The sequence below is a fragment of the Lotus japonicus genome, chromosome 5, assembly GCF_012489685.1.
Source record: "Lotus japonicus ecotype B-129 chromosome 5, LjGifu_v1.2".
Lineage (NCBI taxonomy): Eukaryota > Viridiplantae > Streptophyta > Magnoliopsida > Fabales > Fabaceae > Lotus > Lotus japonicus.
In genome coordinates, this window is record NC_080045.1 from 56,173,403 (window position 1) to 56,303,345 (window position 129,943).

General features: G+C 35.4%; 15 protein-coding genes across 16 annotated transcripts; 8 read left to right on the forward strand and 7 right to left on the reverse strand.

Annotated features, from left to right (window-relative positions):
* Positions 1-7,044: 7,044 nt before the first annotated feature.
* LOC130719827 (uncharacterized) lies at positions 7,045-8,232 on the reverse strand. The gene has a single exon (XM_057570432.1). It carries the CDS (start codon positions 8,230-8,232, stop codon positions 7,045-7,047), a length of 1,188 nt encoding a protein of 395 aa, XP_057426415.1.
* A 12,799-nt stretch (positions 8,233-21,031) lies between these two features.
* LOC130720741 (cyclin-dependent protein kinase inhibitor SMR3-like) lies at positions 21,032-21,945 on the forward strand. The gene has a single exon (XM_057571434.1). It carries the CDS (start codon positions 21,226-21,228, stop codon positions 21,616-21,618), a length of 393 nt encoding a protein of 130 aa, XP_057427417.1. The 5' UTR covers positions 21,032-21,225; the 3' UTR covers positions 21,619-21,945.
* Positions 21,946-38,218: 16,273 nt separating this feature from the next.
* On the forward strand, positions 38,219-43,123 carry LOC130717661 (coatomer subunit alpha-1-like). Its single transcript, XM_057567988.1, has 3 exons — positions 38,219-38,675; positions 38,769-39,263; positions 39,753-43,123. Exons 1-3 carry the CDS (start codon positions 38,468-38,470, stop codon positions 42,695-42,697), a joined length of 3,648 nt encoding a protein of 1,215 aa, XP_057423971.1. The 5' UTR covers positions 38,219-38,467; the 3' UTR covers positions 42,698-43,123.
* A 768-nt stretch (positions 43,124-43,891) lies between these two features.
* LOC130717663 (uncharacterized) lies at positions 43,892-46,108 on the reverse strand. The gene is made up of 2 exons (XM_057567989.1): positions 45,998-46,108; positions 43,892-45,825 (listed from the first exon to the last, which is right to left on the reverse strand). Exon 2 carries the CDS (start codon positions 45,632-45,634, stop codon positions 44,213-44,215), a length of 1,422 nt encoding a protein of 473 aa, XP_057423972.1. The 5' UTR covers positions 45,635-45,825; positions 45,998-46,108; the 3' UTR covers positions 43,892-44,212.
* A 2,675-nt stretch (positions 46,109-48,783) lies between these two features.
* On the forward strand, positions 48,784-49,698 carry LOC130718658 (leghemoglobin 2-like). Its single transcript, XM_057569281.1, has 4 exons — positions 48,784-48,988; positions 49,130-49,244; positions 49,340-49,456; positions 49,564-49,698. The coding sequence occupies exons 1-4, from the start codon at positions 48,864-48,866 to the stop codon at positions 49,696-49,698; spliced, it is 492 nt and encodes a 163-aa protein (XP_057425264.1). The 5' UTR covers positions 48,784-48,863.
* Positions 49,699-53,611: 3,913 nt separating this feature from the next.
* LOC130721506 (leghemoglobin 2-like) lies at positions 53,612-55,899 on the forward strand. The gene is made up of 4 exons (XM_057572306.1): positions 53,612-53,758; positions 53,857-53,971; positions 55,326-55,442; positions 55,582-55,899. The coding sequence occupies exons 1-4, from the start codon at positions 53,661-53,663 to the stop codon at positions 55,708-55,710; spliced, it is 459 nt and encodes a 152-aa protein (XP_057428289.1). The 5' UTR covers positions 53,612-53,660; the 3' UTR covers positions 55,711-55,899.
* A 1,086-nt stretch (positions 55,900-56,985) lies between these two features.
* On the forward strand, positions 56,986-63,450 carry LOC130719828 (uncharacterized). The gene is made up of 8 exons (XM_057570433.1): positions 56,986-56,999; positions 57,414-57,552; positions 58,935-59,129; positions 59,239-59,358; positions 59,811-59,848; positions 59,942-60,101; positions 60,273-63,077; positions 63,163-63,450. Exons 1-8 carry the CDS (start codon positions 56,986-56,988, stop codon positions 63,196-63,198), a joined length of 3,507 nt encoding a protein of 1,168 aa, XP_057426416.1. The 3' UTR covers positions 63,199-63,450.
* A 710-nt stretch (positions 63,451-64,160) lies between these two features.
* Positions 64,161-70,992, reverse strand: LOC130717499 (uncharacterized). The gene is made up of 8 exons (XM_057567742.1): positions 70,821-70,992; positions 69,276-70,715; positions 68,559-68,677; positions 66,168-66,761; positions 65,580-65,892; positions 64,814-64,979; positions 64,603-64,705; positions 64,161-64,498 (listed from the first exon to the last, which is right to left on the reverse strand). Exons 2-8 carry the CDS (start codon positions 70,422-70,424, stop codon positions 64,381-64,383), a joined length of 2,562 nt encoding a protein of 853 aa, XP_057423725.1. The 5' UTR covers positions 70,425-70,715; positions 70,821-70,992; the 3' UTR covers positions 64,161-64,380.
* Positions 70,993-78,594: 7,602 nt separating this feature from the next.
* Positions 78,595-79,153, reverse strand: LOC130717995 (histone H2B.3-like). The gene has a single exon (XM_057568425.1). The coding sequence runs from the start codon at positions 79,097-79,099 to the stop codon at positions 78,689-78,691; it is 411 nt and encodes a 136-aa protein (XP_057424408.1). The 5' UTR covers positions 79,100-79,153; the 3' UTR covers positions 78,595-78,688.
* A 4,946-nt stretch (positions 79,154-84,099) lies between these two features.
* On the forward strand, positions 84,100-90,962 carry LOC130716858 (protein BTR1). Of its 2 annotated transcripts, none has more exons than XM_057566877.1 (8): positions 84,100-84,577; positions 86,123-86,361; positions 86,441-86,547; positions 86,879-87,072; positions 87,717-87,844; positions 90,213-90,308; positions 90,392-90,453; positions 90,542-90,962. In XM_057566877.1, exons 1-8 carry the CDS (start codon positions 84,490-84,492, stop codon positions 90,636-90,638), a joined length of 1,011 nt encoding a protein of 336 aa, XP_057422860.1. In that variant the 5' UTR covers positions 84,100-84,489; the 3' UTR covers positions 90,639-90,962. The 2 variants fall into 2 exon arrangements, with proteins under 2 accessions (XP_057422860.1, XP_057422862.1); XM_057566879.1 differs by having other exon boundaries at positions 87,735-87,844.
* A 666-nt stretch (positions 90,963-91,628) lies between these two features.
* Positions 91,629-92,700, reverse strand: LOC130716859 (putative glycine-rich cell wall structural protein 1). The gene has a single exon (XM_057566880.1). It carries the CDS (start codon positions 92,521-92,523, stop codon positions 91,927-91,929), a length of 597 nt encoding a protein of 198 aa, XP_057422863.1. The 5' UTR covers positions 92,524-92,700; the 3' UTR covers positions 91,629-91,926.
* A 4,576-nt stretch (positions 92,701-97,276) lies between these two features.
* On the reverse strand, positions 97,277-99,327 carry LOC130721465 (peroxidase 6-like). The gene is made up of 2 exons (XM_057572262.1): positions 98,496-99,327; positions 97,277-97,835 (listed from the first exon to the last, which is right to left on the reverse strand). Exons 1-2 carry the CDS (start codon positions 99,183-99,185, stop codon positions 97,527-97,529), a joined length of 999 nt encoding a protein of 332 aa, XP_057428245.1. The 5' UTR covers positions 99,186-99,327; the 3' UTR covers positions 97,277-97,526.
* A 3,365-nt stretch (positions 99,328-102,692) lies between these two features.
* Positions 102,693-108,894, forward strand: LOC130717700 (acyl-CoA-binding domain-containing protein 6). Its single transcript, XM_057568038.1, has 14 exons — positions 102,693-102,878; positions 103,364-103,483; positions 103,712-103,789; positions 103,876-103,986; positions 104,138-104,204; positions 104,343-104,404; positions 104,752-104,891; positions 104,984-105,110; positions 105,952-106,066; positions 106,549-106,637; positions 107,161-107,244; positions 107,804-108,124; positions 108,206-108,265; positions 108,359-108,894. The coding sequence occupies exons 2-14, from the start codon at positions 103,394-103,396 to the stop codon at positions 108,524-108,526; spliced, it is 1,512 nt and encodes a 503-aa protein (XP_057424021.1). The 5' UTR covers positions 102,693-102,878; positions 103,364-103,393; the 3' UTR covers positions 108,527-108,894.
* A 319-nt stretch (positions 108,895-109,213) lies between these two features.
* LOC130717699 (probable CoA ligase CCL5) lies at positions 109,214-111,847 on the reverse strand. Its single transcript, XM_057568037.1, has 4 exons — positions 110,321-111,847; positions 110,117-110,184; positions 109,932-110,034; positions 109,214-109,575 (listed from the first exon to the last, which is right to left on the reverse strand). The coding sequence occupies exons 1-4, from the start codon at positions 111,743-111,745 to the stop codon at positions 109,450-109,452; spliced, it is 1,722 nt and encodes a 573-aa protein (XP_057424020.1). The 5' UTR covers positions 111,746-111,847; the 3' UTR covers positions 109,214-109,449.
* An 11,255-nt stretch (positions 111,848-123,102) lies between these two features.
* Positions 123,103-128,447, forward strand: LOC130718596 (malate dehydrogenase [NADP], chloroplastic). The gene is made up of 14 exons (XM_057569208.1): positions 123,103-123,489; positions 123,565-123,655; positions 124,961-125,047; positions 125,673-125,757; positions 126,231-126,412; positions 126,515-126,585; positions 126,667-126,757; positions 126,854-126,928; positions 127,015-127,116; positions 127,214-127,336; positions 127,489-127,557; positions 127,648-127,716; positions 127,935-127,988; positions 128,071-128,447. The coding sequence occupies exons 1-14, from the start codon at positions 123,332-123,334 to the stop codon at positions 128,125-128,127; spliced, it is 1,314 nt and encodes a 437-aa protein (XP_057425191.1). The 5' UTR covers positions 123,103-123,331; the 3' UTR covers positions 128,128-128,447.
* The last annotated feature ends 1,496 nt before the right edge of the window (positions 128,448-129,943 follow it).

Sequence of the window (129,943 nt, forward strand, 5' to 3'; positions counted from 1 at the left end):
ATTACATTTCAAAAGAAATTGTACTTAATTTGGGGAAATAAGAAAAGGTCGAAATTCTAACTTTGCCCATATATCTTAAATTGGTAGTTAAGCAGGCCTAGACTTATGTAAGCTGTAGTTTTGTTTGTTTCCACTAAAATTCATTCAAGTGTGTCTATAGTCAAATATACAGTTATCCTAGGCTTCTGTGAAAACCAACCATGCGTGGACGCAATCTTAGTAAACTGTTGCACGTGTGACCTCGATTCATTCATAAAGTTTAGACTGAAATGAAGGATTACATAAATTAGGTTGAAATTTCTTGATTGTAGTTGGAATTAGATGAAAATTCAGGTGGAAGCAAAGCTAATTAGGAGGATGTTGATTGACTTATGATTAAAATCTAATTTTAATATTAATTGTTTAAAGATGATTATTGGAGTTAATTTCTTGCACTCCACGGCACACGAACCTCTTTACAAATATATATGTGCCACATTGGAGACTTCCTCATGTCCCCACTCACACACTTTTGAAAAAAAAACTCATCAGGAAGACACTTGTTGTAAATTTATTTAAGGCAAATGCACTTAATTTTAGAGTTTTTATAAATTGGGTTTCCAACAAAAATATTGACATTGATTGTTATGATGAATAGTACCAATCAAATTTCATAAGTCTTTCTCAATTTTATAATCTCATACATCTCGGAATACATCTCAATTTGGTGCGAGATTGGTTTAATCATGTGTTCCTATTCCTAGCTAGAAGCCTTGTCAGGTGTCGCTCCTTGTATGTGTGTTCTCATTGCAGCGACGATGACTCCCCACCCTCGTTGGCGCAGGTGTAACAACCACTTCTTCCATTCCCTTCCTTTCCTTTCCTGCCAACCCAACCAACCACCATCCTTAATCCTCTTCCAACCACGTTCTCCCCAACGATCTTCACCCTTGTCGCAACCTTCCCAATTTTAACTACAACCCCCTTGGAACCTTAGTCTCAAAGATTGCGATTTCCCATTTCAGTTCCAAAAGAACACAAAAGTACCAATCCCCCAATTAAAATCCATTGCGGCTCTAGGGTCTCCAATCCTAGACGTCTAACATGATTTGTGTGGACTACTCTTAGAAGACCCGCTATGGACCTTCATCTCCTACAACATCTCCATGTGTCTCAATTGCTCTGACAAGCACAACGGCATCAACGTCCACATCACCTTCGTTTGATCTATCACCAATTCACCATAGACAGTTGGTCCAAACTTCGGGTCAAGAAAATGGAGGCCGGAGGCAACAACAAACTCAACACATATCTCTCCCAATACGACATGCATCCTAGAGGAAATCGACAACATCGCCAATTACAACTCCAATTTAATTTGTAGCCGTCTACGGTGAGTCGGTGACTGCATCCATGCCATCGCCGAGGATCTTTTATCCATCCATTGTCAAGGAGAAGGGAGGGTTGTCGCTGGAGATGTTATAGGGGGTTTCGCAGAGGTGGCATAGTGGTTCCGTCAAGGTCGGGGGATGGTGAAGAATGAGCCGCAACCCTGCCCGCAAAGGGGATAAAGGTAGGAAGGGATAAAGATGAGATATTACACATGTACCCTTTTAACATTAATGCGTCCCTAACCATTAATTTAAAAAATAATCTTAAATTTCTACATCCAGCAGTTCTAGGTAAGTCTTTGATCCATGGTGGAGCCAAATCCGCCACAACCAGCCAATTTGCTTTGCTACCCATGGGGATAATTTTCTTTGCAAGTTATCATCTCAATGTATCTTTCATTGATTTAATGCACTTTTTAAGATTTTTTTTTTTATTGCAGCTGGTTCATAGGATTCCTTTTAAGTGATTTGTCAAAATGTATACTTTAATTTGAATTATGTTGAAAACGATATGGAATGAATGTGATGTGCTATATATATACGTGGCTTACATAAATACACAGCTAGAGCATATACAACTTGAATAATTATAAATGAAAACTGACATACAAGTTGGAGCAGCGACCTTACCTATATACCTCTAGAATTAACGCAGTTCAATGTTGATGAATATGCGTATTTGTCTAAGCTAATTCTAAACTTGACTCTCTTGAGTTTGATAAACTATGTGTATGTGTTAAACAAAGATCTTAAGCAAAATAATAAACAAACATTAGATAAAATTGTATAATATGTATATAAGGATTTCAATTTTTTTAAAACAAAAAGGCAATTTTATTGATAAAGAATCCTTGTAAACAAACCACATGAAGATAGAAAAGATCCCATTCAATTTAATTTGTGTTGTGTCCATTTTCACCAACATAAAATTTAATTTGACCCCTTTGTTATTGTCTTCTTCACTCCATCACCAACACTACTGTAACTTAACACTACTGTAACTTAAATATTATAAATGCAGTTTAATATTTACCAGCAAGAAAATTTTATAAATACATATCTACTGCGCAGAGTGGCAGTAGTACTGTATATGGTTTGCATAAATTTTCTTTAATTTCAACTTAATGTGTTGTTTTTTTAATAATTAACACCAAATTCATTTACTGCCTGCTCAGTGGCAATATGTTTATGCAACTTTAAAAATAAATAAGATTTTTGTGAAGGGATTTTTTAATCTTTTAATGGGCGTAAACTTATTTAGAAAACCATGAGAGTCTCCCCCAACAAATAAACTTGTATTATTACCTTTCCACGGATCTAGTCTTTGTCAAAATCCTGTTAACTTTTAATTGTATACGAGAGAATATATAGGTGATTCCTCAAGACTCATTTAAAAATAGAGGAGTTTTGTACTTTTTCCTTGATGGGTTACCATTTTATCTTTTGAAACAATTATTTTTTTTTAATTTACAAAGTTATAAAGATTTTAAACTATAGATTGAAAAAATACAAAACTCTCTCATTTTAAAAAGGCACCGGAGCAACGTCCGTAATTGTAAGAAAGAAAAAATTAAAAAGATTAAACACAATTAATATGTTTATCATTAATTAAATAACAAATAAGATCCTCTCTCTCTAAAAACTCTCTCCCTCAAAAGCATTTCCTTCTTTCCTTTTCGTCATTTCACGGATCTGGTCCTTTATGGTCGTCGTGCCGCCCTCGAAGTGGCGGCTCCCCTCCCCTTGCTTTCCCTTACTTTCCCTCTCTCTTCCTCTTTACCTTCTTCTCTCTCCTTTTTTGAGATCTCAATTGTCCTCTTCCTTCCCTCAACCAGATTTGAGTTCAACGGTGGTTCTGAAGGATGAAGGAGTTGTGTGGGTTGCGGCATGGAGGTCTCCAGACGTTGAGTTGCGTTTTGGGACCTTTGTTAAGCCAGATTTGTTCACATTGTTGTCTTTTGCTTCTGATGGTGGTGACCATTCTCCTCTCCGAGCTTTCGACTACGTCGCCAACCTCTGGTCTATGGTTTGGTTCTTTGTGTTTCAAACCGTAGAGGGAGTTCTTGCTGTGTTTGGGGTTTTTTTAGGTTTCCTTGAGATCGTGTTGCGTATGTGATTTTAGGCTTTGTGGCCACTGTCGTTTGTTATTTGATGGCCTCTCTTGTTTTTGTTCTTGCTCCTTTTTAGGTTATGGGTTTATGCTCTATAGCGCTCTACTTTGTTGGGGTTTAGATTGGTTGGGCTTTTGGTCTTCTGGTTGGGTTGGTCTCTATTTGTGGGTGTCGAGCGGTTTGATAAGTTCCTGTGTTGGTTGAACTTGTCACCTATTTCTCGATTTCAATGGGGAACTTTTCAGTGGGGCAGACGCCAGTGGTTTTGTATGAACTTTTTTAGCACATTTGTGTGCTTCTTGGGTTTTTTCGAGGATCAGGCTATAGTGGTAGGATTTTATCAACTTTATGTTGTCATTCCACTGTACTTAACTACCTATGTTGAGAGGAGTTATTTCTCAACACTCTATATATATTATATATCCTTTTACTTAAAAAAAAATATGCTTATTATGTTTTGTTAATAAAATTCCTTTAATTATTTAAAAATCAATATATTTTTTAATAAAATAAATTAAACACTACTGACTTAGATATTATTATCTATATACTAGTTAAGAATGTAGTAATCTTTCAAAATAAAGAATGTAGTAATCTGTAACCTCTGTCACAAAAAATCATCAAGATATTACTCTCTTCAATCCCAAAAGATATGTTTCAGTAATTTTCCCAACATCTTCCTCTGGGATTTAGCTAGGTTCTCGGAATGGAAGCAGAAAGAAACTGTGTTCTCATTTATTGTCAAATAGTAAAATACTGTATATCGATCTTGTCCTCTGGACAACCACATCATGATACGTTTGTTCATATTTGGCTGCATTCAGTTTTATGCAGTACTGACATGCACATGCATGCAAGAACATGAATTTTTTTTAATCAACACTCAAGAGTCAATTTTGTTATAAAACTATATAGTTTTTTTTTTAATCAACATCTCAAAAGTCACTTTTGTCCTCCCGAACATAATCAAAAAAAAGAGACACTTTTATTATACAGTTTTTTTTTTTGAAAAGCCAAAAATATATTAACAAGCACAAGATGTGCAAACAAACAGAATACAATGATCAAGGTGCCTAGGGTCAGATAACCGACTCATAAGTAACACGATAACTGAGCTATATAACAAGTTACAAGAAAAAAATATCAACCCCAACAGAGCCAATAGAACCAAAACGGAAGAATCCTTTAATTCCCCATCATACAAATTTGAGGTTCTGTAATCCACTCATAAAATGAGGATTTGAAGCTTTGCAACAGAGATTTGAGCCACAACCAGGATCTCAATTTCACCAGTTCTACTAATTCTTCCAGATTCAATTGTTCCCTTTTGAAGACCACTGCATTCCTATGAATCCAAATGCTCCAAATAACGGCGAGCCAAATTGTCCTCCAGCACAACCTTTGCTTTCTATTTTTCCCCCAGTTTTCATTTTGCATAAAGTGAGTATTATAATCTACTGGCAGCACTGTTTTTATCCCTAACCATGCATAGCAGCTCATCCAAATCTTATATGAGAACTTGCAGCCAAAGAATAAATGACTTACATTTTCCAATTGTTGGGAGCAAAGAAAGCAATTGCCACTTCTACTGTTATCCATATCTACTCCCCTCTGAATCAGATTGTCCAACGTTGGTAACCTTCCATGTGCAACCCTCCACGCATGACAAGCGACCTTAGAAGGAACCAGACCTCGCCACACTTCTTTGAAAAAATAGTTGTTGTCCTCATGAGTAAACTGATCCAAGTATGCTGATTTCACTGAATATCGTCGCTCCGGATCACTGTTCCATTGCCAAGAATCCTTCACATTTCTCTGGAGCTGAACTGAAGATAAAACCTGCATTAAATTATCTAAAATCTGATGTTCATGCGCAAACAGATTTCTTCTCCACCTTAGCTTCCATACCCAACCCTCCACCCCCCATTCCCCCAACTCCGCCACTAAACAATTCTTTTGAACAGACATGTCATACAACCTTTTGAATTTCTGTTTAAGACATTCCCCTCTTACCCAGCGCTCCTCCCAAAACCTTACTGACCCGCCATCCCCCACTACCCTCTTCAAATTTTCTTGAAACCACCCCCCCTTCTCACTGCACTCCCCGATCATCCCTAGATCCTTCCACCAATTTGACCCCTTCCCAAAGCATAACTCTTCACCAACCCATACTCCAGCCCCATACTTTGACCCAAGAACCCTTCCCCACAAGTTATCTCTCTCATTCAACACCCTCCACCTCCACTTACCCAATAATGCTCTATTGAATGCTATAATGTCTTTTACTCCCAACCCACCCTGCTCCTTTGGCCTACACACTGTGTCCCAGCTGACCCATGCTATTTTCCTCTCATTCTCACTCCCTCCCCACAAAAAAGCCCGCTGCAACTTTTTAATATAGTTAGCTACAGATAACGGTATTTTGTAGAAAGATAAATAAAAGAGAGGGATGGAACTAAGTACCGAATTCAAGAGGCAAAGACGACCGCCAAAAGAAAGGTGCTTCATCTTCCAAGGGGTCAATCTCTTCTTAATCTTCTGGATCACAGGTTCCCATGTAGCTACCTTCCTCGGGTTTGCACCCACCTCAATCCCCAAATACACAAAAGGTATTTGCATAACCTTACAATTAAGAATATTTGCAAATTCTCCCACCACCCTTTCTTCCGCTGCTATTCCCGCCAACTTACTTTTGAAAAATTTTACCTTTAGACCTGAGATAAGTTCAAACCATCTCAAAACACCTTTGATGGTGTAAATATTCTCCAAGGACATGTCCCCAATGATTAAAGTATCATCTGCATACTGAATGTGAGAGACTTCAACCTTACTAATTCCCACCTTATAACCTGAAAACAGCTTCTGTTTCACTGCTTCCCTCATCAACCCTCCTAACCCCTCAGCCACAATCAGGAAAAGAAAAGGAGCAATCGGGTCGCCCTGTCTCAAACCTTTTTTCATTTTAAACTCGCTAGATGGACTTCCATTTACTAAAACCGACACCGACCCAGATTCTACACAACACTTGACCCAACTAATCCACTTATTCCCAAACCCCAATCTACCCAACATATAGTACAAAAAATCCCAAGAGACTGAGTCATACGCTTTCTCAAAATCTAATTTAAACAAACAACACGGCTTTTTCCTATTCTTCGCCTCATCCACGATCTCATTTGCTACTACTACCCCATCCAGCAAGTTTTTACCACCTACAAAAGCAGATTGATTATCCTCTATAACCCTACTGACTACCTTTCTAAACCTCCCTGCTAGAACTTTTGCTATTATCTTATATAAACACCCCACTAAAGAGATAGGCTTGTATTCATTTATCCCTACCGGGTTCTCAACCTTTGGTATCAGCGCTATAAAAGAGGAGTTACAACCGTTCGGAAGAGCTCCATTGGCATGGAATTCCTTCAACATTCTGCCAACATCCTCTTTCAATACATCCCAAAACCTCTTTATAAATTTAAAATTGAACCCGTCCGGACCAGGACTCTTACTCCCCTCACATTCCCAAACCGCTAATTTTATTTCCTCAAGATCAAAAGGCCCCTCTAGAAACCTACGATCCACTCCCCCAATGACTTGAAGTCAACCCCATCTAGCCTAGGCCTATTCCAACTAGAATCCTGAAACCTATCTGAGAAAAACTCTCTCACCCCGTCCTTAACCCTGCTAGGTTCCTCCACCCATTTGTCACCAATCCTAATGCCTGATATAAAATTAGAGCACCTTCTTTTGTTGATGACTGCATGAAAATATTTAGAATTCCTATCCCCATCCTTAACCCATCTACATCTTGATTTTTGCCATAAAACAGATTCATTTAACTTTGATAACCTCCAAAATTCTGCAGTTAGTTCTTTTCTCCTAATCAAATCCTTATCACTCACCCCACCATTCTCATCTTCCATATCTATCATGTTTATCTCATCCACCGTTCTTTTGATCTCCTCCCTAATATCCTTAAAGTTTTTTTTGACCCAAAGCTTTATTTCATCTTTTAATTTTTTAAGTTTTTCTTTAAGCACATATGCTCCCCACCCCTGAACTTCAAATTCATTCCAATTTTCACCCACCATCTTTACAAATAGAGGGTTATCCATCCAGACATTCAGGATCCTAAAAGGTTTTGGACCCCAATTTGCCTCAACCTGTTTTAGAACAAGAGGACAGTGATCCGACACCGACCTCTTTAGAACATATTGAGCGCAATTGGGCCATTTCATCTGCCAATCTAATGAAACCAAACACCTATCTATTCTACTTTTAGCATGGCCTCCACTCCTATACCAAGTAAATTTCCTATTAACTAATGGGATGTCTAACAGCTCCATGGACTCAATGAACTCATTAAATTCTCTAATTTCAGTCCCTCCTAGTGAGCGAACATTTTCCCGACCTCTTCTCTCATCCCTGTCCCGAACTGCGTTAAAGTCCCCCAACACACACCAAATCCCTTCCCCCTCTGACCTCTTCAACCCTACCAGCTCCTTCCAAAATTCCCTCTTACCAGAAAGAGCACATGGAGAGTAAACATTAATAATATAACAGGGGTCCCTATCATCTCCCCAAAACCCCTTTACTCCCAGAAAGCCCACCCCCTGAAACGAATTAGTCATCCTAAAAAACCCTTTTTCCCACATAATTAGCAACCCTCCCGCAGTATTAACAGCTGAGCTTACAACAAATTCCACATTTTCTGAACCCCATAAAGACTTACAAAACCTATGATCTACCATATCCCTTTTAGTCTCTTGAATGCAAGCTAAACCCAATTTTTCTTGTCCCACTAAGTTCCTAATTTCCCTCTTCTTAACCTCCCCCCCCAAACCTCTAATGTTATAAGATAACAACTTCATAGCTCACCAACAACACCCCTAGAACCCCCTCCAACCTTTACCTTCGCCAACTCTAGATTATCTCTTTCCTCCATTTGCACGAACCTGTTTATAATTTCACTCTTGTCTCCTACATAAGACACACCTAATTTCTCACCCATATCCCACAATTTCTTAGCCTCTAGTTCTGCATTATGCTGCCAAAATCTTTTATTTCCAACTTGGATATTGGAATCCTGAATAGAATTACTAAAGCTAGGTAAATTAATACAAACCTCCTGACATGTTGCTTTCCCTTTCTTCTTGCTATTTGTCCTTCTCTTTTTGGCTTTTTCTTTTTTCCTTGATAGCTTACCCGATTGCCCCTTTTCAGATCTGGTTTGGTATCCTTCTCCCTCTCCTACTTTTGATTGGTGATCCTGCTGCTCTACGATATCATCAACAACTGCTTGGACACCCGCCACATGAGGACCGATTTCACCTTCGTTGGCTTCCTCAGGAAAATCGCCCCGAGCGATATCCTTCTTGACAGCACAAGCCTCCACTTGATTTATTTGTATAAGGTTAACAGACAAGTTATTTTCAGTACTTTTGTTGATCTGAGATATGGGATTGGACCCCAACATCACACACCCCATATTCTTAGACACACCATACGTTATTCCATTTCCAGGCCCATACCCTTTATCACATGGCCCACAAGCCATATGACCTTCCACACTATTTTCTTGAGTTTCTGCCACCTTTTCACCAATACTGTCTATTATCTTGGTACATAACCCTTTCTCTTACTGGCCCACTTTTACTGAATTAAATCCCACCACCTCTATCTCACGTGCCTCAATATTTAATTCCCCACCAACTATCTTTTCGCCTTCTTCATACACTTCTGTTGAATTTTCCATTGCCACGGTACCATCCTCAAGATGAACCACTTCCTTGAGCCCTACACCCTCATCATGTAAAGTAACACCCTCATTAATGTCACGATTTTCCATGTGGTCTTGGGAGCCACAACGGTTCCCATCCTCTTCCTCCTCCGCTAACTCCAGGCGGCCGCCGAGAAACGAATCATCATCAGATCCGCCGCCATGTACAGTCTCCTCAATCACCGATTCCAACGCGGCTGAATTTTGATCCCATTCCTGATCCCCCTTCAATGATCCATAGCTGCTCAACGATTCTGAAGACGACTCCCAGTCACTTATCACCTTGTGACAAGAACACTGATTGATTCCTTCACCACCAAGTTCTTCAATCAGTCTTACCGTCAACCCAAGATCATTAATCTTCACTCGCTTTATCAAAGCTATTGGTTCCTGCATCGTTGTTCTTACCAGGACGCGTGCATAGTCAATTCTAGCATAGCTCCTTGTATTAACATCCATGCACAGATAGGTACCAACACCTCCGACCATCTGCTGGAAGCACTCATCATGCCAAACATCAAGGGGAATTCCATTACACCTCAACCACGCCAATCTGCTACCCGGCGTTGTGGCTGGTGACCATAGGCTCACATCTTCAAATATAGTCTCCAACCAGTCCTCTGCCCCCTCCAATAGTTCCTTAACGTTACCTCCATCTATATATATATCTGTTAATAAAACCTTGTTATCCCCCATGTGTCTAATTCTGATTGAATAATATCCCTCCAGTCTGAACGTTTCATGAATTGTTTCCAGTTTCAAAGGATCATGAAGACTACCCACACAGCTATTATATAGCCAACTCAGGTTATTTTTCTGAAAATGTAGAACCTGCCCTTTCCACTCATCTTCATCCCACCGTTCCAATCCTTTCTTTGGAACCCACCTGCTTCTCATCACCCTTTTACGGCCATCATCTAGTTTCTTTCCCTCCTTATACCCCTTAGTTTCACCGGGTTCCTGCTTGTATTTCCCTTGCTTTAACACTTCTGCATAAGTCACGCGGTCATTACGTATCATCCCCTTTGAGACTAACTCTTCCTTCCTTCTACCTGGTCGCTCCTTTTCGCTCTCCTCCATGTCCCCTCTTGAGAACTTAGGTAAGTTGATCCGCATATTCAAGCTCCTGCTAATGATATTATTTAGTTGCTGTTCCAACCTCCTTGGCTCCGTAACATCAAGATACCTGACAAAACCGAACCGCTGCCCTTGCTTGTTCACCTTCCTCGGAATAAACACCTCCCAGACCCGTCCCCATCTCTGAAACATCTTCCACAGATTTCCTTCAACCCAAACCTCCGAAACATTTGAGAAATAGAACGTTGTTAGACCTCTGCTCCTCTCCCATCCGCTGCCTGTGCCCTCGAAAGACCCCTTGGAGAAGAATCCTCTTCCCGCCGTCGTCTTCCTCCGACCCTGTACCTGTATCCAATCGCTCTCTCTCTCTCTCATGCTCTCGCTCAACTTCAATGGTCGGTAGTTACTGTTGGAACCATTATAAAACTAATCTCATAAGACTCAAAGATCATATTAATGGGTACGTAAGTTTCCCACAACATATCGTTTTCTATATGCATTACATAAAATCTGGACTTGGATACTTAAGAGTATAGGGGGATGCACCGTCTGGCCACCCTAGGCATGTGCCCGGGCTCTGACATATATATTTTTTTCCTTTAGAATAGACCATATTTTCGGCCCAAAAAAAAAGAAAAAGAGCAAAATTTAAAAGTGAGGGCAAAAATTGAGGGACTATTTCATAAAAATAAAATTTCTTACTCAAATTTGCCCGGACTTTACAAAATTTCTGGGTCTGCCTCTCTTTAAGAGGCTCAACTATTTATAAGATCTAGTGAGAGAAGTTGTGTAATAAGCATTTGTCATTTTCTGTGTGGTTATTTCCGAGAAAAGCATTTTTAAATGGAGTAGTTTCATTGGATTCCTTTAAGAACAAATGGGGACGATGATTATATGTACTATATGATTAACTAGGGTATATCATCATGGATCAATTCATGATGGGCATGCTTAATCTTATCCCAACATATATTCTGCCAAAACATGAAGCTCATGCAAGCGCAAATAATACCAATGATGTACAGCTGGAGAACAGCATGCATGTTGAGTGAACAAGGAAGCAAACAACAAGGATACAAGATTCACTACACAATGTGAATATTGTCTTCTAGCTAGCTAATTCCTTTTTTTTATAGTCTTTCGGTGCTTGGTGGGTAGTATAACAAATTAACTACAGTATGGAATCTTCATGCAACAAAATACTTAATGTTAAAACCTTTTTGAATATGTGTTAGAGAATATGAAAATGGAAAAATATGACATAATCAAACCTGAGATTAATTAGAAATGTCTTGTGATGTGTTCTTTTTCTTTCTCATTTTGTATTTTCAAATGGGTATCCAAAGGGCTCTTCTTAGATCATTAAATTCAACATTTCTGAAAAAAAAATTATGAGGGTTGAAAAGTCTCACTAGAGTTGTGGCCAAGTAAGGCTTTGTAAAGGATAGTTGAACAATCTTACATTTTTTATAGGTAAATGATAGTTTTTAGTAATGTTAGTAAATTAGTTCATTCTCACTATTTGAACCCTCGTCATTCATCTCACTCAATCATTATCTCCCTAATTCTAACCACTTGAACAATCCTTACATCTGAAATAGTTTTTGGAATAAAGTTAGCTAGCTAGGCGCAACAAATTCTGATATGGTATTAGAGTTTCTCCTTAATTTATTTATTGGACAACTAATCACAAATGAGTGAATTGTATGTCTAATTTCACAAACTTTACGAGGTGTGAGGGGTGTATCTTGAGAAGTATCTCCCAAATTTATAAGGGATCGATCGGATATGATCAAGTTAGTCTTGAAAATGACATCACATTTACAAATATTACAAATTCTTCATGAAGGAAAGTAAATTCTTCACCTCCGCCATAAAATGGTGCATGCTCGTCACTGATGTCTATCATTCTGATTAATGATCGGTGCTCTGTACTTATATGCACCGCCTCAATATGCATATTATTAGATTCCTTATTATATATACAACAATAAATTAGATAAAAGAAAAACAAAAAAAAAAATGGTAGTACATGTTCAGTCTGATCATGACTGAGCAAACTTGATTAGCAAGCATGAGATAAAGACAGATTGGAAAAATGGAGAAAGAGAACCTTAACACACACAAGGCTTCCAATGAACTCTTCTTCTAATTATGCTTTTTCTTTGGATCTGGCGTAACTAGTTGATCTGTCTTAGAAAGAGAATAAAGCTACTACCACATTATTGAACATTAAAATAATGAAAAAGAGTGAAATAATAAAGAAGCAACAAATTTATAAGAGGGGTAGCTCAGTTGACAACGCAGACTGAGTGTGTGAGAAGAGCTTTCAGATTCAATCCTCGTACAATACACTTTAAGAGAGAGATGAAGAGACTTAACTGTAATTTAATCCCAAATTTAGACCGGTACTAGATGTTTATATCAAAAGGTTTACAACTAACTAGTGTTGATTTCTATTTAGTATTAACTTTGACAATGGAAGAGTAAAGTGGTAGATTAAGCAGGTAAAGAAAGACTAGGAATATAAATGTTGAAGCCTTGTCTGTTCTGTTGTGTTCCTCTTAAAATTAACTACCTACACCACAGTTAATGAAACAGTTACATGGGGTTCTGTGTTGTGGAGTAGTACTGCAGTCACAATCATTGTAAAACAGCTCTGCACGTGCACCATGCAACCTTCAATGAAAGTCAAAAACCAAGTACCACCAACAAACTCGAGCAATATGATCTTTTATCATTTAGTTGAGAGTTTGATTTTTGAAAGTTATATAATGATTTGTTGGAAAAAACAAACACTCTTAATATAATTTTTATGAGTTGAAAAAATTACTCTCATTCTTTTTCTAAAACAAATGAATTAACTAGTAAATGGCGGATGTGAGAATATCTTGAAAAAATGAATATATGTACCGTGTACTTGATGTTAACAAAAATAATACAAAGAGTAAAGAGTTAGAGATAAAAAGAAAATAGAAAAAGGAAAAATTATATTGTGACCAACTTGTGTTTTAGTAAAAAATAAAAATAAAAGTATAGTAAATAGACAATTAGTAAAAGACTATATTATCCATAAGAACTAAATAATCAAATAAGACTACATTATCAAAATAATATGCAATTAATGTAAATACATTGAATTTCATCTGCATATACCAAATGGGACACGTCGTTGAATCATGGATATAATCCAAATATATATGCAATTGAACTTTTTTATTTCTACAAGAGTGGCATGTTACCATAACATGGAAAACCGAGATTAACGATTAAAATATTAGCAGGAGCATTATTCTTCAGAATAAAATCACTCCATGATATCCAATAAATTCATATATTAATTAAGGTCAATAATACAATGCACTTTATAAATCAAATATTTTTTTATTGTTTAACTTTTCAGAGATTACGCGCATGTTGGCTAAGTTGGTAAAAACATGTTAATCTTTTTATAAGATTACGTGTTCGATTTTCATTGCTGATTTAAGTGATTTACGGACCAATATATCCCAAAAATATGACTTAACCTGTGATAGCGATCCTAAAGTTGGACCCACCTAAATGTTGAGTTTGATTATAGTGTAAGTCTCACATTATTAATGAAGGACGAATGAGATCAAGAAAAACACTTGGATCGAGAAGTGCTATAGTATTGCTTAACATGGTGAATGGTGAAGAATTCAAGATTATACGAGATGATTAAAAGTGAAGTTTATGTGCTGCAATAATTTTTCCAATGTTTTTTCCATCTTCATAGTTTTTTTAAAGTATTCTTGTGGTCACACCATCATGTTTATTTCTTCAGCGGTATTATTTTCAAACACTAAACTTTAATTCATAAAAAGTTAAAATTAATTGAAGAGACAAATTATAAAATTTGCAATGTACCTAGACAAATATACCAAAGCAGTATAAATTGGTTTTGTAAAGAAAAACAAAACTGCTGTGGTTATGATTAGCGGTGAAAACCAAGCATATAAATAAGTAGTAAGTAGACAGAGCACGTGGAAAGATTCATTTGATGATGGGTTGGTATTTGGTAAACCCAATCCACACACACTAACAAACACATGCAATTTTTATTTATTTATATAGAATATAGACAGAGTAGATGAGCGTATTGAAGGCTCTAAGAAGGTATCCTATGCTAATACTATAATTGTTAGCTGAGAAGAAAGATCACGAAGCAAAATGATTTTGATATATCTGGCTAAGAGAGAGAAAACAGAAAGATATATAAGGTTAAATTGGTCTTTTAAAGTGATGGTAGTGACAAGTTCGTCTCTGAATTTATGAAATATCAATTTATAATTGTGTTAAATGTTGAACAAATCAGCTAAAATATCAATCAAATATGCTATTAAGAGAATTAGCATGACCGACATTTTATACTATGAAAAACACATGAGATATTTCTCTTTTCTATAGACGAAACTTGTCGAGTTAAACATTTTCAGAAACTAATTTAATCATTTACTAAAATATTTCTTAATTTGCATGAATATTGCCCCATGTGCACGCGCATCTGGTATGGAGTGGATGAAAGCGAGAAGAAGAGTGATGGGATCATATATCCATCTTTTGCGTAACAAAGAGACAAAGGGATTACAGACACATGTTAGTGTCATATTACAGGGGACAATAAATGATCAATATCTTCATATATTCTGTGGTTGTGAAGATTATTGCACCACCTCAACCGTATATTTCTGATCATTCATGTACTTCAATATTGTTTGTTGGCAAAAATACAGATCCATTATTCAATCTTTATGCTGTGATTGCATACATTGTAACCTGATTATACGTACATATTCATTGGACAAACAACTTAATTACTAGTAAGTAAGTGGTTTTCAAAATATTTAACTAATTTATTTATCAAACAAATGGATTCTAATGTTTATAACTAACGATGTATTCTAGTAATTAAGTTGTTTTCATTTCTTATTCTAGTATATATGCCAAATTGCAATAAAGTGTACGTTCTGGTTAAGAAATGAAGAAATTAAAGTGAAGCAAGAATCCTTCAAAACTTGGAGAGTTGGAGTTCAATAGATTTATTTTCTTATAGACACTACAATATATTTTATTTTTTTGGAATAGTTGAAAAGTGTAGTCATAAACACAAAAGGTAACAATTTTACTTTTTACAATAGTTTTCAATTGTCTCATATTCTGATGTTAACTATTCTCTTTGATAATAGTTTTTCATACTCTATTGTAATATTGTGTGAAAATATAGGGGTTGTTCTTATTTTACCTGAGGGTTTTGAATTGGCCTCCCGCCGATCGTATTTCGCCCGAGATTAAAGAAAAGATGGCCAATCTATCTTTTTAAAGCTACTATTGCCTGTTTTTGCTCAAAGATGTAAATATTGTAGACTAGGGACCCAAACCGTTTAGAAGCAAGATTGTTTGTTGTTAGAGCTTGGCTTCTCTAATTTTGTGCAAAATAACAGGTATTGTAATGAAGTTCAAGGGTGGGGAGCTAGACAAGTCAAGGGTGATTCGGCTTAAGGGTCACCTAAGTAACTTTCATATGGACGTGATCAATTCTCTTGGATGTTTCAATTGGACCTTGACAAACAATCACATTGATCTAGGCTTAAGGGCGACTCTGCGAAGGGTGAAAGGCCAGAAGACTTGTGACCCCTCATTCTCCTGTGGTTTTTCTTGTACATGGGCTGGTCTCGACATTCAGGCCCAAGCCTGAAATATGTAGACTTAGGCCCATCACACTCCTTCTACAAAACACAAATTCTATTAGCCACATATGTGTCGAGAGATGATGGATTAGGGTTATGGTTAGGTTAAGGAGCTCCTATAAAAGAGAAATATTTTCTTGTAAAAGACATGTTCATTGGAATACATAAAAAGGCGCCTAGGTTTTAGAACCCTAATTCCAAATGTGTTATGACTTAGCCCCTACCACTGTTTCATGCACTAATGTCAACAAGAACCTATGTGTTAAAGGAGAAGATGAAGATTTTGAAAGGCAATTTGAAAATCTAGGATAAAGAAATGTAGGAGGCCTACAAAAAATATATAATGAGTTAGCGAGGAAAATAAATGATTCAGATCTTAAAGAGAAAGTGAGTCATCTAAGTATAAAAGATGGTCAGTTGAGAAGATATATGCTTGTTGATTTCCAGAAATTAGCAATAATAAATGAATCTCTACTACACAAAAAATATAAAAACAAGTGGATTATGGAAGGTGATGCAAACGCAAAAAAAAACATGGAGTTGTCAACTAGAGGAGAAGGGTGAATGCAATAAGTGTCCTTTGTATTGAAGGAGAGTGGGTTGAGGATCGAAGATATGTAAAGAGAAATGTGAAGAATTTTTTTGTAGAGAGGTTCAAAGAAGGTCGTGGAAAGGAATGAGCCTTGATGGGATCCCGTTCGGAACAATTTCGCATGAGGAAACATGATACTTAAATCAAAGTTTGATATAGAGGAAATAAGGGTAAAGCGGGTCAAGTTCGATGGGAGAAACAAAAGATCGGGATTGTTCTCCCTAATTTTTCCGGAAGAAAGGAATTTCTAATTTGTCCTTATTTAGTTCTTTTTTAGGTCCTAGTTCTTTATGTGCATCCCATGCAAAAAGTTTATTTGATGATAAGTTGTGCAAATGGGCAGGTTTCAAAATAGTGCTAAATAGTCTCCTAAGGTTAGCTCAAGTGGTAAGAGTTAGATGAAGTAAAGGTTGGAGAAGGAATGAAGGGTGAAGGGGGCAGGGTTCAAACCCTGATAAAAAAAAACTAATTTACTAACATTATTAATAACCAACATTTACTATAAAAAAAACAATAGTGCAAAATAAAATTATAAAAAAAAGCAGTGATGATGAGTGAGCTTCATTAACAAAACTTAACATCAAAAATTAAAAAAATATATAAAAATGTACATTTTCACATATTAAACTAAATTTGCTATATTTCCATCGATAAAAATATAATGCCTATTTTGTTTTGTGTACACACATATACCTAACCTTAGATTCGTCAATTGAGAATTACACAAAACTAGTAAAATAAAAAATAATCGAACCAAATTTGATTTCTACTATCCAAGAATGGTAATGAACAGCGAAAGCAATGAGTTTCTATTTTAATCAATAAGTAAGAACACGATCAATCATGTTCATATGCATATATAGCAGCCATTTGTCGACTATATAGCACTAAAGGACAAAAAAGGTTAAAGATGACATTTCAACTAATAAATTTCCGATACATCAATTCATAGGACACACACAAGGAAAAACAAGAGCATGTGAGAGAGAATTAGAGATTGTAAATTCTACCACATTTGGTTTAGGAGAAAAAATTGAGAAAGAGAAAATAAGAAGAGAAAAAAGGTAAAGGAATTGAAAGGTAAATTATTTAAGTTGTTTATTTTAATGAAAATATGATATAAAGAGGAAAAAAATGAAATATGTACTTTATTTTTATATATTGCTGACTAAAAGATGAAAAAATATTAACATTTTCAAAATGTGTTTTTTTTTGTCCTAAAAAGACAATACGAGGACCCACACACATTAATAGGACACATGGGTATAAAGTGGAATTAACAAAATCGAAATTACTCAACTAGCCCGCATATATGAACCAATATGTTCATAGTGTCTTAAAACTAAAAGAGTAACAATATTCTAGCTACTACAATTACTATACTATGCGAAAACACACACTAATTTTTTTTATAGTTAAATGTTAATTGTTAATAATGTTAGTAAATTAGTTTTCCTCAGGATTTGAACGCCGGATCCTTCACCCTTCATCTCACTTAACCCTTATGTCGCTAACTCTTACCAGTTGAGCTAACATTCGGCGACAAGACACGCACTAATTGATCACACACTCTTTTATGGCGCGTGGGAACGTGTCTAAATGGCAATGACTATACTTTTTGCTTATAAATAACGTAAGATGAATGTTATGTTCCACTGATGATTGTCTGTAAAAGCAAGGGCCGTGATCCCCGTTCATAAAGCCGGTTTTATCTGCTGTGGGCGAGTCTATCGAATTTCCGGCACATAACGCGCACAAGGGCATTTAGGTAAAAATACAAGTCAATTACTTTTTACACGTGGAACAGTTCCATTTGTCGTTCATGGAATCATCAACTGTGATCAAAATGCCCCTACCTGTTGAAACTTTTCAGGGCCAGAATAAGAAGAAAAGTGTCAAGATTAAACAAGGTTAATTATTCTTATAACAACTTTCCATTACTGCTGCTATTGTTAATTAACCTCCATTAAGACAGTATCAAGAGAAAAAATAGTAAAATTTAGGAATTCATAAGTAAAGAAATCTAAATAATTAACCCCAATATATTTTTGATTTGATAATTTATATAAGTAATTAGATCCTGTTAAGACTTTTTAATGTAATTGATGAAGAGTTTAATTGAAGTTTCCTATGGGGCTAACATTATTAAAAAGAAATATTCTGCCGTTTTTCCTATCTCCAACTTCTCATGTCTCTCTAACTCTTAGCCTTACACATGTCTGAAATTTATTTCCCTAATATAAACAATTAAATATGAGTTAGCTAAACAGTCCAAATAACAGCCAGTTAACAAAACAATTATAATCACTAATCACCAATTGAAGTCATCATGATTAAATTGTAACTGTTCAGGAGACATAGGACTAAATAATAGTTTCAAATTTTATAATTTAAACTGGCTTGATCTAAAATGGGGCCAATATTGTTTCTTCCATTTACAAGTACAAAGTTTATATATTTTATAAAGTACATCATAGGCAAATTTTGTAATTACTAAAAAAATTACTCATTTGATATATATATATATATATATATATAATGTAAAAAAATTAAAAATTATTTTCAATTATTCTTCCAAAATTACGTCTAATTCAAGTGTGGTGAATGCAAACTGAGTGCACGATGGCATAAGAAATGCCTACAGTAATACATTGCGAAGAATGTACTATAGCAAAGCACACTTTAACGTTTGAGTTAACTTCTAAATCAGAGACGATTAAAAATCTTAGAAAGATATTTAATGATCAAAATTAGCTAGTAATGTTTACATTATTATATAATCAAACCAATAATTAATTATGGAGTGCGGCACAATGACGTGTGTTTGAGGAGCTTAGCATGTCATTCACGAATGATGACATCCGAGTTGATAGTCACGTTCAAACATCTTTGGTGTTACTGTTTTTGCCGACTCCATTTAATTTACCTGGCTGACTATTAGACGAGACAATTAAACTTTTAATCGTCCTAATCAACCAATAAGGTGTTCACTTGGTCATGGGTACTTTCCAAACCCAAAAAAAATACTCTTCAAGTAAAATGACAAATAATTCTTAGATGTAATGAAGTGAATTGTATGAAAAGTGAAACTAAACTTAGTTTTATTAGAGCAACTCCAACGGGAGTTGCTTAACCCGGTTGCTTAAATTAAGGAACGTTCCTTATTTTTCTGGTCCATTGGAGCTTGCTGAGGTGGCGTTGCTTATAGCTCAAAGCTAAGCAACGTTGCTTATTTAAGCAACGTTCCTTAGCTTGCTGCAGGTATTAAAAAATTGTTTTTTCTCTTTCCATTCAGCAACATAAAATCGTTAAAAGGGGAGGGAAGAACCGATCAATGGATAAGCAGAAGCAACAAACAGAGATAAAATACACAGACCAATGAACAAGCAGAGATCCAACAATACAAAGCAACCCAGAAAAGAGATTTAAATTTCAGAAATTTCAACAACAATCCAAAATTTCGAGAGAGTGGGTGGAGACAGCGGTTGTGAGGCTTGAGAGGGTTTCAGAGAGGCGGAGGCTTCGAGAGAGTGGGTGGAGACGGCGGTTGTGGTCTGAGACGGCGGTTTGAGAGGGTTGAGAGGTCTGAGACGGCGGTTTGAGAGGCTTCGAGAGAGTGAGAGAGAGAAAGAGGGTTTCAGAGAAAGAGGGTTTGAGAGGGTGGAGTGGAGGATTCGAGAGAGTTTGAGACGGTTGAGTGTGTGATGAAGCTTCGAGAATGAGTGTGTGAATGAGCATTTGACACGGTTTAAAACTCTGTCATTTTGGGTGAGTGTGTGAATGAACTTTTTTAGTGAATGTGTTAATGGACTTTGGCCCAAATTAAGAAAAAGAGAATCAGATAAATTGAATATTGTACCCAAAAAAAAGATAAGTTGAAATATATAGTTTTTTTTTTAAAATCAAATTGAAATATATAGTTAGTTTGTTATTTTGTTTTTAAAACCGTTGTTATATTTGAAAAAAGAAATTGAATTTGTTATGCTGTAAAATTTGAGCATAGTTTAGAAATATGTTAATTCAAAAATTAGATAATATAATTTAAATACAATATTGTTATAAATGTTTAAATTTAAATCATGCTTGGTGGAACTAAAAAATATAAATATATGAGGTATAGTAGGACCCAACTAAAAGTAAAATAAGTAACCTTGCATTGGAGCAAAATTTACATGGATTACTTATGAGTTACTTAAATCTTATGTGGCAGTTGAACCCCACCAGAATGGAGTTTAAGCAACCCAAGTAGCAACCTTGCATTGGAGATGCTCTTAGTGATAGTGATACCCCCAATTACCCCACCTTCAACTAAAACAGACCTCCATCACACTCTCTCTCTCTCATCCTCCTACCATTCTTTCTATCTTTCTCACTCTAATCCTACCATTCTCTCTCTCTCACTCATCTCTTACCTTCTAAAGCACGCTTTCAAAGCATTCCGTAAAGTTTTTTCCACACCTCAACCATCTATATATATACCCAACTAAACGCAGTTTCTCACACCTCACGTTGTGTAATTTTATTTTCTCTCTCAAACTTTCTCACCTTCTAAACACTACCCTCCATTTTACCACCGCCACCGCCAACCATGGCCACCGACCTCCACCTCCAACACGAGCTCCCCAAGCTCCGAATCTCAGCCACCGTCGACGACAACGACACCATCTCCTCCTCCGATTCCTCATCGCCATCCACCCCTATCGCCGCCACAGCAAGCGTCCCGGACAGCGAAATTGACGACGATGCCGCCGTCGGTGGCACCATCCAAGGCGCAGAACAGAGCTACCGGACGCCGACGTCGAAGGAGAGCAAGATTCCGGCGATCCTGAATTGCCCGCCGGCGCCGAAGAAGCCGAAGACGTTTGTCTCCTGTAAGAGGAAGCTCAATGATGCTTTCCAATTCTTCGAGGTGAAGAATAAAGAAGACATGGATGCGTTCTTCAGATCCACTTTTCCAAAGAGAACCTGCCCCTGTACATGAAAACAAGAAAATTTTCTTCATCATCAATCTATCAATCATCATCATCATCCTTAATTTCCACGAACACCACCGTACTTTCTCGGGCCCTGTGAAACCAAACAACAACGTAAATTACACAATTTTTGTTTTTTGTTTTTTGTTTTTTTGTTTTTTTTAATTTCAATTTCACTTGCTTGATCATCAATTCCTTTCTTCTTTTCTTTTTTGGTTTATGTTATATGTGATTATTATATATATATATATATTTCACTTTGTATAAGATGTGAAATATTGGATCCGAATCTCAATTATATTAATCGAATCAACATACCGTTGAATTGAGCTGAATTAATTGTCTCCAATTCCTGCATTTTCATTCCTTCTCAATTATGTAAGATGCGATGAATTTCCAGAATTTTTATGTTTCTTGTTTTGTCTGTTGGTTTATTAACATGATTGATGATCAGATATTATATGGGTATGATTGAATTGTTGAATTAATGGAAAATGATGATGAGGATGTTCTGGAAATTGGAAGACGATAAAGGGTAGCTAGATAAGGTTGGTGGGTTGAGTTGAGTTACGTAATGAAATTAAACACTGTTATTATTTTAGTAAAGAATATTAATATTAACGCATGGAGTTATGTGAAATTTGGTTAATTTAATTTACTTGAGTGAATTGTTGAATATTGTATTGTTATGGTAATGCTAGCTTGACGTCATTGGAATTGAGAGAGAGAGAGATGGTTGATGTGTCATTGTGGTTTGACAAATATTCATGGATCGGGTTGTGTGAGGTTGAGTATTTTCACACGGCTTTGGGATTGATGAAAGGATCAATTCTGTATCGTTATCGATTCATGTACCATCAAAATAAAAATAGTAACATTATATTCACACATTTTTACTTTTATTACATTTATTTTTTTTCTATTTTTTTATATTTATACGAATTTTTATTGTGGAATTGATGGAATAAATTATACGATGGGGATGGATGAGATAAAGTGGTGAGACATGAATGAATGTACCCGGTGATTTTAAAGCACTAGCTAAGTTTTTGTCTTTTTATGAGAAATGTGAGAAATCAGAACATGGATGAGAATTACATTTATTAGACGCCATAATTGAATATTTGAATTTTTTTGTTAAATAGGAAAATTGAATAATGGAATATGATTATTCATTATTCCATGGAATTCTATAAAAAAAAAATTCTTTGAAAATTGGCAGCTAAGCAGCTGAGAGAGATTTGTTCAGTCTTTATATTTCTGGCAACAAGTGGTTTGTGCTATCTAATCTACACGACTACACCCATCACCTAATAAATGAGAAATTGACGGTTTACTTGATTTTCTTTTATAGTGTTTCCTTTAAGATTATCATGAATCTGTGTAAAAGTCACGCTTTAACTTTTTAAGGTAATAAGAGTAGTTAATCCTCTCGTCATGGACAGACTATTTGGTTTAATTTTATGTAATAAAGTATGGTTACGTTCCAATTTTAAACAAGGCAAAAATGAAATCTTGTTTAATTTGTAAAATATGCACACAAAAAAGTAGGCAATTTCGAGTATGTTCTCAAGACTTGATTTGGTTCTTTCAAAAAAAAAAGATTTGGTTAATAATAAATCAATGATTTTTGTTGTTTGAAACAAATTAGTATCCAATTTTATAAGTTTCATATCCTTGTCATTAAAAAAATTAAAAGATCATTTAAATAAACCACAAAGTCCAACCACATGATGTTCTCATGATGTTTTAGTTTCATTTTTAAAACCTAATTTACATATTAAAAATTCAAAGTGAAGTTATCTCATGATTTATATTCAAAATTAAAAAAAAAAACTTACACTCATTTTCTGTTTTAGAAAATTCATCTTTTTTGTTTAGTCCATTGGAAATATAAATTGTATCATCCCGTGATTGGTTCATGGACCTTTCCCTCCCCCACACATATGTCCCCCAGCTCTTACCACTTGAGCTATTATTTGGGGATAAAAAGTTTATCTTTTAAAACAGAATAAGATTTTTATTCATGATATTAAAAACTATGAGAAACACCCCTTTTAATTAAATGAGAAGGGCCTAGAGGTCATAGATAAGTACCAAATATGGAGTTCATCGATCTGAGTCGTCCAACGAGGTATGAGAGAAGACATCTTACATCCTATGTGAGTCTGCCTAGGAATGTTACTGTTACCCTTATACAACAATGACACTACGACACATAGTCAATATTACTCTATATCTATAAACATGATTTGGGCATCATAATGCCTTGCATATATACCCCCACACGACCCTAGCTTGACGATAGAAGAACCCTAACATGATGACGGAGGAACCTCAACGTGATAACAGATGGATCACTAAATCTTCAACGAAGCTCAGTGAAGCTGAGCTAAGACAACACCAACATTGCTCTTTCATTGTCTAGGCCTATTTCACTTATAATTCTAAAAAAAAGAATAGAGTGAAATTTTATGATGATGATATGGAAGGTATATATCAGATATTCTCTTTATATCTTGTTCTAGTTATTTAGGAAAGAAATTCCTCGGAACAGCAGAAACGTGGTAAAGAAGGACTTTAGAGAAAAATTAAATTTCCCTAACTTTATATATTTATTTAAAATCAGAGCGGTTTGATAAAAATAAAAAAATAGCTGAGTTTATTTTCCATTTAAAATTAGTAATAATTCATACTGAATTTTATATTTAAAGAGTGTGTTACAACCTATTGCTTACTAAACTGTTTCAATGTGAAAGAGACATATAAGCAACAATCTGCAAAAGAGAAAGCCACAGCCCAACTATTCTAGAAGAAATTAATGTACCTTATATATACCATGAACATTGTGTGGGTTCTTCTAATTTAAATTAAGGTAGGTGTGTGTACATAGGCGAAATGAAACTAATTAACCATGCCAATTACCTATTATAATTTGTGTGTTACAGTGTCAGGACCAAACGCTTGTTAAATTATTAACTCCTGTGTAAGCATATAATTAATCCCTTGACTTCATTTTTACGTTTCTTTGTCTTTACGCTTTAAGATGTCCTAAAAGGTGGGCGTGAGGAAAAAGTTTAGTCATCATCGTGGATGAACATGATGGACAGATGGAGTATAAATCACCAAACCAAGTTAAGAATGAACCAGTTGTATAAAGAAAAGGCAACTTGATCTATAAGCCAGTCTTTTGTAGAGACACTTTTCAATAACTTGGATAAGGAATAAAGAGATGGTACACAACCACATCAAATTCAGGAATGCACAATGATTATTTTTTAGGTAATACAAATATACTCTACTATAGACAATCACATTTGATTCGAAAATTTACATAACTATTTAGATATATAAGATTAACTCTTATAATATGTCTTTTCTGGATCTACTTTTAAAATTTGAACATGAAATTTTGCCGAAAAAGTTTCTAAAATGTATATCATCTAATTAACAAAAAAAACTTCAGGTATATAGAGATAGTAAATTTGTTGTTATAAATGGAAAAGGCAAGGTGCTAAGCACAAGTTTCAAGGAGGATTATTACCTTTTGTTTGAGAAGGGAAAAGAATATAGATGATTGGGGTTAGAAGCATTGGATGCGTCATTGTCAAGAAAATGATTCCAGAATTGCAGATCCACTGCAAGGGCCAGGTGGGTGGGGACTATGGCCAAGAGTATGTTCCTCGTGGAAAATACTTGATGAGTGCACAGTACTACCATATGTTATGTTTGCCCACCCAATAATGCAAATACTATATATATGGTTACTTGCATCTTTAATTATAATTAAGGAGTTTCATATCCATATAGATATGCATTTATAAAATGTGTGCTCATTAAAGTGTATATACGGCTTAAAATGTTTTGTTGTTTCGGCTCGAATGGTCACAAGGTTTAATAGCATCTCAGTCAGATTAAAGACCTTGTAATCAAGCAAATCTCACAATGACAACTGAGACATAAACATATGATCATATCCTTGCAACGTAGGCCGAGTGAATTATCTCAACTCATTAAATAAAACATTGTAGGGTTACTCAAAGGTAACCATCTTTCGATAAGACATTTTTCAAAGCTTTCTAAAAACTTTAAGCCACGAATATGATAGTCACAAGCGTATAAATATTGTTTTGGTCATTAAATTACTTAAGCACTACTCGTTATGCAAACTTTGAGTTCTTTTGAAACTCCTCTCTTTACTCTCTCACCGGCATGAGCGTCATAGTGTCTTTCACAAATACACTTTATTCATCTTAATAAACTACAATATTCTTTGCTTTTTGCAACATTTCAAATGTGTAGCTATAGACACAAAAATGTTTTATAAACTTGGCGCAACAGATTCTGACGATCCCATGTTCTAACGTTATCTATTCCTTATATGGCAACTAGTTTTGTATTTTATGACAACATTGTGAGAAAATGTAATATATTATATGAAAATGCAACAATTCTGACGGGTCTTCTGGTTTGCACTACTTGAGTGGCTCTCTGTTGCAGGTGTCGTGCGACTGATAGAAAAACTGTTTTGTCGTTGTTTTCGACTTTATTAGGGACCTCTCATTGGGATGCAATCGTTAAAGTTATTTGATTGTGGTTTGTTGAGGTGTTCGGGAAGGTGTTTGTTGTAGTAGTTGGGTTGTTGCTAGTTTTTGTGGGCTAGGTCACTGTACCCATGTTGTAAGAGCATCTTCAATGCTAGTTCTTATTTCTTAGTTCTTAGTATTATTCATGTGGGCCCGTATTGCCACATGTGTTTAAGCAACTCTCAAGCAATTTTGCTCCAACCATGAGTTCTTAGTTCTTAGTTCTTACCACTAATCATTTGGTCTCACCAACCACATTATTTATACTTTTTTATTTTCATAAAGTAATAAAACAAAATTTAAAAAGTAATAAAGTAATTTGGATGAGAGAGAAATAATTAATATTTTAAGCTAGGAACTCAAAAAGCAAAACTCCTTATATAAGAACTGAGTTCTTATTCTTAAGAACTAAGGAGTCCATGTCAGCACCTCAAATGGTAAAGTTTTTAGTTATTAGTTCTTAACTCCAAAATAAGAACTAAAAATCTTGCATTGGAGCTAGTTCTTATTTCTTACTCCCTCCGTTCCTAAATATAAGACCTATTCCAAAAAATTGCGCTTATTAAGAAAACACTTAATGTGACTAATTAGTGTATTGGTTTTTTAAAAATGCATACATTATTCCCTATTTACCCTTTGTCATTTTCTCTCACTAATAATCATTGCATTCATAGTTAGGTGGAATAGTAGTAATTAATGATAGGTGGTAACTTTGGAATTGAAAACATACAATTAATGTGAGGGGTCATGAATATGGAAGAGTACAAAACCTTTTGCTAGATTTTTGTAAGAGGTCTTATATTTAGGAACATGAAAATTTTGAAATTAGGTCTTATAATTAGGAACGGAGGGAGTAGTTCTTAACACTATTCATGTGAGCCCGTATTGCCACATGTGCTAAAGCAACTCTGTGCAGATCGATTTTGCTCCAACCATGAGTTCTTAGTTCTTAGTTCTTAGTTCTTAGCACTATTCATTTGGTACCACAATATCATTATAGTAGTAATATTTTTTACTTTCATATAATTTTGATTTAAATTTAAATGCTAATTCAATATTTAAATTAAATGAATTGATGAATGAGAGAGAGAAAAAATTAACTTTTTTATGCTAAGAACTCAAAAAGTAAAACATCTTATATAAGAACATAGTTCTTATTTTTAAGAACTAAGAACTCCACATCATCTCTTTCAATGGTTAAGAACTCAGTTCTTAGTTCTTAACTAAAAAATAAGAACTAAGAAACCTTATATTGGAGATGCTCTAAAGAGGGTTTGTATTTCAACATTATCTATATTTATATATAAATCTTTCAACTTTCAAAAAAAAAAGTCCATATTATAAAACAAGAAACACTTATTTAGTGTTATAAAAAATTGTGTTGCCTAAACCGGATATTTTTATGACAACAAACACAAACTAATTCCAAATTCATTTTTAGACAACACTTTTTACCATTACATAAATAAGTATTGTTAAAAGCAAAAAATGTCTGTAATACAGCTCCACCGTGCTAGAGCAGCATTCAAATGCTGAAAGGAAACAAAGGCTGAACTCTCGTCGTACATGTTATGATTGAACATTTTCCAAAAGATTTTCATCATTAATTTAACATGATAATCCGAAAGTCTTAGATTAAATTATAGGTTAGCCTGACCAGGCTGCTCGATTCAGCCCACTAACCCCAAATGGCAAACACAATTATATTATTCTAAACCTGTAAAAAATGGATTTACATGATCTTTATGTAGATTTGCCCACTAACATATTGGAGTTTCTGCACAGTTGTTTTTATACTTTCAGTGCCTATATATATTCTCTCGATTCTATCAAAGAGGCATGATCGTCCTACTCCTAGGCCATGATCAGAAGTGACATTAATTATCCAACTTGGATATATAGTACCATCAATGATTATTTCGTGGCTGAATTTATTGACGTTCGAACTCCTTATGATTTGATAATGGCATTACAAGGAAGAATACAGGATGCGTATGGATAAACCATACTCCCTCCGGTCCTATTTATAAACATGAAAGAGAAGAAAAATCTTGGTCCTTTTTATAAGAACCAAATGAAAGTTTGAGCTATATTAATTATTTTTTTCCAATGATGCCCTTATTAATTCTAACTTGTAAAATGTGTCTCATTAATTATTCTTTCTCTTTCTCACTTTCCAACACTAATAATAAAGGGTAATTTTGGAAGTTTATTTTGATTTAAGACATATTTAATGCATTTTATCTAGTTTAACTACATTTCTTAAACTATGTGATTTTTTTTTGTTGCTTATAAATAGGACCGGAGGGAGTACTTAATTAACTAAGTGTTAATTATAATCAATGTTCTGAAAACCGGACCGGTCATCGAACCGGTCAAGGCACTGGTTTAAGGTTTAAAGGTCGAACCGGGGTTGAATCGTATCAATATAAATAATATAATTTTATATTATATACATATAAAAATATATATACATAATTTTTTTAGGTCAGCAACATTAGCACCGTTTTCCTCTGCTTCTTGTGTCCCAACAACATTAGGAGAAGCATCAAACGGAGCAGTATTTCTTCCATCATTCTACAATTAAACGGTCATCATATTCATATTCATAAACAGTAAGAGAATTGAGAAATCAAACCCTATGGAAATCAAATAAAGAAAAAGGTTGAAAAGAGAAAAGAAAAATCAGTTTGGTCGTTTGGAACAAGAAGAAGAACCTTGTAACACCCCGATTTCAGTGGCGTCACTTTAGTAACCAAAAATAAACTTAATGCGGAAAAACGTGAATATTTTTTTTTCGTCGATACTATAAACAAGACTGAAATAAATAAAACGCAAATGCGAAAGACAACAGAACTAATATACAATATAGATTACAGCCCCCGCTGTAAGTAGCAACCTCGTCACGAGTAACCTCCAGTGACGGAAAGGAGAAAAGTGTAACGCCCGTAGGCAATATGTACAGACCAAAGTAAAGGTAAAGTGTCCGCAACACAAACCTCAAAAACGAGAATAAGTTAGCCCAATCGGCCTGAAACAAGACCTCCTAAGTCTCCAGTGACGGAAAGGAGAAAAGTGTAACGCCCGTAGGCAATATGTACAGACCAAAGTAAAGGTGAAGTGTCCGCAACACAAACCTCAAAAACGAGAATAAGTTAGCCCAATCGGCCTGAAACAAGACCTCCTAAGTCCAACCAACTCTCTGTGATTCCCGTAAAGAAACCACACAAAAAGCTATAGGTGGGAAACTACTATGTCCCCAAAGAAACAAATGATGGTCAGAGCTAAGACTCTACTCCTACACTAATCCTATCTCGAGGAGCTCACACCAGCACTACAACCTACATGCTAGCATGATCGTCGTCTGAATCTGAATCCAGAACGACCAAGTCTATGTACACTACCCGTCCTCCTCTCGCAACCGCGATGCGCTCCGGTGTTGGCCTCTCGGGCTTAGGGCCCGAACCATGATCATCAATGATAGCAACGGTGGGTGCACTGGACTCTGAAGAATGCACTCCCACAGGCTCTTCCTCTGAAGGGTCCTCATCATCAGAAGATGACGGTGGTGGCGGTGCTCCTAATCCTGGTCCGCGGTGTACTCCAGGCGGCAAGTTGAAACTGACAGTGCACCTCCTCAGCACTCTTTCCATCAAGTGTCTTACTCTGTCTACCCGATCCTCCATGATCCTCCCCGAGTACGTCGCACGATGGTTAGCGGGGTCTACCACCCACGAACCGGGGTCATCCTGGTCTATCATCTCGTATCTAGTCCCCCCCGAAGGGTGGACCATCGTGAACCAGTCCGCTAAAGACATCTGACAATGGGCGTAGTCCGCCAAAACACACACAGAAGACGCGAGGGTCAACTCCAAAGAATTATGTAAATAATATCACCAATAGATACAGATAAGAGATTAGCCACTTAGGCTTATAGCTAGAGATAGCATCCTAGGGTTGCATATTCCACAATGAATTTAAACGACAGTAATAACAAATAGCATGCTCCAAGTAGGATTAACAAGTAACAATCACACTCAGTAACTAAGTTAGTATGCATGTTGCATGATATGCAATGCAGGTTAACCCAGTTAACCAAATGCATTCCGGAACGGATGGACATCAACGGATCAGCCCTAACACCAGCCACGGTGGGACCATTTCGGCCCGCGTGCCTCTTACTCCAACAACAACGGTAGTCAGATCAGCATAAAACCCGAAGGCCTGCCATTTCGGTCTGCTACTAAGAGTCGCCTAGCAGCGCTCTTACGCGGAAATCCGGGTCTTATAACCATTTTGGAATCCGCCGTGGTCCGGCATCTCACCGTGTTTAAACCACTTAATGAGTGCATGCAATGCAGTGATTAGCCAAACAACGTCTCCGACCTCACTCGACACGTCGCCACATGTTCTAGCTAAATTAATGTCTCTAAAAGCTTACCCTAAGGTAAAGTCGATTCTGCGACAAAAGACACTTCTTTACAACAATATAGTAACTCATGATGATCTCCCAATCATCCGACTCATCTCAATCCGATGGTCAAAACTGCTCAACGAGCACAGAGTATCAACATACTCGGAAACTACCTGTTTCCCGGCTTATCTCTTGGATAGCCCAACAACACAATTGCTCCCAGAGCAAGGAGCATCAACATACTCAGAACTTATACTTTTCTCAACACTTGGATCCGACGACACTTCTCGTTTTCCAAAACTAAGATTTGCATCCTAAGCTTCCTTTCGAGTTTATTATCATTATTTGAAGATTTAGAGGTTGTTTAATGTCTTATGAGTTTTCTTTACAAAATAATATCCTTTTAGTCTTATCGCAAATCTTATGAGTTTTCAACATCCCATAATCCCAATTAACTCCCCGAGAATGTCTCGATCCATTATAACCATAACAAGGCCCGAATCTCATTCGTCCTATCAAACTTTCCCCAAAATCTCAAAATAAAATCGGCATGACCTGCCCGCTATTCTCACTACTCAGAATCACAGATATCAGTGAAAAGACATAATTAAATCAGCACAGTCAACAAACATGTCATATATCAACACATCCTAGAATAATCACGTATCACTTAGCATATAAAGCATGCATCACACATCCTAGATTACCCACTTAGCACGTACCATGTAATTCAATCTCAAAAACAGTCAGTAGATGAATCATCTACATTGTCAGCCGAAGCCTCAGAAAACATTTTTCCAGTCAAACACAAACAAGTGCATAAACAATAAATCAAGTCGAAAGCATCGACACCTAAGCATTAACTAAGGATTCAGTGAGTAGCCCTCACCTGTAGATTCTCCAGGGTTGTCCTCGAATGTTCCTTCACAAATAGCTCCTTGTTCTTCAGAGAATTCCTCAAAAGAACCTTTAGAGTAAAACCACAGAATTCCATCAAAAGCTATCAGAAACTCAGTAATCAATACCCACTAAGGTTACACGAAATAGTATATACTCCGAGGTACGATAATCTAGCGCGAAAGGACAAGTTTTTGAAACAAGAATTTTTCTTCCTCCCCCCTAGGGTGCTCGGCCACTATTGGTAATTAGGTGGGTCGATTTTTCTTCGATCAAACTTGGTTCCTAGGTTATTATTAGCCGTAACTAAGGGTATTCTAAACTCGGAAAAATTATCGGATCGAAAACTGTCGCAGGGATATTTTGGTCAATATTTTAGCTCAGAATTTCAAAACTGAAATATCGAAAAACAAATTGGATGTGGACGTCACCAACGACGTTTATGACAACTAATCCTACTAGCACTAAGCTAAGGCGATAGTTTTCAGCCCAAAGGACGAAACTTTGCCCCAAAATGGGTATTTTAAGCATAATTGAAACTCGACGGTAGTTTTCGAGAATCGGCGCAGTATTATTAGCTAAACGTACTAAGGAGAACGTAGGAAAGATGTTTAGATAGAAAAATGAAGTTATCAGGATAGTTTTGCAAAAACCTCAAAACTATGAGCACAGAAAGACATAGAGAAAAGCTATGGAAAAGACGATCAGAGGTAAGGATTAGCGACTATACCTCGATACCTTGAAGCAGCAACTGTCGAATCAACGATCAAGCAAGAAATGAAGAAAATCTCTTCTCCTCCTCCCCTTGTGAAGCTCGCGGCCTTCTTGGGTGAAAATGGGTAAGTTTTGTGATTTTTTTTCTCATTTCTTGGCTATATATAGAGGTTGGAAAAACGCGGGAAAATGAAAGTTTCGCGATTCCGATTTTTCCGGCTTCATTCTCCATGAATTCTAAGATAGGTTTTGGAGACATAAATCCAAAACTCAAAAGAGGTTTCCTTGTATTTTAGGTGACTAATGCAAAGTCGGTGTAAAACTATTTTACCCGATAAGTTACTTTTTGCATCGAATGTCGGAAGAGAAAACTTCCTTCTGAAGAAAGATTGAAATCATCAAGATAATTGGGTGTACGCGTGTAGAATCTTCATTTGAAGCTCAAAATAGAAAAAGTCTTCATTGTCGGTTGATTCTAGGGTTTTGAACTATCAGGGTTTTAGTTTCGGCAAACTTCCGAGGATTGGAATCAGACGTTCGTAGATTCTAGAGTTTCGTCTCAAAACGATTGTCGTATAAGGAATAAGAGAAGTTCTAACATTTCTCTGAAGATTTTTGGAATTAATTTCCATCGTGACTTTAAGTGAAAACTAGCTATTTACTAGGGTTTCTACCCTAGGTTTAAGCGTATATCGATCGTGCTATACCTTTTATCGATTTTGATACAATCCTTAGACTTTTCCTGAACTTTCTCCTTCATAAATTTATTTCATTTGGTAAACTCTTGTTCAGGTTTCCTTTCACAATACATCAACCCTAATCGTGAATAAGATTTTATTCACTTAGCATAACTTAAAAACTTGGGTCTTACAAACCTGTTGAGTGGTAGCCATGTTTGAACTTTGAACCGAGTTTGCTCTGTTCCTCACTTACTATGTTTGAACTCTGAAACACCCTGCTGTTGATTGAGGGCCGCCGCCGCCGCAGGGACCACCGCCGTCGTCGGATTCCGCCGCCGCAGGGAGGGTCAAGGTCGGCGCTCAAGAGGAGAAGGGTTCCAGACTTTCAGTCACGTTCACGTTGCTCTGTTTCACGGTTTCATTCTTCTCAACTTCTCACGTTTTCTTCGTTCTCTTCCTTTCTATTTTCCTTTTTTTTTCAAAAATAATTCAAAACGCAGTCGTTCGGTTTTTTTAAGCGGTTTGACCCGGTTTTTCTCCAAAACGGCGTCGTTTTGACGTTTCCGTGCAGAACCGGGAATAACCGGCCTAACCGCGGTTTTTTTCGGTTTGGCCGGTTCAGGACCGGTTGCACCGGTTTAACCCCGGTTGGAACTACAGACTGTTTTCCTTATGCTCCGGATCGGCACTGTGCCCGGTTCCTGGTCGAATCGGCCGGTCCGGTCCGGTTTTCAGAACCTTGATTATAATAATTAGACATGTTTGATGTACGTACAAAATCGAGAGACATACTTTTAACATTCTAACTAATAGATGTTTTGCCTTTACAAAAAAAAATTAATAGAGGTTTTTAACCAACATAAACATTATCAGGAGTTAAAACTCGAAGCTAATTAAATAGTATGTCAGAAGTATATGCTGACCTATAATAACTATATGACAATAAGTTGCTATTGCATATGCTCTCCATTTTACTTTTTTTTTAACTTAGTTAATAGTATGTCCAGGTAAATTTTTTTCTTTTTAAAATCATTTTTAAAAGCTTAAAACTATTTACAAAAGTTTTTCCCTATTGAAAATTTCCAAACATGCACTAAATGTGAATACGGGCTCCTTATCATTTCTTTTACACAAGTTACCAATTTTTTGTATTCATCCATTAATGTTCTACTCAGGAGGGTACTCTCCCCCACCCTCTCTCTGGGTCTCTCTCATACTTTGTACTGATGTTTCACTTGTGGATCTTTCTATTTATGTTTCATTTCTTTTTCATTTTCCTCACTTGTCTCAGTTTTTTTGTTTTCTACTTTGCATTTGTGTTGGGTCGAGATTTCTTCTGTTAATTAGGGATTGAAATATGGTTGTTTTTTATCCAATCTTATTTTCATTGATGCATCTGGGTCAATACTTTTGTCTTCTGTTTTAATCGGTCAATTATACTATGTTTTTTGAAAGTAATTATACTATGTTATTCTGCTATTGATTGATGTGTGGTAATTATCCCCATTCAGATATTGGTGAAGATTGATCATATAGTAAATCAACAAACTGATACAGTTTTGGGGGAAAACTATAGTAATCATGAGACTCAAAAACAGTTTGTAACATATTATGTAATGCACCTGTTTAAGAGATAGAGATGCACGAAATTTAGAACTTCAGAAACATTATGCTACACTACATCTCAATGAAGTACAAGAGGTATACTCAAACCCTTTGATTGATGTGTTTTGCAATAGCTGTTCTACTTGGATCAAAGAAACTCATTGAAACATAAGAATATGACATTAAAATTTTTGGTTTCCCAAACTATCTTACGGCTGACAGTTATTAGACTAATCCTCTTGAGGTTCGGAGGTTACGTTAAATGAGTATGTTTCTTCTTACAAATCATTTTTAATACACATCGTCCAGGGAAGTTGTAACTTGTTGGTAGATGTTACAACTTAATTGACTAGGGCTGATCTAATTGAATTGGTTAGAAAAAAAATTACAAATATTAGACAATTTCAATTGATCTCTTTGCGATGATTGAATTGATTAGAAAGGAATAGAATTCGCAGGCACAGACAAGTGTAAATCAAAACCTGACTCTGCTGCTCAAAGAAACGTGATAATAAAGTCAATGATTAAAAGATTGGCATTATACTATATCACTTTCTGATATGGTTGTCTACTTTGTGTCTTCTGTTGGACTTGTATCTCTTTATTGCCGAAAGAGAAAGAGAAAGGGAAAGAGAGAAAACACATACATATGCAATGGTAATGACATTGATGTAATAACTAACCAGCAAATAAAAGGAAATCTTGGAAAGTGAAAGGAAAGGTATCCCAAAACTGCTATGGTATATTTACGCAGGATTCCTTTTGTTACTGCCTACCCAGGCAATATATCTTGCACACAAGAAGCCAAATTCATTGGGAATGGGAACTCAGAAACACTCAGCAGACACAGAACTTTTTATCTTACATGATCCATTGGACTAGACCTTTTGGCCCTTATTATTTATAGACTGTATTGGGTATATCCAACCCAATAACCCACATTTAACCAATTTTCCAAACCCATTAAATTTATGGACCAGTTAGACAGGTTGGGCCAGTCACAACACTCTCATTAGTCATTAGCAACGGTCCACAACATGAAAATTCACAATTACTAGTGGTCAGAAGTCGCCGGTACCGACCCAAAATTGTTCGGTACATGCGAAATTTTGGCGGATTACCGACGGCCTGGTCAGTAAATATTAATGACGGCTACTAGGAATAACATCAGTAGGGAGACCCATGAGCAATAATCAAGATCAATATCACCCTGCAATCAAGGCTAACTTTCATCATGATCAAACTCATGTCCCCCACTAATGGCATTGTTTGCTGAGTCATTACCCTTTAAATTTTAGCTTGGTGGAAACCCATGTTTCATGTCACTTACACAATGTGACCTACCTTCCCACAATAGGCCGGTCCATACTTTAGTAGAATTTCTTGGATTCAAGGATCTAGCTCCTCTTCCAACAAAATATGTGACTTCATAACTTGTAATTGTCATCAAGTCCCTATATGCAGTCCTGCTCCCTGCACTTCCTAACACTAAATATTGCCTCTCAGCTGCACATTATTGGGCATAGACACTAAGGCAGAGTTCAACATTGCTCCAATTCATCCCAATGAGACTTCAATCAGTGAAATAATCAGTAACTCCAGAATTACATTGTTTGAAGCAAGAAATTTCTAGTTGTAGCTCTGCTACTCTTATGAAATCTCCTTGAGCAAACCTTCTTTTAATATCTCACTATTTCTGCTGCACTTTCAGCATGTATAATATCTCACCATATCTTGAGCAAACATGTTTCTTTTGCTCAGAACTTGCCAGTTGCAAACGCCAAGCATCACCACGCCGTTGCCGGCAAACCTTGTAACAACCAGAACCACCACCGTATCCCCTGTAACAACCTCCGACCACCAGAAGGCATAAACCTCTCTGTTTCAGATTTCATCTGTCTCTGCCTCTGTTTTTGCTGTTATGTCATGTGTGTTGATGTGTATTTGTGCAATTTGACTATTTATTTTTTCATCAATTAATGAAGGATTTCCATTAAAAAAAGCCAAGGCTCATAGTATAAAATTGTGCTAGTGTATGTCTGAATGTATTGGGCCATCAGCCCAAAATGCTGTAGTGTGTGAAATATGAATGTATGTGTCCATAAAAGTGGATGTGTTAAATTTGACCCAAGAAAAAAGTGGATGTGTTAATTATTTATTGTTGCTTTATGTTAATTGATAGGTTTTGAATTTTGTTTGATGTTTTATCGTTGTATGATTTAGTTTTTATTATGATGGATGTATGATGCAGTTTTAAATTATATGGATAATAACAACGAGATGTGACGTAGTTGTTAGCTCACTTCATCCCTTAACCATGAAGCCAGAAGTTTGATTCTCACATATGAGAATAAAATATACATTCGGATAATCGTTTATGGCTTAATGCAAACATCTAGGAGAATGGTATATTTTTTTCTTTGAAAAACTGGGTATCAAAAGCTGTAAATAGAATTAGATAGCTTTGAAATGAAAGTAAAAGAATAACTTACACCATGAAGGAGAATGGCTTAACTTCCTTGATGAATCATAGTCTCAAGGGTCGAAGCAACAAGCACAAAGGTAAGGGGGATGGTTTTTTTTGTTGAAAGCCCATACATAGAACTTGGAAAAGTAAACTGTGAAAGTGAAGGTGTTTTTTAAAAAGTTTTGAACGGTGCTAGTATTTCTTTGTTGACATATGAGGAGTAAGGAATTCAGGAGGAATTCATCATTTTACATTACATGTAATAAGTCAAAAAGTTGTGAAATACCGTTGACCTAGTTACAAAGTACAAACACATTCACTCATTTAGAAAGTTGTTGAGACACAAGCACAAAGAAGCACTAACAATTTCACTTCTTATAGGCAATATAGGGGGATTGCCCATGTTCAACATGAGTAATTTCGTCCTTGGTCCTATTATACATGACATTTTTCCTATTATGCATGAGATAATATTGGTCATCATTACATTTCTTACTTACCAAAATACTCTTGTGACATTAACATAGGAAAAATATTTAGGACATCTAATATATTTTCTATATTTCAAATGAAAATGCGATAAGAGAAATGACAATATAGAAGCAAAGATGTTATAGATAATGTAATAAAATGAAAAGAGACAAAATAATTACTAATACTATAAAAGCACTATCACTTTTAGTCCTTAAAATATGAAAATACACTAGTAGTCAATAAAAAAATGAAAAAATCGATCAATTTAGTCATTAAGAAATGAATATCATGATCAATGTAATTCTTGAAAGATGAAAAAAATTATCAATTTTAGTTTTTAGGAACCATTTTACCTATTTTCCAAAGATAATGATGAAAACGAGCACCCTTTTACCTATATCAATTTATCTTTCATCCTATTTTGAGAGCCATTTTTTCCCTCTTACATCACTAGTCATATATTTCATTTGTATTTTTTATATTACAAATATAAAATTACAAGTATAGCAGGTTATAAATACAACATCTTAACAGAATATTTCATTTCTATGGCCGTAAATGTTTCATGCACGGAGCGATGCAAGACGTAGAATATATTGCACCTTAGAAGCCCAATGTATATCTCTAGAGTGGAAGTCAAATCGAGTGGAAATGAAATAGAGGAGCATGTGTTTTGAAATTAAAGTTATAAGAGAAAATATATTTTTGCAATATTTTCTATATTTTTATAACTATAATATTTTTGTTATATGTTTGTGTGAGTGAGTGTGAGGAAAACGCACTTGTAACGCGGGTATGCTCGAGACGAAGGATCTCAGATCTCAATCTCAATCTCAATCTCAATCTCAATCTCAACAAAACCCTCTTCTTCTTCTTCTTCTTCTTCTTCTTCTTCATCTCTGATCTCAATCCTCTCTCATCTTCCCTCAAACCCTAATCGCATCACTGCATCACTCTCGATCCCCATTTCTCGATCCAATCGCAGTTGATTAGCATCATCAGCATCAACAATCGAAGAAGATGCTGACCAAGTTCGAAACCAAGAGTAACCGAGTAAAGGGTCTCAGCTTCCACCCCAAACGCCCATGGATCCTCGCCAGTCTCCACAGCGGCGTCATCCAGCTTTGGGATTACCGCATGGGAACCCTAATCGACAAATTCGACGAGCACGACGGCCCCGTCAGAGGCGTCCATTTTCATCACTCTCAACCCCTCTTCGTCTCCGGCGGTACACACTCTCTCTCTCTCTCTCTCTCACCCTTCATTCATTCCCATTTCCAATCCAATTCTTAGATCTGAGATTTTTTGAATTGAATTGCAGGTGATGATTACAAGATCAAGGTTTGGAACTACAAGCTGCATCGCTGTTTGTTTACGCTTCTGGGTCATCTTGATTACATCCGCACTGTGCAGTTTCACCATGAGAGTCCCTGGATTGTGAGTGCTAGTGATGATCAGACCATTCGCATCTGGAACTGGCAGTCACGGACCTGCATTTCGGTTCTTACTGGGCACAATCATTATGTTATGTGTGCGCTGTTTCATCCTAGGGAGGATCTCGTTGTGTCGGCGTCGCTGGATCAGACGGTTCGTGTTTGGGATATTGGGTCTCTCAAGAGGAAGAATGCTTCCCCTGCTGATGATATATTGCGGTTGAGTCAGATGAATACTGACCTATTTGGTGGGGTTGATGCTGTTGTTAAGTATGTTTTGGAAGGGCATGACCGCGGAGTTAATTGGGCTTCGTTTCATCCCGCGCTGCCTCTTATTGTCTCGGCTGCAGATGACCGGCAAGTGAAGCTTTGGAGGATGAACGGTGAATACCAAACCTTCTAGTTTTATTTACTTTATGTTGTGTTCTTTAGTTATAAGTAAGTGTTGACAATTCCACATTGCATATCTGACTTTTGATTGATAATTTTAAGTGCTGGGCTGTCTGGATGTTCATGTAGTATATAGATGCTATGCTGATCATTGTATTAACATGAGTGGTTGCCTGTGGAGGAAAGCTGTTAGTTGTGGTGAAAACTGAAAATGAACATTGCATATCTGACTTTCCATTGCTTATTTGAAGTGCTGGATTTTCATGTAGTGTATTGATGCTATGCTGATCATAGTATTAACATGAGTGGTTGCCTGAGTGGAATGTGGAGGAAATCTGTTAGTTGTGGTGAAAACCGAAAATGAAATATTATGTCAACCTGAGATGAATTAGATCATGTAGTGCGTAGTGAAAAATTAACTAGTTAGTATTTGAAGTGGGCTTGTTTTTGCTGCTAATGAATGAAATGTGATTCTATTTCAGACACGAAGGCATGGGAAGTGGACACCTTGAGGGGGCACATGAATAATGTTTCCTGTGTTATGTTCCATGCCAAGCAGGATATCATAGTGTCTAATTCTGAGGATAAGAGTATTCGCATATGGGATGCGACAAAGCGAACTGGAGTCCAAACATTCCGCCGGGAGCATGACAGGTTTTGGATTCTTGCTGCTCATCCTGAGATGAATCTGCTTGCAGCTGGTCATGACAGTGGCATGATTGTTTTTAAGCTGGAGCGAGAAAGGCCTGCTTTTGTGGTTAGCGGTGATTCTTTGTTCTACACAAAAGATCGGTTCTTGTGTTTCTATGAATTTTCAACACAGAGAGATGTGCAAGTACTTCCATTCCGACGACCTGGCTCTTTAAGCTTGAATCAGAGCCCAAAGACTCTTTCCTATAGCCCATCTGAAAATGCATTTCTTCTGTGTTCAGATGTGGATGGTGGATCCTATGAATTATATTGCATATCAAAGGATGGTTATGGTAGAGGAGGTGATGTGCAAGATGCAAAAAAAGGCCATGGAGGATCAGCAGTCTTTGTGGCTCGTAATCGATTTGCTGTGCTTGAGAAAAGCAACAATCAAGTCCTGATAAAAAATTTAAAAAATGAGATTGTTAAAAAGAGTGTCCTTCCGATTGCCACCGATGCCATATTCTATGCAGGAACAGGCAACTTGCTATGTAGGTCAGAGGACAGGGTTGTTATATTTGATCTTCAGCAGAGGATTCTTCTTGGTGATCTTCAGACCCCTTTTATCAAATATGTCGTGTGGTCTAATGACATGGAAAATGTTGCTTTGCTCAGCAAACATGCCATTATAATTGCTAGCAAGAAGCTTGTGCACCAATGCACTCTCCACGAGACAATCCGTGTAAAGAGTGGAGCATGGGATGACAATGGTGTTTTCATTTACACAACACTAAATCACATCAAATACTGTCTTCCTAATGGAGATAATGGCATAATAAAAACTCTGGACATTCCAATTTATATCACAAAGGTTTCTGGAAACACAATCTTCTGCTTGGATCGGGATGGAAAGAGCAGAACAATAATTATTGACGCAACTGAATATATTTTCAAGCTTTCCCTCTTGAAGAAAAGATATGACCATGTTATGAACATGATAAGGAACTCACAGCTTTGCGGGCAGGCTATGATTGCTTATCTACAACAGAAGGGATTTCCTGAGGTTGCCCTGCATTTTGTGAAAGATGAGAGAATTCGGTTCAATTTGGCTTTAGAGAGTGGCAACATCCAAATTGCAGTTGCATCTGCTACAGCAATTGATGAGAAAGATCACTGGTATCGATTAGGGGTTGAGGCTCTTCGCCAAGGCAATGCTGGTATAGTAGAGTATGCATACCAGAGAACCAAAAATTTTGAGAGATTGTCTTTCCTTTATCTCATAACTGGTAACAAGGAGAAACTATCAAAAATGTTGAAAATTGCTGAAGTCAAGAATGATGTGATGGGCCAGTTTCACAATGCCTTATATATGGGTGATATTCGAGAACGTGTGAAGATCTTGGAGAATGTGGGCCATTTGCCTCTTGCTTACATCACTGCATCAGTCCATGGGCTACATGATGTTGCAGAACGGCTTGCAGCTGAACTGGGAGATAATGTTCCCTCTTTGCCAGAGGGAAAAGTACCGTCTCTTTTGATACCCCCATCACCCGTCATTTCTGGAAGTGATTGGCCCCTTCTCAGGGTCATGCGGGGCATGTTTGATGGTGCGTTTGACAATATTGGTCGGGGTGTTGCTGATGAAGAAGAGTATGAGGCTGTTGATGGTGATTGGGGTGAGGAGCTTGACATAGTTGATGCAGATGGCTTACAAAATGGAGAATTGGAGGATGGAGAAGTGGCTGAAGAAAATGATGAAGAGGGTGGATGGGAGTTGGAGGATTTAGGGCTGGGCCCTGAAGTTGACACCCCAAAAGCTTCCAGCGCTACACAATCTTCAGTTTTTGTGGCCCCAACACCTGGCATGCCGGTAAGCAATATATGGATTCAGAAATCATCTCTTGCAGCTGATCATGCAGCTGCAGGAAATTTTGATACTGCAATGAGGTTACTGAACCGGCAGCTTGGGATAAGAAATTTTGCCCCCTTGAAATCCATGTTTCTCGATCTTCATACTGGGAGCCATTCCTATCTGCGTGCATTTTCGTCTGCTCCAGTCATACCACTTGCAATTGAAAGAGATTGGACCGAGTCATCTAGTCCAAATGTAAGAGGCTCACCAGTACTTCCTTTCAAGTTGTCCCAATTGGATGAAAAACTTAAAGCTGGTTATAGGTTCTTTACTGCTGGAAAATTCACAGAGGCTCTTCGGACATTTGTTAATATCCTTCATACAATTCCTTTGATTGTTGTGGAGTCAAGAAGGGAAGTGGATGAGGTGAAGGAACTGATTATCATAGTCAAAGAGTATGTTTTGGGTCTGCAGATGGAGCTGAAGAGGAGGGAAATCAAGGACAATCCAGCACGACTGCAGGAGCTTGCTGCTTATTTCACTCACTGCAACCTTCAGGCACCTCACTTGAGGTTAGCTTTGCAGAGTGCAATGACTGTCTGCTTCAGGTCAAAGAACCTTGCTTCTGCTGCGAACTTTGCCAGGCGGCTGCTTGAGACAAGTCCTACCATTGAAAACCAAGCTAAGCAAGCAAGGCAAGTGCTGGCAGCTGCCGAAAGAAATATGACTGATGCCACAGAGCTGAACTATGATTTCCGGAACCCATTTGTAATCTGTGGTGCGACATATGTGCCAATCTACCGAGGACAGAAGGATGTCTCTTGCCCATATTGCACATCTCGTTTTGTGCCAAGCCAGGAGGCGCAGCTATGTACTGTTTGTGACCTTGCTGTGGTAGGAGCAGATGCTTCTGGACTACTCTGTTCACCTTCCCAGAAACGCTGATTGAGCAACAGTACTGGAGCATTTTTCTCTAATTTTGTTTCAGGTCAATTTTCAGCACTGGATAGATCTCTGCTGGTTAGTTAATATATTCATGGTACTGTGGTAGAAACTAGAAACACTGAGGAATTACTTTTTGCCCTTTTATTCTGTTGAATATGATTTTCAATGTAATAAACCCATTTCGTATGCTGAGGGGTGTTAGTTTTTCATATACAAGAAAGTGAAGGGTTGTACTTGGATCATATGATGGTTACAGATTGTACTTTGCGCGGTTTTTTTTTGTTTGGCTAAGTAGATATCATGTGTTCAGTCGGGCTTCAGTCCATTCATGTTGTTTCGATGTACTTAATTCTTTATTACATTCTCAGGCCTTGGAATTTATTTATAGCTTCTAGTGGTTCTAAATGACCCTCGAGATTTCTTAGATCTTGCTACTTCCTATGTTTGCTATTATGTGTCTGATTCCTTTTAATTGCTGGATGTGAAATTAGGTCTAATCATATGATTGTGAAATAAGGCCTTTCAGCGTGCTTTGTTAGTCACCTAAGTCTGCAGCATTAGTTATATCTTCAAAGAAACAAGTCATTTATTCCAAAGATTTCGAGAGAGCCATGGCCCTATTGAGTCTGAATGTGTTATGTCTTTTTGAGGGAATTTTGAGTCAACATTTCAATTTATGCCACATGTTGTCCTAAATGTATTAACTTGGCTATTTTCTCCAACCAAACTGATAGTAGCCTAAATCCATTGCATATTGATTTTCTGATGGCTATATTCTCGGAATAGAGTGGAGCAAACCCCTTCTTTGCCCTCTACACCGCTGAATTTTTGACATACCAAAGAAATAGTAGCAAGTATAGCATTAGCCTCTTCAGATAAGAAGGCAACTCAAGACATAGCCATATTCCATGGTTTTAGTGACATTAATCTGGTCAGCCACAATACAAACAAGGACACTATCAACATGAGGTAGTGCGGATATCTCATGACATTCCAAACATGTTTTAGTAGATTATTTACTTCCATATAAGTATAATAACTTGTTTGCTCCGTTGGATCATTCACCGATCCCACAAGTGCATTTAGTTGGATAAATGTGCATTGGAAATCATTATCCTAATTTACAATGTACCAAATGTTTTGAACTGAAAACTAAACATGCACTAAGTCGTTGAGCCAACAAAATCCATACGGTTTTTGAAGTTATTCGATGTATTCAAAACCAGTGGGGGAAAAATTATATTCTACATAATCTTAAAAAGTACAATTTCCTGTTCAGGACAGTAGTCCTAGCCTCTGATGTAAAGAACAAACATAAAGTTTCAAGTCTTGGAAGACAGAAATTGCCAAATCCAAAAGTAGGAAAAATTACTATGTACCCACAATCAATCAATTAAGATGGGCAAACCACAGGGCCCGGGCAAGAGTAACCTTCTTCTCTTCTTGCTACATATTCTCCTATAATAATCTTAGCTACCTTGTTTATATCAAAGACAAATTTAAGAAACCCTTAGGTCAGAACTGTCCTGTCAGAAATCCATTAGAACTCCCAAGCTTTAAATCTGATAGTAACCTGCCAAGACACTCTCTTAGAAGAGGTGACAATGCAGGACAAGAAGTCAAAACATCAAGCGACTGAATCACACCTTTGCTAGCAAGTGAGTGAAAAGCTGACCCAACACCTTTAACTATAACATCCTTATGTTGCACATCATAGGTGTCCAGAAGATGCAACAAGAACCCAAGAAGAGCGTTAGTTATGTCAATGTACTTTGGAATACAATGCACCATCAACAACATTGCAGGCTCAATGTTCATGATGTTGTCCACCCTTCCATCAAAGAAGAGCCAGTCATAAAACAAAGCCAGTTTCACACTATTCTCAACATGATTCTTCCTACAACACTTCAAAAGCCAACCAATCACAGCCCATCTAGGAACAATATCAGACTGAATAATCTCATTTGGGGGATGGTGTGCACAGCATATGAACTTAACCATGTCAACTATAACAGTCTCTTTATCAGGCTCATTGAGAAACTTCCTACCAAACCACAATTGATGCCTCTTATGATTCCCAAACTTGACATATGTAAGCAAAAACCTCAACTGGGTCTCCATTTCAGGACTGATTCTAAGCAAAGCATACTTACTTGAAGTCCTAGTGTGGTAAAACTGAGAAACACCCACAAACTCTGGAGTGTTGAAACTTGAAGGATTCACCATCAGGTCCTTCCATATAGCCTGAAACTCAGGAACATGAACCAAATCCTGCAACAACCGAATGAAATCCCTCCCAATTTTCAAACACAAGTGAAACTCTTCCCTCACCACCTTCACACAGAAATGAATCTCCAAACGCCTCAGAGTCTTCAACTTCTCAACATTGACAGAACAATGATCATGCAAAACTCTAAGAAACACATACAGTGCACTACACAGAACACTCGGTGCTTCATCCAGAAAACACTCCCAATTTTCCAGAAAGAGGGTCACCATTTTCGAACACAGCCACAAATTTCCATCACTGAAATCACCACCAAGGATTTGCCTCAAAAGGGTAAGTAAAAGAGGTTCAAACCCGATTGCAGATACATGAACCATTTCCTCAGTGACCCAGAGCAACTGGGTTTTCACCGGAGCAAGGAGCTTGGGGTAGAGGGTGTGAACGATATCGAGGAGCAAGTTGATGAAGGTGGAGTACCCATCAGTGACAATGCCGTGAAGGTGTTTGATGTGGGTTTTGGCGAGATGGGGTTCGGCGAGAACGCCGTGGAGGATGGCGCGGTTGAGGTGAGTGTAGTCATCGGAGTTTGGAATGGCTAAGGAAAAGGGTGGTTTCAGGGATGGTTCGAGAGAGATGAAGGCTTGTCGGAGAGAGATTTCGATTTGGGTTTCGGCTTCGTGAGGTGATGTGAGGGTGAGCTTCAGAACCATGGAAGGAGAGTGAGTAGAGCAGGCGGCCGGCACTGGTGGCTGGCCGGTGAGATGTGCTGTTGCAGATCTGGGAAGAGGATGAGCGGCAGCTTTGAGGATTTCATCACAGATTCACAGCAGCTTTGAGGATTTCATCTTCGGTGTTTTTCCAAACACCGCCCTTGATCATAATCCTCATCTTGATTGCCTACCTTAAAAAACACAAAACTCAACAATTCAACAACGATTTCAGAATCAAAAAGTACAAGGTTTTCTTCACTCAAATCAAATGGCTACTCTGTTATCACTATCACAGTGTTATCAACCAAATCAAAAACACTCTCACTCTCACTCTCAGTCTCTAGGATCAGTGATTTCACTCACCTGTGTTGTGTTGTTTGTGATGGTTTTCCTTTTGCTCAGAACCACTTTATCTAACGTATATTCGTTTCCTCTTTTATATATTATGTAATGTCATATCATAGAGGTCTTAACATACATGAATTTTCTTAAAGTATATCTCTTAATACATTGGCATTTGATTGTCATGCTAACTGTCAATCAAATGTAGTGAGTGTTTGATTTTTAGTTGAAAATCACATTGAGTGCATTGGAATTCAGGAACACTTTGAAAATGTAAGAAACTCACACGTTCCATTGAGTGAAATAATTTTATATTTAAGTTTTAACCTAATTGAAATTCAAACACGCGTAAATTTTTTTAGTAACTATAACAATAGAAGTGTACCAAAAATTATAAATATAAAAGTCAGGTAGTGAGTTTACTTAAAAAGGACTTTTGATAACCCAAAAAATTGTTGTTGATTAATTAAATATCAATTATAATAGAGGAAACTAAGTCTGATTTGTAAACAAGCATAAAATCATACGTATGGGAGAGATTATGGTTTTTAATAAAAAATCTGTTAAATTGTAAAAGCTGTTATTTTTTTTTTTGACAAAGGGCTGTTATTTTTTTTAGTGCATCGGAAAATTAACAAGACAACTAAAAAGCTAAGGCCCTGTTCGGGGTGGTTGTAAATTTAAAGCTTTGAAAATTTGGAAAACTAAAACTGGTTTTAATTTTTAATTTTTTTAATTATAAAACGGTTGTAAAATTAGAGGTGGGAGCAAAAAGAAAGCAATGCTATACCAGTTACGTAAAATCAGCAAGAAGTCAGAAATAGATTAATTTGATTGCCACGTACTCTTCCCATGATCAAGTAAAACAGTTATCCATCGTAATTCAAACTTTTAAAACTTAAAACAATAAACAACAAACCTATTATTTTGGTTTTTAAAACAAGGGGAAAAGTGTTGTGAAATTGGGTTAAAAAGGAAATCAAAACTAAATTTACCGAACAAGTTTTGTTTTGAAAATAACATTTCAAAACTAAAAACTGAAAACAACAACCACCCCGAACAGCACCAAGGGATTGCTAGAGAGTCACTCAACAAGATAACTTCTAGCTCCAGGAAGGGGAAATCAACAGCAGAAACTCCGAGGGAGTGTGAGGAGGAAACATGCTTCGCGAGACAATCAGCTGCCTTATTCTGATACCTACTAATCCACGCAAGTTTCGTTCGCCAGCCTCTCTTTAAGAGGTCACAAAGCTCCTGCAGTAGCAGCCCATGTACGTGGAAGCTGCAGCTACTGGCATTCGACAGAAGCCTCACCAATTCAGCGCAATCAACTTCACATAAAACATTCCTCACGAAGGGCTGTAGCTTCGGCCAGGAAAGGGTCTCCACCCACACCGGTCCAAAGGAAGTCGCGAATCCACTTCCCCGCATTATCTCTGATTAAACCTCCCCCACCCATAATGTTATCGACTTCACGGAAGCTTCCATCAGTGCTTAGTTTCATATAGCCCTCCGGAGGAGCTCGCCACCTGGTACACATCAGCGTTGAACGATCCAACGTCGCTGCCGACTGGGACGCGCACAAGAAAACATCATGATTATGGCAAATTTTCTGCCACGCCACTTGCAGAGACCACTTGTTCTGATCTAGCACCATATTATTGCGCCATTTCCAAATTCCCCAAACTCTTATTAACGCAATGTCATGTAATTAAAAGTGTTAATAAATAGTTTACTACAATTATATTATGGGAAAAAAATTTAAATAAAAAGAAAAAAATTATTGAAATTTGAGATTATGAAAAGAATTCAAAAATATTGAGGGTAGATAGTCGCCTTTGTTTGGTTCGATCTCTGGTGCATCAAGATCGTCTGATCATGAGAGATGCTTGGTTATCTCACCCTCTCCTAATGAGACTATTTGCAAGGTGAAATGTCATGTAGTGCAAAAGGTTTTTTAAGGTTTAAAAGGAAGTTCTTTGAGGCCTCGTGGACGTCCCAAGAAGCTAAAGAGAGGACGACCTTCTGGGTCTATGGTAGTTTCCTCTGGAGGTGCTGAGCCTCTATCAGAGAGGGGGAATGGTTTGTATGACATTCATATTTCTGTAGATGTTCCAGAGCATGCGCTTCCATATGTTGATTATGTTGGCGCGTATTTTACTAGAGAAAGAAGACGTGGCTGCTCAAGAAAGTCTTCGGTCTTGAATACCCCGACAATGACCTTCAAGCTATTCGCGGGTCGGCAGATGAATTTAGGACAATATTCTCTTCTTAGCGTCCTAGTGATGTTGATTTGTGTGTTCATTTTCCTGGCTATTGAGAGTCTTCTTTTTGTGCAGCTTTTATAGGTTTTTGAGGGTTTATTTTGTTTGAGATTGGTGTTGTGTGTTGTTTTGATAGACTTTTGTTTTTGTGCTCAGTGGGGGGTTTTGGGCCTATCTTTTTATTGGTTGCTTCCCCTTCTTATCACTTAAGTGACATTCTCTAAATTTCATATGATATGTAATAATTTTTTTAAAAAAATATAATAATTGTGTCAAGAAATGTATTGTTCACATTTTTTAAAATTTCTCACTAAAATACTTCTATCTCTTCTCATGTTACAGAAGCCTTGAGGCCAATATTTTATGCCTTGTGCATTTATGTCCTTGTCTCCAAATATTCCTTAAATTTTGCATTTGTTTCCAACCCAATTAACACTGACTCTAACTCCCTAAAAAAAAATACTGACTCTAACTAACTCGTCTGAGTTGATCAGCTATGTTCCCGTGATCTTCCTCCTCCTGTTTGTCACCAATTGACCTGACTTTTTCATTCATCACAAACCACCTTCATCTATCTCTCCTTAATTGCCTCATATATAAATGTAAATCTGTTGCATTTATTAATGGAGGATACAAATAACAAAGAGAACATGGTACCTTTCACTGAGAGGCAAGAGGCTTTAGTGGAAACCTCATGGGAAGCATTCAAGAAAAACATTTCTCACTACAGTGTTCTCTTCTACACCTTGTGAGTTTATTTTTCTCTCAAATCTCAATTCCTGCTTAATTAATTTCCAATGCTGTTGTTGATTTTTTGTGTTCTGGAATTAATTAATGGTTAATTAGATTTGAGTCCCTTTGTGGCGTTGGTTTGATTGATAAAAAATAGCATATTGGAGAAATCACCAGAAGTGAAGGACATGTTCTTTTTTCTAAAGGACTGTGATGGAGTGCCTCACAATAATCTTAAGCTCGAGGCTCAGGCTGAAAAACTTTTCGAAATGGTAAGTTAATGTTTGATTTTCAGTTCAAAACAAAATCGATCAAATTAATTGATATAACTTCTTTATTTGATACGATTTGTTTGTTTGGTTTGTAGACACGTGACACGGCGTTTCAACTCCGAGCAACCGGAGAAATAGATGTGACGGATGCTACATTTCAATATTTGGGTTCTGTCCATGTTCATAGAGGAGTTACGGATCACCATTTTGTGGTATGATCATACACATTACATAGCAAAATAAAATAAAATAATGAAAATCAGATGAGATATTAAATGAACAATCCAAAGCAAGCTAAATTGATGTTAATGCTTTGTAGGTGGTTAAAGAAGCACTGCTGAAAACAATAAAGGAAGCAGTGGGGGATAAATGGAGCGAAGAAATGAGCAATGCTTGGGAAGTAGCCTATGATAAATTGGCAATTGCAATTAAGAAGGAGATGAGTGAAAGTTAGGCTCTGGATATAAGTAAGTGTAATTATTTTTGTTCATTGAAATTGTTTCACAAATCCATGTTATAAATGAGAGATACAAAATCTTTGATATTTGTGATTTGTAAATGAAGAAATATGGATGGTGAAAGCATCTTCTTTGAAATGTTGTCTTTCCTAAGGCCTTAAACTAGAGATCTTTACATTGCTGTCATGGCCTTGAATGGGAATTTCCTTACTACATCTTCCTTAGATAGTAAAGACCATGACAAATTCTTACAGTCTGTTTGTTATCAAAGAGAGAGTGTGTGTGTAGAGATCCAAGCAAGAGAGAGATTGGCCAGATGGAGATGCACTCTCCTCGTTTGGTATGCAATGATTTAGCTAAGAGAGAGATTTGACCTTGTTGTTTTATTTTCCTTTTTAAGCCTCACTTTCTACTTATTCTAGTCTTCTACTGCAAAAGCAAGAAAATGTATTATGTGGGTAATTTGTTTTTTTACACAAAATGCAACACTACACCTCATTCTTTCTCATCTTTTTTTATCATACTAAATAACCTATAAAAATGTCCTCACATAACTTTCAATGTTTAATACTTTATATTGCATTGTTACCATCCTAAATATTTAATTTCCTCCCAATGATGATTGGTTTGATAGAGAAATACTTGAGCAGAAAGAGACGAGAAAGAGAGAGTTAGAGAAGATGAGGAGAGACACCTTACTTTGGTGAAGGTGAGATAGAGGGATGAGAGAAGAGTGACTTTGGGACCTACCCACTTTTTGAGATCTTCTCTAAAGTTGAAGAGATGGTGGAACAGGAATTCTTCCCTCTTTTTTCCGAAAGTGTTCTCTTGTTTACAATTGTTTCATTTTTTATTTTGGGTAAAAGAGTATTTTTATTACCACTCACACTATCTTTCTCTTATATTTATCTTCTTTCTCTCACATACTAAACAGTCTCTAAATCTACTATATTTCTTACATCTTCTCTCTACTCATCTTCTCACTTCTAAACCAAACATAGCGTAAAAGAAGGTGCCCCATGACTTTAATGTAAAAAAAATGGTACCCCATAACTTTGTGTTTTCCTATTTTTACATTGGCTGCCAAGCTCAAAATTTATCAACTTGTTTTTAATATTTTAATTTTTTTTTCTTTCCGCATATAGTAATAATACCCACTAGGTATAGCCACATTTCTTCTTTTTGGTATTTTTCCTTTCACCGGTACATATTCCCAAAGTCCCAAAGACTCACCTTCTCTTCTTTTATTTCATTCCTACTTCTTCATTGAGGGTTATGATGAGCGTTTATTTTCTTGTGATTTTTCCATGTATTTTGATATGAATTGATGCCTAGTTGTTGCATTGCTTTTACAAAACTCACGATTTTTTTGACAATTTTGCATTAGACAGGTGCCAGTCTGCCAGGTGAAAAAATGGGAAACAAGAAGAAACATGGAAAACAGAGCTTTGAGATCTAAGTTTGAAATTAGAATTTCATGAAGCTTTTGAATGAAATTTTGGCTCCAAAAGTAAGAGAAATGAAATCCGAATTTGAGATAAAAAAAATTAGGCTAGATATAACTCATTTTCGACTATTAAAATGACCATAGAGCAAGGATCTTTCACTATAGCAAGTAGATTAACAATAATTCAACTCAAATTTGAACAAATTTTGAATTACACATGATGAAATATTTGGTGCCAAATGTGAACGAAAAAACCATATGTTTTTTTCATCAGTTAAACTCATATCTAAACCAATTGAACCGAACAAAGTGAAGTTTATGATTAGATCTATGAGGATCTAGCATAGATTAACACAAATACAAGCAAGAATCATGTAAAATTTTGAAGTGAGGGGCTGGTTCGGACATGGTGGTTGCATGTTGAATGATGTGCTGGAGTAGAGTGCAAAAGAATGAGAGAGAAGAACAAGTTGTCTATTTCAGTGTTGATTCACCATTTTCAATATATATTTTGTGTGTACCACCATTGCACCTTCTAAATTAAAGTCGGGCTTGGATCCTCTTATGTGATTTTTTTTTACATCGGAAAACTGCAAAAAGAGCGACTAACAACTAAACAAACGATCCCTCCACATGAGGATCTCTAAATCCATGGTTGGTTCTTGAATACGAAAAAAGGACGTCGTTGGCAAAGCCGCCCCCTTCCGAGCTAACCAATCTGCGAGCTTATTACAATCTCTCCCAATCCAAATTAGAGAAATCTGTCATTGCCTGTGTAACACCTCTCGGAAGTCATCCAGAATGGGCATGAAATAACAACTTTCCTCATCACCCAGCGCTTGAGAGCCATGGAACCTGGCCACCCAGCAACCTTGCGAGTTCCGAATTAAATCATCATAGCCCATGTTCCTGATCCTGGGGTTGTAGCTTCCGTCCACACACATGTTTATCATTCCGGCCGTCGGCAACACCCATCCAATTCCTCTCATTTGTAACATCGATGTTGTCCATCACGCTCACCATCTCGTCATGCTCATGACAGATCTTTCACCAAGCCTCTTGATTGTCCATGGCGCTTCCTCGAAAATCATATTATTGCGCCACTTCCAGATCCCTGCACACACAAGCCAAGAAACGAGTGTCATTCATCCCTTGAGCCTGCCACCGGAACCATTCGCCACTATCTCTCCCGTGAAACCTAGGCCATCCCAACGCACCCACCATCTGCCAAATCTCCCTTGAGTGGGGCCAATCTCTGAGGCAGTGAAATAAATATTTATGCCAAAAAAAAAATGTCAAGTGGAATATTGTGTCTATCATCATCTTCATAAGTATTTAAAGGGTTTCACAAATATTTAATACGAATGAAAAGAAAAATAGACACAAAAACTCAACATAATAACACATTAGAAAGTTTTCATATGAGACATTCCTCATCCCTAAAAGTCTCACTGAAGCCGCAACCTGTTTCAATTTGAGGTTTGAGCATGATATTGTGACTTTACGCTACATCGCAAGCTGCTCTAAACTTCAATCACTGGATGCATATATGAGAAGCCAACAAAAGCAAGCTTAATTTACAACTATAACAAATAAACATCTCTCAATTGCCTAAATTAAACTATCTTATCAATGCCCCCAAGAGACCAAGAGTTCATTTCGTGAACTTATTTTATTAAATGTGCCTTGGTTAATTTAATTAATTATAACTTATTAAATTTTTATTTAACTATTTTGTTAATATATAATTACTTTTTTGCGGACGGACGTCTATTGAAAAATAGAAGTAATTTTTTTAAATAGAGGGTAATTAGTGACTTAGATTTTTGGTTGATTTATTAAAAAAAATTGTTATTCACCGAATATATACTTTGTTTCATTTAAAGCTCTCTTAAATTAAAATAGCTATTAATGGTATTTTCAAAAAATAATGATATGTTATGACTTATGAATAAACAAGTAGAAATTAGTACTGTCAATGATATACAGTCACTATTGATATGTAGGTTTTTTTTTTCCCAAGATATATATCCCCACAGCCGATAACCATGAGACTAATCCTTCGAGGCTCTGAGATCACGTTAAGTGGGTAGGTCTCTTCCAACAAATGCTTCTTCATACACACTGCCCAGGAATCGAACCCTTGACTATATGTAGGGTTTTTAGTTTGTAATCGAAGCTTGCAATTCAAGATTCCTACATTTGTAGGGAATTAACTCAATCTTCCTAATATCATGTATGTGAAATGTTGAAAGAAAAGGAGTACACACCCCGGTAGATATTACTTTCATGATATACTTGCCTAGTTTTGTAGAGAATTTAGCTTAATATTCTTTCTCTCAGAATATTCTTACCACCCTCCACAAGCCAAGAGATGCAATAAAAAACAATCACAAGGTATCAACTTCAACTCTTGGCACTCTCCAAAGCCTCCTCCTATATAAACAAGTATTGGATGTAAAATTGTTGCAATGAAGAATACAAATTAAAGGAAAACAAAAAAGGAACATTATGGCTACATTCAGTGAGGAGCAAGAGGCTTTGGTAAATAGTTCATGGGAGGCATTCAGCCAAAACATTCCACAACTCAGCATTATTTTCTATACCTCGTAAGTTTTTTCATTTTTCTTTGTCGTTTTGGAAATTAAATTAGAGATAGGGCTGATTAAGTGTTAATTATGAGTTTTTTGGAAATTAACATATATAGGATATTGGAGAAAGCACCTGAGGCAAAGGCCATGTTCTCGTTTTTAAAAGACTCTGATGGAGTACCGAAGGATAATCTTGATCTGGAGGCTCATTGTGAAAAGGTTTTCGAACTTGTAAGTACTACAATCCAACATAAAATAATTAATTATATGTAAGCCACTTTTCTATGAGATTACAAAATTCTTCTCTTCTTCTTGTGAAAAGATACTCTTCAAATTAAACTGGTAATTACGTGCAATATTCAATCAAGAAATGAGATTATTCTCTTGATTACAAATTTCTTCTCCATCCCGTTGGCCTTCATTGTTTGAAGAAAGGGAAAAAGTGGAGAAATCCTACCTAGAGGATGGACTCCTCATTGTAAAGGGAAAAACAGAGTAGAGTAGGTAGGAAATCCTCCCTCTGAGGAATTGAAGAGCCCCCTAATGGAGAGGCTAGAAGCTTTGGCGGCACTCGTTGCGACAACTAATTATAATGCCGCAATCTACTGTTGAAATATTAGCACTTTTATTTCTCTTTGATCTCCCTTTACTTCTTTTTCCATTACATTACACACCATAACTCATATTTCTCTCTTTTCTCACTCTTGGTGAACATTGAGTATGATCATAACATTAAACTGAAATTGGTAGTGGAATGAGGTGGAGAAGAAGAGGTATGGGTGGCTGGTATGGTCGAGAGAGGGTGAGAAAGTAAATGGTTTGATGAAGGTGAGGGAAATGAGAGAATGAGTATGTAAGTTTGATGAATGAATTTTTTTAGGGACCAACACAGATGTGAAAAGTTCACGTGGACTAGTGACTGAAAATAAGTTACATATGCGTTATAACATCATAAGTTCTAAATTCAAATAAAAAAAATTATGAGACCAAAAGTTATGAAAAACAATTGGCCCTTAGCACCTCCAGCACCCTAGCAAGAGCTCTCGTAAAGGACGCCAGAGCGGCCAGACTAAGAAATTTACACATAGAACTCAGATTGTTTTGCTATGACTTCGATCCTTGTTGAAAATGATGCTCCATTCGACCCCTGATCCCGGTAACCAATTTTTTGCGTGGGTATGTGTTCCTCAAAGTAAAAGTAATAACCCTAGCCATTTCTACTTGTACTTGCTTAGTTTTTAGTCATGTTACTCACTTTTCAGTGTGAACTATCTCTTTCAGATATGTATAGTGTAAATCGACTTTGTCTCTAGTCACACCCCCATTTGGGCTGAGGGCCCATTCTCTCTTTTTTTTTGGTAGGAGCCCCATTCTCTCTTTTAATGAAGAACTTACATTGAAAAAAAAAACTAAGAAGTTAATAAGAAAGTAATTAACTGGGATTTAAAACTTTTATACTACATAAAACATGTCAAAAATTAAATTTTCTTGATAAAATTCTATTAAATTTTCACAATAAGAGCAGTATTTAATGCTCTTAATAGTTTTTTTTTTAATATGATGTTATGTGTTTTTGAACATGTAGACGCGCAACTCAGCCCTTCAACTAAGAGCAAAAGGAAAAGTAGAAGTGGAAAGAATTGCTTTGAAGTTTTTGGGTTATGTGCATGCTCAAAGAAGAGTACTTGATCCCCATTTCCTGGTAAAAGAACAATACATAACACTTAACAGAATAAAATGTTACAATAGATGTATTTAAAATTTTTTTGTAGAGTCTCTTCTTGCTAGTAAAATGTTACAATATTAAAGCTAATTCGACATTAATGCTTTATTATATATAGGTGCTTAAAGAAGCCCTGCTGAAAACGTTAAAGGAAGCAATGGGAGATAAATGGAGCGAGGAAGTGAGCAATGCTTGGGGAATAGCCTATGATGAATTGGCTGGGGTGATTAAAAAGGGAATGAGTTGAACTTAGGATCTGCTCAATAAACAATTTGTATTTCACTAAAACTTGTTAAACTGGTGATGAAACTTTAATTCACATGGTTAATGTTTTTAGCAATTGAAAGGATTATGATCCTGTTATGAACATCAGTTATAATAAGTTAATGTAAACTATTAAGTTATTTTTAAGTTTAATTTACATGATCTAATTATGCATGCTCATTTTAAATTTTTCAATTATAGTTTATGGCACATAGTTGTATATTCTCTTAAAGCATGTTTGGAAAATCATTGGTTTTACGCTTACCCATATTGCAAGAAGAAATCAACTGAAAAAACTCAATTTTAATTCCATATTAAAAATGTGAAAGGGTGCTTATGGCATGGATTAGTATAAAGGATGTTTGATTTTTCTTGTGTAACTTAAAGAATCTGATTCAATAAAACACTACATACAAAAAGAACACTTTGATTAAGACATGTCTCCGACGTCTCTAGCTCCACTGTAATGGCACAATCATTTCTTCCATCAATTTCGATCATTTCTTTCGAAAATCTGCAATGGAATCAAACACAAACGCTTCGACATCATCATCTTTCACCTTCACCACCTATCTGACTTGTGCCTCTTGACTTGATTCGTCAAGGTCCGCAAGCACAACAATGTCTCATTTTATTCACAAATCCAATTAGTCTCTCCCACATCAATTTTTTTTAATTTTAATTATAATTAAAAATGAATGTAATTATTTGATCTTATGTAACATAACTTGATTGAGTAATTGTGGAAAATTGCTTTACACTTTGGCAGTTACAACGTACAAAGATGAAAATTGATCAATATTAGTTTATATGTAGAGAAGACCAAAAGGAATGATCAATATTAGTTTATACTTTATAGTAAGGGAAAAAAAATTGGTTTATATAGTGTGTGGCAGTTACAACTTACAAAGATGAAAATTCCTTTACAACACACAATTCTGAGTATAAAACTTTTTTAATGCAGTTTATGAATTTGTCTTCCTTATAATCCTCGATCTTTCAAGGAACTGAAAAGGAAGAAGAAGAAACTTACCCAAATGACCAAAACTTGTATAATTGGACCGCATGAACACCACAAATCAAAAGTTACGTCCCCTTCTGAAGTTATTGCAGTCTAAAATAAATTTAAAAAGGGTTCTTAAATGGTTAGCACCATATATATAGCACTACATTTTCTTTTCATGTTACATTTTCTCCTGTGGTAAAATAGCATACACTCTTTACTTTCTGCATATATAGAAGATTAGAAGTCATCAAAATGGCCATGTCAAGGTAAAACTTCTCTTTGTCATTTCTAACTTACAGTACATAAGTACACATCCCTGCATATATGCAAATATTCCAATTTAGATCATTTTACTGTGTAAACAAAAAATTTAACTTTGCAAGCTCAGTAATTTTTATGAGAATTGAAAATAATACACTAACTTTATAATATACTTTTATTTATTGGGTGAAATTTATGTTACCTCTATCAAATTATCAAATATGAAGTGGAACAAGAACTTTATTCGAATGTCACCTAATAAAAACTTCATCGATGTATGCTTGGAAATCCTTTAAGAATTAATTTAAATGTTAAAATTAATTTTCGGTGAACCTTCACAAGTTAGAATTGATTCTGACAAAAGATAAAATAATTCAAATATGTTTTTTCATGTGATATGGCATGATTCAATGTGACAGTGATGAAGCCTATTGTGAAAACGAGAAACAATTAAAGGAAAGAAGAGGAAAGAGAGAAACGTATAATTTGAACAGACATGTCAGAGACAAAATTCAGGAAAGATTGGATTTCAAGTTCTATGACTTCCAGGCCCTTGAGGTTTTTCTCCTTCTCTCACTCTTTCTCAATAATATTCGTCTATACAATTATCTAATTTCCAGTTCTTTTGGCATCACCATTTCCATGATCTATCAAAATATACAAGTGATATTCTTGAGTGTTTTCTTATGATAGATTGATGATTTTCTGAATTTGATAAGATGAGTATAGTATGGCTCTAGTGTTTTTCTTTAGTTTATTAATTAATATGCTGGTTCTTTTATTTGTTAAATAAATGTACAATTTTTAGAAACTGTTTCCCCATTTTTGAAGCCAAGGCTTTGTTTGGTTGGGTGGAAAGAAAATGGAAGGAAGGAAAACACGGAAATCAATGAATGAATTTAGACTAGGAGGACTAGCTCCTACTCCAAATTCATTCATTGATTTCCGTGTTTTCCTTCCTTCCATTTTCTTTCCACCCAACCAAACAAAGCACAAGTGTCAAATAAATTTTTATGCGATTGACTTAGAGTTGACAAAAAAAAATACTATAGAGGTTATTTTGTCCCTTTGACTTTGTTAGAGTGCTAAGAACTAACAGCTTCAAATTCAGATTTTAGGAGGGTGAATTTTAAGAGAGAGATTAGGCCCTAGCTTCCTTCAATGGGGTCAAATGGGTACTTTTTGGAATTTTCTTTAACCTTTGATCTAGGAGTGGGAACAACGAAAGATGGACACAGTGACATTTGTCCTTGTAAAATTTGATGGCCGGTAACACCGTAATTTTTCTAGTTGATCTTAATTATGATTTGGAAGAAATATAATATTACCTAGGTTTAGGGGTGCCTCTAATGTCCTTGACTATCATTTTCTTGATTGCTGATATTGGGGGCTGGTTTCTGACCAGTAAAACTGTTTGGATTTCACTTCATTGACCAACTTTTTAAACGTTCCAAATGACAGAAAGTATTAGAAAAAAGTTCTTAATTGGACTGAAAATACTTTTAACTTAAAAGTACCTCAAATATATACACACATTTAAAACTTTTAGATTTTTTAAGTTTATTAAACATTTGTACTAAATAGCATTCATGGTATTTGAATGTACCAACAAGTGATTAGTTAATGTAGTATATATATGTCTGATTACTCTTAAGTAAAATCTTATTCTATTTTATTAAAGAGGAAAAAAAAAACTTCAATTAACATCATTATAATATGAATGTTTCCAACTCTCACATAATTATTTCTCATGAAGGATATTAGTGATAAAAAAATTATATTTTAATTTGTATCACTTATTTGTTGGATGAGATTAAAAGGTACAAATTAAATAGTGCTACAACTCGCCCGCGCTTTAATATATTATAAATAGATAGATTGCAACTCTAGGTTACAATATTTATTTACTTAATTATCAATTTATCATCATCATGATGCAGATAGAAAAAGGATGGAACATGCTTTTTGTTTCTATAATTTCCATAGAAACAGGGGAAACCATAGCAAAGTCTGGAAAAGCATCAGTGCAAAATGGACAGTGCCATTGGGAAGACTCAATGTTAACTACCATATGGGTTTCTGATGATTCTCTTCAAGACAAGGAAACCTGCCTCCTTAAGCTTGTTGTTGCCATGGTCTGTCTCTTACCTTTGATGCTTGATTATGTTTCAGAAAACTTCACATTTTGTTTTGTTTAGTTAATATTCTCGATGTTAAGTGAATCAAATGACATTGTTATTGTAGGGATCTCCCAAGTTTGGTACCCTTGGGGAGGCTACTATCAACTTAGCAAGTTACATTAGGCCTGAAACTTCTACTGCATCACTTCCTTTGCAACATTGTTCCCATGGGGCAATCCTACAAGTAAGGCTTGTTTCTTGAATTATATTCCATGACATTGTATATGATTTCTACTTTCTTTTAGTTTAATGTCAGTAACAAAAAAATGTCTAGAGGTATTTTAAAGGACATTTAAAATACATCTGGGAATTAATTTTAACAGTATGCATGAATTTGCTTGTTCATCTTACACATATCATTAAAAATATTAAATATGAGAAACTAATATTCAGTACCTTTGGGAGAGAGTGGGATTAGAAACTCAGTAGAAAAGTTCAGTCTTTCAATCTCAATTCTGAACCAGTTTTATCACCTACCCGGAACATGCTAATATTCCCATTTAACAAGTAAATGGTAACTAGTAGCACCCCAAATTGTCAACTAATCAGTTTTCCATTTTCCCATTTTCAGTTGTACCAAGTAGAACCTAAGTTTCTATGATTGTTAAATAACCAATCCTCTCTTTTTTTTCTCAGGTTAAAATTCAGTGCTTGACATCAAGAAGGAAGCATAGGTCTGCTGTTTATGGAATGACTTTACATTCTGTTTTAACTTTTTGTATGCTTACAATCATGAAATATCCACTCATTCTTATGCGATAATACAGGAAGGATTCAAACTCATATGTGGAGGAAATGAGTGTTGGCTATGATGATGTAGACAGTATATCTGATGTATCTGACAATACATTCGGCAGAACTGGTGGATCTTCTTCACATTGTGACCAATTAGAATATACATACTATCAAGGAGAACTTATTAGCAAGGTATCAAGAATGTATAGCTGCATACTTTAAAATGCAATAAATCTTTTATCATCTAACTAGAAAATTTTGGAGTTATTTAAGAATTCCTTTTTGTCCCATTTCCTCTAGTCTTGAGTTCTTGTTCAAATTGGATTTTTTTCAAGATAATAAAATCACCTTCTGTTGTTACAGAGAAGACTTCCACTGTCAACATGTTCAGATTATGACGTTGACTCTTTGGAGAGTTCCTTTCCCTCTTGGATTGAAAAGTTTTCCCAACAAAATAATGTCAATGAATGGAAGGCCAAAATGAATGAGAGACAAGATTCAACTTACTCAAAAAATGGCCCCTATGATACCTCCAGATCAATATATTCATCCTCTACACCAGCAACATCAAGTCTAGGGACACATCATCAGGAAAATATGGATGATCTTCGGAAAGTTTCGCGTGCTAGTGACACAGCATCAACAAGGAGTGCTGGTTCATCTAAAGATGTCCTGGCAGCAGCACAAGTAACGATGGAGCTACTTCATGGTGAGGTGAAGATGTGGGAAGAAAATGCAAGAAATCTGATGATTGATGTGGAGGGACTGCGGAAGGAGCTGAAGAAGAAGTCAAAGAATAAAAGAGATCTTGAAATCGAGTTATCCGCGTCACGCAAAGAGAATGATGAGCTGAAGGAAGAAATTCAACGCCTAGCCACTGTGGTGAAACAAAATGACAGCAGAAATCTCAAGTTTCAGATGGAAGAGATGGATAATATCATAAAGGGGTTGAAAGATGAGATCAAGAATCAGAAAGGACTTAATTACAACTTGGTGTTGAAACTAAAGAAAACACAGGAGTCAAATGTTGATCTTATTTCCATTCTCCGGAAATCAGAAAAGATCAGAGAAAAGCAGAAGATGGAGATTGAAAGGCATGGGATTGAAGACAGTGATGAAGAGGACTTTAGTTTGAGCATGGAAGTTTTACCAGAGAAAATGAGAAAGGAGCTTTGTCATTCAGATTTTGATATCTGTAATAATGCAAATGCAATAAGATGCCTGCATGAAGGGATTGAACTGCAGGAATTCGGGAACTTGGAGCTTGAGCGTCGACTTATGAAGCAGAAACAAAAGAACATGGAATGTACTATCCATTTTCTGGAGAGAACTCTGGATGAGAAAGAGAAACACATTATCAGCTTTGAAAAAAAGTTATCTGATGGTGTTAATGTTTTCAGCGATGAAATCTTAGCTCTAACACAAAGGGTGCTTGAATCAAAGGCTTCCTTGGAATATGAGATTAATTCTCATGCCGAGTTGGTAAGAAGCTATGATGAACTCCAGAATTCTAGTCAGGAATTGAGAAAATTACATGCAAAATTGGAGTCTGAGTTTACACCACTGAGAAAAGATTCCAAGACTCTTGTCAACAAAGATGATGTAAGGAATTTATCTGAGTTAGAAAGTTCAGATAATGAACAAAATACTTTGTTTGGACTGGAAGCAGAAAATATGCGGTTATCAGAACGGATATTCATCTTGGAAGCTGAAATGAGACATTTGAATGAAGAAAAGGAGTTAAGTCACTTGGCGCTGGAGAATTCAGAAAATGCTGTTATAAATCTCCAGGCAGAAATCAGGAGAATGGAAAGTACAAATGAGGAACAAAAAGTTGATTTGAAAAGAATGGAGGAGAGCAAACAGAAGAAATGGATAGAAGCTCAAGAGAATAGCAGTTTTCTGAAAGAAGCCAACTTCAAATTACAAGCTACAAATGAAAAATTGGTAAAAGAATCTAAAACTCTTCAGGCAACAAATGGTGAGTTAAGAGTCCAAATCTTGGAGTTGCGCAGCCGGTGTACATCATTGGAATCTAAACTGGGAGGATCACAAATTGCATTTTCTGGTATGTTGAAACAAGTTGAAGACTTGGAATACAAATTTTCTTCAAAGCTGGAAGAAATGGCTTTGGAAGAAAAAGCCATAAATGTAGACCTAGATGCACTTACTCAGGAAAACAAAGAGCAATATGGCAGGTTTATCATACAGGAGAGACTTTTATCACAGATGTATATGGAAAAAACAGCTGAAGTCGGTAATTTGCAGGGAAAGATTGAAGAATTAAAAGACCAGATATCCGCCATGTGTGACAGTCACAAGAGGTTAGCTTCTAGTATTGTGCTTGAGGTCTATGATTTATGTGCTGATAATGCTATGCTTGAAGCTGCTCTTCAAGAAGAACAAGAGAAGGTAAAGCTATATGAAGCCCAGCTTGATAATCTTCGAGCTGAGTATGAAGTCAAAGAGCAAAACTATTCTGAAGAGCTAGCTGCTGTCAGGGAAAAACAAGATATTCTGATGGTCAATCATGAACAAGTAGTTGTTTTGTTGGAAAAGGCCAAAACAAATGAAGAGAAGCTGGAGAGCATTGTTAGAGGGCTTGAAGCGGATCTGAAAGCCTCTGAACTTGGGAGGCTACAAGCAACAGAAGAAATTTCTGAACTAGAAGTTCAACTACAGAAAACAGAAATGCTGCAAGATGAACTCTTCGTCCATAAGAGATCAATATATGAAGCAGAGCTGGAATACAGAACACTTGAAGGATCATATCAGATGCTATCCTCAGAGTATGAGGAGCTGAAGGCTAAGCAAATGTCTTACATACAAAGAATCTCAACCACTGAGAAAGTTACATCCGAGTTGGAGGAGTGCAAGCGCTGTGAATTTGAGTTTAAGAAGAAAATTCTTCAGCTGGAATGGGATATAAAAGTAAAAGAAGCTTCTTGTGTCAACAATGCTCAGTTGAGGTATGAAGTTGCCCAAATGACAAGAGAAAATGGTGAGCTACATAGGAAGAAAGATGCTCTTCAACAAGAGTGTGAAGAGTGCCAGAAGAAAGTTAAAGCTCTTGAAGAAAAGCTGAAACAAAAAGATGCAGAACAAGACCAATACATTGCTAAAGATTGTAGTACTTCTACTGCCCAGAATGATTTGAAGCTCTTCCATGTAAGTGCAAGTAACTTAACTTTATTTTTTTTTAAAGTTCGCTCCCAAAAGATGACATGAGGTTCTTAACTTTCCCCATTTGCAGGAAGAAGATAATCGCAGGAGTATCAAATCCAGTTAGAGGCCATTGTTACTGCCACATCCTTCCAATGTTACTCAGAAGTTTCCCAAGATGTTATAATCACTGTTTAAATTACCACCAGTCTCTTTGTTCATGGTTTGCTTTGACGTTCACGATTACAAATCATAGGAATGTTGCTGATTAAACTTATCTTAATCTCAAGGACTGCGGTTTATGAACTTACAGGTCATAAAAACTTGTATTAAGAACTTTGAAATTGTATCCATGCTCTATTTCTCCTTTATACCAATAGTTCTCTCCCCTTCAATTGCTACCACTTATCCCTCCTGCGTTTATAACTGTTAAAATCTCTCATGAGCATGTCTACAAGTAGCTAGAATTATTTAACAGAGTTTAACCAGAATTCAACAACAATGTTAAGTGTTTTTGGGTTAAAATCCTAGCCAGAAAAGGCTATATAGTATCAATTTCTCATTTTCCATGCACATCAATGACCAAAACTGAAGTATCTTATGACTGGCAATCCTTGGAAATTCATTTCCCAACATCGCGTCGTCATTAAATAAGTATAAATGAAATTACCTCTAAGGTAGAAATAAAATAGCTTCAGATCAAGGAAAGTCGAATTCCATTCAAGTTTCAACTTAGGTGGCTGTATTGGAAATCCTTAAAGTTAGTTAAACCATCTTCAAGCAGAAGCAAGTGAAGAGTAAGTTAAACATAAGGCTAACGATTGCTGTAATCAATGACCTAACGGCCATGTAGAGCAAACTAGATTTCCACTAACCCAGACCAATATATCTTAGAAGGAATCGCTCGCCTGCTGTGAGAGAAGAAAAATTCATACAATTATACTACTGTGAGAAGAAAAAATCTGTCATTTGTTTGAGCTAAAATGTAAGGGTTAGAATGACCAGCTTTTCTTTGGGGAATTCTGTGTCCTTATCAGCATTTACAAGCTCAGAATTTTCAAAGAAAAATAGATCTATAATAAAAGAAGATTTGGAAAGAATAATCAGGCCAACTATTTATTTACGCAAGAATGATGAATTAACAGCGCCATTTGCTAATCCAATTATACAACTCGTGATGTTCCATATATAATTAGAAAAACAAAGGCATCTACTGAACACTCATAAATAAGAACCTAGAGACATCAAGAACTGAGATTAACTCCTTCAAGATCTTTTCTCCTTTTCCATGTCCTCTGAAGTTTCCTTTTTACAGTATGGAATATGCTCGGACCACCTCAACAATTGGTGCTCGGCATAAAGGACACTTACCGCCTCCACGAATTAACTCATTGGCACATTTTGAACACGTGCACATGTGTCCGCATCTGCAAGACATTGCAATTTTAAGAAAGGAAGAAACAAAACAAGAAAACAAAATATGGGGTTGTTTTCTGTTCCTCAGCATATACTATGTGTAATGCATAAATACCTGTACAAAAGCGAATCAATATGGCTATCACAACAAACACAGCAAGTTCCTTTTTTCACATGCCCCCATTTAGACCCATCATCAGATGTCTCAGCAACCGATCCTACAATTTAAACTAACATATAAGAAAGACAAACACAAAAAAGTAATAAAATTTAAATATATACAACCAATACAGCTTCAAGGAAGCAGAAAATAAAGATTCACAAACCATTTTCACCAGCTGAGCGGTTAAGAGCTGCAGAGACCTCCTGTCTTACAGAACGCTGCAACTCCAGTTGCATGTCCATGCAGGCCTCCAACATCCTCTGCATGTGATTCATCCCTTGCTGAAGTCTTGCCATATCTGATCTTAAATCATTCATTATCTCCCATTCCTGTTCCCGTCAAAATTCAAAATCAGTACTTTAAAAAGGATTTTAATAAATAAAGTAGGGCAGCATATAAGGGTGTGAAAATAAAAGAACTGACAAAAAATGAAAGGAAAAAAAAGGTAAAATAAGTTACCTATTGTCAAAAAGGCATATAATATGCATGATCTAAATAAAAACAGAGATCTCAAATGAAACTAACCAGAGCTTTAAGGCTACTTACTTAGAATGTCTCATTTTGCTAAATTTGATTAGATTCAAATCAGTGCTATTTGGATATCTTGTAAAATATATTTGTAACCATAAAGCATGATATTAAACTAGTAAAAGACATACATAACATAATGGAGGGGTTGATTAACATCCTAATCCAATCAAATCTAACAATGTTCAACCTTCCACAGTTCCACCGGTAGCGTAGCAGCAACTACTGGTGATTTAGCGTAGAACCCTAAATCAATAGCATGTCGAAGAATGATGGAAAAGAAGAAACATACTAGTGTAGCCTATATGCAACAAACTTTTAGTTACAGATTTAAAAATGCTATATTATGAAAACAACCAAAATACATGTACTTAGGGAATTAATATTTGAAAACTGCTCACCATTTCAGATCGATGCATGCTATGACGAGACCACCCAGTTTGATGCAAATCTTGGTGCCAAAGTGGTTGTGGCGGAGGTACTGGAGGAGAAGGCAACACCAGTGAAGGTCTGTTCATGGTTTCATGCTGACCCTCATTATGTTCATCACCCTGCCGATCAGGTTCCCGTTCAGGTGAGGCAGGGGTCGGTGTTGGCAAGTTCCGATGCAAATCCCAGTCAATTGGTGCACGACCTTGCCTTTCAACATATGACTGTATTAGTTGATCCAGACTTTCACGGAAACCACTGCGAAGAAGGTTAGAAACACTTCTCCTGAAACATAAATATAAAAAACAATAACTATCACAAGACATGGTGCCTAGAAGAAATTAAAGCCAATGAACAAAGTATTAAACCATGTTCTAGGCAATCCAAAGGTATAAAAGACCATTTTTTTTAGACTTTGGAAGAGCTAAACAGACATTTTAACAAAAATCGACCCTTTTAGGAGAAAATTGTATTCCTTCTCCCCAATGCAAGCATTGGGAGTCAAAGTAAGCCAAACAGCTTAAAGCTATCTGGCAAAAAATAAAAAAGGCAAGAACTACCTGCTCAGAAGTTCTCTAAGCTCCATACTGTACACATTGTCATCATCAGGGGGATGAAATCTATTGAACCTTCTAAAGGGAACACCACGGCGATTCCTTGAAGCTCCGGAAGGTCCTTCAGACCAATTACCAACAGCTTCCCTTGTGCTATCCTCATGCCAAACTCTTTGAGGTTCACGTGGATGAGGAGGATCTTCGCCCGCTTGATCTCTGGAAGTTTCCACTGGCCAATCTCTAACTGCCCTTCGGTCTCTCGGCTGATTGAATTGACCATAAGTTCTCTGCTGCCAGCTACCTCCCCCATCTTCAGCAATTTGTTCCTGCCAATTCCCTCCTTGATTACTAGACTCTTGCCAAGTAATAGTTTCACCTGTGCTACTATCCGTAGTTCCCGTTTGATTAGGAAACTCACGCACATCAGTTTCCAGGCTCCCAATCTGCTCTTCTTCATAATTGTCTTGTTGAGCACGTATCAGATTGCTTGTTTGGTTTTCATCGTTTCTCGTTTCATCGATGTTACTATTTGATGTGGTATCAGGACTGGTGCCTGATTGACCACGAACAATATTTTCTAATCTTGAACGAAACCCCTCCCTGAATCAAGTCATATAAGCATCAGTATGTGAAAAACAACTAGCAACCATGACAAGCACAAGTTGTCCTTAACAATAATCAATAATCAGCAGCATAGCATATTTGAATAGAAGCATGACCATAAAGACATTATGGTAGCTATATAAAAGTTTTAAAAGGCTAAAAAGAAGACACACTAGGTATAACCGTGTGTCTTGAACTGATCAACTGAAGAACATAAATGAGCTCATTAACATTGAGGAAGAAACTCTCAGCAACAACCAAAGTGCTAATGACAGTAATGAGCATAAATAAATGAAAAAAGGATCACGAAAAGTAATGAATGAATATATACATAAAAAGACACATACACACACACACATGTATATGGGATGAGCAAATAAGACGGCATTTACTAACAAGGTGTTGGTCCAGTGGTAGGCAAGTTAGATCTCATAAGGGTGAGGAACAAGTTCGAACCCCGGGGAAGTCATATGTGGGAAGATTGCTGCACTTTCCCGAACCAAAATGAGAGGGGCTTTGTTCTGTGAGTGAGATGAGTGAATCTTGACCATTAGATCTAATTATAAATGATTAGGATTGAAATATAGTAATGTGACTTTTTTAAAAAGTAATGTAATGTTTTTAAGTTAACATTTAGTCTTAATCATCCATGTATGGTTACTCCTCTCACTCTCACATAAAAAAGGTCCTCTAATGTAACTCAAACGAAACCAGCTACTAAGAATCCTACCATAATAAAACCACTTGAAATTTGTATTGTGATTGAGAACAGAAATGCCAATTTTTATTTCCTAGTGGTGGTGGTAGTAGCATCATAAAGATTCATTTAGCACAAATGATATACAAATGCCATCGAGATTCCTCCCCATATCAAGATTAATTACGAGTAAAATAATGGAGTAAAATGAAAATCTACCACTGTGCCTCAAAGTAGCATAATAAAAGTGATTGACCCTTTAGAGATTTTATGAAAAGTAGAAGTAATTTTTTGATCGTTTAAAATTATAAAAGTGTTTTTTTCTTTTAAAAGGTAATTATAATAACAGCTAGCTAACTTTCAGAAGCTATTTGTCGAGAAGTCTCACACTAACGATATGGCCAAATAAGTCCTTATAAATGGTAGAGCAATCATCACCCATGAGCTAGCTTTTGGGGTAGAGTTAGGCCTAACCCAAACTCTAAAATGGTATCAGAGCCTATCTTGGATCTATTAATTGAGCCACTCATAAATGGGTCACCCGTAGATGTCGTGTCGAGGCCAACAAACTTCAGGCTCCAAATGTCCAGCCCTGGGCGCGAGGGAGTGTGTGTTGAAAAGTCTCACATTCACTAGAGATATGGTCAAATAAGTCTTTATAAAAGGTACAACAATCCTCGCCCTTAAACTAGCTTTTGGGTAGAGATAGTTCTAACCTGAATTCTAAGACTACTCAAAGTAGTTTATCAAAATAATTAGAAATATGAATATCCTAGATCCAGATTTTTCAAAAGCTTAAGCAAACACACTAAATGTTTTTAAAACAGATATGTTTCTATGAATAAAAGCATTTTCTATGGAAAAGGCTGAAACAAATGGGCTCGTTATTTTCATTCCATATGAAAAGTTCCAAAATTCGAGTATGAGAGAAAAGAAGCACCCGCAGTATGCATTGGAAGCAACAATTTAATTTTATTTGAACTATAAGAGCATGAATAAGATTCTAAAAAATAAGAGAAACAAAAATAAAAATCCTAATTAGATTGAGCAAACTATGAGAGAAAAGAGCTTCTGGAAGTAAGCCTTGAATTCCATACCTTATACCAGAGACTGTGTGCCGTTGTCTTAACTGAACTAATTCACTTGCAGCCCCAGACGGAGGCCTCTCATCTTCAACAGGTCTTTCATTTCGGAGGAACCTACCTCTGAGCAATGACTGAAAATGGTAATTATAAATAATCAATTAACATGAGGAAGTCTTCCTGGTGAAAAAGATTGAAAACAAACAAGTAGCATGCACATAATTATCTTTTTGTCACATCATATATTAATTTGTTAGTTAGAAAGTAATCAAAAAAAGAATCAATTGATGAAATGAAAATTGGAACAAGAAGCCATAGTTCATGTAGCAATGAAAGGAAATACCTAATAAATTATAAGAATATTATAGAACCATAACTCCCATTATCCACCACAAAAATTAAGAGAACAAAAAGGAAGAAAATACAAAACACTGTTCTTCCTCTCTTTTTATGGCTCCTTTCCAGAAAAAGTTTGGAAATCCAGAGCACATAAATGCCTACCATTCTGTATGCAGATTATTCAATATTAAGACAAACACAAAGCATATCTTAACAGAGTAAATGAAGTTGAAATACCAACTATAATACAAATTACTGGCGCTTCAAATTAAACTTGAGTTTTCCTATGACAAAGTTGCTTTTACAATCAGCTCAGGTTTTCAATTGAGTCAAAACGCCATGACCAAGAGAACAAAAAATTGCAAGAAAATTATAATAGGATACCCAACAGACCTGAATACGGTTGCGATGAGCAAAATCAGAAACAGCTCGATGCTCCAACAAGCCCTGCAGCTCTCTTTGTCTTTCCCTTTCTACCCTCACAAGCAAATCAACTAGAGCCTGTCTTCCCCGTAACCTCAACATGTCCCGCCGAACATGCTCTGGCTGACCATCATCATGATCAGCTACCCCATCACGGGCTCGATCATGTTGAGCAGGTTCACTTACTTGAGCATCCCTCCGGCTCCCACGTGATCCTCTCTGCTGACTGGTCATTTGCACCCATTCCCTGACAATTCTTACCCTCTCTCGCTCAGTTTCTCCAAGCCATTCTGCTCTGCGATTATTGTTTCTCTGACTCACATTAGATGAATGATCACTAATACCACTTTCCATCCATCCCCGAACAATCTGTCTAACTCTCTCCCTCTCAACTTCGCCGAGATCAGGAGATTGCTCCCTGCTAGACCCATTATGATTCCCATGTCCATTCCGTGATCCAATCTGATCATGCGACCAAGTACCATAATCATTTTCGCTTTCACTTGCATCCCCCAAACTCCCTTGATTCTCACTGCCTCGACTGTCAGACATAGTACTCGAAACATTGGCATTAGAGTCAGAACTCCTTTGCTGTCGCAACCGTTCCCTCACCCTTTCACGTGCCCGATTTATCACATGTTCATCCTCCAATTCACGCCACATTTGCAAAATAGCAGATGCCTGGGTGCTTGGCCTCTCCACAGCACCCTCCTGGCCAGAAGTAGGAGACTGTGATCCTCTCAAAAAAGAGGAGTCCAACATGGACACCGTATGTAACCCTGCAAGTGCCATTAACTCAGACTCTCGATTCCTCCTCTCAATGGTAGTTATCATCTCCTGCGCCTGCCTGGCAGCCCACCTGCTCAAAATCCGCGAATGGCGCCTCCGCGCTGCTGACGACTCCGCTAAATCATCCCCTTCAAGATCAGACCTCCGTCTCCTCCGAACAAGCTGATCACCCTCATCATCCTCATCATCATGCACACGAGACGAGCTACACGAAGCAAACGACATACAATCATCCAAGTGGCCGCGCATAAACTCCTCCAGCCCGCGCTCAAATTCGGCGTGGGCATCAGCAGGTTCAGGCTTCTGCTGTAGCGGCTGAATATCTGTCATCCTAACAGAATTCCCCACCCACCCTTGTTCTCACCACTACCTATATCCCTGAATCAAATGCACCTCAAACACACTCCATTTTTTTTTCCTTAAAGACTAAATAAATAGAACCCAGTAGTTGCTAAACCAGCAGCACCATTTGAATCTCTCGGAAACCGAAAAGGAAAAGGAAAAAGAAAAAGAAAAAAGGGAACCACAATCTGAGGGTGAATCCCATGGGGAAATGGGGGGAAATCAGAAAAAGGGTTTCCCTAATCAAATCGAAATTCAAAGCACCACCACACATGCCACCTGATGAATCAAAATTCGAAACAAAAACAATACGAAAATGTGAAAATCAAGCGGTGAATCCAAATATCAGAATTCAAAATTGAGATCAGCGGATGAATGAATCACCTGAGAGTGCGTTGGCGAGGAGAAAACCCTAGATTTCGTGGCAATGGGGGAAATGAAACAGAGGAATTGAAAGAGGTGAAAAAGTTATGAGGAAAATTTGGTGAAAGAGGGAAGAAGAAAAGAAAGGAAAGAGAGAGATGAGAGGAGCCAATGATGTCAGAATTTATAAATTATTACAGAGGAGAGAGAAACAAGAGATAGATATATAGAGGGAGGGAGGGAGAGGTATATTTGTGGTGTCTTCCTAATCAAATCTAATCTAATCTTAATCACCAAATTGTGTTTCCATTAAACATTTTGTACATTTGAGCTTGCTTACAAATGTGATGGGAATTTCGTATGATAGCTCAAGTGGTAAGAGCTGAGGGACATATGGGTTGGGTAGGAGAGGTTCAGGAATTGATTCCTGACGGGTGCAATTTATCTTTCCGATATAAAAAAAATGTGTTCAGGTTTTGGAAAAACAACTTAATTAAGTGTTTGTGCTTATAAGCGCTTTTCATAAACTAGTTTAAGAATTTCATTGAAATAAGTTAAAAATATGTTAGAGATTTATACATAAACTATTCTAAACAATATTTGAAAATAATTTCTAACCCGCTTTTAAATACTTCATAAGTTATTTACATAAATACTCTCAAACATTTATTTTATGTTTTAAAAAAAATCTTCCAAATGGTTCATTTACTTTCATGTTTAACTATTATGAGTTTAATGTCTCTGTGCATGTGTAAATCATTTTGAGAGAGACCAAATAACACTCCCTGTATCATTTCATAAGAAGATTGAAAGAGGATAGAAAAACAGTGGATTTTTTGGATGCCTGTAACGAGAGAAGTAAAAGAGAAGATAATGTTTTTTAAGAGAATTTTTTCGATATAAAATAGCATTATTGTCTTTGATGTGAAAAATACTTTAAATGGATGATTAATTCTTATTTAATAATTTGGTTAATATTTATATTTTTTTAGATATAATTCATTCTCTATAATTAATTTATATTATTTTGTAAAATAATTATTACTTTGTTAGCTTTAGGGGTAAAGTTGTAAAATAACAAAGTTGTCTCCCCTCTCTCATATTTCTTCCCTAATTATTCAAGAGTAGGATGACAATATACATCTGCATATGAGGATCCCCGTAGGAATTGTCGTATTTAAAGCTCTGATCTTGTAAAAAATTATCCGTGAGATGGGGAAATGAAAATTCTCCTAAGAGAAATTAGAGGACATAAGTAGAGATCAGTCTCGCTGCCCGCGAGGTCCCTGCTCTATATATAAATGAAAATACAATAATACTCTTAATAAAAAAAGTTAAATAGCCAATAAAAATATAAAAGGTCGTAGACACAACCCATTATAAATAATAAATAAATAAAACTAATTTTGACACAAAATAAGAAGAATAGATTGCTTATAATGAAGATTTCACTTTTTTCGATGATCTAAACCTCTTGGCTTATATTTTGAGTGTTAGACATCACACTTTGGATAAATTGAATATTGGTATTTACATTCCAAATTTCTTATTTTGTTGTTCCATATATCATGTGATGAATTTCAATTAATGTTATTTGAACTTTATTATGTATTTGTATCCAAAAAAATTAACAGCATATTTGTATTAAATTTGATGTGGGTGCGTTATCATTTATGATTTTTAAATTTATTACATAAAATTATGTATTTTCTATATTTATTTATCTTTAAATTTTTAATGACGTGTTGGGAATCTCTACGAGGGACCTAGCTATGGGGGGAGTGAAGAATCGGGATGAGAGAAAAATTTACCCTATAGGAATGGGGACGAGGACATATGAAGGAAGCGGGAAAGTACTCCCTGAGCCCGACCGTCATTGTCATCCCTATCCAAGACCCCAAAGGGTGGATGGTGCAATACAACTTCATTCATGGCAGAATAGGGAGATAAGAGGGTGAAAGCAAAAGAGGAAGAATGACATATGCTGGGAGGGAGGGGAGAGTTAGAGGGAGAAGGGAAGGGAGGGGTAAAGTCTAAAATGTCCTTAGTGCAAGATTAAATATACTCTTAATCCAGTAGTGGAATGAAAAATGAAAAGCACACTCGTAGTTTGAATATAAGTTTGCCTCTATATTTAATGTCAAAATGATATATTTTTTTAACAGAAAGTGATATATGTTAATGTTATATCATTGTTATTTCTATCATATTTAAGTAAATTCTCATATTAATATTTCAAAGACTTATGTCTTATTTTATTAATTTGATTAAAGTTTTTTTATTAAGTTAATCTTTTGATGATATGAAAAAGTTATTAAAATTATCATTTTACTTTTACATACAGATAAAAACTAATGACACTATATATTTTTATCGAGCAAATTTAACAATAAATATAAAATGTGATCCCACGTTTATAAATAATTGATTTAAAAAATTTCTATTGTTTTTTTAATGCTGTGGTTGCTGACTAAACATACTGAAGTGACTGTTAGCCCTATATTTAATTCACGTAGTTGCTTACTAAACATAGTGACGTGATGGTTATCCTTACATTTGATGCCACGCTGTTATATTTATAATGATATTATCATTCCATTTTCCTTTTTATCATTCCATATATAGAATATTGCAAATCAAAGGAAAACAATTATATACGCCCCAAAGAAGTCAATGTCATAAGAAAATGGTTCCAGTGTCGGTATTTAGACCCCGATATAGTGATGAACGATTTTCCTGCAGAGTTTCTTACAAGTTTTTCACGCAAATTTCATACGAAATTCTCTTAGTAAAATTTATCAGGAAATTTCGAAAAATATCACAGAAATTTCCAATATAATGTGTTTTTTCAATTTATATGACAATATAATTGTTGGATTAAAAAATGAGGTACAAATTGGGGGACAAAGTATTTTCATCCTACTTTTTCAACCATGAAACCCATTAGAGAACCTTGCAACAACAATAGGATGATACAAACTTTCATGTCGTAAAGAGTAGCCATATTATACATGATCGCCACATGGAGATTAGGTAGACAGAGTCATGAGGTAGGTTTAATTCAACATGGGCCATTGTTTGTGTTCCACTTGTATAAGACAAGGACATTGGGATGTAAAATTGAAGGCGTGTGGGTTATGTTACTGTTAGGTAATCCATCATACACCATGTTTTATCCCCATTCATCTTGTCCCTTTTCCATCACCCATATCATCCTCCACGGTTTTCCGCAAAACTACATCCCCAAGAAGCCATAACATCATTTCACCCATTAAGCTTTGTTCCCTTGGAGGCACCCATAGAAGATTTTATTGAAGAAAGGATCGCCTTAGATCAAGCTAATTTGGTGGGTTCTTTGGGAATGATAAAAAACTTCTTCCATTTTTCCTTTCCCACTAGTGAAATATTTTTACGATGTCATTTGAAAAAATATGGATAGGTTAATTAGTCACAAACTTATAGGTACTCAAATAATACACACATGTCAATGTTACACTATTTTAATTTTTTCGAGTTTTATCATAAACATATTGTTTAACATCATCTTACTATTGACATACAAGAATCGCCACAAACATTTGTGACAGTTTTAACTGTTATCAACATGTTTCTCAATTGTAGTTCAACATCAACCATATATTTATTACTCATTGTCATTTTATTTATTATCACTTTTTATCTTATCATATCATTTATTGATTTCTCTTTCTTTTATTCATTTCTTACTGTGGACGTCTACCCTAATATTTTCCCGTCTACTTGACAATTTTTTTTGTGGAACATGAAATATGATCTTGATCACTTTGGGAAACGTGAGTACCATTCCATGTGTGCACACAGTGATGTCCAATTTTGTATTTGCATGCATGTTCTTTACTCAATTTTCTAGGCTTTCACGTTAAGAAGGTAGCATTTAGAATATTAAGTCATTGATATAGGATCTCGCGAGCAACAAGAATGTAAGAGAGCCGAGAACAACTCGTGTTATGTTGGGTCCATACATATGATCACTTGGGATGTTGCTAATGTCTGGTTTTCCATTACTAGAACATGACACCACTTTTTGGATCTTGCCCAATCCTACTTAGGCATACGAAGAGCAAAAGCCACGAGAATAAGACAAGGAAAGGTTTCGACCAAAAATAAAAGACAAACAAAAGTGAACTCAATTATTTTCCATCATATAGCATAGATGAGTGAAACAAATTAGGGGTGTCTTTACAAGTTAAAATATATAAAAGACCAAGTGATTAAGAATGAGTGGGTAAGAAGGATCCATGTTATTTTTTCACAACACTAAAGTTCACGCTTTAGTAACATTTAATTAATTTCCGTCAAATCAAAAAAATTAATTAAAATTTAAAATAATTGTAATTACTTTTCCTATGTGACATAATATGATTGGATGTCATGTCAATGTGTATCAAATTAAACTCTACTAATATATAACAAATGAATGGTAAGACTAATTTCTCATTCTCTTCTTTCAAAAAAATATCATTCTCATTTTTTTTTCTCATTCTCATCTTTCAAGCTAACCCATACACATACATTAAAAAAGAGACAGGACTTCCTTGTCAGGAAAAAAAAAAGCTTTGTGCTGAAAATATAAGTCACTAACCGGGCTTTTTGTAGGAGCCCTGTCCTATGGTTTAAAATAAAAGCAAAAGGAACTTCATAAGCCCCTTTTATAAGGGCCATAGGCCCTTCCTGTTATCCCCCAAAAAAAAGCATAAGGGGGTAGACAACAATTATATAAGGGGAGATATAAATTACAGAAGATGACTAAGGTTAGTTTTCTGAATCTAATTTCCAGAAGCTAAGTCAAATGTTTCCAGAAATTAAATTCCAAGTAGTTAATTGCAGAAAGTAATTTTTGAAAGCTCATTTTATTTAATCTATAAATTAATTTCTGGAAGTTGTCATCCAGCCTGAAATTTCAAGAGCTAGTGAAATTAGCAATTCGAGTGATGTTAAAAGTAACACTTTTTTTTTGGTCAAAGGTATTGAAAGTAACGCTCTTAGGTCAGAAAATCAACCTATCAAGCCCACCCCAAGAAAATGGCCCAATTAACTATCTGTACTGGTGAGATTTTAGCAACATGATTAAATTCAAATGCGCATCCAAGGTCAGAAATCTAAGAAACAGGCTGCATTTCAGACCATAAATGCATTGAGACCTGAAAACATTACAAGAAAACATTGATCAAAGAGATTTGTGTTTCGAACCTGCAATGTGTGCTGAGACATTGGCTGATCAATCCTTCAGGTTAGAACCATAAATATTGTATGTTCGCGGCTTCTGCTACACAAATGTTGAATCAGCATCTGTTCTGCACTGCTGCATATTACTAAAACATTGAATAACTGAATATTCTTCATTATTCACATAAATGGAATGAAAGTTGCAGTAAACAATCTATTATGTATTTGCATAAGCAGCAGAAGTACACTGTCCTGAGTAAATAAGCAGAAGGCAGTGCAATTGAATCATCATCACCCAAAGACAGATAAGATAAAAATGCAACAAGACCAAAGTTAGTATTATTAAAACAGTCATAAGCAGAAAAATGGATGTCAATCTACCCACTTCAGGAACTACAGCAATACAACACATGTTGGTGGAGTGTGAATGCCACAACATTTTCGATATGTTACTACTTACTAGTGTAAAAATGAGTGAAAATTTTCACCTCCAGTACTTATAAGTTAACAAATTAATTCTTAGGGAAGTGTGGAACGAACATAAAAATAAAGGTACAAAATTAGTTGGTAACTTCTATTAATTAGTATAATAGTATTGAAAACTCTTTCCCTTAAAAATTCTCTCACTTGTGATATCTCAGATTCTCTTCCTTGCCTTTGAATCATTTAGAGAAAGTATTCATTAGAGAGATAAACAGTGAAGGGTTGCAGTTGAAGTACAAGTGAAAATAGGATCAAACAAATACAAACCAAGTAACACAACAATTATATGCTCCACCTATAAAATTGATTACATGCATGTAGTAGTTAGAAAACTCTGTAATCTGCATTACACTGTTACTTAAATTTTTTAGTAAACATAAATGACATCTTTTAAAAACTAAAGCAAGCAAATAACTGGCCCTGAAAACTTCTCAGAATCTATATTGTACGTCCTTCAAGATTGCTACTTATGTTAATGCTTTTTCAGCCACGAATTTGGAAGTTCCACATCCCAATGAATTTGGAGTAATATATATTTTCAAAAGCAGAAAAGCATCATGAATAGCACATTGTGTTGGCAATAATGGCCAGAGATTCACTACTCCAAAAATTGATTTTGCTAGTCTACACTCCTCTGCTAAAAGATACTAACTGAATGGAGTGATTATCAAACGTTAACAAAGAGTACAAGCCATTGTGTTCTTTCTATCAAAATAAAACACAAATTTATGAATTGACAAGCTAGACATTTCTTGTTTGGAAGATCATATTCATCATCATATGATTTAGTATGAATAACTACATCATGAGTGCTATGCCACAATCAAGTAAATCAGCAATACAGGGATTCTTTTACCTGCTTGCAGTGCGAATAAAGACAGGTAACTGCTTTTAATTTTCTGGTTTTCAAAATAAGTCAATTCTAAGACATCCTAATGTTTCCAGGATTTCAATTTGCAAGCAGGTAAAAGGTGACCAGGCCCTACAGATTCAAGCATATATTCAACATGAATATGTTAAATTCAGGAAATATGAAAATGACCCTTTCAATTGGATACATAGGTATAACCTAAGGCTTGCCCCTTTGATCTAATGCCAACCTGCCAGGATCACAAACTGAAAGGGAGCCAAAACTACAGTATCACAGGCCTCTCCTACACGATCACTAGTTATGTTAAGCAATGGTTTGTGAACTAAGAACTTAAACATCCCAAAACTCCAATAATAAGAATCAAAATTCCTTTAAATTCTAAAAAGCATGATTAGTAATTTATAACTCCAAAGTCCAAACACATTCAGGAAATTACAAGGCATAAATCTGATTTAGAAAAGAATACATGCTCCATCACATGGCTTAGTAAAAAATTCTTGAGTGCTATCGCAATACTATCAAAACATCAAAAGGTCACTGGATTAGAGCAACCTTTGATTTCATCCATCAGACACCTTATAAATATAAGAAAGTTGCTCATAGCTTGCATATAATTAAACGACTGTCAAAGTTAGATTTCCCCATATTATCCTACAGAAGATGGGGGAAAACCCTAAAAGCAGTACAACATGCAATCATATAATATAATATAACATGGCAAAACAGCAAAGCCTGGGTGGATCAGATAATACATACATGTACACAGCCCTCTTCAGCAAACTACCCATCACGGGTCCTCGCAATTTCATCATAGAACCCAGTAATCACGCGTACATTGAAAAGTTTTATATCCAATACTCAAAAAGGATTTCCATTAGGTCCTAAATACAGGCAAAAACTTCAAAACAAAACAAAATAGCAGAAGCCAAGTGAAGGATCAGGATCAATGTGCTCAATGAAATAAAACCTAAAGAATAACCAAACAACCAGTCTTCACACCAACAATTCAGCAGGTACCTAAACACATCGACTGGAATCAAATCAATCACATTACCTTGAAATTATCATTGTTGCAATGGATAACATTCACTGTTACACATTTTTGCATTATCTGCCAACGATTTTACAGAGATTAAGTGAATGCCAGTTAAAATACACTCATTTCAGAATCAAATTCTTAGAATCATAGCAAGTTTTATATATGACATTCAAACCAAGAGTAAAACCAGAACAAAATTGGACCAAATATCAAATTCCCATATATATTCTGTTTCAATTCAACCAAAACACCCAACAATTTCAAAATATACAATCAGTAAACCCTAATTGTTCAAGAGCTGGTAAACTTCGTAACAGCCTTGGTACCCTCAGAGACAGCATGCTTAGCAAGCTCACCGGGAAGCACAAGGCGAACAGCAGTCTGAATCTCCCTCGAGGTGATGGTAGGCTTCTTGTTGTACCTCGCAAGTCTCGAAGACTCCTGAGCAAGCTTCTCAAAGATATCATTGATGAAGCTATTCATGATCCCCATAGCCTTGCTGGAGATTCCAATGTCAGGGTGAACCTGCTTCAGCACCTTGAAGATGTAGATCTTGTAGGTCTCGACGCTCTTCGACTTCTTCTTCTTCTTCTTGTCAACGGAGGCCGCGTCCTTCGTCGGGACCTTCTTCTCCGCCTTCGCCGGTGGTGCCTTCTCGGCGGCGGGCTTCTTCTCCGCTGGCTTCTTCTCGCCCTTGGCCATTGCGATGGGAACTAGGGTTTGGAATGCGAAGGTGATTGAGAAAACAGAGAGTGGTTTGTGATGGAGTGAAGGGTGTGGAGGGGTTTATATAGGATTGTTGGTGGAAGCTGATTGGTTGGGTTTTAGAGTCGCGGATCGATGACGTGGATGCTTCGTTTTGGAGGGAGATTTGAAATTTGCCGGTATAGGCATGGGATTTGGGCTCAATTTCATTTTGTTTGGAAGTAATCATCAAAGCAATGTGGGCTTGCTTTTAACACCATGAAAAATTCTACCCAAGAAGGTGAAATTACACCGTCGGGTCCGAGTGGGAAAATAAAATCCCTCGGAACCCGGCCTAACCCGAAGTGTTTTTTTTTATTTGGTCAGAACCTGAAGTATTTATACTATATGCTTATTTTTTGTTTGATTGAGGCCCAACATTCATGACCCAAGCAATAATAGATCACCCCAGTGAACAAAAAAACCAGATCTTAATTATAAAGCAAAAAAAAAAAAAACTACAAAGCATTATTATAATTACTAACCCTAATTCTAAAAACCCTAGCTTGATTCATTTCACCTTCTTCCTCAACCTGTGGTCGCGGCCACTGCCACCACTAAAACCTACTCTCATCCACCTTCTTCCCCGACCCCAAATAATCACCACAATTGGCCCTCACCTGAAACCCCCAAAAATCAAATCGAAGCCATTTCTCTCCTCACAATCTTCCATCATCGTTCCATGCTTGTTCATCTCTATCATCAATCGTTCCTTGCCGTTCCAGATTCAAGAGACCATCTTCATCGATCCAGATCTAGCCCCATTTGTGGTCCATTGTGCTCCCATGTGATTTGCGATGCATATTCAATTTCAGATTCAAGAGGCCAGCTTCTTCGAGCTACTGCCGCTCCTTTCTCAATCTGTCGCCTTAGCACCAGATCTCCATCGTCGACACCTCTGTTTTTTTTCCTGGTTAACCACCCGCCCGAACCGCCCGCTAACTCGTGCCACCCGAACCCAACGTAACCGATCATGACCACGGTCGGAATCGGTTCTGGAAAATGGAGATTTACACCCGCTCAAACCTGTCATTGTTCACTCGAACCGACGCACCCGATGCTCACTCCTACCCTCATGCTTTGAAAAATTATTTTCCAAACGCTTATATTTTGCTTTTGAAAATAATTTTTCAAAAGGGTATTTCTGGACTATGAAAAAAATCAAGTGGTTTGAAACGGTGTTAGGGACCAAGCTAGAAATCCCTTTGTATTAGGGTTTTAAGCTTAGTTGTCTCTCTTTGTATTCAAGTGAACATCTTTACTGCAATAGATTACTTTTTCTTTAATAGAGATGTGTAACTCTAAGATATGAGTCTAAATTAGAAAATCCATCTACATACATAAATCTCCAAAAGGGGCATGAACTCGCCAAGACTGTTGGTCGTGCTGCCTATGCGTGATCACCTTAAGCCTTAATTATTTGCAATTGATCACCCCCAACCTCCTGATGGAATCTTTTATTCGTTGAGGCCCAATGGAGATAACCATAATAATGGGTCACCCTAATTTGCAAGTAACTCGGGCTACCCTTTAGTGGGGTCACCCTTTTGACAGGTCCACAAGACACATTACCCGAAGCATGAAGGAATTGCGTGTCTTTTCTATGCACTCCCCATGTCTTCATCTCACCCACTTGGTCGTAAGCCCAACATGGATGGCCCTTAGATTGGATTGCCCCTAACTAGTTCACAAGTGTGCAAGACATATTGCCTAAAGCATGAAGGAATTGCGTGTCCTTTCTATGCACCTGTCGTGTCTTCATCTCTCTACGACTCGTGGCACTCTTCCCTAGAAACCTGACCATTCTGCCTTCCTTGTCACATCACTTGTCATATTTTGCTGGTCTTTCACCACACTTCTCGTCTTGTCAAACATCACTTCCTTTGACCTAGCTTAGTACCTATTGGTTCACATTTTTTTGAGTAAAAGCAATGATGTGGTGAGCCATTTTTAATGTAGGTTACCATTTTCAAAAGCAAAAAACATAACATATTCATCGATTGCTCGTTGGCGTGTTCTTCATGTCTTACTTTTGTGGCCACCTCGTTGTGGCGAGCCACGCGCCAAGGCTTAGCACACGTTGCGTCCCTTGGTTTTCGGTGGCCATGAAGGCTTAGCACGCATCGCGTCTCTTGGTTTAGTGACATTAATCGGATCCCGAGGCAATACAGAAGAAGATAAAGAAGAGCACATCAATAGGCCGAAACAAAAGTATTGTAGCCACAGTTGTACAAGTCTCTTATGCAACCCAAAATATAAAATTTATATTTTCAAATTCCTATTTTTGGTGTTTAAAGGATGTTGTCACCTGTTCGGGAAACAGTTTCATGTCTCTCCCAACAATTATTTTTTCAGAGAGTTGAATTTGTACTCTCATCCTCACTGAGTATAGTTTGCTTACCACTAGACTAACACCTTATCGATAGTTCCAAACTCTGTTGGAGTAATTTATCCTTTTAAAATTTTTATCATATAGAAATATATAATTTCAAATAAATACCATTTTATTATAATCTGTTACAATAATATTTATACACATTTTTTTAACAAAAAAATGGTAAAACGAATATGAAACACCTCCAGACTACTTGACAGAGCGTCAACAGCATGCTCGGGAGGCTAGTAGAGACGCATTACTGGTAGGAACGTCGGGGAATCTCCTACCAGAGAACATAGTTTTTTTTTATGAATGTAGAACGTGACTTTTTTTGGTGAATTGAGCCCCTAATTGTGTGTTGTTATTTCAACTTTTAAAACTTCATGATTTGGTTCTTTAGTTCATAGATAAAAGGTGTTACTTTTTAAGTTAAAGTTAAGCCCCATATATATATAATATATATATATATATTATTGATTTTTTTTTCAATCAACATTAAATAAACAAATTAACAAAAGTCTTCTGGAAAAAAAATGTCATAGTACAGTTTTTGGCCAATAATCACATTCTTTTTTAATTAACAAAATCATTGATGTCCTTTTGCATCCACTATAACCGGTTTGGCGGTTTCTTCATCCCACAAGGTAAGTCTCACATCAACTATCACACATTTGTTAGCTATAAGATTAACCCATGCGAGTTTCAAAATCACTCTAAACTTTTACCCTTCATTTCATCTAACCTTAATGTCACCTAATTTTTATCACTTGAGTTAACTCTCGAGGACAATGTCACAATTAGATGTATATTCCCGACAAATCTTTTTTTCATAGGCATTTTTCAATAATTGAATAAAATTAAACTTGATATTTAAGGAGTTCAGCTATTTTTAATTGTGTAGTGGAGTTTATTGATAAGTCTTAGATCTACTTTAAATATATTATAGAAAATATTGCATATAATTAACTTACATTATTAATGCCATTCCGATGAAGAAAAAAGTACATTATTAATGAAATATACAGTCGGTACGGCATGTTGATTGAACAAAGTCAACTCTACTGAGCATAAATCAAATCTCTTTCCAATTAAGAGATTCCATTTGGATATACATATTAACATATATAATACGTGAGACGTTGACGGATTAATAAACTATGCTTCCCACCACTCCTCCTCAATCCTTTGGAGCAGCATCATATGAATTTTCATGGTTTCCAGCTAGTGCACGTTACGTTTCACAAACAAACAATGAAACAAAGCATCACAAATTCACGATGACTTGGTGTGTGTGAAATGTAATTGAGACCAAATAGACTTTCATCATGTATACTAATATAACCTTCTTACAAGTTGCAAGTCAGAGTCAGGATGTTTAAATCATACACATTTCCGAACATAGTCTCATTCAGAATGATTTGCAAAAGTATATACATTAGTAAAATTCACTTGTTCTATGGTGCACTTTTGGCATCTCATTAGCATGATCATTTGATTAAGACTCCTTCTAATTTAAAATAGTACCAAAATTAGTTTTAGAATTTTTTGACGTGTTGAAATCAGATTATTTCATCAAAGTTCCATCTAATTACTAATAGCATACAAATATGAGGTGGCATTGACTAAACGTTAGTTGATATTAATGACTTAAATATTGTGACATGTCACTTATTCACTCATTTAAAAAAATATCACCCCTTTCAACTCTTTTAACAACCTTTTACTCAGGAACTCACTCTTTGAGATTGTTGTTGTAGGGTCGAATCACCATCCTCTCAAAAGTCATGCTTCATTCAATCATCGCCATGAGAGGAGTGAAGGGGGGACACAAAGCAAAGCACTCCTCCACGAAAAAAGAGGCAAATAAATAGCATGGGAATGAAGCTAAACATTGATGCAATCAAGGTGGAATGTGTGTCAGCAGATGAGGAGTATGCTAATGCGGTCTACTTTCGAAACCGAGGAGGTATAATGCCAATGGATGGCTTGGACTTTGGAGAGCCATCTTTTACACAAAGAAAATACCACATCTAGGTGTTTTAGACTTCGGTTGATGATGGGGCTGTTTGGTTTATTGTTGGGTTGTGGTTCTAAGTGCAGGGGCTTGGACATGGTGACAAAAGGGTTCACCAAAGTAAAAGGTTCTGCTCGCGGTGGTTGTGGGCTTAAACGACGATGATGGTAGATGGCGGGAGCCATGGATGTTAAAGAGGGTGCGACCTGAGTTTGTTATGGACGAAAACTCAATCACTCAAATTCATATTGTTTGAGGACCATAAACGAATTATCATAAAGTGGTTTCAGATACTCAACTAGTACTCTCACAAAACATGTTTTTTTTTTTACGGGACACAAAACATGCTTAACAGGTTGTCATCGATGAATCGTCACCATTGATTAAAATAAAAATATATCCAACGAATATGATAAGTTGTTGTCCCGGTGCACCACATGTGAGGTGCTTAATTGTAAAATTCACCTTCCGCTCCGCTTCATTATGTTACGTCAATCCAAACATAGCTTCATGGAGTCGTGGAGACACCAAGTGACACACACTAGCTCACAAGAAACGCACACAGATTGACACATCACGCACCGCAGAGGAAGAAATAACAAAAGAGAGAGAGAGAGAGAGAGAGTGAGTGTAATTCCAAAACCCAAACAAAACAAACGTGACGTTGTTGGATATGTAGTAGCAGCAGCAGAAGAAACAAACTGCAGCACCCACCCACCCTTCTTCCTCTTCTCTCATCTCCGCCTCCACACACCACACCCTCACCCTCACCCTCACCCTCACCTCACTCTCTCTCTCCTCTCCGCTCCTCCCTCCACTCTCTCTCTCTCTAAAACCGTTTCTTCTCCTCTCTCTCCTCACGCCATTGTCACCTCTCTCTCTATCTCGGAATTCACCGGAGAAAGAGTTTGTTGCCTTCGCTGTTGCTGTTGTTGCTGAAGAAGAAGAAGAAGAACCATGGAGTCGACGGAATCTTCCTACGTATCTTCACCGGAGGGACCGAGGAAACACCCTGCTTCACCTCCTCCAGATCCCTCTTCTCCAGGTAACCAACCTACCGGATCTGATCTATCTGATCTGCTTTCTCTCTGCTCTTCACTGTATAATGTAGGACGGTCACTCATTTCTCGTCGTCATCGTCGTTGTTGTTGTTGTTGTTGTTGCTGTTATTGTGCACGGTCAACGTCTTCATTCCTAACCCTAATTGTTCCTATCACACGTTCAATGCTGTTTCTGAATTAGATTTCGATTTTATTTTGTCATGCGAGGATGTGATTTTGCTTTTTTCTGTTTTGGTAATTGAATGATTAGCCTTACGATTTTGGAGTCAAGTTATCTGTTTCTGATTTAGAATTTTCTTCAATTGTTGATTTCTTAGATGCACTGCGACGCTGAAGGAAAATGTTAAACCAAACCGAAAACCTAGAAGGAAAATTAGGCACTCATGGATTTACTCCATGTGAAGGAAAATATACATTTTCTTTTCATTTCTTAGAAGCAAATGGATTTTTAGAGAATATTTTGAGAAATGTTGGAGTTGATTCAGTTTCCGATGAACTCAGGTCGTATTCTACTCATAGTAGTCAATCGCGGATCGCGGCCTGTCGCGGATGAACCCCAAAAATGAAATCCCATACAAGGGAAGGCCGCTATTGGCCGCCGGGATCCCGTCGCGGCAGGGGTCCGCTACGCTACGTGACGGCGCTATCGTGCGCTATGGATAACTATGATTCTGCTACGCCCTATTACCAATTAGAATGTGTGGGCTTTATCATACAACTGGAATTTCGCTTTGACTGTTGCATTTGAATTGATAAGTTTCTAAGATTCAGTTCCGCAGCCTTGTAGAATTGGGGGTGGAAAATTCAGGGTGAGTTTGTCTTTGGTTTTTCAAGCTAAAGCAGTTTTGGTTTAAACCTAGGAACACTGGTTTCCGAGGTTATTGTTCATGTATGATGGAGTGAAAACTTGCTTTCTTTCTCTTATTTTTATGTTTTCCATAAAAGAAATGCCATGTGTGCTTATTTTTATGCGTTTATTATAATAGTTGGAACTATCATTTCTTTTCGTAGTGGTGGTTCAAAGGATGCATAGTTGGTTTCGTAAGGTGAGGAAAATTGTTCTTTGAATATAAAATCTGGAAAAGAATTATGTTATAGAATGGCTGTGAAATTGCAAAATTCAAATGGTTACTAAGTACTAACCTTTTATGGACTTTTCATTTGTTTTGTTTGATGTGTACAAAAAAGTATGTTATTCCTGGAAAAATGTAATGATAAGAGTGCTTATGTAAAATTACGAAGTTCAAATTGTTGCTACCTCTTATTTTACTTCAAATATACCAGTATTACGGGGGCTTCTTGTAAGCTTTGTTATGTTATTGATTTCTGTTCTGACATTTTGACATTTGATGATTTGATCCCACGTGATTGAAACTTTAGTGCTACCGCGTCTTGTGTTTTATTTTTATCTTCTAGTATCTGTATATTAATTTTCCCCCAATTGCATTAGTTATACTTTGATTTGTATATACATAAAGTGTTAATGGATTCTTTTGTTATTATTTTTACATAATGTTTACTTCTTTCAGAATTCGTGGAAAAGCCCACATATGTTCGGTTTCTCGTATCAAACTCTGCAGCGGGTTCTGTTATTGGAAAGGGTGGTTCAACTATTACTGATTTTCAGTCACAGTCTGGAGCACGAATTCAGTTGTCACGCAATCATGAATTCTTTCCTGGAACTACTGATAGGATTATCATGGTATCTGGTTCAATTAACGAAATACTAAGAGCTGTGGAGCTTATTCTTTCTAAGTTGCTCAGTGAGGTAATCTCCATGATCTTGATTTAATCAGTTATTGGAAGAAAATGCATGCTTCTAAGGTTGATTTGCCTTCTGTAATCAGCTTCAGAGTGAGGATGAGAATGATGCTGAGCCAAAAACAAAAGCGAGGCTTATTGTTCCTAACGGTTCTTGTGGTGGAATAATTGGCAAGGGAGGTGCTACTATTAGGTACTATTCCTTTGCTCTGTCATTACTGTAGGGCCTACTTGTTTGCCATGTTTATAAAACATGTACTGGTCAGAGTGGTTTTTAATACTCATGCCTTTTAATTTCTGTTATGATAATATGTCTTGATTTCAAGAGGTTATTTCTTGTATCAATGGGTGCTGGTTCTTTGGTGTTAGAACTATTGTTTCTCTTTGCTGTCCCTCCAGCTAAAAAAGAGTGTTATTGTTAGGTCAACTATTATTTTTCATTGCAGAATTCTTTCTATATGCTCTTACATTATTTGGAGATAGGGATAAAAAACTTGGCTTATGCATTCTTTGCTTTTGATCAGGTCATTCATTGAAGAATCTCAGGCTAGCATTAAGATATCTCCTCAAGATAACAATTACTATGGACAGAATGATAGGCTAGTGACACTGACAGGAACTCTTGATGAGCAGATGCGTGCAATTGATCTAATTGTTTCCAAGTTAGCTGAGGATCCTCACTATTCACAGTCCATGAATTCTCCATTTTCATATCCTGGTTAGTGCCATTTTCATATCCTCATAATTGTTTCCAAGTTAGCTGAGGATCCTCACTATTCATAGTCTATTATTTCTCTTTGCTGTCTCTTATCCATTCTCCCTTTTCATATCCTGGAAACATCATGATTCTTTTTGAAATCTGCAATTGAGAATGTTAGTTTTGGGTGGAGAGAAATAGTTCCCCATAGGAGCTGTGCTCTGGGCAGTAGAAACCTTTTCTACCGAGTAGTTTCCTTATTCACAAATAATACACACAGCATTATCCATTTCTTTTCTGCCAATTCCATACATGCCATTTACTGTTGGGTTTAGTTTGTATCACAATCACAATCTAAGTGCTTAACCTATTGGGTAGAGGCCTAAAACTAATTTACTTTTCTAAGAGTAACATATTTGAAATAGAGCAACAATGTACAACCATGGTTGTCTCTAATTCTCTAACAATACAAATACAACAGTAGATAGCATACTTCTAACAAGCTCATTTTTTGAGATATTCTTTACTTTTATTTTAAATACAACAGAAGTGACAGTAATCCAGATACAATATGCTTTGTCCTGTAAAAGTAGCATGTTTCATGATGAATCATTATTGGTGAGTTTCATGCTATAAGTATAACTTTTTGTTAACGTACCTTTTAGGTGTTTACATGTCGCCAGGTTATCCTGGTGTTCCATATACATATGTGGTTCCACCTGTTGCACCACCGGCATACAATGCAATGAATTACAGATCTAATGGCGCTGGAGGAAAGTTTCAGAACAGCAAGGTTCTTCTCATTCCATTAATTTATCTTGTTAATCATTTCTAATTTGCAAGTTTCCAAGATCTCAGACACACTCATAATAAAAGGAAGATAATAAATTTCCATATCTTCTAATTTGCATGATAGATACCAGTTCCTTTGTTACTCGTGAAATTCCAGTTCCTATCTTCATACTCAATGGGATCATGCATAATTTTTCCTAATTCGTACACTAAGTTGAATGAATAGATGTACAAGAAAAGATAAAATTAGCAATGAATATATATGGGAGGAGGTTAGAGTTACACCTATTATCGAGTATATGATGGAAAGTCATCTAAGGTGGTTTGGTCATTTGAATTGAAGACTAATGGAGGCTTAAGTGGAAAAAGTGGATCAGATCCAAGATAGTTCAATTAAAGGGTTAGTGGAAGACCTGAGAACACTTTAAGTGGAGTTAATGAAGACCTTGTTCTAAATGGTTTTACTGAAAACATGGTTATGAGAAAGTCTTTTGATAAAACAGATTCCACTGATGTCTGTCTATGACTATAATTCATATAGTTGACTTCCCCTAGTGTGTGAATACTTATTCAAATGGGCACTCATTGTTCAAATGGATTAAGATTTGAGACAACCTTGCAGAATAGGAACCATAGTCCTCAACCTTGTGTATCTTCTACTATGAATATTTTTTTGAAAGGAGTCTACTATGGATATTAACATTGTAAAGGAATGAAATTCACTTATGACATATGCATCTTTAGCGTGAAGTAATGCATAGCCTTGAGATCTAGTTTATCAGCTTGTAATGCAGTTTTATGGGAATAGTGTTTGAATACTATGATTTTTGGTGATTCTGTAGACATGCACTCATTTCTAATCAAATAGGGAGTAAAAAGCTGTACCCTAGTCATTGCTACTTCATGAATATATCTTTGTGACTGTAGTTGCAGACTAAGAGCAGGTTGTTTTATGTCATTGCATTTTTTTTTGTAATGTGAAAGAAATCTTGTAACATATGAATGGTTCTAAACAATAAAATGTGGCATTTGAAATAAACTGCTTTTCCTGTGTTTGCTTACGGAACTTCAGCGGGTGATTTATTTTGACTGTAGCTAACTAACCAAATAGGCTGCTGTTTGCATTTTAGGTGAACAATGCTTGGTTATCACCCCTGTTTGCTGACATGAGTGGGTGCTAACTTTTTTATTACTGGAAGGAAATAAGCTTAGATATGATGGTTTAGGATTTCTACTATCAAACATCAATCTTTGCATATTCATACAATGTTATAAAAAAAATTTACAATAATTTATTCACTGACTATGCAATAACGCAAACTTATGGTAAAGAGCTGAGTTAAAAAAAAAAAAATTGGTGTAACCATGGTGTGATATTAAATGTTTGTACTTTGAATCTAGCTTCAGATGGTTTAAAGGCTAACTTTGTCCATATTTAGGATGAATTGTCAGTCCAATTCGTTGAATAGGTTAGTCCAACATTTCAAATCATGATGAGTACCTGTTTGGTTTGCTTGGGGTTATGTTGGGGAGGTGGTGTAAGATTTTACAAATATATGGAAATGTTAATATACGTGAGTCTTGAAATTGGAAACATGATAACTAGAGTGTGATTCTTTTTTGGCTTAAATGCACTTTTGGACCCCCAAGTTTATATTTTTTGCGATTGTTGACCCTGATCTTATTTTTCTACGAATGGAGACCCTAATCTTTCAAAATGTTGCACCGTTTACCCTTCCGTCCAAATCCGTCAAAAACTTGACGGAACCCACTTACCTGGCCTTCCGACGGAAGGGTAAACGATGCAACGTTTTGAAAGATTAGGGTCTCCATTCAAACTAAAAATAAGATCAGGGTCAACAATCGCAAAAAATGTAAACTTGAGGGTCCAAAAGTGCATTTAAGCCATTTTTTTTAAATCCCCCTTTTATCCACGTGGAAGGCCATATCAGCGTGTTCCGTCAAGTTTTTGACGGATTTGGACGGAAGGGTAAACGGTGCAGCGTTTTGAAAGAATAGGGTTCCCATTCGTAGAAAAAAAAGATAAGGGTTGACAATTGCAAAAAGTTAAAACATCAGGGTCCAAAAGTGCATTTAAGCCTTCTTTTTTTTGTTGAATGAGAAAAATACTTGAGTTTCAAATTTAGGGATCTGTCATTATATTTGGCTCACTTTCCTTGCATACAATTCTTTTTCTCAATCATGCCAAATTCAACATGCTATCATGAGATGCCAATTATTAATGGTGATTGCCTGATTGGTGAATTCAGTGAATGCGAAAAAACTACTCATCTTCTCTGTTTAAATCCTTGCATCCTTATGTAATTGTAATATTGCTCTATAAGAAGTATTCTTGTGTTGTTTTCCAGGAGGAGCGGAGTAACTCACTGACCATTGGCGTTGCAGATGACCATGTAGGGTTGGTTGTTGGTCGTGGTGGAAAGAATATAATGGATATTAGTCAGGTTTGCTGTTGCCTAACAGTATTACATGGTATAATGTGAATACTTATTCAACAAACTAACTCGATTAACCTTTGCCTTTTCAGATTAGTGGGGCAAAGATAAAGATATCAGATAGAGGCGATTACATATCTGGAACAACTGATAGGTAGGAATTTTAGCTCGAGATTTTGCGTCTTCACATAATTTCTCTTACCTTTAGTGTTTTACAAGTGTTGTATTTCCTCATTATACAGGAAAGTTACCATAACAGGATCGCAGAGAGCAATTCGTACAGCTGAATCCATGATTGTGCAGAAGGTTGCTTATGCTACTGAGAGAGTGGTCGAGTAGTTTGCAGGTTGACTTGTCTACTGTTCAATGCTTGATGAACCTGTTTGCTAATTGCTTATACATTTGCTGAATTTTTTGGGATTTGTCTACGTAAATTTATATTCATATGGTAAACTTTTGGAGATTTTCATTGTAGTGGGAGAGGTTTTTTTTCTTTTTTCTTTGAATTGAGAACGGTCTTATAGATTTCTTCACGAACCCCTTGGAAAGACAAAAGCGATTGGAAATGGCATTTGTGCTTTTCCAAGTGTAGTATTCTAGAACTTAAATTCTTTTGTTGTAAGTCAACAGTTGCTAATATCATATACACCACGGTCCTTGCTATCTTTGTGTTTAGTATAACTGCTCCTCTAACAACGTCATTTTTTTCGGTGCGTCTCAACAGCACGTGTATATGTTATTTTATGTTTGCCATCGTCGGTGATTGATTACATTATCAATATTGTGCGTGAGTCCTCGCTTTTCAATGTCAAGATATATATGTGTTTAGTATGTTTGATATGACTGTGATAAGGATTTGTCAAACATTCCCTTTCAAAGCCATCATAGTTAACATTGAAATGCTTTTCACATCAAGTGTTGTACGAAGTTTGTACCATTTAGTCAGATGTGTTTAATTTTGATGTATAGTACCTTGAATTTACAACCTTTTATGTTAGTACAATTTGATTAAGAGAAGTAATTTTCTCAATGTTTTCTTATTTTAATTCAGTTAAATCTTTTAAACAAATAAACAATGTAGCAACACGGTTTACATTTTTCTGCAGAAGACTAAATAAAAGGAAAAAGACAATAATTGAATATGCAAGCATATGCAATTTGTAAATATTCTTTGCATCATTCCATGTCCTGATCAATTGAACACCAGTGTTATACGTTGACTTCAAGAAAAATAAGACAAGAATTTTCTTCAAAAAGAGGAAGAAGTGTTATATAGGGAAAAACAATGATTATCATACACCAATGTTCTTTTTGACAGAAAGATGGAACTTTCATTAATGAGAACTACTCAAATCAGAGGAAAGTATTCCCACCAAACCAGTAGGGTACTCCTCCAAACCAATGTTCTTTTATATATTAATTAATGTGAAGCTTGATAACAATATCACATGCAATGATTATCATTATATCATACACTGTAACACCTATATAGTAACCACAATACTAACTATAAAACCACCATATATGCAGGAAGGATCACACTGCTTTATTTTGAATACATCATATATCGATCGAAATAAGATTGAATATTAAAATAATAAACAACTCTTCATACGTTTAAGGGAACTCAATGATTTCCTCCCCATCCAGACCCGGATCCTGAACCATAGCCAGACCCACTGCCATAACCAGACCCTCCATTACCACCACCACCGCCACCTCCACCACCACCTCCTCCACCGCCGCCACCACCACCACCAATTCCTCCTCCTTCACCATAGCCACCTCCTTCACCATAGCCAGAACCAGAACCATAGCCGGAACCCCCAGAACCTCCACCACCTCCTCCACCTCTGCCACCCCCACCACCTCCACCTCCTCCTTTCCCACCACCAGACCCGTATCCTGACCCAGAGCCATACCCTGACCCAGAGCCATACCCTGAACCACCATTCCCACCACCACCTCCTCCACCACCTCCTCTACCACCACCACCTCCACCTCCTATGGCTCCACCACCATACCCTTCACCCCCACCAGACCCTGAACCATACCCATAACCACGTCCACCAAGACCACCGCCGCCACCACCACCACCTCCTTCACCACCACCACCTCCACCACCTCTTCCACCAAGTAACTTATCTGGCACCCTAACAGCAAAGGCAATGTCCACAATGAGGAAAACAATGAAAACAGCTCCTATAACCTTGGAGCTGGCCATCTTACACCGCCACAAATTCAATACGTGATGATAATAACAGAAGTTCTGAAAATGAGAATGTGATGATATGAGTATGATTTCTGTATAAGAAAACACACACTAACAATGGCAAACAATAGCAAGAAAATGTATTGGAGTACTGCTTCTTGTTCTGGGATGCAAAAAAAGTGAGGGGTAAGGGACCCTATTTATACACGTTGTAAAGCTTGTTCTAGTAGGTTCCTTTTGATACACCTATTTTACAAGGAACTAGATTATATCATATCATGATAATTTTGGAGGAACGTGTTTGGGGGGATTTTGTTAGTGGTGGAGACCAGGGTAGTGTTAGTGGAATCTCTTACCTTTAGTCCTTTTCAGCTTTTGCAATTCCTTTGATCATAAACACTTTCTTACCAAACATCCATTTTAATTAGACTATTGTATCTATTACCTACAACAGTGGTTAATTTTCTCGTTGCAGGTGCTCTCATTACATTAAGTAGACCGACAATGAAATGTGCTTCATTAAGTTATATGGTAAGCATCGAATTCCCAACTTTTTAGTTAAGAGACGAGGTGAATAACTACAAATACCAAAACTAACGTTTCATCCACTTTTGACTTAAACTTTCATTTTTTAAAATTATCTGAAAAATGGTATACAGAGCCAATCATCTGCGTCCCCATTTTGTCAATTTGTTCACATATGAAGACGACCATGTGTAATGATTAATGTATGAGCATGTACATAGTAATAAATATGCTAGCCACACAGTTTTTAAATAGACATACTTGAACACATTGAGTATGATTTATTTATTTTTTGAAAAGTCAATATATATCTTAAGAGATGAAAAATGTCTTGAGCTTTAAAATAAAAAACCAATTATTATGTGTTTAAAAAGTGTGTTAGTAGCACTCCTTACATAGTACTATATTGTAACATATTACCTAAAAAAATTGTCAATGTTAAAACAATATGACCCAAAGACACAATTTTTCTTATATCTGAAAAAATGTAGTGAGTTAACTTAAAAAAAAAAAATCAATTGCAATGAGTAGGTTCGAGTATGTCATTTAAAGAAAACAGTAGCATTTCACATGATGATCCAAATTGCATAGAAAATCAATGGAAAACAATGGAAGTTCAAGTCTTTAATTAAGTCCCTTATAGGCCTCTAGATCTGCATGCCTGATCAAATAAGCCTACTTTAATTTGGCCACAACATTTTAAAAAAATTGAACAAAAAGTTTATGCACCACAAACACACCCACACCCAACAACCCAAGAACGAAATATTCCTCACCTCCACAAACCCACAATCTTTCAGTGGGTGATTTTTTCTTCTTTCTTATAGAGTGACAAATGGCACTATAAAACATATATAGCTTCACTTACTTCCTGTATCGCACTATGTCCTCAATCATTATTCATTATAGAATTTGAACTCATATCAATGACCTCATATAAATGGGATCAGTTCTGGACCATTGTCACTTTCCTATATATAATTAGTTAATTATAGAGTAAAATACACTCACCCCCCTCAAGATTTGCAAGAATGACACTCCACCCCATTCTTTTTAAAAATCTACACTCCACCCCATTTTTTATAAAGATAAATTTTAGTGACGAAAACAAATTCGTCACTACTAAAAACTAATTACTAATTAGTAAAAATTTAAATAAATTTAATGCATATACACTATCATACATTAATTTATGAAAATAATTTTACTGAATTAAATTTAAAAAAACCATCCACTCTGTCTGTTAAGTCCACGTCCCATCTATTTCCAAATCATATTTCTCACCACAAACGGCCACCACCAAGCCTTTACTCCCTTTAACACGGCTCCACTGTCCCACAATGTGAAACCCCATGGTACCTTCATGCCTCAAAGTTTTGTTGCGACCTGAACCCCAGAACGTGAATCGCACATCCCTAAAGCCACTTGTTCAACTACTTCTTGTGAATTTCACCCCTTTAAGTTGTGAGCGAACGCTCTGTTGGTCTTAGATATTGTTGGATTTTGTTAAAAACGATGCTCCACCACCTCGTTGGGCTCTAATAACCTCAGATCCACTTCATATTTTCATAATTTTGTTTCTCTATTTTCTTCACCCATTTATGTTGCTTTTTTGGCCTACAACCCAATTTTGAAAATTGGAGGTATAAAGAGATTATTTTGATTAAAATTGAATTATTACCAAATATGAAAACACAAGCATGTTTCACTATGTTCGAGATATGGTTTGTAAATCGGGCAGGTGTGCTATTGAATAATTTGCATTATGAATTTACGGAGGAAAAACGCGATTGAGAGAATGAGGAGGATTGTGATGTTTTCATTTTTAAATTTATTGGATTATATTGATTTTTTTTTGAAATTATTGATTAACAATTTAAATAATAACTAATTATTAATGAAAAATATTTTTCGTCACTAAATTTGCCTCTATATAAAATGGGGTGGGATGTAGATTTTAGATAAGAATGGGGTGGAGTGTAATTCTAACAAACCTTAAGAGGGGTGAGTGTACTTTACTCTTAATTATATATTCTCTCTATATATTATATACATATGGTTTAATTTGAGATAAACGTGAATGTCTAATACGTTCTTAACACTAATAAGTAATAATTAACTAATACTATATATCTTGCTTATTGTGGTCATGTCTATCAACTAGAAGATCCATTCAATTGGCAAACTAAACAAAAAATAATGATTAAACTTAAGAAGCATGCACCACTTAATTTTGCTTGGTATTTGTAGGTGTCTATGCTAAAGTGGGGGGAAGAAACCATTAAATGCGGTGCCTAATGCTTAGTGGTACGCGTACACCTGTCTATCTCTCACTGAAGAATGTGAGTGTGATCTTAAATTTGGATTAGAATTCATACACATAAGTTTTGAACTAAATTAACCTTAGTTTTTTGCCTTAAATCATGCTTTATGGGTACTTCAAATCTTAATTTTATCATTTAGCTGACTGGAGTCTGATTGATTCACCTCATAATTTAGAGCTTATCATGGTAACATATATATATATAACTAAGCAATATCTTAATTTAAAAAAATAAAATAAAAGATAGCTTCATGAGGCAAGGATTTTGAATACTATCTACTCTGTCACCAAGATGATATATACACATACGTCTCCGACGGTTAACTCAAGTGGTAAGAGTTAGGAGACATAAAAGTTGAGTAAGATAAAAAGTGAATAGTACATGATTCGAACCCTGAAAAATGACTAATTTACTAACATTACTAATCACTAACATACATTTGCCTATAAAAAAAACACATACAGAAAATTTTGTAAGCCTTTCAAGCTTAAGAACTACACCCCTAATCAGTCCTACGTAGGATGACTAGAAACTCGACTAATTTCCAACTTCCGAGTGTAGTTTATTTCACCCAATTCTTGTATGAATAAGTTTAGGCTTAAATATGTTTGAATTCCTTGAAATTGAATTAGGTTCTTGAAAAATATCTCTAAAATGTTATCCCTGGGAATTTTTCTAATTAAGTTAAGCCATTTTGTCTATGTGTCATTAATTTTGACCAGTTAACGATCGAGTGACAAACCTAGTCAGCTGATGGTGTCCACGTAGATTTTTTCACGTTCTCTTTAAAAAAATTAAATCATATTTCACCTTGGTGGTTTAATTGCCTTTTAATGATATTCCTAAATTTTATCTTCCTTTTTTTTATTCCGTGATGCTCTAGCCTGAAAAACATTGGCTAGAAATGTATGAGGCATGCAGAAAGAAAATGAAGGTGAAAAAGGAAAAAGAGGCAGGTGGTGCAAGAGGTATATAGGAAGAACACTATATATGTCATTAATTTTTCTTTTGTTGGTTGATAAGAAAGCCCTTCTTTGATTTTTGGCAACGGTATTATAGCTAGTAATGTATGTAAAAAGTGATACAATTTTGTAATTTTAATTCTAGAATTGCTAACTGTTACATTAATTAACTAATTAGAGATCATAGGATAAAATGTGTTGTACATCACCATGTTGCTCACAATCAATCCTAATTCCTTTTACTACTTTCATATTGTGTGAGATCTTGAGATTATAGATCGAATTGGAAGAGTTTGACAATCTTCAATGAGTAAACATTATTAATCTCAATCTTCATTAAAATATATTTGGTGCATGCTGTGGTACCTTGACTCAATTCAAGGCGTGGTACCCAAAATGAGTTAAATTAGTCGTAAAAAATTATATATCCGTTAAAAGTTCGATTTTATTATATCATAGTAATGTAGTATTCCATTGTTAAAGACGTGAAATTTGTTTGTTGTGTTTTTTAACCTTTGTTATTCCGTCAAATATGGTCATTTGACGCGCATCGGTGCCACCATTGTTCATCTTCACTACTCGTCCATTTTTCATTAAAAAGTGAATTCTATGGAATGAAGTTAATTGAAAAGTAAAATAAAATTTGAAAATGTAAAATTTACGTTGAACAACATAGTAATAATCTATTAAATAACTTATTGTGGGTATCACACCCAGAAAAATTTATGGGTACCACAGAACTTACCAATATATTTACCACATAGCATGTTTAAGAATATGTCATTAATTTCTTGTTGAAAATATGTTACTCTGGCTATTCCTTCAATCTGAGTTTGGACAATATCAGATCAGCACAATGTAAATTGTTTATTTTACTCTTCTTCCTCCCATGCAGCATATAAAAACTACAAGAGGTGTGGTAATATACACAAACAATATCTAAATACAAGGTGCTGAACTTTCCAATGAGACACTTATTGCATATATATAGTTTATCCATCAACAAATTAATAGGAACACCAGAGCACAAATTTTTGAATGGGGGGTAAAACTGCATTTTCCCTCACAAGCCCTATAAAACTTTCTCCTTTTCTTCTTCTCCAGAAAACAAAAACATCAAAAGGAAACCAACATTACAAGAATTCAAATAAAGGAAAGTTCACTGAATTTTTTCTTTTAATATTATTAATTATCAATTTGTCCTCTATGCAGAAGCAGGAATGTGGTTGAACTGGTCACACCTACTCCTCACTTCTCCTTTCTTCCCAGTCTTCACACCATGCACAGAAAGCTTCTCCATTGCTTTTGCAAAGTCATGGAAGAATGCTTGCTCATCTTTTGCATAGAGCTCCACAATTGGCCTTGTCCTTGGGTCCGAAGCAAGAATAGCATCAGAGGACATTAGCACCACCCCTTTGAGCACATTCTGGAAGAATGCATTGTCGAATTTCCCTGGTGACCTCACATCATTGAATGCTGCCATTGTAGGGTCATGGGTGTAATTCTGGCAAATCTGCAATACCATAGAGGATATCATTGTGTATATTTTGTATGATTTGTTTTCTATTGTCCTATTATTTGTTTCCTAGTTTCTTCCTATATTGGGATTAGATACTGATTATCTGTATTTGTGTGCTAGCTTATTTATTATCATGTTAGAAATATAATGTAAATCTCTCATGTCTCATTTATTCAATAATTAAGCTTTTGAGATAATTTATTCTATTAATGTCTCTGTAACCAAATGATTTAAAGTTCGTTTCTAATAAAAAAATTTGAATTTATTCACATTATAGATGAAATATACCCAACAACTTAAGTTTCTTGTACAATTAGTTCATGACATAACTATAACTTGTATCTGAGATATTTTACCTTAGTTATTGGTAATTTCCATTAATTAGCATAATTATTGGAAACTTATTAGGTGATAGAGTCTACATTTTTATCTATTTCATGTCTTATTATTTGTAACGCCAGTAAAATTGTGTCATGTCATTTAAAAGTCATCCATGTGAGGTTATAATAATTGTATTCATTAACTTTTTTCAATTGACAATTTGACATAACCTTTTCTAATTGACATGACACACAATTTTATCGATGGGACGAGAAATGAGACACTGGAAAATTTCAATCCACAATAATATGTAGCAATTTAGTCTCAATTTACCTTCCTCAACCCTGCAGCAAGCTTTGGGTGCATGGTAGGGTCAACCTCAGTGGTCTTGCTGAAGTTGAAGATCCTGTTGCTGAATTCCTTGCAGTGAGTGAAACCAATGGTGTGTGCACCAGTGAGAGCCACCATCTCTTTGATAGTCAAACCCTTTGAGGTGAACTTTTCGATGATCTGATCCATGTTCATGTACTGGTTTGGAAGATTTGATTCAATTCTTGAACCATCAGAGATAAGGCTATCCTTCCTCCCAAGCCTCACATTGTAATAGGGTCCACCCACCATTTTCACAAGGTCCCTTGTGGCCTGAGCTATAATGTCAGAGCAGGACACAACACCAGGGCATGCTAGCTCCAGAGCATTCTTGATTTTCTGGATAATGTCGAAGGCGTCACCGGAGAGGGAGAGGTTAGACTCAGAGTCTCTCTCTGCATGGGGGTTGTAGGCGGTGGAGGTGACGAGAAGGGAAGCGTCACAGCCGCCGGAGATACAGTCATGGAAGAAGAGGCGGAGGATGCCAGGGGCGGTGGTGGGGCTGGTGCTTTGTTTGTTGAAGACTTGTTCAGTGACGATTCTGTTGAAGTCAGGGCATGTTTTCTTGTAGTAGTCCACGTTGAGCTTGGCGGAGGAGAAAGGGATGGAGAGGAAGAGGAGGAAGAGGATTGGTAAAGGGAAAGGGGAAGCCATGATGGAAATTGAAGGGAAGGAAAATAGAAAAAAATGACTCACTACTCTCACAAAGAGAAGGGTCAAGAGGGAAGAAGAGACCTGTTTATGATCTTCCTCTCTTGGGTTGGCTTTGGAAAGAAAATGAGAACACCTTTGGGATGGATAAGAGGGGAATGCATAAGAAGATTGCTAAGTTTGGAGGGAAAATGGGAGGAAATGGTGTGGAAGGGAGGGGTTTAAGGAGCTTTTTTTGTTATGTTTTTGTGACTTCAAATTTCAATTCATTGGTTGGTTTTATGGTGTGTGCTATTTTTGCATGTTCAATTTGGTTCTTTTCTCTTTTGCTTGGTCAATGGAGTTCTTTTGCATGCTATTTTTGGAATCTCAAGCTCAAATTGAAATCATGAAGGCAAGGATTCATTGTTGAAACAGGGAAGAGTGAGTGTCATGAATTCAGGGGAATTTCTGGTTTGTCTTGGTGTTTATTATTACAACCTGGTTATTGAACGTAGAATGCGCTTGTCCAAAAAATCCCAACAATGAGGAGGGATATTTATTATATGAGGAGGGCATTGAAATTTCCTAATGAGTAGATCAAATGTATAATAGTAATTCATAAAATATTTATATATGCTTTTTTATATGAGATGAAGATTAAAACATGATTTAATTTGAGCTTTTATATATGATGACAGTAATAATGAAGTCTTATTTCATTTGTGTACCAAAAAAGTTTTTGTTCCATTTGACAGTGTGACATGTTGATAACTAATGAAGTGTGACATGTTGATAACTAATGACTAGAATTTGAAAAGAAAGTCAAGTTACCGACCGTTAAGTTCGTCCGTATGATGCTAGTAATTTCAAATTACGGTAGTTTTGGTCATTGTGTTGATAACTTTTCCATAACAAAAAAATTACCGATGACCGAGTTCTTCGATAAAAGTTTGGTTGACACTTCATTTTCACCCACGAGAGATAGAAATATGAGAGAAAAAAAAATGATATGTGATATGATAGTAAAAGAGGAGGGAATTAAAAAGAGAAATTAGGTTGAAATCAAATGAAAGAGAAGATGATATTATATGAATCGAAACATTTAATAAATCATATTAAGATTGGGAAAAGTATAAATTTCATTGAGTTGTTTCAAGATTTCTTTGAAATTTCACAAAAAAACAATGACAATTTCTTTCAACTAACAACACCCAATTTGTCCGACTCATATCTCAATTTTAGTTTTAATTTTATTTAAAAATAATAATTAGTTAGTTAAGATACAAATAGAAAAGTTGAAGTCATTGGGAGATTGTTGTTCGAATCATTCGATACATAAAAGGGTTATCTGGAAAATGACTTGTTGATATTGATATAGCACATACTAGTATTATTATTTAGATGCACATTATATGTAGAAATCTCATCTCCTAGAAGAACAAGAAGCAAAGTGTTGTTGCTAGATCAAGCCTTGCAGTTGAGTATCATGTCATGTCACATGCAACATGTGAGCTCTTGTGGTTGAAGCACTTACTTGAAGAGTTTAACTTTTGCGCGATTGGTCTTATGGAGTTAGTATGTTACAACCACTTAACTTTACATCTTTTTTCTAATCCGTTTTTTACGAAAGAACGAGACATATAGAAATTTGTTGTAATTTTATTAGATAAAAGATTCTTTATTACACTATCAAAACTTCTTCTATTTGCTCTAAAGACCGGTGACCAATCAATTGAAATTTTTACTAAATTTTTGTAAGGTTCTAGGAAATAAAATATATACATGTGACAAGCTGAATGCATACAAATTATATTCTATAGTGTGCGCGTAAATATAGATTACATATATTTTTGTATTTTTTAAACGTATATTTCATTTTTTTTACTTTAATTATATAGATATTTCTTTTTTGAAAGCAATTATATAGATAAATTACTTTATCCTCTTGTAACCAAAAAATTACTTTATCCTCTCTTTATTTTAGGCGATTGCTATCATAAACTATGACTATGTTTGACACGTTTAGCTGAAAAACTAGCTGATAGTTGAAAAACTAACTCATAGCTGAAAGTTGATAAGCTAGCTGAAAGCCGAAAAGCTACGTAATTGTAACAAAAGTGTTTGGTAAAACTAGCTGTTGAACAAGCTGAAATTGTAAAATGACATAAAATGACATACTTGTATAATTATTTTTATATTTAACATTACTTTATTTTCACATTAATACCTATAGGATATTAATATTAAAATTATTATAACTTTAAATATTTTAATTTGACTCAATTTATTTATCATCTTTTTTTTTTGATCAAAATTTATTTATCATCTTAAAAATAGGTTTTCCGAAGGAACAAAAAAAATCATCTTAAAAATATAATATTAATTTTTACTTATTTTATTTTAACAATAATACCTATATGTGAAATTTTAATAAAATAATAAGGATAAAAATGACAATAAATTCAATAAGCTATAAGCTACCTCAGATAGCTTATAACTTAAAGCTTTAAGCTACTGAAATAAGCTCCTTTACCAAACACTTTTATAGAGCTTTTAAGCTAGTCAAATAAGCTTTAAGCTAATCAAATAAGCTATAAGCTAGCTGAAATGGCATGTTTAGCTGATAAGCTAGCTGAAAGCTGAAAGCTTATAAGCTAGCTGATAGCTGAAAGCTGATAAGCTAGCTGAAAACTGATAGCTGAAAGCTGAAAAGCTACGTGATTGAAACAAAAGTGTTTGGTAAAACTAACGGTTAAACAAGCTGAAATTATAAAATGACATAAAAGGACATACTTATATAATTATTTTTATATTTAACATTACTTTATTTTCACATTAATACCAATATGATATTAATATTAAAATTATTATCACTTTAAATATTTTTATTAACTCCAGTTATTTATCATCTTAAAAATATAATATTAATTTTTATTTATTTTTATTAATATAATATTTATAATACTTGTGGTGCGCAGCGGTGTGGCGGGAACTGCATACATAAGTGTGAGGGGAAAATAAGTTTAATGTTTTTATAAATATATAAGGGTAATGGTAGAATTTTAATAAAATAATAAGGATAAAAATGAGAATAAATTTAATAAGCTGTAAGCTATCTGAGATAGCTTATAGCTTAAAGCTTTAAGCTACTAAAATAAGCTCCTTCACCAAACACTTTTGAAGAGCTTTTAAGCTAGTCAAATAAGCTATAAGCTAGCTGAAATGACATGTCAAACATAGCCATGTCAACAAATCCGCGAGCTTCTCCGTCGTAGCTGGCATGCCTCAGCACGTGGTATTCCTAGGGAGCGTAACATGGTAGCAGACGCTTTAGCCAAGTATGCGTGAGTGTGGAGATTGCCTTCGGCGTTTGTAGTGTCCTTGCTTTGCTAGAACTGTTAGATTAGTTTGTTAGTTGTTTATTTTCCATTTGTAAAAGAAAAAACTATGAAATTACTCGTGTATATTTATATTGTACTCAATAAGCACTTTATTTAAGTGATTTTACTGACATCACAGATTAATAAAACGTTTTTTCCGTTGTGTTGTGCACTTGTGCTCGTGTCTGAACTCCAAAGCAACACTCTCTACGTATCGATTGGGATCTCGACGGTGGCTCCCGATCCGCCACCGTCCGATCTTCTCCTCCTCCGCTTCAGCCGCCGCCGTTCCGAGATCTGAATTCAATCTCTCTCTCTCTCTCTCTCATAACAGGTTCCAATGCTAATCACTCCCTTTCACTCTCTTCACATTCAATACCAATACCTTCAATCTCTATATGCGCCAATTTCCAATTTCCATCTCTGTAGTGTAGTCCTCTTGAATGTAACATGAACAGATTTGAAATTAGGGATAATTTTTCAATCGATCTCGATTTGCAATTTCATATAAGCATTTCCAGAAAATCACGTCACTCTGTGAATTGTAGTAGAGTTTATGCTTGGAAAATTTTTGAGGGTTTCTTATGATTTTCTTGTTAGTGTAGACTGTGGAGTAATGCCATACATTAAGCATGCTAAATGAATTTGTAGTTGCAGAGTTAACATTTTTTGTCTTGATTTCCTGAGTTTCATGATTTTTCTGATTAAGTTCCTCAAATTGGATCCAGTATATTGGACTATTGGCACTTTTGAGATGCTCTGCTTGTTTATGTTAGTTATCTTGTAACCTGAAGTGATGATTAACGCGATTTTATACAGTTCTTCGTCGACCGAAGGAGAATTAGAGACATGGAAATCAACAATTGGCATAAGGAGCTTACCTATGATAATTGGGTACCTGTCGCTGTATCCGGTGCACGCCCACCTGCTCGCTACAAGGTTTTTCTTTGGTGTCTGACCCTTTTCCTTATTTTTGTTAGAGGATGGTAGAAAAGTAAAAGGAAGACAATGCAAGACCTTTTTAACAAAGAAAGGAAAATAATTTATGATTCGGTCTTGTTACGAGTTATTTTGCTTTTGATCCTCTGTTATTATTGGTATATTAACGGAACTCCTTCCTTATGCTTGGGCTAGATATTTATTTAGTTATTTTTACTTTTATTGCAGCATGCTGCAGCAGTAGTTGATGAGAAATTGTACATTGCTGGTGGGAGTCGTAACGGTCGGAACTTATCTGATGTTCAGGTATTGGGTGTGCTCAGATGCGTCTAAATCTTGGTATATTTGTAATCTGTATTCTGAAATGGTTAATATGATTGAGCTGTTTGCAGGTGCTTGACTTCAGAAGTTTGACATGGTCTTCTCTGCGACTAAAAGCAAATGATGGAAAAGATGATGACATCTCACAGGAAATTCTTCCAGGCATTTCTGGTCACAACATGGTAAAATTTTGTAATACACAACTCTCTGCATGTGCATATATATTGTGGTTTGCAATCTTACTTTCTTCGGTTTGGCAATTGATGAACCTTGAGATTTGGTAACCATCTGGAAATTTGATTTGTTCTGATAGAGACTTGGAAATTTCTGCAGATTAGGTGGCGGGAGAAACTACTACTTCTTGGTGGCAGTTCAAGGGATTCTTCTGATACATTAACAGGTTGGTATTTGTACAATGTTTTTCAAAATTGGGTTTTTTTTTTATAAGTGCCTGATTTATTTCTTATCCGTGTATAGCATATTATAACATGGTTTGTTACATAGGCAACTCACACAATGTTCGCTGGACTTCTTGCAGTTCGTTACATTGACATTGAAAGAAGCCAGGTTGGAGTTATCAAGACCTCTGGAAGTGTCCCTGTAAGTGTTGACTGTTGATTGATTTACTGTCTGAAGTTCTGTCCGTGGGTGTAAATTTTTGTTTGGTTACGGTCTTAAATATCCTATTTTAAATGGTTTTAATGTAAATTTGGTTTTTCATGGAGGCAAATTGTGTCTTTGATCCATGTAGCTAACTGCTATACTGTGATAACGGTTGGTTGATGCTGTTGTTTTATCTTCTTTACAATGCTTTTTGCTTTTCTTTTTGAATTATATTGGATATTCAATTTGAGAAGAATGTCTTCTTAATATCTACATATGCAATGTGGGAGGCACTTTAGTTTTGGTTAAATAGATATTTGAGTGTTTTTAATTTATTTTTCCAGGTAGCCCGTGTGGGACAGTCTGCAACACTGGTTGGTTCTAGAGTGATATTGTTTGGTGGAGAAGATATGGGCAGGAAACTGTTGAATGATGTCCATGTTCTTGATCTCGAAAGTATGACTTGGGATATGATTAAAACTACGTAAGTAATATCTATTTTACACTTTCAGAAAATATTTTTTCATGCCTTAGAGATATTCCTTGTGACCATACCATTTTTGTGCATTTTGATAGGCAGACACCTCCAGCTCCTAGATACGATCATGCAGCTGCTATGCATGGAGAGCGGTACCTTCTGGTTTTTGGTGGTTGCTCTCATTCTGTCTTCTTCAATGATCTTCATTTATTAGACTTGCAAACAGTAAGTGAATATTAGTTCCAATTTTTTTTCACATGATTGATTAAATCAAAGTATTAATAAGCTTGTTTCTTCCATTCTGGGGTGATCAGATATTGCTGCATGTTAAGTGCACCGAAAAGTATTTTTGATATGATACTGTTAGTCTGCTTATTACCCAAGTTTACACTAGGAAGAAATAGAAGGACTGTAGTGACTTAAGGCATGTATGCATTGTCAGGAGATAGCGGCAAATGTTATTCCCTCTCTGATTGTAGAATCAGAGTAATCTAATTTCAGGGAAATAATATCTCTTGTGACAATGGGATGCCTATGTGACATTGAAAGAGAGTGAAAGTGAATGATGAATTTGAGAAGATTGGGTTGAAGGTGACGAGGGGAGGACTTGAAGGTACATGTGTGAATTGAGTGTAAAATTTGGGAAAGAGGCAGCAGACCCCTCAAAGAGTCTGTACTATCTATTTGGTTGACCACATAGATTGGTTGTCACATCCTATTCCCAAAAGGATGGGCAAGTTGGTTTGAGTCTTTATGAATCAGACATTCTTTTTCTCAGTTTTCTTGTTTATTTATTGGTGGTGGCTACTAAAACAGAGAGGAGAGTGAGACCATGAGAGGACCTTCTGTTATATAGACCTTTATTTATTAGTTATTACTGATACCATGGAATAAAAACGAACAACTTCAATCTTCCTTTGAAACTTCATATTTATTTCGAAATTATATTTCCCTATCCTGAAAATTGCTCAGTTTTTGGCCATTGATCTTCACGGTAGCTCTTTTCCCCCATTCTTACAATTTTAGCATCAACAATCTAATGATCTAATAATCTCATTTGGTTCAGATGGAGTGGTCTCAACCACAAACTCAAGGTGATTTAGTATCTCCCAGGGCTGGACATGCTGGCATCACTATTGATGAAAGCTGGTTCATAGTTGGTGGTGGAGATAATAAAAGTGGTATGTAAGCATTTTTTTTCTTAATTTAAAAGTAATAGTATTAGAGAAGTAGTGAAATTCAAATAAATGGAAGTTAAATACTCCTCAAATGGCAAAGTTAAGAGAAGAAAAGATATGTGGTAAGAAAAAAGAGAATCAATAATGTTGCATGGAAGTCCACTCAATATGCGTGTTAGAAATAATAACTAGCTTCTAACTGCATTGAGTTTAGAACTAGCATGAAACCATAAACAAAATCGAACCTCAAAGCAAATTTTGGGAGAAAAGATTCCCTTAAGGATGTGGGCATTCTGCTTCAACTAAATATACCAGAGAACTACATAAACCATACTTAAAAAATATAGGCCTCCTGATTTTGATTAAAACCTTAAGTGAACCATTAAAAACTTCTTAAAAGTGGTTGGGGTAGGTAAATTTAATATTGGCTTCAATTATGCATACATTTTACTGTTTGTGCATGTCTGATGATTTTCAAAACACAGGTTGCCCTGAAACCCTGGTGTTAGACATGTCTAAGCTTGTTTGGTCAGTATTGGCTGTTGTGAAGCAAAAAGATCCACTTTCTAGTGAGGTAATTACTTGATACAATCTATCTTTTTATATTTTGAATATATTTAGGCATGTTGGAGAGGATTGCATTTTCTCTATTCTAAGATATATTAGAGTTGACTGCCATACCAATGATCTATATTTTGAATATGACCATATATCTATTGGGTTTTGAGTCTATCGCAGGAAATTTCTTTTGCCTTTGATCAAGGAATTTGTTTTTTTTTGAATCTTAAGTTTCTGTTGATTGGGATAAAGTTACATTTCTTTTGATGATAAAAGCTTGAGAGCCTATATAGAAAAAGAACGAAAGTGGGACCTTGACTTTTTTATAGGTTGCTAAGTAACTCAATCAAAATGGGTGGGGTTCTGTTTATATGTAATTAAATATGATAATATTTGTGAGCAATTGCTTGGACAATAAAAGTGCGATAATGATTAAGGCCCTGTTATATTAATGCACATTCTTTATATAATGATTTACATATGATGTACCCGTCAAAAAAAAAGATTTACATATGATGTAAGTATTTATTGCTGATCAGGGTCTTAGTATCTGCTCAGCATGGATTGATGGAGAAAAGTATTTGTTAGCTTTTGGTGGCTACAATGGGAGGTATAGCAATGAGGTATGTAAGATTCTACATCTCAACAGTGGATACTTAAAATGCAAACGTGGATGAGTGAAGATAGAAATAAAAATAAGACCAGAACAAAGATTTCTGGGAGAAACTTGGAGAGAATATTACATAAAATCGCCTGAGGTTGTTTGTTTATGTTAAAAGTAGACCAATGGAGGAGGCTTTAGTTAGTGTTATAGCATTCAGTATGTAACTTCAGTTGTAATTTAGTGTTAGTAATCAGTAGTATGTGACTGTGCGTAACTGCAGTAGTATGTAACTGTTAGAAACTGAAGCAGTTAAAATTTGATATTTAATATGAACAATGCCCAATAGCATCAATTATCCATCTAGGATCTAGTGAGATAAGGTTTGTTGTGTCAAACAAATTTACTGTCGAATTCAACTAAACTGATTTCTACCTGGCATTATGTATTGCAAATGGCATGTTATCACTGCATTCCAAATTTGTTAGTTTTACATCTTATAAATGCAAGTTTTAAACTAAAATTTTGGTGTACCATATAGTGGATCCTATGGCTGATGGCTGGGCCTCTTGTAAATTTAGGTTTTTGTTATGAGACCCAAGGCAAAGGACTTCTTGCGTCCCAAGATTTTCCAGTCACCAGCAGCCGCTGCAGCAGCAGCTTCTGTTTCTTCTGCTTACGCATTGTCTAAATCTGAGCAGTTGGATTTCATGCAACTAGATGATACAAACTCCAAGTCACCTATAAATGGTCTTCCTCAAGATGATGATATAGATAAAGTTGAAGCCATTAAAGAAGATAAAAGGTTATTAGAACTGTCAATTGCAGAAGCCAGGGCTGAAAATTCTAAGCTTGGAGGTCAGATAGACGAAGTAAATAATACTCACACTGAATTGACCAAGGTATGTATTATGGTTTTCCTGTGAAGTTGCACTATAATTTAATTGGTAACTGTAGTTTTCATTGTGAAATATGTATTTCAGGAACTCCAATCAGTCCAAACCCAACTTGCGGCTGAGAGGTCAAGATGCTTTACCCTGGAGGTTAAAATTCCTTAACACTTTCCTATTTTTGAAAGTATATTATGGCTTTATGGTGTTGTAGGATTTGAATATATTGATACTGTTTGTTTCCAGGCCAAAATTGCAGAACTCCAAAAGTTGCTGGAATCAATGCAGTCTGTGGAAGATCAGGTACAGGCTCTTCGGCAAAAGAATTCTGCTCTGGACCAGGAGCTTGCTGCAACTGCTCAGAGGCAGAATTCTGGTGGAGGTTGGCGATGGTTTGGTGGGAGTGAGAAATGAAAATCATGAAGGAAACACCTGCTAAAGGTGATTTGGGAGTTGAGTCCGAGAAACCTCAACTTTCTTGCAAGCGGCAGACTGTTACAGAACTTTTGCGGTGTTTTTGTTGTGTGTTGAAATCGTAAGATGCTGAACTCCAATTTTGATGCACTGAAACTGTCATGTGTCAAGAGATGGGTACATAAGTTTTTTTTGTTGGTATTTGTAATTCAAACTTTATACAGGTTTACATTTGTCTGATTCATTTCATGCTCATCTTTCCATTACATCCTATAGGATTTACTTTTATCTCATTCATTTGAGTGTATATTGATATCTTATGTTTAATTCCATTTCAATTTAATTAACCAGTACGTTCAATGGCTTGAGGAATTGGTTTTAAGCATGGTGGTATTATTTTGAGCACACCTATGTTATCATCCTATAGAATTATTTGATTTGGAGACATATGGAACTCCCGTTGCCTCTTTTCACTCACTGGGTAGTCCTTTATGTTGACACAAAATTCACGCATGCCACAAAAAAATCAAAAGGACATTGAGTTTCCGAGTTGAATTATGATCTCACTGTCTAGTGAGTGGGGAGTTGATTCTTTTCCTTTTGCCCAAATGCTTTTACACACCCAAGAGTTTAATGAAACATGGAATCTCTACTGACAAATTGAAACTCTAAGCTTGCATAAGTAAGTCTAGAACTAGCAACTTCAGCTATGCGTTCACATTCCACAGGAGCTGTAACCAATTTTCATGACAGTTGATGGGCACAAAAAGAAAAGTGGAAAAAGAAGCACTAAAATAGAAGGCCATTTTCCTAGTTCCAACTGAAGTAGGAGGCCTCTTTTTTCTTTTCACTTATGAACGACTCTTCATTGACTAGAGACACAGGAAAACATTCAGGTGAACTAACACTTGAACCAAGGTTTATCATAACTTGGAGACAAGTTGATTTTTGTTTTGAGAAACAAGATTCTTGCGCAATATCTTTCCAGCAGTTGACCTTGGAATAGTGTCAATGAAACTCACCCTTCTCACTTTCTTATATGGAGCAACCTGTAAAATTATCGAGTTTAGTTTGAGTTTAAAGAAAGAGGCTAACTAAATGCATGTTTGGATTAGGGTTGTCAGAATCGGTTGTGGATAAAATTAATTTTGATAAAATTGATAATGGTAAAAGTGAGCAGAAACGGGAGTGATTTATGTTAACACAATTTATTAAGTTCATTGCAGAAGCTAGGATTTGTAGCATCGCCCCCGAATCAATTTTGGAGCTAGAATCAATTGTGAAAACATCCAATATCCAAAACATGATTCCGACACTAGAGAATCAATTTTAGCACTACAAACGTGAATCCAAACATGCTCTAAAATGATCATGGAGAAGAGAGAAGGCAGGAGCTAAGAGTTACCTGGCCAGCAACAAATTGAATGACTTGGTCTTCTGAGAGTTCAGAACCAGCTGCTTTCACCACATATGCCATTGGTATCTGTCCAGTTTCTTCATCTTCAACCCTGAAATATATCTCTCCACATGAGAAAATCAAGGATAGAATGAAAATGAAATTGAAAAGAAAACTTGTTGAGGATAACACACGGTATAACTGCTGCATCAACAATAAGTGGATGACTTAGCAGCAAAGATTCAAGTTCTGCTGGAGCCACCTGCAACAAGAAATCCAAATATGCATAAACGAAAACTGAAGAAAGTTCTAATTTCCAAACTCATTGATACCTCAAAACTTAACAAAGTTACTGATATTCAACTATTGAAGACTGAAACTATTATGGCTTTGAGTACCTGATACCCTTTGTGTTTGATTAGCTCCTTGATTCGTTCAACCACATGAACAAATCCATTCTCATCAATATAACCAAGATCACCACTCCTCAACCAACCTTCTGAATCAACTGTTGCAGTTGTCGCCTCCACATTTCCTAGATACCCTTTCATGATAGTAGGACTTTTCAGCCATAACTCTCCTTCCTTAAGAGGAGGCAAAGGCTTTCCTGTTTCAGTGTCCACAACTTTTGCACAAAAAGTTGGAATCAGCTTCCCACATGATCCTAAATGAGCTTTAGCATCTTTGTCTGATACAAAAAATGATGTTGCACCACAACTTTCTGTTAGCCCATAACCTTGCCTTAGCTCCATCCAAGGAAACACCTTTCTGAACTCCTGTGCCATTTCCTTACTCAGAGGTGCAGCCCCTGAACCCACCCTTCTCAAACTTGACAAGGCACACCCAATTTTGCTTGCAGATTTCACTAGTCCATGGATCACTGGTGGCACTGCTGGTAAGTTATTAACTTTGTACTTCTGGATTGCAATGATCATAGCTTGGAAGTCAAATTTCTGCATCAGAATTGTTGTAACACCAACAGACAACAATCCCAATCCAAAGAATACTAGTCCATAGATGTGGAACATTGGAATGAAGGCCAAGAAAACATCATCTTGTGATGCAGATACATCAGCAGACCATGAGAGTAGTTTCATTATGGAAATGAGATTTGCATGAGTCAAAACCACACCTTTGCTTACACCGGTTGTCCCGGAAGAGTAAAGTATAGCAGCAGTGTCTGATTGTGCCACAAGAACATGCGGAAACAACTCAGGTGAATCATAGCAACCTTCTATTAACTCTTCAACTGATAACATGTTCTTATCAGATGGACGAGAGGTGATAATTGTCGGTACCCCGCTTCGGACTAATTTGTGAAGCTCTTCTGGTGCTGAGATGGCTAGTTTAGCACCTGAATCATGCACTTGCTTGGCAATTTCTGACTCAGTGTTGAGGGGGTTGGCAGTGGTGAGAATTGCTCCAACTGATAACACTGCTAAACATATGGTTGAATACAAGATTGAGTTTGGGGACAAAACAAACACTACATCCCCTTTCTTAACCTCAAGTCCATGGAACAAAGCTGATGCAAGGGAATAAATAGAGCGGCGAAGCTCGCCGTAGCTTACTCTCTGATCAGTAGCTGAGTCAATGAATGCAATTCTTGCATCAGCAAGGTCTGCATGTGGGAAGTGTGATAGCACAAGATTGGCAGTGTTGAGGTTAGGATTTGTTGGGATTTCATGCTTGGTGCCAAGGCTAACTAGAGAGTGATAAATGCCTGTTCTTGAATTGTAGCCACTGCTGTTATCAAATGGAGGGAGAGATTGACCAGATTCTTCTTCAATGGATGATGACCAAACTTCCTCTGATCCTGACATGATTCTTCTTCTCTTGACAATGTTGTGAGGATGAGGCAAAATGAGAGTGAACCTTAAACAACTTATATACAATGCTTCACTTTGTTAAGTAATAGGAGCAACATTGTTAACTATGTCAGTTGTAGTGAGGACAAGATTAATGAGAAAACTATTTTTTCTTTCTTTCTGAATTTTATGTTGCCGGCCAGGAGAGTGATAGGTATTAAGTAGCTAATGGATTTATACTTGAAGCTGTGTGCAGAGGCCAAGAGAAACAATTGAAAAAATGAATTTTGTCTTGTTTATTGTTATTTCTTCTTGTCTTGTTAAACAAAAATAATGTATTGGAAATATCTAACATCTCAATGGGACAGCGACTCTTTGTTCTTTCAGGGCTCAAGTTGAAATCAGACAATACTTTAAATGAAAACTCCGATTATGAGAAGAATTTGAAAGTCATGACACAAGATAGCATTTGAATAGTGAAGCCTGGCATGTGAGTATTTATTCCCTAAGAACTTGAAGATTTGATTTAATTGTATAGCATATTCTTTTGGTGCTGTGAGTAAAGAAACAAAGAAAATAAAAGCTAACAACTTTCTAGGGAACACAGTCCCTATGAGGCTATGATCATCAACCAAAGGTGAAGAAGACACATATCCAGTTAGATTGCGTTAAAATTTAACTTTTTATTAAAATGAGAGCAAGGGTCAAACTACAAAACAACTTGGTTATAGTGGCTCTTATACCATATCATATATACAAATTATTCCAAATGTTTAAAAACTTAAATAAAAACACATTGAATAATTTTATATTATATTTCTAACAATTCCAACTTTGCAGTAGGAACATTGATGATCACTAAATCCTCTTCATGGCTCCTCAAACGTTTCAACATAATCAGCACATTGGTTTCCTTCCATGGAACATCAACATCTAATGGTTGCATATTTATGACAAAAATTCAGCTCCCCTCCATCAACAAGCTTCAAGGCTTCATGTGATTCATGAAGGCAGACTAACCTTTGGAGACCTTGTTCTATCACTTCTATGGTTGCTTCATACCTTGACACAATTAGCCATAATATTGGCGCGTAGCAGCTGGGAATTGGTTGTGAATCAGCTTTGACTTTAGCTGTGAATCAGCTTCAACCCAAGATGCATCTTCCTCTGGTCGGCGGCAGACCGATCACTGCCGTTGAGCAGTGCCGCCGTAAAGGGAGGTGCAGCAGTGCTTCTCCATCACCCTATTTTTATTTGATTATTTTGACCATCCAACATGAAACAAAGGAATCATGGTGTAAATTGGTATCATATATATATATATATATAGAGAATTGAAAGCATATTTAGTCTTCAATTTTGATCTATAAAACCATGCATAGATTATTTATTTGTAAAATCTGAGTTATAATGTTTGACAAAACTATCATTGTATATTAGGCCAGTTTGTCTATATTAGTATTTACCATAATAATATTCTTTTATTACAGAAGGGGCGAAATGCAAACTAACTTCTCAAGGTATTACAATTATCTTCAACCTTCCCAAGTTCTTGCTTTGTAAATTTGAGGGTCAAACATTAACATATTATTAGAGGTCATGTAAAATGCAAAAGTAATTCCACCCTTTGCCTAACTTTACAGATATTCAATATGCAAGTACAAAAGCACGACACTATACTTATATACTGCACATCAAAGTCAAACATACGTACGCTATGCTAGGAAAGGGTTGGAAGGAATTTTGCATGCTACATGTCTCCAATGAGGAAAGGAAGGGCGAGAGGACTTGGAGGAGGGTGGTGGGGAAGAAGGAGGAGGATGGTGGTTATGGGTGAGGAGCAAAGCGGAGCTCATAGTGTAAGAGCAAGAGGAGAGAAAATATTATAACTTGTTTGCCACTTACTACATCTCACTATATATAAAGACCCAACCTCACACAATAGGGACCTTAGCGTCATTTTAACTTTGACAGAGAAAAAAAAAGATTTTAATACGAATAAATAGGAAGAGTGTGCGTGGGCATCAATTTACTCATCAGATTCAGTTGATTTATTTATGATGAAGCGTGTGGAAAAGGATAACTTTTCTGAAAAGATTTTAATGTACAAAACTATCATCGTATATTGGGCCGGTTCGTCTATATTAGTATTTACCATAATAGATTTTTTTATAACAAGGGGCAAAAAGCCCAGTTTCAACTTCTAAAGGTAATTATGGTAAATTAATAATGTTGTGTTAATTTTTTTTTTCCATCGAAAAATGAGAGAAATTAATTATATGACACGAATTGCATAAAGAAATTGAAAGAAAAATATGTAGAAATGATATATCAGAAAAAATAAAGTGTGAATGTTATTACTCTATGATAAATATTCAAATTTTTAAAAGTATTTAATGTAACTAGATGACGATGAGTTATTGAAGCCAAATTTTTTCATTGGGTCATTTGGACAACTCCTTAACACTTCATTTTATATTACTAGCGGAATTACCCATGCCCTGCACGGGTGACTTTTGTTATTTATAATTTAAATTTCGTGTAATATTATATTTTGTATCTTTTTAGTAAATATATCTTAATAATTGTTTCAACTATATGTTCTTAATATTGATAATTGTGTATTAATCTACCATAAATTTTTACTTATTTAAATATAAAAAAATTGAAATTTTTTAACTTATATAAGACTTAGATTCACTAAAAATTTTGTATAAACATTAAATCTGTATTTTTAATTTTTTAATACATGTTTAATTATTAATATTCGATTGATCATTTTTCATATCAATATTTCTATTTATAATAACAATATAAATAATAATAATAATAATAATATATATATTTTGATTCAAAAATTTAATTTCAAAGAGAAATCAATATGTAACAAAAAAATGAAACCTCACTTCTAATAAAACGTAAATCAAATCATAGGAATAAATCACCAGATTAAATAAACCAAAATAATAGATAATTTACCAAAATTATTTAGATCCAAAGACTTCTCTTATTTTTGAATAAAGTCTCACGTGACTATTACTTTTAAGTTTGAACTCGTTCCCCTTTTTTGTCTTTGGCTCTTTTTTTTTTTGAAAAGTTGTCTTTGACTCTTTGATCATACCTTTGGTAACAACCAGCTACCAGGGACGATGGAGGAAAAATCCATTTTATCAATCCAAGCAGATAAATGGAAGGATTTCCGTTTTTCCCATTCATGATTTAAAAAAGGGGTGAACAATATATAATTGTGAATCAACAATAGAAGAATGAGTAAATAATAGGATCATGAAATAGGGATGTTCATAACGGAACCAAACCAATTAAAATCGCTCAAACCGGTCCAAAAAATCAAAACCAAAAAAACTGAAAACCGCAAAAATCGATATTTTCTTCCCATGTTCAAAATCGAACCGATCCAAACCAAACTGAAAGTATTTATTTACTTAAATTTTGGCATACATACTTAACCATTTAACCATTCTTATAATGTTTTTTTTTATCTTTTTAGTAAATATATTTTTAACAAATGTTTTAAATATATATTCTTAATAGTGAATATTTTGTATTAATTAACCTAAATTTTTAGTTAATTAATTATGAAAGAAATTAAGAATTTTTTTAAAATACTTAAATTCACTCAACGTTTAAAGTCAAAATCGGTTTTTAATTCATTTGAATTTTAAACTATAAAGTTGTGAAATGAAATATAAGAGGAATAACTTTTTTTTTAAATAAATAAGAGAGAGATAATTTTATTTCGAAAGGTAGAAGATATAATATTAAGACTGTCAAATGTTTTTTTGAAATTAAATTCTTAAATCTTAGATAGATTGACTCATTGACCACCAAATTTCTTAAAAAAAAAAAGACAATTCAATTCAATTATATCTAGTCTATGGAATTTTCCTCTTGTAACCAAAAAAATATCTAGTCTATGGTTGTTCAACAACCTCCGTCCCTGTTTTAGTGTTCTTTTTTCCTTTCAAAAAAAAAAGTATTTTATTTTATCTGAACATTTTTGTTTTTTCATTATGATTTCTCTCTCACATTACAAAATCGTCCCAAAAAGCTCATCCTTTTATCTTCCATCAGCATTTTCCAGAATCGACATTTTTAATCCTATGTTTCTCTCAATCGTAAAATTCATCAGCCCCAAACCTGCACCATTTCTTTCTTCCATGGATTCTCTAGCTTGGAACTGGTCTTGTTTCAATACAATTTTGCTTACCCAAAAAAAATGTATTGCTTGGTTTATATTTGGTGAGACCCAAAAGACTTGGAAAAAAGAGAGAATGATTACGCCATGTCCATCTCTTTTTCTCCAACACTTCAATTTGTCTTCTTAATTTCTTCATGCTTCTTACTTCCATGCGTTTTCTTTATTTCATTCATTTTGTGCTTATAAAATATGAACAGCCTTAAGCAGCTTGTTGAATGGTTGTGCTTCGCTCAATTTTTTTTGACGCTTTTAACCAAGTTGCACTTCCTCCACCTATGATGTGTCTAATATACAGAAACATGGAAGGAAAATGATGGCTCTTGAGAACATGGTGGAAAAAACTGTTGATAGGAAGCAGAAAAGGATGATCAAGAATTGAGTTTCTGGTGCAAGTTCAAGAGCAGTAAAACAAGTGATCTTTCTATTTCTTTATTTTTAGTTCAATAAGTCCTTATTTTCAATTTATTTTCCTTCAATAAAAACACTCAATCTGAATGATAGATACTGTAAACATGCATACATAAATGTACTCGAGCGTAATGTCTAAAGTCTTGAAGTGGAAATTGAAAGGCTGATGAAACAAATGGTTAGATTATTGTGTAATACTAAAAAAGATTAACAAATGGTCTTCATTCATAAAGAACAGCAAGGAGCGGAATTGCGGTGTAAAACATGAACTGCACATAAGACACCGATCCAGAATCTTCTGACACAAATCCCTTGTTGCTTCGTGCATGCTTTCTTGACCTGCATAAATTCACATCCAATATAATTAAGTGAATTTTGTAATATTTATTTAGTAAAAAGAACAATTAATACTATTTTCATAGAATACTATATGCCTATAATGTCCCCGAGAGTTAGCTCAAGTGGTAAGAGTTAGGGGACATAAGGGTTGGGGAGGGAAAGGTCCAGGGTTCGAATCCTGGAAAAGAAATTTGAAGGGATTTTCTAACTTACTAACAACTAACTACTAACATTTGCCTATCAAAAAAAACTATATGACTATAATACAAAGAATCATGTACGTTATATACTTACGGTTGTTCTTCCTTTCCTGAACCTATTAAACTCAGATGATGCATGAAAAAATATAATATACAACCCACTTAAACACCCAAAAATATTTTACATGTTAGAATTAACAGATTAACACATAAATTGTTTATAATACCGAATGAAAATGAATCTATATTACTCTATAAACCATACCTTATAGAGTTATATTTGAAAATACTTTCTCGTACACAACATTAATTGTTTTGTCAGAAGGTAGATCATCATGATTTTCTATTAGGATCAGTAGCCCTTGTTTGTTTTTTACTCTAGATATAACAACATATAATTGTCAATGGCCGAAGACTCGCCTCGGAAGATATAATCCTACACACCCAAGTATTTACTAATAAATAAAATACGAATTTTTTGGTAATATATGTCACTACCTTTGTACATTTTCATTTTAGCCAACTGCAGAATAAGAACCACTGGACCATCGTGTCCTTCAGCAACATATTGTAAAAATTGTTGAGCAAAATCTTCCCATTGTTGACTGTAGTATCTTCTTTCTTGAAGTCCGATAGTTGTCATTTGGCTACGACAACACCTATGGCGTCTGCATCAAAATATCAAAAGTGATGATCTCTATATTTATTTAAAAAATACAAATACTTTTTACACATACTGATCAATTCCTCGTCTTCTTTAAGATTTTCAAATATTGAACCATATGGTGCGAAGCTAAACCCATAGTAGGGAATTTTTTGAGCTTCTATAGGTTTCACTTCAGTTTGCAACTTGAAATACAACCTGCATGGATGAGTGCAAGGTGTGTATTTGTAATTATTGATAGCGACGCTGAGAATGACAATTTCATAGCACAACCCCTCTTTTAAGGCTGACTCAAATTTTACAACGTGGCTACTCCACACTGTAGCCTGAATCTTGTCACCCTGGAAATTGTTGGATTTTCGTTAAAAAAAAATGAATGAAAGATTTTTTTTTTTTTGAAAACAGATCAACATGCTCATATCTTAAAAAACGCAAGGGCATGAATTTGTTTATAAATTAAAACCTTAGCATCTAGGAGGATCATGTCAATTTCTTTAATATCGGGTTTTTTTTTTTAAACATTATTCAAGTATAATGTTCAAATCCTTAATTTCATATAATTTTTAAATGTATAATTTATATCTTTTCATTATTTATTTAATATTTTATTACAATATTCAATTATTATTTTTAAAAGTTATTCAATCAATTTTAGCATTAACGTTTTTTTTAACGTGCATTAATGGTTATTTAAAATAGGAAAAAATTTGAAATTTATGTAGTGATTGGAGAAACTTAATAATGAGTATGGAGAAATCTAATAATGATTGTTTTAATGGTTGTTTAAAATAGAAAAAAATTTGAAATTTGAATGACTTTTTTTAATATAGTTGTATTTTAATATATTAAAAGAAACGACATATGAATGTCAATATTTTTTTCATTAATATATGTTTATTTTTTAAATTAATGAATTATTATTTTAATATTTTTATTTTTTGGTAATATTTGTAAAAAAAATCTGGATTTCATGCTATTTTTTCGTTAATATCAGTTTTTTTAAGACATTATTCAATTAAAATGTTCAAATTCTTAATTTCATATAATTGTTAAATGTATAATTTTTCATTATTTATTTAACATTTTAAAAAATTATGCAATTATTATTTTCAAATCTTTATTTTCGTATTATTTAATTCAATGAGTGTTAGGCATTATTTTTGCAATGTTTTCAAAATTATGGTTATAAAAGAAAACTGAAAATTAAAATGTAATTAAATTAGACCACAATAATTAAGGTGAGTTATGATTGAATGTTGTGTCAAAAAAGTAGATTGATTTTTTTTCTTGGAGGAAAAATGGATAACTTTGGAGGTGCCATGTGTCATAGGTTTCTAGAAGAAAACCTTATTTTCATGTATATATAGATTTTTTACAATTCTCTATATTGCAACATTATTTACACCACTTTATTAACTTTGTACTTAAATCTAACAACACTAAAATATTTTTCTAATAGACCACACAATCAATCACACTTTTATATTTTATTATCAATCCTTAATATTTTATTGTTAGTTTTTCATATTATGCCTATATTTTACTGAAACACTAATCTGGGTTGAGAATCTCCACTCCGTGTTCTTATCTGTATTCCGAACCACTAATCTGGGTGAATGCAAGGGACGTGAGTTGAGAGATCGGAAAGGGGCGTAAGTCTCAGAAACCCTATGATCTGAGTGAGAAGACGAAGAAAGGTTGAGGTTGAGGTTGATGGAGGAGAGTGAATGGAGTTGAGAGAACAGAGGAGCGTGTGAACGAGTGGGTGATGAGAGAGAGAGAGAGAGAGAGAGAGAGAGAGAGAGAGAGAGAGAGAGAGAGAGAGAGAGAGAGAGAGAGAGAGAGAGAGAGAGAGAGAGAGAGAGAGAGAGACGGTTGAATAGATTGGTGAGGATGAGTGGTAGGGTGTTGTTTTAGGTTAAATTTGGGGATAATGTCGTTTTAGTTGTAGTTGGATAAATAGGGTTGGGGAAAAAACATAGGCAGAATGGATTTTTTTTGTGTATGGTTAAATGGACCTGACCCAAATTAAAAAATAATATCAGAAAATTGAAATAAGTTGAATTTGTTATACTTTTGTAATTTGAGCATTATTTAAAATCATAAAAATTGAAAAATAAGATAATACATTTGAAATATAAACATTTAAAATTAAATCATGTTTAGGTGGAAATAAAAAATATAAATATATGATGTACAATAGGGCCCGATTAAAAGCAAAATAAGCAACTGTGACTGGAGTGAAATTTGCATGAGTTGCTTAAATCTTATGTGGCAGTCTGGACCCACCAAATAGCATTTAAGCAACCAAACTAACAACCATGCATTAGAGATGCTCTTATATCTTATCGGAAAAACCGCGTTGCAGTTGCTATTAGATACCAGAAGAATTTTTTTCCTAGTAAAAGGATGTTATCCTTCTAAAGTAAAATTATCTCCATACATGTGAATAAAATAAAATAAAAACAAAAATGATTGATAGATATTTACTGTGAACGTCTTTTAGATATACAATTTTTTTTGTTACAAGATATACAATTTTTTTTAAACTGCAATAAAATGTTATGGACCAAAAGACTATCGCAAATACATATGTCTAATTAGTTTTTTTTTTTATTTTAAACCACCATAAAATATTATGGTGGTTAAAAAGTAAAAACTAAAAACTGTAACAAATGCATATCTCTAATGGATGCAAAATGCATATCAATATATCATTACCCAAAAAGAAAGGAGAAAAAGATGCCACTCCTAGTGATACAACCCCACAATGGCACATATTCTTCAAGTGACATAAAGTATAAATTTTGATATTCACATTTATTTAATTCACACACAAAAAATGCAGTTGCCAGTTAGTTTAATAAATCCTAAATCATCTATATCTATATATATATGTAAAGCTCACTTGAGCTATAAGTATTAAATGCATTAAACACTATAATTTGTTAAACTTTTCAATTTCTGATATTTTAAATTAAATTTTAATTATTAATTACTACATGAGGGAAATTTTTAAGTAATATAATAGTAATTGAAATTGACTAACTTTACATTAATAACAATATTAGATAGTTAATAGTAATTTTTTATACTTCTTTCTAATTGTAAAAATTTCTAAGTTTATATATATATATATATACATATATATTAAAATTCAAATTAATTTAATGATAATTATTGAATTTCTGATATTTTAAATTAAATTTTAATTATTAATTACTACATGAGGGAAATTTTTAAGTAATATAATAGTAATTGAAATTGACTAACTTTACATTAATAACAATATTAGATAGGTAATAGTAATTTTTTATACTTCTTTCTAATTGTAAAACTTTCTAAGTTTATATATATATATATATATATTAAAATTCAAATTAATTTAATAATAATTATTGAATTTTAAAAAATAACAAATAAAACTTATGAGTACTATTTTTACACTACCTGCTAAAATGTAAAAGTTACTTTGAACATTTGTATTAGCATTTTCCTTTGTATTAAATAAATTAAATTAAAATATTAAAAATGAATAAATTTGTTTAAGTCATTAGCTATTCAACTACCTACTAAAATGTATAACTCAATTGAAATTTTGTTATAAATACACCAGAAAACAAAAACAAAAATTTCTTTGTACTTTTTTTAGAAAGCAAAATAGTGTATTATTCACAGCTTTGAAAAATAAAGCTAAAAAGGAGACAAAACAAGCAAGGGGGTGATTAGTAGAAACAAAAAGCTAATCACCCCTCCAAGAAGTACGATCTCCAGACGAAAGCAAACCAAAAACTTTACAACATCCAAAGACCCTAAACCCAACAAAAAATAAAACACCAAACGCTACATACCAGAAAGACTCAAAGACCAAAAGAAAGGATAAAGCACCCGACTCCAATCAGAAACACAAAACTACCAATCACCACCCCTAAGGAGGCCTACACGCTTGAATCTGGGCCGTAATTTGATTCAAAGCAAATTCATCTGTACAATCATACTCAATTCCTTTGTATTATTACATTAACATAAACTAAAAACTTATCAATATAATTTTCAAATCAATTATTTATTCAACTACCAACTAATTTTCATGTTTGTTGTGTAAGGTAAAATAGAACATGACAAAAGACTCATGAAGCATAACACTTTAGTTCTCTAAAAAAGAGTGAAAAAAAATGAAAAAAGACACTCTAATAAAGAAAAACTATACTTTTATTTGAGGTAAGAAGGTTAATACGAGTTAATATAATGATCTAATAAAATATTTAATTAGATACAAAAATATTTTTTTAAAATATATTATTCATAGTCATTTATTTTTAAATTTAATTATCATAAAAAAATTAATTAAATTCATTAAGCAGTAAATCCTCCCGCCTTTGTATTAAAATAAAGGAAGCAATAGCAAATTTCTTTGTAATTAATATATTAAATAAAAAAATAAAAAACTGAAAAAAATTGTATTATCAAAAGTAATTCAACTACCTAAATTGAATAATAATATTCATAAACATAAAAATTGACTTGAATTTTGCAATAGGAAAAAATAATTAAAATTAAACTTGATTAATGGCAAAATAATGTTATCAATAAATAATTTAGATAAAATTGTTTAAATTTAAAAATGGCGCTATAAGGTATTTCTTGCTTATCTATTTCTGTTTTTTTCTGTTGCTATTATACTCACTTGAGAGAGCTTTGTTCTCAAGACATCTTTTATTCAAATAAATTTCCATTTTCTGAAAAAACTATAACGTATGTGTGTTTTATTTGAAGAAGCAACCTCATTATAATTTTATGATCATATTATATATCAGTAAAAGCGATTTTGAGCAAGGATAATAGAGAAAAAAGTTATGACCAAAGCTGAATAAATATAAATTTACTATATAATACTTAATCTATTTCATTTATATCTTATTATAGTTGAAAAAGATGAAATTGCTTTATTTTTCTCGATTTTAACATGTGTAAACGTGTTTGGGAAATTGTGATTGCCCTTCCTAAAAACTAACTTTCTCGGTAAAAAGTACATAAATGGTAAAACAACTTTGTTGATGGCATTAAAAACTTATTGCTTAATCTTTTTCAAATGAACAGTATCATTTTTCACATTATTAAATAAATAATTTTTTAAATTTTTAAAATGATTCAATGTTGATTATTAAATATTAATTATTAAACTTTAGTAATATTAATTATTTACAAAGAGAACTCCAATACTATTTATTGAAAAGTATTTTTTTGAAATTATTGAAATGTTGAACACAATTATTTTTATTATTTATTTTAAAATAAAAACTATTTTAATGTTAATGTAATAATTTAAACTATAATTATTGTTATTTAATGTTAAAAATGTTGTGAGCAAACCCGTGCGTTGCACGGGTATAATATCTAGTTATCAGTAAAACATAAACTATCATTTCTTTACTAATTCAAAGACATAATATATTTACACTCAATCAATGAATATGAATATTATTATCATATCCAATAAGATATGGATATGATGTTAACTGAGTACCTTGACAAGTGTCATTTCCATGGCCTTATACTAGCATTTCAAATCATCATCTTGTTCCCCTTCCCCTCCATTTTTTCCTTCTTCTCTTCACCCTTTCTGGTTCTCTCCCTCCACTTTGCATCCTCTCAATCAAACCCCATCTACCCTTTACAAAGTTCTTCCAAAAAACTGTTGCTTTTACTCCATACAAGAAGCATAAAAATTGCTTCTTGAAATTCTCATCTGATACTCTGTTTCTGCTGTCATGGCTGTGGCACAGTTCAACCCCACTTGCTCAAAAACCCATCTTTCCTCTTCCCAATCCTCATTTCTATCTAGGAGCATCCATGGTCACCGCCACTGTGCTTTTGCACTGCCTCAGAGAACCCAACATGCTAGTATTTCTTGCTCTGTTGCTCCAAAGTAAGCAACTTTCTTGTTGTTTTCATCCACCATGTTAATGGGTCTGACTCAAATTTTCATCTTTTTTTTTATCAGTGAAGTGCAGGTGCCTGCTGTGCAAACCCTGGATTCTAAGGGCAAGCCTGAATGCTATGGAGTCTTCTGTCTTACCTATGATTTGAAGGCTGTAAGTATCCAAAATTCCAAATCAACCTGTTGTTTGTGTTTCATCCATGAATATGTCTTGTTTTGAGCTTGTATTGAATTTTGTGCATGATTCTCTGGTTATGTTTCTTCTCTACAATTTTTTGCTTGCTGGGTTTTGCTTTGGATTTTGAATTGCTGATGCCTGATGGTGTTTGGCAAAATGTGCATTTGGATACACAATTTCCTTGTCAGCATGTATTTAGGCTATTTTCATAGGACTTGGTTGGTGTATGTTTTGTCTCTAACTGCATATAGCTTGATTCCTCCTCTTTTGTTAAGTTTGTGGTTTGATGAGTTGCCTGAACTTTATTTTTTGAACACCAATAGACAGCCAAAGCTGTCAAGGATATTATTGATTGTCTCATGTGACCTTGCTGTCAAGGATATTATTGATTGTCTCATGTGACCTAGCTGTCTTTCTCAGGGCTGTCAAAATGCATAACTCATTGCATGTTTGGATTAGCTTATCTTTCCTCATAATCAATTATGAAATTCAGAAGTTGCTCACTTAAGCTTCTCGCCAGAATTGATTATGGATTTATAATCAATTGTAGAATGATTTCTAAACATGGCACTCAATGTTTAACTAATTTACTCTTTCAGTACAACACATCTGATAGGTAAGTTTTCAATCTTCTTGATGTAATTGGTGATCACTAATGCTGGAGAATTCTATAAGGAAATTGTAACAAATATCTTCTACTGGATGTTGTCTGAGCCATTAGGATCAAATATCGAAACAATTTTGTGATAGGTTAGGTCCATTAAAACATCCACCACATGGTAGCAATTCTTAATCCTATTAAGTCGTCTAGGAACAAGTCACCACTCATAACTAAAGCATATATTTCATTTGGCGCTCTTTTAGATGACCACTGTTCTACTTAAATGTAACAATAAAGTGTATAACAATTAGTCTGAGCTAATGTCTTTGATAGTATGGTTTGACAGTACTGGACTACCAATGCTTCTTTGCTAGTGATAATGACTTTCATGAAATTTGTTAGGTTAGTACTTGATATTTTTACTTACGGTACAGTATGCAATATGTTGCAGATTTTTTTTTTCTTTCCCATTTTATGTTTTGACATTCAACTGAATATCCAATCTAATTTCAGGGAAGATACGCAACGTGAATTATGAACTCTATTTGAGGACATTAAAGTAATATTGAATAGATAAATGTGTGCATGTGATTGTAATGTCTCCTTGATGTTAGAACACAGTTAAATTTGTCAATCTTAGCTGTATGTCTCATAGAAACATTTTGGTGATGTGTTTGCAGGAAGAAGAGACAGTATCCTGGAAGAAATTAATTAACATTGCAGTCTCAGGTGCTGCTGGAATGATTTCCAACCACCTACTTTTCAAGGTGGTATCTCAGTTTTAAATTCGGATTGTATGTTAATGTATTAGAATTTTAACTTATCTATTTCTTATCTCAACTTATCTATTTTCAGTAATTTTCTTATTATATCAGAAATTTCAGTTAGGATTTAAAGTCACTGGAAAGGGTAGAATTGTTGCCTATCATTAAATTTGATGTTGCTGCATAGCATCTTCAAACTTGGATTTTTGTTTCTTTGTATTGATTAATAAATTTATTATGATCATCACATACCTGGATGAGTACCACAGTATGTTGTTGGACATGCTTCGCGTTTGAATTTACTTGTGTTACTCATCATACCGAGCAATTCAAACTCTCTACTAACTACTAAGTATATATTTGATCTTTATATGGTGGGTGTTTGACTTTCTTTTATCTTTTTTACATTACATGCAATAGAAATTGAATCTACGAAAATGCTAAATTGAAGATAGGGTGGGTGTTTAGCTTTCTTTTCTAAAAAAAATCTGCATTATGTTAACTTTTCAAGCAGAAAATTTTAATTTACGTGTAATTTAAGATTTCTTTTTACGAGAGAATTACTACTACTTTTAATTGTCATGCAATTGAGTTTGACATTGGAATCTGAGTTGGTTTATTATGTCAGCTTGCATCTGGTGAAGTTTTTGGTCCAAATCAACCTATTGCTCTGAAACTATTAGGATCAGAAAGGTCATTCCAAGCTCTTGAAGGTATGCTTCCTTCAATAGGGAATTTGGCATTTGCTTTTGCCTAAATATGTAAAGCTAACCCAGTTTCTTCCACCTTCCAACTCTTAAATCTCAGTGGCTCTAAAAAACTGAATAAAAAACCAACTAGAGTTCATTATTTTGTCTTTTTCTTATAACAGACATTGAATGCAAAATTAGATAATGTAGCATTTGCTATGGAAGATAAAACTGGAGAATCATGATGGTGCAGAAGTATGTGAAATAATTGAAGGTTATTATGTAAAGAGATGAGTAAAGGCAGAGAGTTGGGCATGATTAAGAGAAGAGAACAAGCATATTACTTTTTTCCATTTTTATTTACCTAGTTCATATCTTTGTTTTAAGAGAGATAGAAGATACACCAAAATACCTCACTGTTTTTGCTGTAGCTGTGCATCACAGTATGTAACAAATCTCTGAGGTTTTCAACCTGAATGTACGAATTCAACATGCAGGTGTTGCAATGGAATTGGAGGACTCCTTGTTTCCTTTGTTACGGGAGGTGAGCATTGGTATTGATTCTTATGAGGTGTTCCAAGATGCAGATTGGGCTTTGCTAATAGGCGCAAAGCCTCGAGGACCTGGCATGGAGCGTGCAGACTTGTTAGACATAAATGGGAAGATTTTTGCTGAGCAGGTAAAGTTGTATTCAAATTTAAGCCATATATATTTCTTTCTCCTTAAAGAAAGTTAGCTATAATGACACTATATCTTTTGTTCCCACCCATGTATACAACAGGGAAAAGCTCTAAATGCTGTGGCATCGCGCAATGTCAAAGTTATAGTTGTGGGAAACCCTTGCAATACAAAGTCAGTTTGGTGTTTCATGTGTAAACTTGAAGTTGAACATTGTGCCTGTTGATGCTAATGTTCATGTGTGTTTTAATGCAGCGCATTAATATGCTTGAAGAATGCTCCAAATATTCCTGCAAAAAATTTCCATGCCTTAACTCGCTTAGATGAGAATAGAGCAAAATGTCAGGTAACAAATTTTATAAACTTCACTAAAAAATAAAATTGCTCTAAAGAAGAAAAAATAACAGCTTTCTTCTCTGCATTGCATCTATTAAATTCACAGCTAGCTCTCAAGGCAGGCGTCTTCTATGACAAAGTGTCAAATATGACAATTTGGGGCAACCACTCAACTACTCAGGTCATTGAAGGATCAAGACTAGAATAATGCGCTTGAACTGAGTTTCTTCAACTCTCTTTTATGATATGGTGTTAACTTGTTAACAGGTTCCCGACTTCTTAAATGCCAGAATTGATGGTGTTCCCGTCACAGATGTGGTTAAGGATCTCAAGTGGTTAAAGGAAGAGTTCACTGAAAAAGTTCAAAAGGTAAAATTTATATTAAGCATCCGTAATTAAATATGAGGAATAGAAAATGTTTAGTTTTGTTGTCGTTAGAGCTGACAATTAATTGTTTGATTGGCAGAGAGGTGGAGTGCTTATTCAAAAATGGGGAAGATCATCAGCTGCTTCAACTGCTGTGTCGATAGTTGATGCGATGCGATCTTTAGTCACTCCTACTCCTGAGGGTGACTGGTTTTCTTCTGGTGTAAGTTGATATTAGTTAAAAGACCTCATGTATTTACTCAGTATAGAAATTAGATTAGCTTTTCAGAGCTTGTTTTACACATGCAATGTTTTTTTATTCTCTTCTGTTTACCATTTATACTCCAATCACAAAGTTTGTAATTGCCATACTAGGTATACAGCAGTGGAAATCCTTATGGAATAGCTGAAGATATTGTTTTCAGTATGCCATGCCGATCAAAGGTGATTTGTTTGTGTCTATCATGTTCTTCATTCTTTTTAACTTGTAAAATTGTTTTTGTTCCTCCTGTGACAACAATCTTTATCCATTAGGGGGATGGTGATTATGAACTTGTCAAAGATGTTCTAATTGATGACTACCTCCGACAGCGAATAGCCAAGGTATATGTGAAACTTCATATTTAGTATATGAAGAAAAAAACACCTTCAGTCTCATATTTCAAGCATATATAAATGCAATTGTAATTATTAAAATTTCACTATGTACTAGCCACTAGATGCCTCTATGTATAAACAATTTGGCTGTTAAAAGAACCTTATGATTCAGTGTAACTTAGTCTTATGTGAATTTTATCCGTTTATCACATCACATTTTGCAGTCTGAAGCTGAGTTGTTAGCTGAGAAGAGATGTACGGCTCACCTAACAGGCGAGGTAAACATCATACCTATTGTTCTTTCTGTTCATACTCATGATCTTCATTGTTAACTAAACACATTAAATTCTGTCTTATCAGGGAATTGCTGTTTGTGATCTACCTAGTGGTGATACCATGCTCCCAGGAGAAATGTAACAAGCCAAATCTCCCGAATGCCAAAGCAAAGCAGATACTGAGATAAGATCACACTAATTGAGGTAGAATAATGGTTGTTGTGGAATAAGGCTACAAAAGTTTTACTTAGCAATAACACAAGTATGAAAACATTCATCTGATTTTGAAACCATCAATAATGTGAGTAAAAGTAATTTCTTGTTAAGATGGGTCGGCCTACATTATCTTGTATGGTATTACTACAAATTGAACTGCCAATTAAGGGTCTTGAGCATACTTATCGTGTACTAAATTCCTTGTATATAAATGTATGTCCATCTCATGCATTCATTAATAGCTAATCCTCGAGTGACAACGATTCATTCATGTATATTTGGATATTTGTTGACACCGGTACAAACAAACACTAGCACTTACTTCGAGATAAAAAGTGAACAGAACACTTCATATAAATTGAGATGAAATTTCATTAATATTGCACTCAACTTATATTCAAACACTTGTGAAAATCTACATGTGCATTATTGTATTAGCGTGAACAACGCCGAGGGAGCAAGAGTCATCATTAAAGACAAGTTAACAGGATAATAGGAGGTTGAGAACTGAAGAGAATAGAAGGGTGAGGGACGGAACATGACACCGCACCATAACCTTGTGGCCACCACCGCAGTGGTTTGCCGGAGTTGGTCGTGGTAGCTCGATTTGCTAGTGAAGAGGTCAAAGAAGGTTGAGGGAGAAAGGATGAGGCACACAATAAGGGGTTTTAGTGTCATAGTCAAATTAAAATTGAAGTTAATTAAAAACACAAGTTAACATGAAAAATTGCTTTTGGTTTCTCATCTCACCGCCTTAGTGTGATCCAACGCTCCTAAAATGTGCTTCACTAGTGCATGACCTACTTGGTAGTGCACCTTATAAGCTCTCGGAAGATAAGGAAAGAATAACATCATAGTATTAACTTTACTTTTATTACATAGTCATGACGATAGTTAAAGTCATGGATGGTCACACTTGCATCATTAGGGGGCAAATGCCCCCACCAAATTTGCAAGTATTACACTAGTTTTATGCATAATATTAAGATATAGAGTCTTATATTGCCCCCACAAAGTTTAGAAGTTCCCCCATACAACCAAACTTTAATATTTTATTTGGTTGATGAGAGAAAGTGAGAAGAGGCAAGATAAATAGAGAGAAAATAATGATAAAAAAGAAGAAATTTTATAGGTTATTTGGTATAAATTTTTTAATTATAAATGTATATTTGTATATTGCTCCTACGACTCAAAATTTCTGTCACAAAGTACCCATGAAAAAGTAAATTATGAAAGAAACATGGTTCCCAACGCCACACCTACAAAGCACAAAAAATATGTCAAAAGTAGGGGAAAGATATTTATGGTAAGTGAATTTTGAGGAAGAAAAATCAGCATGCAATGAAAAGGAATAGGAATCAGGGCAAGTAATGGATTTTTGCATCAACATATTGGGGAAAATTTGATCCTATGAGAAAACCAATTCAGAGAAGGGTTTTCCAAGAAAGACTGGCTGAAGAACGGTTTCCATGAAAAGGAATAGACATGAGGGCAAGTAATGGATTATGCACTGATGCACGTATTGAAAAAAACTGACACACGGTGCTTCAGTTTTATATCATCCATAGGAAATATTACTAAATAAATCAAGGGCTCAGATATACTCATATTTAATTTCAAAAATTAAAGATCTACTCAAATTAAAATATGCATTTACGATAATGCCCATTTCACTATCTTCTTCCCCTTCCCTGGTGTTTGAACCGGACAACTCTCTTTCCTCCGGCGAACCACCACTGGAT

What these genes read in the sequence shown, in the direction of transcription:
- LOC130717661 (XM_057567988.1), top strand. Translation starts at nt 38,468, where the DNA reads ATGCTGACCAAGTTCGAAACCAAGAGTAACCGAGTAAAGGGTCTCAGC. An exon ending in ACCCCTCTTCGTCTCCGGCG is followed by an intron (nt 38,676 to 38,768) that starts GTACACACTCTC and finishes ATTGAATTGCAG; the next exon opens with GTGATGATTACAAGATCAAG. An exon ending in GAAGCTTTGGAGGATGAACG is followed by an intron (nt 39,264 to 39,752) that starts GTGAATACCAAA and finishes ATTCTATTTCAG; the next exon opens with ACACGAAGGCATGGGAAGTG.
- LOC130716858 (XM_057566877.1), top strand. Translation starts at nt 84,490, where the DNA reads ATGGAGTCGACGGAATCTTCCTACGTATCTTCACCGGAGGGACCGAGG. An exon ending in TTTCTAAGTTGCTCAGTGAG is followed by an intron (nt 86,362 to 86,440) that starts GTAATCTCCATG and finishes TTCTGTAATCAG; the next exon opens with CTTCAGAGTGAGGATGAGAA. An exon ending in AAGGGAGGTGCTACTATTAG is followed by an intron (nt 86,548 to 86,878) that starts GTACTATTCCTT and finishes GCTTTTGATCAG; the next exon opens with GTCATTCATTGAAGAATCTC.
- LOC130720741 (XM_057571434.1), top strand. Translation starts at nt 21,226, where the DNA reads ATGGCCACCGACCTCCACCTCCAACACGAGCTCCCCAAGCTCCGAATC.
- LOC130716859 (XM_057566880.1), bottom strand. Translation starts at nt 92,523, where the DNA reads ATGGCCAGCTCCAAGGTTATAGGAGCTGTTTTCATTGTTTTCCTCATT.
- LOC130717699 (XM_057568037.1), bottom strand. Translation starts at nt 111,745, where the DNA reads ATGTCAGGATCAGAGGAAGTTTGGTCATCATCCATTGAAGAAGAATCT. An exon ending in TCAAACACAAAGGGTATCAG is followed by an intron (nt 110,185 to 110,320) that starts GTACTCAAAGCC and finishes TTCTTGTTGCAG; the next exon opens with GTGGCTCCAGCAGAACTTGA. An exon ending in GTTGATGCAGCAGTTATACC is followed by an intron (nt 110,035 to 110,116) that starts GTGTGTTATCCT and finishes GATATATTTCAG; the next exon opens with GGTTGAAGATGAAGAAACTG.
- LOC130721506 (XM_057572306.1), top strand. Translation starts at nt 53,661, where the DNA reads ATGGCTACATTCAGTGAGGAGCAAGAGGCTTTGGTAAATAGTTCATGG. An exon ending in GTGAAAAGGTTTTCGAACTT is followed by an intron (nt 53,972 to 55,325) that starts GTAAGTACTACA and finishes TTGAACATGTAG; the next exon opens with ACGCGCAACTCAGCCCTTCA. An exon ending in TACTTGATCCCCATTTCCTG is followed by an intron (nt 55,443 to 55,581) that starts GTAAAAGAACAA and finishes TATTATATATAG; the next exon opens with GTGCTTAAAGAAGCCCTGCT.
- LOC130718596 (XM_057569208.1), top strand. Translation starts at nt 123,332, where the DNA reads ATGGCTGTGGCACAGTTCAACCCCACTTGCTCAAAAACCCATCTTTCC. An exon ending in GTGACTGGTTTTCTTCTGGT is followed by an intron (nt 127,337 to 127,488) that starts GTAAGTTGATAT and finishes TTGCCATACTAG; the next exon opens with GTATACAGCAGTGGAAATCC. An exon ending in CGGCTCACCTAACAGGCGAG is followed by an intron (nt 127,989 to 128,070) that starts GTAAACATCATA and finishes CTGTCTTATCAG; the next exon opens with GGAATTGCTGTTTGTGATCT.
- LOC130717995 (XM_057568425.1), bottom strand. Translation starts at nt 79,099, where the DNA reads ATGGCCAAGGGCGAGAAGAAGCCAGCGGAGAAGAAGCCCGCCGCCGAG.
- LOC130719828 (XM_057570433.1), top strand. An exon ending in TTAAGCTTGTTGTTGCCATG is followed by an intron (nt 59,130 to 59,238) that starts GTCTGTCTCTTA and finishes TTGTTATTGTAG; the next exon opens with GGATCTCCCAAGTTTGGTAC. An exon ending in AAGGAGAACTTATTAGCAAG is followed by an intron (nt 60,102 to 60,272) that starts GTATCAAGAATG and finishes CTGTTGTTACAG; the next exon opens with AGAAGACTTCCACTGTCAAC.
- LOC130717499 (XM_057567742.1), bottom strand. Translation starts at nt 70,424, where the DNA reads ATGACAGATATTCAGCCGCTACAGCAGAAGCCTGAACCTGCTGATGCC. An exon ending in CTCATCGCAACCGTATTCAG is followed by an intron (nt 68,678 to 69,275) that starts GTCTGTTGGGTA and finishes TACCATTTTCAG; the next exon opens with TCATTGCTCAGAGGTAGGTT. An exon ending in GCATGCATCGATCTGAAATG is followed by an intron (nt 64,980 to 65,579) that starts GTGAGCAGTTTT and finishes TGACGGGAACAG; the next exon opens with GAATGGGAGATAATGAATGA.
- LOC130718658 (XM_057569281.1), top strand. Translation starts at nt 48,864, where the DNA reads ATGGAGGATACAAATAACAAAGAGAACATGGTACCTTTCACTGAGAGG. An exon ending in CTGAAAAACTTTTCGAAATG is followed by an intron (nt 49,245 to 49,339) that starts GTAAGTTAATGT and finishes TTTGGTTTGTAG; the next exon opens with ACACGTGACACGGCGTTTCA. An exon ending in TTACGGATCACCATTTTGTG is followed by an intron (nt 49,457 to 49,563) that starts GTATGATCATAC and finishes AATGCTTTGTAG; the next exon opens with GTGGTTAAAGAAGCACTGCT.
- LOC130719827 (XM_057570432.1), bottom strand. Translation starts at nt 8,232, where the DNA reads ATGGTAGATCATAGGTTTTGTAAGTCTTTATGGGGTTCAGAAAATGTG.
- LOC130717700 (XM_057568038.1), top strand. Translation starts at nt 103,394, where the DNA reads ATGGAAATCAACAATTGGCATAAGGAGCTTACCTATGATAATTGGGTA. An exon ending in TGGGATATGATTAAAACTAC is followed by an intron (nt 104,892 to 104,983) that starts GTAAGTAATATC and finishes GCATTTTGATAG; the next exon opens with GCAGACACCTCCAGCTCCTA. An exon ending in ATGGGAGGTATAGCAATGAG is followed by an intron (nt 107,245 to 107,803) that starts GTATGTAAGATT and finishes TTGTAAATTTAG; the next exon opens with GTTTTTGTTATGAGACCCAA.
- LOC130717663 (XM_057567989.1), bottom strand. Translation starts at nt 45,634, where the DNA reads ATGGTTCTGAAGCTCACCCTCACATCACCTCACGAAGCCGAAACCCAA.
- LOC130721465 (XM_057572262.1), bottom strand. Translation starts at nt 99,185, where the DNA reads ATGGCTTCCCCTTTCCCTTTACCAATCCTCTTCCTCCTCTTCCTCTCC. An exon ending in TTGCTGCAGGGTTGAGGAAG is followed by an intron (nt 97,836 to 98,495) that starts GTAAATTGAGAC and finishes ATGGTATTGCAG; the next exon opens with ATTTGCCAGAATTACACCCA.